Source organism: Periophthalmus magnuspinnatus, chromosome 23 (assembly GCF_009829125.3).
Source record: "Periophthalmus magnuspinnatus isolate fPerMag1 chromosome 23, fPerMag1.2.pri, whole genome shotgun sequence".
Classification (NCBI taxonomy): Eukaryota; Metazoa; Chordata; class Actinopteri; order Gobiiformes; family Gobiidae; genus Periophthalmus; species Periophthalmus magnuspinnatus.
Window position 1 is genome coordinate 5615371 of NC_047148.1, and position 144179 is coordinate 5759549.

General features: G+C 38.2%; 5 protein-coding genes and 1 long non-coding RNA gene across 10 annotated transcripts; 2 read left to right on the forward strand and 4 right to left on the reverse strand.

The window, feature by feature from the left end:
- Window positions 1-9536: 9536 nt before the first annotated feature.
- On the reverse strand, window positions 9537-19610 carry gxylt1b (glucoside xylosyltransferase 1b). Its single transcript, XM_033989495.2, has 7 exons — window positions 19321-19610; window positions 18346-18535; window positions 17652-17783; window positions 16630-16881; window positions 15850-15973; window positions 14995-15167; window positions 9537-11051 (listed from the first exon to the last, which is right to left on the reverse strand). The coding sequence occupies exons 1-7, from the start codon at window positions 19527-19529 to the stop codon at window positions 10893-10895; spliced, it is 1239 nt and encodes a 412-aa protein (XP_033845386.1). The 5' UTR covers window positions 19530-19610; the 3' UTR covers window positions 9537-10892.
- A 2171-nt stretch (window positions 19611-21781) lies between these two features.
- yaf2 (YY1 associated factor 2) lies at window positions 21782-52744 on the reverse strand. Its single transcript, XM_033989836.2, has 4 exons — window positions 52580-52744; window positions 52119-52241; window positions 24725-24880; window positions 21782-23617 (listed from the first exon to the last, which is right to left on the reverse strand). The coding sequence occupies exons 1-4, from the start codon at window positions 52603-52605 to the stop codon at window positions 23350-23352; spliced, it is 573 nt and encodes a 190-aa protein (XP_033845727.1). The 5' UTR covers window positions 52606-52744; the 3' UTR covers window positions 21782-23349.
- Window positions 52745-53533: 789 nt separating this feature from the next.
- On the reverse strand, window positions 53534-55113 carry zcrb1 (zinc finger CCHC-type and RNA binding motif 1). The gene is made up of 7 exons (XM_033989627.2): window positions 54840-55113; window positions 54727-54755; window positions 54517-54628; window positions 54340-54447; window positions 54150-54259; window positions 54004-54079; window positions 53534-53830 (listed from the first exon to the last, which is right to left on the reverse strand). The coding sequence occupies exons 1-7, from the start codon at window positions 54957-54959 to the stop codon at window positions 53681-53683; spliced, it is 705 nt and encodes a 234-aa protein (XP_033845518.1). The 5' UTR covers window positions 54960-55113; the 3' UTR covers window positions 53534-53680.
- On the forward strand, window positions 55110-69880 carry pphln1 (periphilin 1). Of its 4 annotated transcripts, none has more exons than XM_033989385.2 (11): window positions 55110-55236; window positions 55550-55607; window positions 55752-55810; window positions 55892-56104; window positions 56835-56908; window positions 57398-57511; window positions 57959-58119; window positions 58936-59022; window positions 60663-60718; window positions 63743-63886; window positions 68714-69715. In XM_033989385.2, coding segments are annotated over exons 2-11 (1182 nt in total). In that variant the 5' UTR covers window positions 55110-55236; window positions 55550-55606; the 3' UTR covers window positions 68987-69715. The 4 variants fall into 4 exon arrangements, with proteins under 4 accessions (XP_033845276.1, XP_055087898.1, XP_055087896.1 ...); XM_055231921.1 differs by having other exon boundaries at window positions 55136-55236; window positions 56838-56908; window positions 68714-69180; XM_055231923.1 differs by lacking the exon at window positions 58936-59022 and having other exon boundaries at window positions 55118-55236; window positions 68714-69880.
- A 17-nt stretch (window positions 69881-69897) lies between these two features.
- Window positions 69898-100963, reverse strand: prickle1b (prickle homolog 1b). 2 transcript variants are annotated; one of them, XM_033989384.2, is made up of 8 exons: window positions 100680-100963; window positions 77615-77812; window positions 76900-77013; window positions 75127-75264; window positions 72943-73146; window positions 72662-72848; window positions 71601-72575; window positions 69898-71514 (listed from the first exon to the last, which is right to left on the reverse strand). In XM_033989384.2, exons 2-8 carry the CDS (start codon window positions 77798-77800, stop codon window positions 70580-70582), a joined length of 2739 nt encoding a protein of 912 aa, XP_033845275.1. In that variant the 5' UTR covers window positions 77801-77812; window positions 100680-100963; the 3' UTR covers window positions 69898-70579. The 2 variants fall into 2 exon arrangements, with proteins under 2 accessions (XP_033845275.1, XP_055087895.1); XM_055231920.1 differs by lacking the exon at window positions 100680-100963 and adding an exon at window positions 80382-80622.
- A 37946-nt stretch (window positions 100964-138909) lies between these two features.
- On the forward strand, window positions 138910-140280 carry LOC129457388 (uncharacterized). Its single transcript, XR_008649227.1, has 3 exons — window positions 138910-139098; window positions 140064-140123; window positions 140202-140280. It is a non-coding gene; the product is annotated as an uncharacterized LOC129457388 (long non-coding RNA).
- The last annotated feature ends 3899 nt before the right edge of the window (window positions 140281-144179 follow it).

Sequence of the window (144179 nt, forward strand, 5' to 3'; positions counted from 1 at the left end):
CTGATGAGTTCCAGGTGCGCGCGGGAGGAGCCAAGAGCTCAGCCCAGATCCGGCAGGTGAGGGAGGCGAAGAGCAGGACAGGAGGAAAACTAGGAGCGGAATCCATGGATCGTGACAAACCCCTAAGTCCTTTAACTGACCCCAGGAAGAGTAGCTAATGTATGCTGCAGATGCTAATGTGGATCAAAATAAACAATAAATTAACAATTAACTATGCTTTATTTGAGCTTTCAAAACAACTCTGAACCTGACCCCTACTTGATAAAGGAAGCAGTCATGCATGAGGTCAGTGAAGTGACTTTGCTATGCAGTGTGGTGGCAGTTTGAGCTTTTAAATGGTCAAAAAAAGTTAATCAAAGGTCAAAGGTGAACATTAAAAAAAAGAAAGTGGGAGGCAAGCATTTTAAATTCATGAGCAAAGAAAATTTGAGTTTTACAGCATATAATCAGGCTAAAATCTCAATTCAATCACAGGACCTATAGGGAAGCTGTGTGTTCTTCTAACACCTTGCCATAGCTGCTGATATTTCAACAGTTGTGTGTACACTGCTTCTTGCACATGTATTTAGCATCCTCCGTCTGCGCTCCTCTCCTTCTGCCTCCCTCCTCCACTCTTCCACTCCTTCACTCCTCCCTCCTCCACACCTCCACTCCTCCACTTCTTCACTCTTCCAGCAGATGCACGTCTTTCCACAGACAGTATACATCCATCTTAGAGCAAGATAACCACAACTTCTCCTAATTATATCCTATTTTCCATGTTCCGCTGTACGGAGAGCAGCTCATTAGCCTTTAGCATGTGACGCTATCGGTGACAGATAACAAGCACCGAGCTCATATCCTGCTCCGGAAACACGAGGAGGGGCTAAACTGAGATAAACACTGCAGATGCAATGTGGGAACATCTGATTAAACCGAAGAGCCCCTTACTATGATGTCTCACTATTTGGCCCTATGTGTGTTTGGGACATTGGCATCATTTAAAACTCCATGGAGGTGTCAGCACTTTGTCTTGAATGTTGACGTGTCTGGGGGAACTAATGTATCTCCGTGGAGACAAGTAGCTGATGCTAAGAGGCCAAGTTAAAGGTCAGATCTACAGTGGGGGAAAAAATATTTAGTCAGCCACCAATTGTGCAAGTTCTCCCACTTAAAACGATGAGAGAGGCCTGTAATTTTCATCATAAGTACACTTCAACTATGAGAAAAAAATAATAATAATAATTCCAGAAAGTCACATTGTCTGATTTTTTAAGAATTTATTTGCAAATGACGGTGGAAAATAAATATTTGGTCAGGAACAAAATTTCATCTCAATACTTTGTTATATACCCTTTGTTGGCAATGACAGAGGTCAAACCTTTCAACTCCCTCCAAGGATTTTCTATGGGGTTGAGATCTGGAGACTGAGCTAGGCCACTCCAGGACCTTGAAATGCTTCTTATGAGCCACTCCTTCATTGCCCGGATGGTGTGTTTGGGATCATGCTGAAAAACCCAGCCACGTTTCATCTTCAATGCCCTTGCTAGTGGAAGGAGATTTTCACTCAAAATCTCACGATACACGGCCCCATTCATTCTCTCCTTTACATGGATCAGTCATCCTAGTCCCGTTGCAGAAAAACAACCCCAATGCATGATGTTTCCACCCCCATGTTTCACAGTAGGTATGGTGTTCTTTGGATGCACCCCAGCATTCTTTCTCCTCCAAACACAACAAGTTGAGTTTTTACCACTGGCTTAAGCAGTGGGACAGGTCTGGCACTGCAGGATCCCTGGCAGCATAGTGTGTTAGTGATGGTAGCCTTTGTTACTTTGGTCCCAGCTCTCTGCAGGTCATTCACTAGGTCCCCCCATGTGGCTCTGAGATTTTTGCTCACCGTTCTTGTGATCATTTTGACCCCACGGGGTGAGATCTTGCGTGGAGCCCCAGATCAAGGGAGATTATCAGTGGTCTTATATGACTTCCATTTTTTAATAATTGCTCCCACAGTTGATTTCTTCACACCCAGCTGCTTACCCAATGCAGATTCAGTCTTCCCAGCCTGGTGCAGATCTACAGTTTTGTTTCTGGTGTCCTTTGACAGCTCTTTGGTCTTGGCCATAGTGGAGATTGGGGTCTGACTGTTTGAGGTTGTGGACAGGTGTCTTTTATACTGATAATGAGTTCAAACAGGTGTAATGAATGAAGGCCAGAGGAGCCTCTGGCCTCCATAAGTTACAGGTCTGTTAGAGATAGAAATCTTGCTTGTTTGTTGGTGATCAAATACTTCTTGAACAGAGTGACACCATGGCAGGTAGTTCTCTAATAGTCTCAAAAGGTTTAGTAATTACTTCATGCCTTCTGTTGGCCACACTTGACTGATTTTCTCTTGATGGTAAACCAATGTCCTGCTGATGCTTAATGCAAGCACCTCCATTTAACAACCTCCTGAATATGTCACAGAGTATGACTATTAGAATGTGCACAAACAAGCACATTATTTCCCTATACAATACAAGATGCATTTTAGATTTATTTTGTATACAGTGCTTTTGTTATCAGCAAAACATAACCACTATTTGTTGCGCTGCATTACTCATTCTATCCCTTCATCTTATCATCCACAATCAGATGAACTACGTAAACAAGTTGACATATTTTTCAGTTTTTCTATTATGAAAGACACTTGTTTATTGTATTTGCCGATGATTGATGTGACATTTGTAGCACCCCTGTGAACCAATCAATGCCCTTTGCCAATAATCTATGTGTGGGCCACCCCGGGGTGTTACACAGCAGCAGCTTATCTTCGAAGTGCTCATAAACAGTAAATGATGGACCAATATCACAGCATACAAATGACTGCATGGGACAGAACGTGGCATTGACTATTGGGTTGAGTTTATATTATTCCCATTATAGTTTGCGTTTATAGTGCTAGAGATGGGCGCAATGTATTGTTTCAGAAATACCCCCATTTATCACTATACATCCTTATGAGAACTTATCAATTACACGTATTGACCTATGCGCTTGAATGCAACATGTAACAGGGCAGGTCCCTAGGGAGACGCAGACAATGGCACAGATTGAGGACCACATAGTAAAATTCAATACAATCCATCACCCAAGGTTTCATTTTTCTACGAACCGTATGTTTTATAGCCTAATAAATGTTTTTCCTTTGATGGCATTGCAAGTAGGAAAAAATACTATTTATACGTGACCTCCAGCGGTTAGAGTGGGCCTGAGTGGGTACTGGGAAAACATTTGAGAATAATTATTAAATGTATGGTTTTGTGTAGCAAGTCTATGCTAACAGGAAATAAAAGGAATGTTCAGGGTTGGATCTTGTTGCTGCTTTTAGGATTTTGAAGAGCAGGGACGAGTGCAGAGTGGGAGGAGAGGAGGGGCACAGAAAGGCCTGATGGAGTGTGTTTGCGATGAAAGAAAAGAACAAGGCTGTCGTGGTCAATATTGCAATTAGGGTACAGCGAGATCCAGGGCTCATCTTTTAGATATTACTTTTCTTCAGAACACTGTTGGGTCTCGAAATGGTTTCTGGAGAAAACAAATAAAGAGGAGTAAACATGAGCGCAGGGTCTGTATGCATAATAAATATCAAACAATTTCATAAATAATATTAAAATGTAAAATCTTGAGTGCTGAATTTTAATCATAATTGTATTGGATTTGAAGTGTACTTTACAAGCTTTCTCTAAAGTAGTCCACTGTGCATTCACTCTGTGGTAAACTATTATTGTGGCCACTCCTGCCCAGAAAAGTGCCATCTGTGTCATTTCCGATCACCACCAACAAATTACTTGAAGGAACTGTATGTAGGCTGCACTCTTACAATTTAAAAACAATTCAATCTGGGTTGCAGTGCCAGGTTTTCCTCTTTTTCATTATATTAGCAGCACTGATTAATGATTGGCTGCAGGTACTGGGGTTTAGGTAGTGAGCATTCAGATCAGATCAGTTCTTTGAGGCTTAAACCAACTCAATTTCAGCTTTGGAATTGGCAATCCAAATGAGAGACATGCATGAGGCTCAATCTACTTTCTGATTGGATAATCATCTTGAGAACCGAAACACTAAATGTTTTTTTTTTCTGATTAAGAATAAATTAGCATTACAATTGTTATCAGTAAATGCTATATTTGATTTGAACACGTCTCCCTCATATCTGGGGACACAGTTTATAGAATTTAAAATCTAAATCTTGCATACAGCTCCTTCAAACACCATCTTCATATAGAGGAAACAGGTGAAACAAACACAAACCGCCAACGACAAACTCATTACAAAGTTTTTGCCGTGTGGTTAATTAGAACATATGCAAACATGATACAGTTATAGTAGTCCCAAATGTCAAATACATGATGAGATATGTATGAGTAGGAGCTTCAACAATACTTTTACTATTCAACATTGTTCATTTGCAGTTCATCATTGCAGTTGAGTGACCAAACACTTTTTTAGGTTTAAAGACAAGATATAACCAATAGATAAGAACCTAATGATCACAGCTATAACACAGTATAGACCTATTGATAACGTGTATCTGTGTCCTATATTATGCAAAACTGACTTTTGTTAGCTTCACACCATGTTAAAGTGTTACTACAATCAAAAAGATGTCTGGAGTTATGTTTTGTTTCATTCACACATGTTTGAATAATCCTGCATTATCGGGCTGTCTACATCTCCAGAGCTCAAAATGCTCTTTTCCACCTTGTGATGCCATGAAGTACTAGTTTTCATGTAAACAGCTAACTTTTACCTTTTATTCAGTAGAGACTGGCTATTCCAGGGCTGAAATAATGCAAACGATTCTATTGAAGGTGTATGGAGTTTAAAAACACAGTGGCACACTCCGAAGGAGGAACAGAGTGTATAACATAGATCAGAAAATATCATAATATAGGATGTTTAAATACCTACTTCCACTTTACAACTGACTTGTGATGTCTCTAGAATAACATGGTAGTCATTAAACCTTGATTTATAGCTCAATAACAATGATTTCTGAGGTCATATTTACCTTCACCACACCTCATCTGGTCTGCGTTTTGGTCTTGTGCATTGCCTGCGCTTACATTCAAGTCATTTATTTCAAGTGTAGCTTTGATCTAATGCAGAAGTTGCTCGTCTGTGTTGAGATGACATTCATTTGACAGCTCCCCCCTTAATGCACACAGTATATGATACATTATGCACACATGTTTGGACACACACCATTATACCCCGGCTTACCGTAGGAGAGAAAGCTCCTGTACCTTCACATTCGATAGCAAACGTTACTACTATGTGATTTTTCCAGATATACGTCAAAGGTACACAGCATGGCAGGGGGGAATTTGCATGTTGTAATAAGGTCTAGATATCACGCCTCTGTGGGATGAGAAGCAGGAGCAGAGGTCTAGATGCAAACAGGGTGTCATGCCACTGTCTGTATTATTTATCCATGCACTACTGTAGAGATTGTTTGATGCCCACTGAGATGGAGTATGACATCTTTGGCTGTGCAGACAGTCAGAGCAGAGCAGGTTAGCAGATGGGTTTATTTACTTCGCAGTGCAGTGTTTGTGAAACGGTACAGTGTAAATGCCACTGAGTCTGTCCAAGTCTGTGTTGGTTTTGAAAAGCCATCTCCACAAAGATAACACTCACTGTGCAGTACCCTTTAGAGTCCTTTGAGTGCAGACCTTTTCTATTACATCTAACTTGTATTTATATATTTTCACTCTTAAAAAAACACATTTTGCAAAATTACTTTTTGACTTTTTTTTTTTTTTTTTTATATATGGGCAGTGGATTATCTGATCTGCTATATGAACTTAACAAATGAAAGGCAAATCCTACTGTACATCTGTGATTATATTACTTTGCAAGGTCTCGGTTCCATAGGCTTTATTGTATGTAGTTAACTTTCTTATGAGCTCACAGTTTTAACCACACCACAATCACATCACAATCAGGACTAAACCTGCACCTAAACCTGGACAAGATTTGGACTAAACCAGAACTAGAACAGGATCAAAGACCAGCTTATATCCAGACTGGGCTCAAACCAGGACAGGAACATAACAGGTTATAGCCAAATCTCGTTGTCAAAGCCTGAGTCTGTCAAATCTCAGAATCTAAGCAGGGCTGGGCCTGGTTAGTACTTGGAAGGGAGACTGCTGGGAATACTACGTGCTGCAGTGGGGCACCAGTGACAACAATTTTGTTGTGTCCTTAGGCAAGACACTTCACCCACATTGCTTGGTATGTATGCGCTGTGTGCATAAGTGTTGGTCAGAGGGGCCGATGGTGCAGATTGGCAGCTTTGTTTCCGTCAGTCTAACCCAGGGCAGCTGTGGCTACATTAGTAGTTTACCACCACAGTGTGTGGAATGAATGAATAACACACAAAATTGTCCAGTGTCTGCATAAGCACTCTATAAAATGCACAACCCCGTCGTTAGCAGTTTGATTCTGTTTTCATTTTTTGTGTGTTTTGGTAAGATAATTCACACGCCTTTCCCATGTGAATGCGTTAGGATTGTTTATGGTTGCAAAGACAATAGAAGGCAGTCATATCCTTTCATATTTTAATTCATGCTTTTTGGTGCCTACTATGATTTTATTTTATAGTGCAAATGCCAGAATGAATTATTTCTAAAGTAAATAAAATAATAGATCAAATACTTTTTTGCAGGAATAATACAATTAATGTCATTCAATTTACCACAACTTTATCAATATAACATCATGGTTTTCTTGGGAATGACACCTCACTCATCTTGTTTATGCTCCTGTGCGTCTGGTGTGTGAGTTATTGGTGGTCAAAGGAGTCGATGGTGCAGGCTGTCAACCTCACTTACATCAGTTGGCCCGCAGGCGTCTGTAACCTCAGAAGTAGTAGAATCATCACACAGTATGGGGAGTAAATAATTTGAAAGCATACATTTTATAAGCATTTTAATGAGAAGAAAAGAAAAAAAAAAAGCCTGCTGTTTTCAAATGCATTTTATGGCTGTGCTCCTCAAGGAAAGAGTGTTTTGAAAGAGAATCCCACAGATCTCACTCCCCTCCAAACATTTCAGGTGCAACGATGTATTACAGACTCTAGCCTTGGGACACGAGCCCTCCTCTTTGTGCAGGATACCACAGGAGAGCCCAGACCAGACTGCAGGACGGGTGAACAAGGACAACGGTAGTCCTCATGTTTTGGAGTTTCTGTGAGGTGCGGAGATGCTTCAGGCAATGATACAGAAAAATAAAACTGTTCATAGGGTTCAAGGATAGCTCAAAACATGCCTCCTGTATTTTTGAACATTTACTGTGGATAGGATGGGTTCTTTATCTTTATGGTTTGTTTGAAAATGTATGCATCTTAATCCTTATTAGTGACACTGAAAAACATTAGATTATCCTACAATGCTGTCTATAACGACACAATGAACAACACACAGCAAAATTGTAGGTATGTCACAATATCAAATTTTAGTGTTAAAATTTTTATGGAAAGAAAAATATCCATATCAATTTTATTTTCATTCACAATTATTTCAGAATCAGAATACATTTTATTGCTATTGTCATTAAACAGAATTCAGATACTAGGAACTTGTTTCTGTGTTATGGTACAATGTTAAATACAGAATAATAATATAATATATATAATAATAATATAAAAATAAAGGCATGCATTAAAATAAATAAATATGTAAATAAATAAATAAAAATAAATAAACTTTGATATACAAATACTAAATATGCAGTAGTTATTTGCACCATAACCAAACAGCAAAATCCTCAGAAAAAATACATTTCTGGGTTCGGAAATACACACATTCAAAGATGTACACATTTGCAGTTTAGAAGGTAACCTCAAATTTCCTTTCGTTCATTCACATTGTCTTTCATTCACATGGCCTTAACTTTTTGGTTTAAATTAATTACTTAATTTGGTTAGAAAAATGTCACAATTGTTAATTTTTAGTTCTTAGAATATAATGTTATTTGAATAATCACAATTATTTATTAACCAGGTTGATATTCCTGGTCAGGTATAAATTCAATAATTGTGAGGAGCCTGTTCTTTCCATGGGTGTGGCTGGGTCTCCTCCAAGATATATCATTTTCATTATAAAAACATAAACAGAAAAGAAGAGGGCGTATTGTTACATTTTATATCAGGTGCAATTCAAAATGTCTTTATTCTATAGGTCCTGTTTATTTGAATGAGTTACTGCAGCCCTATACGTCACTGTTCCAGACTATGGAACAGCCTCCCTCTGCTGATCAGATCCTTGCAATCTGTAGCGCAGTTTAACACATGACTAAAAACCCACCTTTTCTCCCTGGCATTTAATTCTAGCTAGTGAGGATATCTTGGTGTTTTATTGTTCTTTGCCTTTGTGTCGTATTTTTCTGTATATCTGTTTTTGTTGACTTTTTTGTGAAACACTTTGGGCAGCTTAAGTTGTATTTTAAATGCACTATAAAAAAAAAAAATCAAATTGCTCTAACCCAGCCCAGGAAAGGTGGCCCTATGCTTTACACTTGACTAGTGTTAGCGCACAAATTTCATATTACCTCCAAATTGCATAAGACATAAATTGCAGAACAAAGTCTATTAATATTTCTAAAAAAAATTGCTTAAAAGCATATGTACTACTTGTGTTAGTCCCGAGAAAAACTGAGAATGAAACGCAACAATACACTGCAGACTTAGAGCTGGTGATTGATTAATCGGAAATGGACAACAAAAACTGCATGAATCATAGTTATTTATTTTAAACTTTACCTACTCCACAAATTCAGCAAATCCCATGTTTTCAATAGATCTCATATGAAACTCAAAGCTGAAGCTCAGATACTGCCAAAACATCTAAAATGACAGTGACCCCTTGCTTTTATATGCGGGTATAGCGTGACAATTCTACTCTCCCCTCACACAGCCTCCTCTTCATCTGACAATAGATTTCCCATTACCGCTCTCCGTCCCCACAGCTTTCCAATGTTTACCCCCAAGACTCCCCCATCCACGGATTTGGTCTGTAGAAATTATGTTATGGATTGAATATGTGTGAATATATTGGTCTGTAAGTGCCAATAGGAGTGTGTGCAGTAGATTAAGGCTTCATTGTATTACTAACCTCCTTATCTTTTTAGCATTAGCCTCTACCAAACACAAATACACATGCATCCAGGATGGTGAGCTTTTCAATTATGTAATTACAGTGGTGCTGAATAGAGACTGCTTGGACACTGGCGGTCTATTGTTGAAGCACCTGTCCCCCATAGACTGCAATTACCTGGTAGGCTGCAGGGGAGATGCACACTATTGTCCTGTGTTTGTGTGTCCGTGTGCAAGCGCTATATTCTCATCCAAGTAGTCTGGCCACTGCAGAGCTACAGTGGTCATGTGTTAAATCATCAAATTCAACTCAATCAATGGTTTCAGGCAAGGCTGGAGTATTTTGTATAGAGCGAGCGTTTAAGTAAATGAAGATAGTGTTGTGGCATTACTCTCCAATCAAAATAGATGAACACATGTTAGATAAAAAGCAAATTTTAATATAAAAATAGTGTAAAAATCATTTTTACAAAATGAATTGCTTCAAAGGATACCCTTGTAATAGAATCACAGAGATATTAGCTTACAGTTGTGACACCTTAAACAGTGGTAAAAGCAGTGCAAAAAGTGAAATTGACTTTGGCATCAGAATATGAAGGTTATTCACATTTGTCTGGAGTTTTCTGCATTTTCTAATATCAAACCATCAGCAAAGACATAAAAGTACAATAGAAAACTTGTATAGACAATAATATACAGACATTTTACTTGAATCCAGTTTGAAATGGCTATGATCGGGTAATGAACATGGATCAGTGCATACTTTTTCATACCCTGCAGTGCAGAAAGAAACTATTTCCAGTTTTATGTTTTTCTCTTAACAAAAAAGAGCATTTCAAACATAAAAAAATACAGAAAATACAATGTACAATTCTCCAATATGGAAAGACAAAATATACTCTTCCAAAACAATATCAACTACAAACTATAGTTCAATAGTCAGCACAAAGGAAGGGAAGAGGAGAAAAAACAAATCATAGACCTACTATTGTGAGGCATACATTTAAACTGAGATCTTAAAAATACATAGTTTTAGTTCCAGTGTTAAACCACGGGCTTGTCACATGTAAAATTGATACCCAGAGTGACACTAAAATGAATATTAAGAAATTACATGAATAGGACAAAGTCAGAGTTTTTCTGGATAGTTTTAAAAATGGTCATATCCTTTATCAGAACCTGTATAAGGCCATATTACAGGATAAAAATATGGAAAATGAAATTATGTTGTATTTAAAAAGGGTTGCCTGGCAAATCCAGAATGGTATCTCTATATTTTATTATACAGATTGATATCATTCTGGTCCCCACATCCTCAAGCCCGGTCAAACATGATCACACAATCACATTTGTTTTTTTCAGTGACACATGTGAAACTAAGGAGCTCATTGGTCACCTATGATCTACCAATAAAATCTAATTTATCTCACATCAGATTAACAGAGTTTAGTGCTTCACTCATTCACTCCATCATGTTTTGCAGCCTTTTGTGATTTTTTTTTTCTTTATTAAATTACAGAAGGACCATATCTGTGCCTGATTGGCTAATCTGCCTGTCAATCACATCCTTTTGAAAACAGGGAAATTCACAGGTGACCAGACTCACATCTTCAGAAAGTATTGAAGAAGTGTGTGTACTAGATCCCAGGCAGACAAGGGTGTCTTTAAATCAAAATGGGTATGAAGCCTTTTCCTTAGTCTCTTTAGTCTTGTTAACCCCGCCGCAGTGCCAAATGATATCCTTTTAGCTGCTTGTGTTTTCATTTGGAGTTCATCATTATCCTCCGACTGCCATGTTGTTGATGTTTGCCATGCTGTGCACTAGTCTCTTGGTAAAAAGCGGGTGAGATTTACCGCAGTAAGTATGAGTCGTCTTCAAAAGTTGCTCTTCGAGTGGATCCAGCAAACCGCTCACTGGGTCTGTGCCAAACGAGTACTGCAATAACAACAGCAAGCATGGGTTAGTTTTGGTATTTCTTGGTTCAATTCAAACAAATGAGAATTCCCCAGTGGCTGACAGGCAGCAGGTGATGGAGCATTCAGACGTACAGAGCTAAATTTTGTTAACGACCGCACTAAACCCTGTTTTTCAGCTTGTTTAAAAGTTGAAGATGCAGGAGGGAGTAGTGGAAAGCAAAGACAGGAGGTACTTAAAAGTTAAAATGAGCAAATCAGATTTCTAAATGGTGTCAAACCTCCCCTGGGAAAATACTGAATCCTAGATGCCAAGCGTGGGTAAGGAAGGAAGTACCAATAGTACTTTTTAGTGTTATTTTGGGGCTATCTAAAACAGTTTTATTCAGCCTTGTTTAAAATATGTCAAACAATTAAAATCAATTTGCAGAAAATAACTAAAAGGTTCATTGGCTCTATAGACAATTTTAATTTGAAACACTTTGTATAAAATTACTTACTAATTATTAATGAAATACATTCACATTTTCTTAATATATAATTGCTACATAATTTGAATTATTAACTGATTGATTAACATTACTCATTGATTTGTGATTTATGTTTTCTATTCTACTTTTAGCGGCAGTGGTTTTCAAAGTTATGTACATTCTTATCTCCTTTGTTTACATCAAAATTAGTCTGGGTGTATTTGCCCTGAGTTTGCCCCCAAGCATTGTAAGCAGTAGGGATATCACATTTAATGATGCAATTATTATTATTACGAGAAAAAAAATATCAAGGCTTTATGAATGTTATTGATTGTTGATACTACGGGAATTCATGTGTGTATAACATAATAAATAAATCACCATTACTATATTATGTGACCAGCTTTATCAAATCAAATGTTCTGAATGCATGCATTAAAAAGATGTATTTCTACTTATAAAATGTTCACTATGTTAAGTATATTGTATGTAATTTAAACCATGTATTGGCAATTAAATCCATTTCTAAGTTTACACATAATATTTTAGTAGCACCTTTAGAAGTTACAACGTTCAGATTTGATCTCTGATGGAGTTGATGACTGACGGAGTAGACAAAACTGCAGGTTTTTCCTCTGACTCACTCCAGTTAAATAGTCTGGAGTAGTGGACTGATGGAGTTGACAGTTTCCAGGTGCGATGGCAGGAATTTCAACATCGTTGGTCTTAAATATCAAAAAGTGTAAAAGTTACCATACTCTAGTAGTGCCGTGTTCAGTGGAGTAAGGGTAAGAAATGGGGCCCTCAGATATTTAGTTAATAATATTGTTGCCTGGTTTAGTGATGTTTTTGAAAATGTCTGATGGAGTTGAAAAAAAGATGGGACACTACTTTGACAAGTTGAGGTGGGGCCATAATTAGAGTTTGAACCTTTTGGCCTGAATATAAGTCTTAATTAGTAATGTCTACAACTACAACCCACAGCATTCAGATAGTATATTTCCCATGATAAATTTAAAAAGTAAATTCACATAAGCCTTCTATTGTCAGGTGGGACTCCAAACTGATGCATTCAGCTGGACTAAACATAAAGTGGTTCCTGCTTTTTGCGCTATAGGCTTAGGGTCCGGTCATAAGTGGGGATTAGAGGCGAAATTTCATGTCTTTCCAATAATGAAAGTGCCTTTACAATGCTCTAAGGAAATCAAAGGGGAATTACCACTTTTATGCTAGCTCATTTGCTTGTGGTTGGGTCCCTCCTTGATATTGGGTCACAAAGAGAACTGGTGTTTTTATGAGCGCGCACACAATCGCACACACACTGGTCATAAAGTTGCATTTACAGTAGCTTGTATTGATTTTGGGCGGCTGATGGGCCACTGTTGGTGCGCAGACAGCAACTCTAAATGCATTCATTGGTTGTAAAAATTTAACTGCTGCATCCTGGACAGGGTTTTTGCATCCGAGGTAAGGGAGGAGAGCTGAAACATTTAGAAGCATCGGGGCTTATAGACAGACAGACAGAGACAGACAGGGAGGAGCGTTTCCATCACTTTGGGAGGGCAAACAAAGGAGTAGTCAACAACAATAAAAAACTGCCATCTGCAAAGAGGAAATGGAAAAAGTAAGATTTAGCTTTTGAGCTAGTCCATTTTAAACCGTTTGCAGAGGTCCAAAGTTATTCCTCAATTACTTTATGCATTCCAGGCATCCTAATTATTCACAGCAAGTAGTGTAGTGGTGGTAAAGACAACAACTGGCAGGATAACATATATATATATATATATATATATATATATATATATATATATATATATATATATATATATATATATATATATATATATATATATATATATATATATATATATATATATATATATATATATATATATATATATATATATATATATATATATATAATTTCATGGTTCCATCTTTGTGCCATAAATTATTATGACAGAGACATTTAGGGCTGCAGGCTACAATACTATCATGCAGCACAGAAAACAGATCTTTCTTCATGCATTTATGAACTCAAAAGAAATGGAACCCACAACCTCCGTATCAAGTTAATCAACAGTTTTTTCAAGTCATTAAAATCTTTAGTTTTACTATTTTTAAGTTTCTTTTGTAACACTTGGTAAGATGTGTCTTAGAGTACAAGCATTAGTTGTTCAAATGCTCAATTATAGCCCAAGGACCTTTACACAGATGAACAAGCAAAAATGGATGAAATGGCCTCTCCCATTAGATTAAACACACATACAGCAGATCTATAGCATTTGACACATCTTTGCCTAAATTGCCTATTGGAAAATCTATGTGTTTATGCTGTGTTGTGTGTATATGGTACAGTTGCATTTAACCGTAAACTGCTATATTGATCACACTCTATAAAGCTGCTTAACTGCGAGCCATGGATCAGCCGCTGGACTGATCTATGTCCGATGTTTTGTTAATAGAGAAAGCAATGAGACTTTGAACGGTGATGGCTTCATTAAGTAAATGCCAGTCAGACCATCAATATCATTACACTTGTGGTAAACAACTATAAACATCCTCAGGAGAAATTAGTTTTGCCCCCAGCTTGGTGCAAAGGTAGACTACAGTTGTACAGACAGGGTCCCCAGGGTCGGGCACAATCCAAGATCTCATCACCAAGGTTATGGAAACAACCGATTGGAGGGGAACAGGTGAGTCACTGGGTTAGGAAAGGTCTCGTCCAATCAGATCTTTCACTCAACTCCATTGCACTTTTATTCATTGGGCAATTACTAGAGATAGAAAGATACTTTTTCAGCTAGCAGATATGTGAGCCTGATAGCATTTTCTATTAGAGTACCGTCTATCGAACTTAAAACTTGACAACTTGACTTAAGTTGTCAGCTTGACTACATTACCCTTTATTTTAACACTTCAACACAAAGATGGGAAGATGGGACTATGCTACTTTCTTACAGATTGGTAAAAAAACAGGGCTGTGGACATTTTAGAAAAATCTTTCTAACCTGGACAACTGGGCATGGGATGATATTGAAATTTAGTGTTACAATTACCATGGCCAAAACAACTGCAATTAACAATTATATCACGATTGACAATTTAAAAATGTTATGGATATGCATAATTATAATTTTAATGTTTAAATATGGAACTTATTCATAATACCTTTTTATAAAATTGTACTTTATCAGTCAAAACAACTACAACCTAGAGGAGAAGATTGGATGGGTAAGTAGCTTTTTTTCAGGAACATTCTGGTCATATAATGGCGATTATCAAGATTAGTTAAGCATCAACGTGACTCATCAAAATGCAGAATAGAATATTCTTGCTACTAAAATACTGTATAAAGTAGGCTGATTTGTGTTTGTGGTCTGTCTAACTTATTTGCCATCGAGATCGGTACTCCTATATAAAATCATACAAATGTAATTATAAAGGCAACTCCCAAGGTCAATGGCTGCTCAGGATTTTTAAGAAACCACCCACCTTTCGTATGGCCTCATAGACTGCTCTGAAAGCCGGTTGCTTTCCATCATGGAAAACTCCTCTATTTCCATGAAGAATATAAACACCTTCCTCTTCGGCCGAGGCACAGTTGCTGCCATAGATGCAGTGGTCAGGGCGGTAGTTCCACTGACAAGGGAATTCCAGAATGAACTCTGTAAAAAGAAGAGGGAAAGGAACTGATTTATGAATATGTTTCAAATATGTTTTAATAATACACACAGAAGTTATCCACTAGAGAATCTGTGAACAAAAATTATATCTGCCATTTATTCTTTTAACCTTGGAGAACCCATGAGGTCAAATTTGGCCGCAGTTAATTGCTGCTACCCAAAATGAAAAAAAAAAAAAAAAAAAAAAAAAAAAAAGTCAAATTTAACTTCAAAAGCCCAGAGTGCCACTTCTGGCCCCTGCATAGAGACACCTACTAGATGAATACTGAACTAAAATGTGCCAGAGCGATAGTGACAAGTTGGCTGACCATATGTGTATGTGTATGTATATATATATATATATATATATATATATATATATATATATACACCTTCAACACACTCAAAGCACTTTACATCAAGGAACCCCTCACCCACATTCATACACCAGACACTGGGGGTATGATGGGTTAGATGCCTTGCCCAAAGACAGAACAGCAGCATTCATCTGTGGTAGCTGGGGTCACACTGCCATCCTGAGGGTCAGTGGATCTGACTGCTCTACCAATGATGTTTATGTCAAGAGCGGGATTTGAACCGCTAACCTTTGGATCACTCTACCAACTGAGATACCCCCATTTTTTTTTTCTTTTAACTGTGCATTTACGTTGCACAAGGTTCTTACCAGGATTGTAATGAAAGATGATATTGAGCAGATCCTGGTCTCCCCATGTTATGTTCAGTTTATATTTTTGTAAAAGGGGCATCAGAAGCTCCTCCCAGCGCAGCCCCACAGAAGTCATGTCATTCTGAAAACACAAAGTTAGACAAAAGACTGCGTGAATAGAGTGTGTGGACAATGGGATTTTCAGGAGCTTTAACTGTGTGGGAATAAATGTGGTGGAAGGAGGACCCCTAGTGGCCAATTATGAAAGTACAATAGCATCGTTGGTTATATTGTAGGGTTGTGTGAACTGTACTCCACTGAATTTGACGTGAGAACCAAAATGACCTAAAAATTTCCATATTAATAAAAATAAATACTTCTACAATAGAACATAACTACAGCAGGATTAAGCTTGCAGTTATGATGTTATTGTATAAAAGTTAAAAGTACACTATGTGACTTTTCTGGTGGAGGGGTCTGCCACCTGCTGGTCTCCATGGAGATGTCATAGCGTGCCCCAGTTAAACATATCCATCTTGTATTTATTTAATTACAGGCATTTTAGAGCTTGTGTCTCCACAGATCGGACCAGTAACTTAGCCTGGTGGTGACACTTTCTTCTCTCCATGGAGATAGATAGGTTTAATGCCATACCGTAGAACATTCTAGGCAAAGCTGTACATCTCTATGGAGACAACCGAATGTGAGACACAAAAAAGTTTCATGGTGCAGAGTGAAATAAGTGAAATCTTCATCCTCCAAAAAAAAAAAAAAAAAATCTAAAAGAAACACACAAACCTTAAAAAAAGTGTTCCTCATCCTGGTCATGTTCATTAGCATCACCCCGGAGTTGATCCCTGTGCGCCCGTAGTAGGGGTGGCGGGCGAAGCGGTTGTACCAGGCGATGCGGGGCTCCTCATGCTCTGGGGCCATTGCTGCCAACTGGGTGGAGTTAAAGTGAGACAGGAATGACCACAGCCTGTCCATGGGCTGCAGGAAAAGGATGTCTGAATCCACATACACCACTGAGTCCACCCCCTTTAAAATCAGCTACAGGGCAGAGAAGAACAGCAATGTTGTAAATTATATTAAACATAAGCAAAGCAAGTTTTGTGGTAGAGCACAAGTCACCTTGTGATGTCATGTAGTAATACTGGAAGTGCTTCACTGTGTTTTTAAACTTCATACACCTTCACAAGAATCACTGAATAATTTCAGCCCTAGAATTGCCAAACTCTACTGAACCAAAGGTAAAAGGTAGCTGTTAACTTGAAAACTACCGCTTCATGACATCACAAGGTGGAACAGAGAATGGAGCTTTGGAGATTCACATCCTTTATTATTAGTCTGTAATAAAGGATGTGAATAAAACAGAACACAACCCCAGGCTCCAACCCCATGGAGCTCACAAGAGTCAATTGTTGCGTAATATGGGACCTTTAATACCCTATTTTTCAAACATGTGTTCTTGTAACAGAGATTATAGTTAATGATGTTTTATACAGTTTGTTTTGTTAAAAATCATAAAAATATGGAGCCCTTAAATGTCTACTCAATTGTTTAAACACAAAGTGCTTATTACACATTTGCAAGACCTTGTGCATACTAGTAACAGCACCAAGAGAAAAACATCTATCAATGCATAATTTTTAAGGAATAGCTCTGACACTAAAAAAGTAGCTTTGCCGACGCAGTTATTGTGATCACAGGGATAATAATGCATAGAGAGACAAAGCAAAAAGATACACAGCCCAAACACTACATATTTGAAGATTGTGTATTATTCAAATCACTTTATAATAATGCTATAATATACTCACAGGAAGGAAGAGGCGCTGAGAAGCACAGGGCTTAAAGAGCTTTTTCCACTCAGCAGCATTCTCACTGGGAAAACTGATGGAGTAGAGAGTGTAATTGAACCGTGTTCGAACCAGGTCAGGCCAGGATTCCAGCTGAAATATCAATAACATCTCATTTAGTTGTTAATTTAATGGCTGATATTTGGACTTTTTACTGTATCAGTGTATTTGGACTTTTTAGTGTATATAACTATCGGCCTTAAATCTCCAGCATAGACCAATAATTTGTTTTGATCAATTTGCTGCCTAAAGAATACACACAAAGCTTTATAATAACACTTAAATACGAAGAGATAACTGCACAAAATGTGACTACATGCCTCACTTATAGGTTTGTGGTAACTAGGGTCTTGAAGAAGAGTTTGTAGTCATTTTAAAGTACATAATTTTGTAAAAAAATAATCCAAACAGGCCTAGTTTATCAGCCATCAATTGCTCTGTATTCTAAACAATCAATTTCGGTCATGAAAAAACCCACATTGGTCCATCTTTATTATAGAGGTCTAGTAGAAATGAGAAGTTTTTGACCATAAAATGACGGATATTTAGTTAGTAGAGAACATCTAAATAATTGCAGCCTTTGTGATTTCATAATTCAAATTACAATTAAATTACCACTTTTTTATAGCCCTAATTTTACTTGTATGCCACTTACAGCCTCCATAAAGCTGGCATGTAGCTGATCTTCTGCAAAGATGTGCACACACAGTCGTTTGATGCTGAAGAGAACAGCTGATTTGACCATTGTCAGAGTCTCCTCCAGTCTGCTTCCACAGGCCACCACAGCAAGATGCATGGGAGGCTCCCCTGTAGACTCAGCATGGCTCTGCTGTCGCATTATATACCTGAGGGAAAGGGAGGAGAGCTGTAAATGACAAGTATAAACTAGCACAATCACTGAACCAGGCTGCACAAAACCAGTTCCCTTAAAAAACACTCCCATGCAACCTCACTGTGTATGTACAAATACAACTTATGTGTGGAATTTACAGCCGACTTGTTACCTTTAGATACATTCTCAGTGTAAACAAACAGAACAAGGTGCAAAGGCAAACCTGAATTTATACTTGCATAGTTGTTACAAGGAACAAAGAGGACATTGGACATATTTACATCCATTGAATCATGAAGGGCTTCACTAAAAAGGTGCAATATGTAAGTTTTCAGCCACCTGCTGGTCTCCATGGTGATGCTATTGCTTTGTTTGAAATGCTTCACATTTGAACTAATCTATCTGGCTTTTAGTCAAATACAGATGTTTTTATTGCTAAATAAATTTCTTTTTCCTACTGTGAGCAGTATCTCCTCTACACAGATCTGACCTGTAACTTGCCCTGGACCCTCCATCAGAAAAGTTACATAGTGAACCTTTAACACGTGCCTGTCTGCATAAATTCCATAGTCAGCTGTGTCAATAAAAAAACGGTTTACTACAGTATCCTACATCACAGCCTCATGTTGAATGTGGTCACGTGATCTATCCAACTTCACACACAGCTTCATAGGCGATCAATACACATTCCGATGCATGAATGTTTACACTGTGCTGTCCTGTAGTTACATAAAAATAACTTGTATCCATTTCGGTACGCCCCGACAGACCCAGTAGGACCTGTAAATCCAGTCTCACCTATTGTACCAGTGCGTTTGGGTCCCAGTTCCAGTTTTGTCTGCGGCCCCTTGTCTAGCTCCAGGTTCTCTTGGAGGAACGAAAATCCGCTTAGTCCCGACACCTCTCTCCAAAGAGTCCGAGTAAAACAGCTTAGAGTAGAAATAAAATCCCGAGAACACGGCAAACACCATGCACAACAAAAGTGCACGGAGGTAACGCCGCATCATTGAGTTTAAAGGCACTACTCTGAGATTGTATCATGACACAGACATTTGCTTCTCTGCTGCTGACTAGGGCATTCACGCTACAACTGGCGCTTCCGGTGGGACATACTACAAAATAAAACCACGAATGGACAAAAGTGAGTGATTACGCCCTCTTGCGGCCGATGATAGACTCTATTTTAAAATATGTGTTATTAAATCAATAATAACATTTTGCTACTAGGCTATGGGCTATACTTTGTCGCATCTTAATGGTTATGCTGTTTAGTCTATTTAAACTTTCAAAATCACAGGATAAGGTGACCAGACGTTCCCATTCATCCAGTCCCAGTTTTGAACTCTGTGTCGCTTGTCGCAGCAGATTTATCCAAAACCAGTGATTTGTCCCAGTTTTCCCATAGGACAAACACTGGGAAATATTGTCATTTGTTTAGCCAAAATACATAAAATTGTTCTCCTGATTATACCAATTGTGCTTGGTGCAATCATGGAGGGTCGAGTCGGGTGTTTGTTTTTTGTTTTTTTGTTTTTTTTAGATTCCGATAAATTAAATAAAAAAATATAAAATATATATATATATATATATATATATATATATATTATTTTGAAATCCTTTGGCGTTTCCTGTCCTCACCTCTGTCAAGTGCCGCTGACTTGACGCAGCGTTCCCCGCAGCAGAGGTCGGGACCTCTCTTGGGGGAAGGGTGGGAGCGATCAGCAAAGTTGTTTCCCCACTCTCCCTCCCCCCCGGGTCCCAGCAACTTTCAATTGGTTTCACCCCTGAAAAGAGCCTTTCAATGCTTTAAAGGACTACTCGTTTTTACTGAAGTGCTGGCGAAGAAAAAACAACGTCAGAGTCAATTGCAATTTCATTAACTTTGTCTGAGGGAGAGCTGCTGACTAATAAAACTTAAGGATGCGCCCAGAATACTTAAAAGCGTCTAATTGCAATACTGATGCATAGGTATTTCTGATGAATGCAAACCAGTGAAGCGTCATATTAACATAATCCGTGTATGAACTTTGACCCTGAGTGTTATGGCCAGAAAGGAAGTGCTTATTGTATAATTTCACCAGATGGAGCAACAAGTCACTCCACAATACTCATCTGCCTGACAAAAGGCTTTTAGAGCAAAATATATTCACTTCATGCATATGATCAAAGAGAGGGGTCATTTTTATGTATGTCAGTTCAGAGGCGCAAAGTAGCATTCACTCAAGAGTAAATGGAAGTAGTTGGGCGTAGTTTTTCAATAAGTAATAAACTATAATCTTAAACTGTAAGAATTGTAGTTGTACTGTTTGATATTGTGTATTAAATGCTGCCTAAACAAGTTACTTTTCTTCACAATGAGGTAACTTCTCTAGAACCCCAATTGTTGTAACAGTAGCCCAGTATTAGGTCCTAGTTGAAGCAGTTCCTTGCCGAGAAGGAGGGTCTAAGGACGGGATGTTCTGGGACAGTTATCCATTTGCTTGTTTTCCATTGATTAATTTGCTTGTCTGTTCTGTTTCATTGTTGATATTGTAACCTTCTGTTGGGTAAATCAATTATCATGTTCAGGTCTCAGAGGAAACTGCTGTTATGATATGGGGCTTTACAAAAATAAATTGAATTGAAGTTAGTTAATAACAGTAATACTTAACTTACAGACGTTTTGTATTATTTTATTATTATTTCACAGGTTTTAATACCGGATGCCCTTCCTGATGCTAACAGGCATATACTGGAGTCATGTGACTTGCTCAGTGACTAACAGTAGTATTCATTGGGATGTAATGTTTCACTGTTTCACTGTTGAAAAAATATCCAACCACATGATGAAGATAACTTTCACCCGACCAGAAAAACCCCTAGCTGAGAACTGTGACTGGACTGGACTAGATCCCAGCATCATGTATCACATTCAGGGCACCCAAAGACACTTTACATTGCATATTTCATTCACTCCACAGCTGGCGATGGTAAGATACAACTGCCCTGGGGTAGACTGAGGAAAGCGAGCCACCAGTCACTCTCAAAAGTGATTGATGGTGGTGAGGTAAAGTGTCTTGCCTACGGACACAACAGCAGTGTGGACTATAGATCCAGTACTGTCTCACTGGTCTCACTGTGGCACCTGGTATTCTCACATCCCAGTATTAATGAGGCATTAGCTTCCCATGTGAGACGCTGTAGGACATTCTCAAAGTGGCCTGGCTGCTCTATTGCAACACAAAAGTACAAAAAAACACTACAAATAGAAGCACCAGAGTTTATGTAAAGTTTGTTATTTTCTTATTCAGACATGTAATAAACAAATCCACAATTTAAAACAATTGAGCATGGCAGAGCAAAAAGTGACCCATTTTAGTGTCTTTTCCATTTTTGCAACAACCAAATATAGAAAAAAAAAATCCTCCCGGTTCTCACAAGCCCAAACATCTAGTCCCAGCTAGTGTAGTGAACCTATAAGAGCTCTGACAAAAACAAAACTAACAAACTATGGAACACAGTTTGTCTCACAATATATCGAGACCAAATCATGCCACAACACTTCTGCTTAAGGTGTGCTAAATGATAATGTCAAATCCAGACAGAAACACTGGTATGACCACATCAAAACAACATATCTTTGAAATATCAGTATTTAACCTAAAATGTAGTTAGTCTCATCTATAGTCATAGTATTCCTGGTAATAAATCCTACATGTGTCTGCATAAAATGTGAGTTCCTGAAGTCCATAACATTGCAAGCCTGTACAAGACATTATGTGCATGAGAGATATTTAAAGAAAAACGGTTTCGTAGAGTTGACAAATTTAAAATGCCGTCCACTTGGCTCTGAGTGTGGAGTGCGGACTCAGCTCTTTTCCAATGTAACTGCAAGCCTCATATGCGCTGCTAAAATCATTTATATGAGGAATGACTGACAGAGGGGAAAATTGATTGAATTTCTGTCAATTTAGCAGTTTTTGTTTTAATATCCATATCATTATTTTGTTGACTTTTCATATCTTACCAACGCAGAAACACATCAAAAGACTTAGCCTAGAGTAAAGGAATCAAGTTTCTGCATTGCAAATTACATAAGATCCGTAAATAGATCTGAAGATTTGAAGTCATCCTGTTAGAAACAAAACAAAAAATCAATTTGAAATATTTAAAAATTTCGAGACAATTTACTCACAAGAGTCCCAAGGAAAACATACTCTTGTTAAATTATATTGTACTGTACATAATTGACTATAATGTACTTAGAGCTGTAACAGTCACTCAGAAATCTACAGTAGAGGCAGTCAAGAGTAAACAGTTTATGATGAATATAGTCCACACGTAATGGTATTTCGGTATATGAGGAAAAAATGCATTTGGGGACAGGACGTAACGGGACAGTGACTGACAACTCCAAAGTGAGTTTCCATAAAGTTCGATCATAGCTGGTTCGAAGCTGCACATTTGGCCTTTCAAAATTAAATGTCAAAAACCTTGAAGTGCAGAAATACAGGTGTGACTGAATCGAGTTTGCAAACTGTCAAGACATCCTCAAGTTCAAAAGTTCAACCTCGTCCTGAAATAGGTTGCAATCTACCTCGGATGTTCCAATGGCAAGCTTGGTAGAATAGGACCCTTTAACATACATTTTCAATGTTTTCAGGGCTAAATTCTTAAATATTGCTTGTAGGGCAGTGACAAAAATGTTCTACTGTTGTTCTTGAAGCCATAATATCCAAAATAATCCATACGCTGTAGCGGAGTAGTAGTAGTTTGCTCCAGCAGTAGTCTGTAGATGTTTTGAAGGATTTCTGATATTTAGTACGGGCTGATTGGTTGTTGGTTTACTCAGTGGGACTCTCCGTTGACTGAGCTACCCTCTCCACGGGGCGATGAGGAACGCGATAGGCCCCTCTCTGTGTTTTCGGAGCTGTTCCCGTTCTGGCTGAGGTGGTCCGAGGATGCGCCTGCACTAGAGGAGGAAGAGGAGGTAGAGGAGGCGGGAGTGGAGGCAGGTTTGGCCTTCTCCTTAAAGTCTGTGATGATGACAGTCAGGTCCCCAACGGTCACCTCCAAATGCTGCGCGCTGCTCCGGTCGATGTTTTTTAACCTGGGCCTGCAACAATAAACATATACAGCATCAGGTAAGGGTAATTAATATATAAGTGGAGGTTAGGATTTATATCAGTGACATATCAGTATCGGTCTGATATAAAAAATGTAGCACCGACATTTGGCACCAATATTTTCTCAAAGTTGCCCCCAGTCTCTGTGTGCTCATGTGTCATTCCCAGTTTAACTTTGGAAATAGAAGAGCAATCAGGCTAAAAATATGCCCATATGTTTAGATAGTTGTGCAATACATTATTTTATATCCCAGATAAAAAAAATAATAATAACAATATTTGCAAAGTCAGAAAGCTTTACTATAAATTAACAGCACTGATTTAATATCTTAATATTAGTATTGGAAAGTATTGGTTATTGGCCACAGCAGCATGACAAATATTGACTATTATAGGTACTATAGGAAAATATTGAGAAATTAGAATAAATCAGTTTCATGTAGCTTACCTCATTCAGCGTGCAAATTAATAATAATTATATTAAGTGCCTGCGTAAGTGTATGTATATGTATGCCTAGTGACATGTGTTCAAGGATCAGTGTGTGTATGTGTGTGTGTGTGTGTGTGTGTGTGTAGGTGAGTGTGTGTACAAATATTGGCGAGTATGGGTTTGTGTATCTGCATATATGTATGTATGTATAAATAGGTCTTCTTTCCTATATTCATGATAGATGAGTTTGTTTTTTGTCTATATATAGATTTTCTGCCATCTTGTATTCTATATGTTAAGAGGGTTAGTAAAAATAAGTCTTAAACTTCAGCCTAAACCTCTTAGGTCTATAGAATAACTAAAGTGCTATGTGTTATTTTTGTGTGATTCATGAATCATCGCCACACAATTAATGATTATGCCAACTGACCGAAGAAAATAAACTACCTAACTAGCTAAATATTGGCTTAAAAATCCATATCAGACCATCCCTAATTTACAACCCTCCAAAAGTTAAATTTACAGTTACTGAACAAATTCTACTTGGACCTTTTGCTCTGTGTATTAGCATAAATACACAGAGCAAAAATCAAAGAATTTAGAATGTTCAAAAATTCCTAAAGCTAAAGCATTGTACTAAATGTGAGCAGATATGTGTGGGGTTCACCTCATCTTCTTGTGACTGTTCTTCTTCAGCGCTGGCTCTCGGTCACCCTTCTCTCTCTCCACTCGCTCCTTCTTCTCTTTCTTTGGCTGCGATGGCAACACGAACTGCTGTGTGACCTGCTGCTGCGTGACGAGCTGGGACACCGGCCGGGGCTTCCTGATGAGGCACGTCCACACATGAGAAGACACCACCAGGGGGCGCAAAAGAGAAAGAAATACAAAGAAACATTAGAGTCAATGCAAGGTTTTATGTTGATAAGAGAGGGGAGATAAATGTGTTTGCACTAGATTTGTTGCTATTTCTGGGATTCTGGTGATCTACCGTGGGAAAGCAACAAAGGTTTGGATGTTATTGTAAGAAAACTTGTGTGGTGTTATAAAAGTAAATGAATGAATCCTCCTTTTAAGTGTTATTATTTCTCTCCACATGTTTACTTCCTTAAAGGGCTAATATTATGTTGTCTTCTGATTTATGTTACAATGTTTCCTCATCAAAAACACAGCCAGAACTGTGTTTTGTTTAATTCATACATGTTTAATTAATTCATTCATTAATCATTGGATTTATACGGCACCTTTCAAGATACCTAAAGTGCATTATTCATTCACTCCATAATCAGCAGTGGTAAGCTACTAATGCAGCCACAGCTGCCCTGGGGCAGACTGATGGAAGTGAAGCTGCCAATCTGCACCATCAGCCCTTTTGACCATCACCATCACTCACACACCACATTCATACTAGGCACTGTAGCTGAAGTGTCTTGCCTAAGAGCACAATGTCCCACTGTGGCACCTGGTTTTCAGAATCAGAATCAGAATCAGAATCAGAAGACTTTTATTGCCATAGTCTGTGAACACAGTTCACAAACTAGGAACTTGATACGGTGAAAAAGTGCAACATAAACACACTGAATAAATACAAATACAAATACAATATATTCCCAGCAGTCTCTCACTCAAGTACTAACCAGGCCTGGCCTTGAGATCTGACATCAGGTTTTGAAAAGCTGGTATGGTTACTACAAGCTAATATGACCACTAAAACACAAATCCTAGATATTTAGGCTCAGTTCTTCTCTCAAACAGAAAACACCCACATGAATGTTCCACCTTGTGATGCCATGTGGCAATACAGGGAGTGCTCCACTGTGATTTTAAACTCCACCTTCATTAGGATCATTTGGATAATTTCAGCCCTGGAATTGACCATCTCTACTGAAAAAGAGGTAAAGCTGTAGCTGTTAACTTGAAAACTACTTCATGACCAGAACAGAGCATTTTGAGCTTTGGAGATTAATACAATACAAAGAATTACTCAAACATGTAAGAATGAAACAAAACACTTTTCTGGGTACGTTATTAATGAGGTAACAAGATTTTAACATGGCTTAAAGCAAAGCTCAAAGCTGTGTGAGTAAAGAGTGTAATTTTACAAAAAGAATAACTGTTTTATTCACTATTTTAACCAACTTTCAGACATAATCTTGCACAGTTTAATCATTTTAGTTATATGGGCCGCTTAAACATGTACAAGAAACAAGGCTCATTATACCTATGCATTCTTAGCTGTGCTTCTTTTCAGTTTTCCAACAGTGTGAAATGAAGCATCACAAAACCTTTTACGGTAATTACTATATCGACTTCAATACATGAAAGACGGAACAATTATTTTTGTGGGTCAATATTTATCGTGGGTACTTTTGTTTGGACTTGTAAGGAACTATTTGTTATTTTCTGTACTTTCATGTGTGGTTTAGAGTCCATTAGTCTGGATAACAATTACGATTAACAAAATATGACTACTATGACTACTGATTAATAGTTGCAGACCTACATAGTACCGGTATATATAGAATAGTTCTTTATGGAGTGAATCCTGTTTTAGATTTAGCATGTCACAGGCACATTCAATAGTGTAATGATCTGGTATTTTGTGTTTAGTTCAGTTTTGTTTATGTGTTAATCTAACTGCTTTTGTGTGTTACTAGGCCTGTCACAATAACTAATTTTGAAGTTTGAAAATGTAGATGATAAACAATAATACTGAAACTAATTTATGCCACTGACAATAACCCGAGAGCAGATTTAAACCACAAAAATTAGTCTAAATGTACAATATTGCAAAAAATCCATAGGCTGCAATACATAAACAGTAGAATAAAACACTTTAGTACTGGTTTACAGCTGTAATGAGTTATAAAGGTTATTTATTCAACCTTCTACACTGCAAATCTTATCATACAGCCAAAAAATAACCCAAAATTTCCCAGTGGTGCAAAGAAAATGTACACATGATAAATACGTAGCCTTTGTGTTCAGAAATAAACAACCAGAAGAAAATAAAAGCTTCCTTACAACAGAACGCTACGCTATTATCGTTATTGCCTATATTTTCTTCAGCAATATATCGTACTTTAAAATTTATTATCGTGACAGGCCTAACAATTTTAACGTAATACATCTTTATTGGTATTAAATGTATAGAACAAACTGACTGAACTGTTCAACTTTCTACAAAGGAAAACGCACATATATATAGAGATAGCAAAGGGCGTGAGAGGAGAAAAGAAATAATGTAGATTAATGAGAGCTAAAATCAGAGTGAACACAGCGCCTCATGCTCGCTCCGCTGCAAAACCGAGAGTCCATAATGAGTGTCAAGAATGGTTATAGGACAGCACGGTTCAAGTGGTCTTAATGTGAGCAGCTTGTGGCAAAATGTCTAAATAAAACCTCCAGGTGTCAGGTGAGAATGGAGAAACCTTGTGTGAACCTGCCTCAGAGCAAAAACAGACGTAGGAAAGAAAGACGAAGGAAGATAGTGGATAGATATTTATAGATGGTAGTCCTCCTGGTGGTGGTGTTTTGGGATTATGTGGATTACAAAGCAAAATATACAACCGAGTATATATCAGTAGTCAAAGCCATCTTGTTTGTGTTAACACGAAAGGTTTAATAAAGGGTTGTCAAAAGTATCAAAAATCAGATACTACTCGATACTAAAACTAGATCGAAACTAATTATTCATTTCAGCAAGTATTGATACTAAAAAAGTCACATTCACAGGACAGAAATTAACCTTTCCTGCGTAGTTTTAGAATGATCTTAAGCTGTATCAGAAAAAGTTTAAGACAACATGGACGAGTATGACGAGTATAACATGTACCACTATGGAACATACCTGGACAACTGAGGAATTACACAGATATAAGGCCACAGGGTAATATAAAAAAAGAAAACACTATGATCTAATGTTGAAAAACTCATTCTCTTGTCTAAATAAAGAGTGTTTTTATGATCATTGTGGTATCGTAATCATATTGAGTATTGGGTCTATTCCTTAGTATCAAAATTGAGTTTGAAATTTACTTACTTACTTTAGTGACAATGTTATAAGGTAGAAATTTAATTGGCTTCATTTTCCATTGAGTAAACTGTATTTGACCAACTTGTGAACCAACAAGTTTTTAATGCTCCTATTCAAGCAATCAATTTGCATTTGGTGCAACATAAAATAATGAATTATAATAGTAAAATGAACTACAATACAATGAAATAAAAGTGTGCAAACCATAACACATAGATAGATTTTAGGTGTGAATCATACTGAAAGATTTGCAGATTAAATATTTAAAACCCTCTCGACTACAATTTAAAAGATTGAAGCATTTTATTTGACACTGACTTGATAAGTTCATGTTTATATATTTGGTGTTATTTTAAGACAAGACACTGCAGGTGAGTAGAAAAAAATCTTAAATTTGAAAATTTGTAGTTTGTCTACATAAATGCAAGAAGAAAAAAATGAATGTGTAAAAAACAAAATGGACCATTTAGGGGACATTCAAAACAGAAACATGAAAAGAGTCTGGTTTACATTTCTTGCTTCTTTTTATTGATATATTAGATACTACAAATATACAGAGGAATTTTGGATATCTTAATGTTTGAGTAAACTAGAAATAAAAAATCAAATTTCTATTTAAAGGGCTGATTCTTATGTCCCTATGGGGGGAACATGCAGTTTGAAAAAAAAATGGACTTTGAAGTTACAATGTCCCAAGTCTATGGAGGCAGTTGATTAAATATTAAAACATCTTTCAGTGCAATTTTGTTTCCACATGAAAGAGTATAATGTGAGAGACCAAACTGACCAAAAAAAATGCCTGTAGTGTCTCCCCTTAAAAGACCTTTCATGAATGTCATTTCATTGTAAAGCAAGAATCACATTTGGGCTGAAATGGATGACAGGACCTGGCTCTGGCGCCTGTTAAAGACACATCGCTGAATCTCACTCTGACACTTGCAAAATGCATTTTGTCACATTTTTGCTTCACATAAGACTGTGGCAAAATTTATTGGTACATTCCTAATTACAGTAAAATGTGGTCTTTATTTTACTGAAGGCTGTGGCTCTTTCACTTCAGTGTAACAGTATAAAAACATTGGTGGTTTCAAACAAAATGTGTCCTAATTGGCAATATCCTTTCAAGGAAAAACTGCCAAAAACAGACATCCTCCCGGGCTGCTGACTCGACTACAGGAAAGCAGATCTGGAAGCAGCTGACAGAGGAGATGGATTAGTAGTGCAATGAAAAAGAAGATTTTAGACCCAAAATGTTAATAATTTCTTACATATTCTCAGTTAAATGTTATAACCAATATTTCCCTGCAGTTCCCTGGTTGATTTTGACTTTGATTCAAAATGAAAATGGAATGTTCCACAGTACACCATTAAACTTATTAGCCAAAGCAATAACATCTCCGTGGACACATGTAGTTAGTAAGTTACATAATGCAACTTTAAAAAAACAGGCAATCCTCACAAAAGGTACAAATGAATAGCCCAATACCTACAACTCCAGATATAAGTATTGGATGCTATTAAGGTCATAGAGAGTACTCCTACGCTGAGCGGCTGGCTCCAAAGAATATGACTGACCATTAAACATTTGAAAGGATGAATTTCCTAAAAGCCATATTTCTGTTTGTAATAAATGTGGTCTGTCTCAAATGATTCATTATGCAACTGCCCTGGCACCGCTCTACATGCAGGAGGCTCTAGTGCTGTGTGTGCGTGTGTTTGTGCGTGTGTTTGTGTGTGTGTGCGTGTGTGTGTGTGTGTGTGTGTGTGCGTGTGGGTGGATATTCATCACTTTGTGGGGACTGAAATCTGTACTATACATAGTCACCTCATGGGAACCACTGGCTTTGTGGGAACCAAAAAACCAGCCCCCATGAGGTCAGTATCAAAGACAAGGTTAGTTAAGTTAGAGTTTAGAAATTGTTAAACATGCACTACGACAATGTAATTAGTGAGATCCCACCACATGATTGTCTCCATGGAGATGTGATTGCTTTGCCTGGAATGTCCCACGGTATTGACATTTAGCTGATCTTGCATATATGTGACTACAGGTGTTTTATTCTTAGAGAAATACCTTGAAAAACATGCAATTTTATGGTGGGTGTGGTTGCCTCTCCACAGATCTGACCTGTACCTTGGCCTGATGGTATTAACTGCTTCTCTCCATGGAGATAGATACATTTTATGCTATTCTGCAACACAAAATCCAAGAAAAAACATAATATATCCATGCAGACAAGCAGGTGACAGAAAAATGACATAGTGCACCTTTAAGGTTGGGATCAGTTTCCAGGAACTGAATGCAGGTCAATGTAACGTCCCCAAAAGCATGAAAACCCAATGTGCATGTTTGTGTGTTTGTGTGAGTGTGTTCTTGGACTGAGAAGCGTAGCCCAGAGCCGAGTGTGCTTGAAAAGGCCATCTGTTGAGTAAGCCACAGTTTGAGAGGATAGGAGCATGCACAGACACATTAACACAAGACGACACAGTTATAAACGCGAGCTATAGAAACGCACAACTCAATGCATTTGGATAGACTGCATGATAGAATGTATTTGATGAAAGTAAATGAACAGTGTGTATACTGAGGGAGAATGAATGCTAATGTGAGACTGGCCCCAGCTGCAGACAGGGGTGCACTGACACGATGGAGCAGATGAGGCACGAGGAGGACTGTGCCAAACGCTGTAATCTGCCAGAGTTTACTGAGCATGTTTATTTTGTGAATACAGACCAAATCTTTATTAAAAAAGTACTGAAGTAATGAAGTCAATGTACAACGCATTATCATTATTTGCAACTGTACAGCTAAATCTATGGGATGGGGAGATTGCAAAACTGTACTAAGGACACCGCCAGCTTGGTCCTTGGTGACAGTTCTTTGTGGATAGCTCTAGGACCTCCATCTTCAGAGGTTATAATAGGTATTTCTACAATGGAAGCATGGTCAGACTTGAATGGGCACAATAATGTTGAGTGCTCATGTCTCCGGGCCTTGAATTGATGGTAAATAAACTTCACCTGCGTTAGACTTCACCTCCTGCCTCTCTTTATGACTCTGCGGTCACTGGAATTAGGTCTACTATCTATTACCGCAAATGCTGCTGTTTAGTGCAGCCAGACCTAGCTGTCACTGAGATCATATTTTGCTATCGGCCTTAGTGGGGCTGTAACACAAATGCGTTAATCTGCTCGCCTCTAGTGACGATGAAAGTGCCAAAAGTCAAAATGACAAAACAGAATACGCACAAACAATCCCAGAGTAATCCTGCATTATTAGACTGTCTACTATCCAAAGCTCAAATGCTCTGTTCCACCTTGTGATGTAAGGAAGCGGTAGTTTTCAAGTTAACAGCTACCTTTTACCTTTAGTTGAGTAGAGAGTGACAATTCCAGGGATTAAATACTTCAAATTATTCTAGCCTCACCCTAAATATGCAGGGTTTGTGTGTTAAACATGTGTGAATGAAACAAAACACAACTCCAGGTATGTTTGTGATGAAGACAACATTATAACAGAGATCACATGCATATCCCATTTATCCCATATTTTTCAGGTTTGCAGACTTTTTGTCCAGACTGATGCGATGCTGTTAGACTAGGGACCAAAGCAGATTAATTCTATGGTATTTTTGCAAGTCCTAACCAAAAGAGATAGTCCAGGAATTGCACCTAATCATTTGCATTAGAGACAATGACCATGATCTTGCGATATCTGTCCAACCACCCCATAAAAGTAATTTGGCCTTCCCCATTCTCAATTACACTTTTACACACCTAGTATCGTAATATTACCTCTTTCACTGCACCATTACTATCACAGCATCACAGCAGCCTTTTCAAATCCACATTCTCTTCTATTCACACTCAATAAAGCTTTATCCGAGTGTGCTAACCTCTGTGTGAACTCTGTGTGAAAAAAAATAAATAAAAAAATGCAATAACAAAGTGTTGGCTTCGACACGCTTAATCAACAGCCCTACAGCGTGGGCTTGTACAATTATACCACAAGCAGAACACTGTGTACAAATGCACTGAACTCAATCCATCCAAATACTAGAGAGAGCACCTGGTCCGAAACGTGCGATAACAAAACCTTGGTGGCCTATTTAGTTAAATTTAGTGGCTTCCCCAATCTCCCCTTCAGCGAGTATTCATAAACTGAAACCTGTTCTTGGGGCAAAATGCGTTGTTTAGTAATTCTGGGGTGACCTAAATTTAAGCTTCAAAGAGTGCCATCAAGACGGAGAATTTTCCAGTTATTTCGATTCCTTCTGTGAACGTGTAGAAAGGCGAGGCTGGGATGAAATGCAAATGGGTCTCCTGGCCTACATAACTGTGATAGAGGAGATGGAGAGATTCCCTAATATGCCTGTTGTGTCAGCACCACTCAGAAGAAATGCTGACAACTTGTATGAGACTTTTATAAGCCTCTAGGCCTGTCAGGATAATTACTATATGGACTTATCGTTCAATATATGATAGCTGGAACAATGTATTTTTGGGCTCAATAGTTATCGTGTGTGCATTTGTCTACATTTTCTTTGCAATAACGGGGAGAGTTTTGTTACTTTTGTTTGGGAATTGGACTGTAGAGGCTGGAATAAGTCACTTCTATGGTTATTATTGCTTCATTCTGCTATCTGTCTATTTACAAAATGGCTTACTGGCATTATCCTGCTTTATGGTTATATTGTCACTGACATAAAGTAGTGTATGATTATTTGAAACTCGTATAATATTTCTCATGCTTCAAACATCATCCCGATAACAAATTTTGAAGTGTGATGTATTGCTGAAGTAAATATAGATGATAATATTGAAACTAATTTATGCCACTGACACAATAACCGAAGAGCAGATTTATACCACAAAAACTATTCTAAATGTAAAATATTTATAAAAACAGAACAAAAAGATGAGCAGCAATAAATAAATAGGGGAATAAAACACTTTAGTACCGTATTTTCCGGACTATACACCGCTTTGGAGTATAAGTCGCACCAGCCAAAAATGCATAATAATGAAAAAAAAAAAAAACATATATAAGTCGCACTGGACTATAAGTCGCATTTTTTGGGGGAAATTTATTTTACAAAATCCAAGACCAAGAACAGACATTTTATCTTTAAGGGCAAGTTATAATAATGACAACAACAATACAATAGAGAACAACAGGCTGAGTATCAGTACATCACGCTAACGTAACACATTTATATTTATTCAGCTACATGAAGCATAGACAGAACTGAATACGTGTCTGGTATGTTAATGTAAGATATTCACAGTTAATCAGGTAACTAAAGCATAACAAACAAGCTAACAAGTTTACTCTCGATCTCACTCTACATCAGCAAATCCATTGAATTCTTCATCTTCGGTGTCACTTTTGAACAACTCTGCCAACTCCAGAGGTAGATGAAGCTCCACTTCCTCTTCTGTGTGGTTATCATCAGACTCAGGGGCATTTTTGTTCAGTCTTTCTCAGATGTCTTTTAAATGACCGTAATTTTGAAATTTAAAATTTTCAATGGTACAGGAGTAGTCGATACTGGTACACAAGCCTAGAGTGCCCTTGCACAGTTGTCAGTGTGACAATAGCAAAGATGTGAAATTATATATTTTAATAAAGTTCACATATAAGTCGTATCTGAGTTTAAGTCACACCTCCAGCCAAACTATGAAAAAAGTGCGAGTTATAGTCAGGAAAATACAGTACTTAGTTTACATCTTTAATGAGTCAAATAAGTTATTAATTCAACCTTTTACGGCTTAAATCTTATCATGCTGCCAAGAAATACATTTTTAAAAAATCCCAGTAGAGCAAAGAAAATGTACACATGATCGACAACGACTTCCAAAAAATATTGTTCCAGCTTTCATATATTGAACCAAAAGTCGATATAGTGGTTATCATGGTAGGACTAATCATGACAGACTTACCTCCCTCAGTAGTTTTTTTTTTGTTTGTGCAAACTGATGATAACATAATATCTATCTTGATCTATCTAAACTAGGTATCCAGTCTTGTAATGTGTATAAAACCCTGTAGTTTATACATTTATACATTTACAAACATATTCTGAAATGCATGGGTTTCCGGTATTGGTTTAGCAGCTCACATTTCAGTCTTCTTTTGAATGTTAATGCTCCCGGATTTGTTTTAAATGTGCACTAGTCTGAACAGAATCCAATTAACAAAATCACTGTTTGATTTTTTTTTTTTTTTTTTTTCAAAATAGCTCAGCCGGGGCCTTCTTTTCATAGCCGGAGCAAAAATTAAAGGATTACAAAATATTAGAGAATATATTGTGAGAGCTGGAGAGTAAAAAGAAAGTAGTAAAATGGGAAAGAGTGTGGCGGAAAGGCATTTGCAAACAATCAGGGCCGGTAACTGATCACATAATGCAGAGGCAGGCAATGTGTCCTGCATATGTGCTGTAACCAAATCCATAGGCCATCCTGCAAAACTGGACTTGAAAATGTGGTATTTAGTTCAAACCTTTTTGTCCAGATTTAGGCTCATACTGGTCTTTGTGATTATTTCTGACATGAAGTAGCAAAATGTGAAGCGTTTGTCTGGCAGCAGTGATGAAGTGTGTGCCCTGAGGCGAATGGGTCAGCATCCAAAAATAAAAACATGACTGACGCTCTCTGCTCACTGCTGCACTTGAATACAGCACATCATATTTTTAGTTTTAAAGTGATAGTATAATGGATGTAGTGATGTACTGAATCATAGATTGGGTTATGGAACCTAAGACAAGATACAGAGCATCAGAGAGAGCCCAGAATGAAATAAAAGTAAAAATCATGAAGTCATACCATATTTTAAGATCCTGTTGCAAACTCTTAACAGTTCTGGCTTTGTACAGTCATTCTAATCTATGCTATAATCCTAAAACAAATACTTTCCCAAGTGCACAGAAGCAATAGTAAAAGGAATATCAAGATCAAAAGACAAGTGGCAGAATACTGAAACAAAATTCAACAGAAACCATTTCAAACTAAAAACAAGATCTACAATAGACTTATTACAGTACTAAAGATTCATAGTTGATTGTGATAGGAAGGGAAAGGCTAGATACAGATTTTGCTACCACAGTGATGAAAATAAAATAAATCCTCTGATGAAGATCAAAACAAGAAATTACTATCAGGCTATTTTTTGTAAAACTCCAATTGACAGTGAGGCAGACACTATCCAGCTATTCATTTTCTTCGGCTTATCTGGGGCCGAGTCAGCAGTCTAAGCAGGGACTCCACAGAGACTTTCCTCACCCCAGACACTTCCTCCAGTTCCTCCTGTGGGATCCCAAGGCATTCCCAGGCCAGCTGAAAGACACCTCTCCAGGAAGTGTCCAGGAGGCATCCGTAACAGATGCCCAAGCCATCTCAGCTGGCTCCGCTCGAAGTGGAGGAGCAGCAGCTTTACTCTGAGCTCCTCCTGTGTGGCTGAGCTCCTCACCCTGTCTATGTCCTTTCAGTCATTATCCAAACATGACCATAGATTGACCGGTAAATTGAGAGGTTTGCCTTTCGACTCAGCTCCTTCTTTAACAGTCTGGTGCAAGTGACCACATCACTGCAGACACTGTAATGATCTGTCTGTCAATCTCACCGAGGACAGTATATAAGTGAATTTCACCAGCACAACTTGAGTAAATCCTTTTTCATAAGAAGGAGATGACAGACAGGGGCCGCTTAATAATGCAGGTGGTAAAGCAGAAGACTTAAACGTAATCAGTGCAAGTGACCTCCATACACCACTGTACACTGTGTCTGGCTCTATTGATCCCTGCAGTCATTTCTGTGCCTAATGTAACAGCCTCTTAGTACATTAATATACAGAGTGTTGAAAGTGTTGTTTGGATCAATATTTACTGGAACGGAAAAGCAGCAAATGGACTTTAAAACCATAAAATGTGAGCAACACGGGGGATTAAACCATGTCCTTAGAAGAAGTAGTCTGTGGATTCACTGTCAGCGCCAGACCTAAGTGAATCCTTAAATGTAAAGTTTGTAGAGGAAATAATTGAAATGTCATTGTAACAGTAAAATAAGTGGCAAAACTCTTTCAGGACAATGTTCACAGCAGTGGACAATATAAAGTGAGTCTATCGTGTTTCAATATGCAGATTTTACTGGTAATGTGACAAAGAGTTCATTGAAGAAACGTCAAGACTAAATGATTAAACATTAGTGTAACAGTCATTATCATGTCTTGTTTTTAGATAAGGCTAATTTGTATAGAACAACAACTGATTGTTCTTGATTAATTTATTTGTCTAAAATAATTCAATAATTCAGCCATTTTAAATTGTTATTAAGTCTATATAGATTCTGAGACATAATATAAGAGTTTTATGTTACCAACAAAGAGCTACAGTCAAAACTCACACAGAAAATACAAAAATATGCAGGTCCCTTGACAGAAATCTTGACACGGGCCCCCCTCTAACATAAAGTAACAGGAGGAGAACCAAATCAGACCCCTTTGTTCCCACCCTTCTGTCGAATCCACAGCAAATACAGTCTCTGACAAAAGTCTTGTCGCTTATCCATTTTGTACAAACAAAAGTTTATAACCTGACTTTACATTAATTGATTGGTCTTAGAAATGTCTCATATGAAGCTAAAACCCTCCCAAATTATGCTCAATATACTAAAATAAATTTGCTTCACTGAAGAAAGATTGATCATTTAATGAACACAGAAAGGTCAGATTTTGGCAAGACAAAGGTTTTGTCACCTACAGAAAATTGAACAAATAATTTACTTCATATACAAAAATATGTTGCATAACGTCAGTGAATTAAGTAGTGGTGCTGTGAGATCCATATTTAATATCTTGTATGACTTCCATGAGCTTGAAGGACTGCATCCATGCGGTTCGACAATGATTCATACAATTTGTTGATGAAGTCATCAGGAATAGCAAAGAAAGCAGTCCTACATGCCTCCCAGAGTTCATCAAGATTCTTTGGTTTTGCTTCCTCTTTCATTCTACCCCAGACAGGCTCAATGATGTTCATGTCTCGTGACTGGGCTGGCCAGTCCTCTTTGCCTTGAGGAACTTTGATGTAGAGATAGAAGTATGCGATGGAGCACCATCCTGCTGCAAAATTTTACCCCTTTTATGGTTGGGAATGTAAGAGGTAGCTAATACTTCTTGATATTTTAGGCTATTGATATTGCCTTCCACCCTGCAAATGTCTCGCACACCCCCATACTGGATGTAACCCCAGACCATGATTTTTCCGCCACCAAACTTAACTGTTTTCTGGGTGAATCTTGGATCCATGCGGGCTCCAGTAGGTCTCCTGCAATATTTGCGGTGGCTGTGATGTAATTCAACTGAGGATTCATCTGAGAAATCCACCTTCTGCCACTTTTCCAGTGTCCATCCTTGTAGCAGGCTGTGGGCCTTGGCAAATGCCACACATTTTTTTTTATTGCCTTTTGTTTAGTGCTGGTTTCTGTGCACTGATTCGACCATGGAGGCCATTTCGAGACAGAATTCTACAAACTGTTCCTCCTGGTGGAGCTTTGCTGCAGTGGAAAAGGGGCTGGCCTTGGATTTTCGAATCAACAAACGGTCCTCCCGAGCAGTTGTCTTGCAGGGTCTGCTGGACCTGCTGGACTGGAGATGTCAAAAACATCTCCAGTCTTTTCAGATCTATTTCTTATTCTTTGTACTTGACGCTGAGACACATTGAAGGTGTCAGCCACCTCAGCAGTGGATTTGGTCTTCAGCCTCTTGATAATTAACGCTTTGGTCTCAGGGTGGATCTTAGGCATGTTGTCAGAGGTCAAGTTGCAGTTGATGTGAAGGTCTGGTGTGCTGGGGTTCTTTTTACACACACCCATTAATTGATTGATCAGTAACTGATCACAGGTGAGGCTGCAATCTAGGATTGGGTGCATCATATGACAAGGCGACAAAACTTTTGCCTGGCCAAAATCTGACCTTTCTGTGTTCATTAAATGATCAATCTTTTTTCAGTGAAGCAAATTTATTTTAGTATATTGAGCATAATTTGGGAGGGTTTTAGCTTTCATATGAGACATTTCTAAAACCAATTGATTAATTTAAAGTCAGGTTATAAGCTTTTGTTTCTACAAAATGGATAAGCGACAAGACTTTTGTCAGGGACTGTATGTACAAAAATTTGTAATTTGGATTTGGCTTTATGGTAACAAAAATCTTGTTTGCATGTCTTTCCTTATGCAATGAATAATTAAATTCCATCAGCTTTAATCTCCCCACTTATCCAGACTTTAGAATGGCACAAAGAGCACTGCAGATAGATTATTCTACATGCTCTCAAAATGCTAGTGCTTTTTCTTCATGAACAGCTCTGTATTACAACATAACTTTAGCCAGACTAGAATCAATTGTATTTCCACAGCAACAGCCTTTTAACAGTCTCCCAGTGGTTTTCACAGCTATAGAAGCCTGAGGCGAACTTCTCCAGTGCTTTGAACCAGATTAACTCCAATGAACTAATGCTGATCCTAAACACTCACAGTAGCCTAGTGAGGGGGGAACTCTGGGTGACCCCTGCGGTAAAAATGTCATAGGCACCCGCTGTAACCTCTCCCCCTTTCCCCCTCCTCAGTGCACCCGCTGACCTCACAGTCTGCCCAGGGCCCCTGCTCTCACACTCGGGGACAGGAACAGTTGACGAAGCACAAGTGACAAGGACAGAGGAGCTGAGAAAATAAGTGTGACACCATTAGGGGCTTAAAATTGTCAAAACAGGCCATCTTATGAGTGCTGTGTTTTTTGGTTTATAATAAATGAAAGGTTAATAAAAAAAATTTAAAAAAAGAAAAACAAGTAGGTGAGGTATCATATTCATATTACAATTTTTCAAGGAATGCAATCACAATTCAGGTTTTATCAGTTAACTAATAATGTTGCCCACATCCAATTATTTGATATTTTGGACTGTAAGAAGAGTTAAAAGTTTATAGAGTATAAAATCATTTTTGTTGTGTGATGTAATACATACGAATAACTAACTAAAAACTACACAATTACCAGGGGGAAACTGACTTGTATATAAATAATGGTATTGCAATTGCAGCACATGGTCAACTTTACAAGAATCTATAATGCAGTACATCTAAGACACTAACGTTTTCAATGGTACAGAGGATTTACAAAATGCAATTATTGCAATAATAAATGAACACATATTATATATAAGCATTTCCCCTTCCTACTCTAATACATAAACAGCTTCAAAGGGGGATTAAAGTGTTTTGTTTTGTTTTGTTTTTTTCATACATCTGAAGCGTGCCACACTCTACACCACTCTTTACCAGATTTAGGACCCGATTTGCTTCTCACTGACTCCGGGGAGACTTTGTGTCTTTTTATGTGATTCATGTGCGTGGTGTCAGTGCAAGTCTGAGCAGCTCGGTCGTACTGTAACCACAAAACATCGCCACTACACCAGCCAATAAAAGAGCGTCAGGGGCAGACGGAGTGATGGATGCAGAGGCGCAGGATACAAACTCAAGATATAATGAAAAATATTTAGGTGATTTTATTGTATTTCTCATATCTGAGTTGTAAAGTTAAACTGTGTGTCCTCCTCAAAAAATGACACCCAGTCCCCAAAACAGAGTTCTTGAAAAGGAAAAAGGCCAGAGCAGATCTTCATGTGTGTCTGTTTACATAAATCCACGCTGCCAGGTCTGGGTGAAGCTGCTTCAGATTAGCGATAGTAACCACTACTTCCTGTGTAGTTTATCGCCAACCTTCAGCGCATTAAAAAGAATTTACCCAAACTACTGCACCAAATTTCATATAATAACACAGTTTTGACTTACATCTAAGGTAGAAGTGCGTTTGAACACTTTAGAATCTCGCAGCAAGTCGTTTTACAGCTTGAACATTTAAAATCTCATACGATTCTCCTCATATCTGTGGTCTGCACTTCTTATGGTACATTTCAAAATCATTTAAGACTGAAAAATCCTTAAGTATGTGGTGGTCTTAAAATGTAAGTGTATTTGAGTTAATGCCTTAGCCAGAATAGATTTTTTTAAGTTCATCTATAGTTTCAACATGTGGTAAACGTTCTTGAAGTCCTTGTTAAAAGAACAGTATCATTGCTTTAATATGCTCTGGACTCTGAGGAGGCCTAACTGGAGCCATGTGAGAGAGTAATCTGCTGCCTTTGTGTGGTCCTGTGCTACAGCTGAGCCTGTATTGTTGCCGTTACTTGAGAAGGAGAGGTGTTTGTGTGAGCACATTAAACCGTGAGGGTCAAGTGCACTGCTGTAGGTGGAGGTATTTTTTACTAAGACGGTGCTGTGAAGTTTGAGATGTTCAGGTTTTCAAATTCTCACATATTACTCAGTCACAAGAAGATAACTAAAATTACTATCTCACATGGGTATTCATGGGTTTTCTGCTTGTTAAAAGGTGACATTTTGAGGACCTTTGACTATGTAAAATGTTCTTAATTACTATGGCAACAGTGATTATTTCTTAACACTCTGAAGCCTGTAAATATAGTCCAGATCTTGGCTTCAGTGCAAACAATTTCATGAATTGATGCTCCATCCTATTATCTTACTACTTAAAGTTGGTATTAAAAGTAAAACTTATATTTAAGAGTTTAGCCAATTCACAATGCAAATTTGCTGTATTATTGGCCCGTGATGGACTGCACCACCAAAGCACCGTTAGATCCAGATTTAATTTCTATAAAAGCATTATTGTGCATTACCAATAGATTTTTTTTTTCTCAGTTTATAAAAAGACAACACGAATGCAATTATTTTAAGATCACTGTGAAAAAGCTTATTCATCTCTAGAGAATGTGTGGGCTGGTCCCGGGAACCTCTCCAAGTGAAGTAAGTAACCTCTTCGTCCTGCCTGTACATGATGTTGCTCTACGGTACAGTGTGTGATTTTGTGGGACAGATGGCTTGCGTGTCCTGTGGTTTATGACACCTCTTGTATCCTGCTCAGCCCTGTCTCTTTCTATGACCACATACACACACATTCTTTCACGCGCACACACGGAGGAGAGGAGCTTGGAGCACCGTACATCAGTGTCACTGCAGTAATTACAGGCCTATCACGTCGCTATAATCAGGGGCCGCTCTGACGTGATAACAGCCAGCTCCCATTGTCCCCTGTGTACACTGGAGTTTGTATGCAACGCTGCTGCCAAAGCTGAAGCGTGACTGCCGCAACAATGTATGAATTAAGACGGGCTGATCAAACACGGATTTAATGCTCGCTTGTGTATTTTATGGGTATAAGGAATTGTGCTCATTATAGCTTACAATACACAGCTTGTATCAATAATAGGAACGGATATTGCGGTAAATGATCTCAAAATAAGCAATGGTTGCATCCACATAGCAATCATATTTAAACTAATGTAATACAATATTGTTCATTTAGATCTTCCATCCAATAGAAATAGGCTAAATACAATTTGCTTCCAGGCTTTAGCTCTAAGACGCAGCTAATGCTATTCACACTACAAACTAACTACTTGTGGGTTTCTGTTTCCTGTTATAGACCCCATTTTGGGAATATATACACTATCAATCAAAAGTTTGAACGCATCCTCTCATTCAATGTTTTTTTTTCCCCCTTTTTTTACTACTTTCTATCTTTTATATACATACAGAAGACATCAGATATATGAAATAAGATATATGGAACTATGCAGTAACAAAAAATGTTAAATAGCTCGACTAAAGAATTTTTGACAAAGCAAAAGGTGGCTACTATGAGGATTTGGATATAAAATATTAAAACTAATATTTACTAGAGTAACATTTTTTTCTTTGCCACATAATTCCAAAAATCACTCTGTATTTTGGATTTACTTCAGTACCTGATAGTTAGCCATATTATACAGTGCAATATCTGGTTTGAATATATATGTTGGTCTAACTTTTCGTGAACATTGCAGAGGTCAAATAAAAAACAGCAGGGTTCTGTGTGTCAAATGGAAAACAGCAGCCATTTAAAGTCCGCTTTGGTGAGTCACAGCACACAACTCTGCTTCTAAATTATAAAGCAGAGCGTTCTAAGACGAGACACTGCAGGTGAAGAGGAAAAACGCTTAAATCTAGAGATGTCAGTTTGAAACTTCTTCTAAATGTAAGACAAAATGTATTACAAGTTTTTCATCATGTAATGTTTTCATATAAAATAAGGGATGGTCTAAAAACGGTCAATATGGACCATTTTTGTGACATTCAAAATAGAAACATGAAAAGAGCCATGTTTAAATATCTTGCTGTTGCTGTTGTTGACATATTAGATGCAAAAAAATATACAGACAGGATTTTGGATATCTTATTTAGTATTTGAGTCAACCAGATCCGACTGAAAATGTTTGGAATTAGAAAAAAAAAAATCCTTCTTCATGTTTTGTCAAAATTTGTCAAAAAAGTATCAGAATGGTGTATGTACGTGTTACTTAATGGCATGATCCTGTTGTCCCTATAGAGGGAAACTGCATTATGAGAAAAGGGCTGTTGAAATTAGTCTCCTCTTATTAAAACATTTGCACGATGGTTTTAGTTAGATGGTTCTGTCTGTTAGTTCAAAAAGTAATGCTATACCTTTCACTACAGGTGGAAATCAGCACTAAGGCTACAACCCAGTACAATGCACCTCTCCTGTTACGGCTAATGTATAGTGTGCACTCTCCCCATCTCATTAAATAAACAAAACTGAACTAAGCACTACATGTGGCTGGTTAGCTACTTCTGTAGTCAGATATGCCCTGGGGTACTCTGATAAAAGTGTGGCTACCAATATGTGGCATCACCCCTTCGACAGCACCAATCGCGTAGGCACCACATACATAATACAAAAGACAGATGGTTGAGGTACCTTGCCCAAAGACACAAGTACAGCAGGCTTTCCTCTAAGCTAGAATTAAACTGCCAACTTTGCTGCGAATGCTCTAACCATCTGAACAATGTTTTTTGTGCGTAATTCATTGTGATCACACATTTATAAAACCTGGATTAAAAGCCTGAGACAGATGTGTTTAGTTCCTTAAGAGAACGTGACTTGGAGCTTTGAGGTGTGGCTGCAAACAAAGCCCTTTTCACCATAATGAGAGCAGACGAGGTAAGCGTCAAATGTGTTGCACTCTGATAGTCACACGTCTGTTAAAATCAGATTAAGAAATTCACACTCATTATCATTATCAGCTGCTGTCGAGTAATACAACTCAATAGTCTCCAAGTGAACAAGAGGGGAAAGTAAGGATTTTGTTTATAACAGAGCTCTGAAATAGAAAATAAAGATGCAGACAGATTTGATTGGAGAAATGGAGAACAAAGAAAAATAATTTCAAGTCCTGTGTCCAATTTTTCCCTATGGATTAGAGCAGGGGTCACCAACCCTGTGCCCACGGGCGCCATGTCGCCCCCAAGCCCCACATGAGTCGCCCGCAGACGGTTCTAAAAATAGCACAACTCACTAATGAGCTGCATAAAATTTAATTTTATTCTGTTGCTATTTTTTTTTATCACCCTTGCGTTTATATAGATTTAAAAATGACAATATCTTAAACATATGTTCATTATATGTGAAGTTTAGATAAGTTAAGGTGAACTTTGACCTGCTCACTTCAAAGGTCAGTATTGCACATGACAAAACCAGTGCTCTGCTCGCGAGTGCTGTGAGGATGCGCTGAATGCAGTTTCTTACTCCATGGTAGAAAATAAAGAGATCACTTTCACAACGATTTAAGACTGTCAAAGAGACCTGCATGTATCTCATCTGCGGAGCAACTGTGGTGACGGCAAAGCGGCACCACACTACGTCTCACAAAGCTCCACACTAACTACCCACGGGGACGTGCACTCCCCACGGGGACGCACACTATGGGCAGAACAAGCCCAGAGCTAAACGCAGCTTTGAGTAAACAACAGGCTTTTTTCATGACACCGGTGAAAAAGTCACACAACGCAACCGAGATTTATTTAAAAATATGTAAGCTTATTTTTCTTTAACATTACATAATTGATAACTTTATGAAACATGGTGCAATGTATATTATTTATGTTTTGTTAAAAAGGTTTGTCAATGGATAGTGAAAATGGGACACTTTTCCTATGAGATGTAGTGATATAAGTGTCATCTGGAAATTTAATAATTACTAAGATTAGTAAAGTTAAAGTGCTGAATACTGATATCTGTTTCCATCCTTGCTCATCGTTGATAATTATTTTGAGAAATCATTAATGTGATCAGTGTCTTGCAACGTGATCAGTGTGTTCACATAGATGATTATCATTTATCATTATTAACAATGTATAACTAAAGACAAACTGAGAAAATTTGTTATTTCAGAAGAGCGTCTCAAACTGGTAGCCCTTCGTATGACTCAGTGCCCATAAAGTAGCTCTCAGGTTAAAAAAGGTTGGTGACCCCTGGATTAGAGTAGTCCCAGAGTAAACAGATATATTGCATAAGCAACGCTTGAGGTCAAACTGAGTCCAAAATGTCTGTGCATCTAATTGGGAAGCATTTATTGTGCAATAATCAGAAAGTGTGCATTAGCAGTCTAGATTTTGTTAGTTTTACTGTCACGGCAAAACTTCACACTGGTCTTTTTAAGAGGTGTGCATAGTGCTTATAAACTCATTGTGGTGAATAATTAGTGAGGAACAAATTTGGACCACAGCAAACTGCTTTAAATTAATTTTTTTCACAATGTTAAGACAGTAAAAATCAGTTCACTACAAGAATTTCATGGCATATTTTGTATTTCCAGAGATAGACTTGCTATTGCTTTATACATTTTCAGTGCCTTCACAATGATATCATAACCTGAAATACTTTTATATCCAAATTTGCTTATGAATTTGAAGTGAAATGGAAGATAAGCCATGGACTCACTTTTACCTACACAACTAATGCCATTTTGAAAATCTGTAGCCAGTTTACTGAAACGTTATTATTGCAAAACTGATTTTCAAACTCTTGGCCGTACAATAAGCCTTATCCACTCCAGCAGCTCTTGTATCCATTTCACTGTATAAATGGCATAAATCTTTTGATAAGGAAGCCTTCTATAGTCATGACCTAAGGGGTAGGCTTATCTTTGTCTCATATTTTATTGGATAATATGAGCTGGTTTCATTATATCCTTACATAGTAAATCAATTCAACTTAACACAAGTATTTCATGCAGAGAAAAGTGACCAGGGCACTTTCTCTGCATGAAATACTTTTTCTTTTTTTTTTTTTTTTTGAGCAATAGAGCTTATTGGCCATTAACTGAAGAGAAAAACTTTTATAACATAAAAAAATAACATACTAGAGCTATACACAGACGAAGAAGATTTTTATGACTAGTATTCCCATAGCAATTAGATTTGTGATTTCATTTGAGTATTCAGATCAAACTGCACATTTTAAACACTTTCAGGAGCTGTAACAATTGAAAGAAGATTGAAATACAATCTGATGAACTTCCTTGCATTTCAGAACATTTACATAGAAGGTCTAAATTTTTTTATACACAGATTGTAATTCCTTATAATGAATAAAGACAGAAATTCTACTTAAATAATTGAAGCTTTGGCAATTTAATTCAAATAGCAATTGGCTCTGTGTACAGCACCACACTAACTAGCTCACTGTGGCTCAACAGTCACTTTTATTAAAATCAGAAAACATAAAATAAGCAACCAATTAAAATTTTAATTAATTAAAATAAAGAATACCCAATTATTTTTATATGTAGAATACTTCAGTTTGTGGTGTTGTTTTAATACTAATTATGCCTCAAAATTAGCATTAGCATTAGCATTAATACACAAACATCTCTCTTTCTAAACACAGAAGTGCCCTTCAGTAAAGTATTAACATGTTGTCACATCCACCTGCAGCTCCCTGTCCATTTCCTTATCTTTAAATATGTATTAATTTTAGCATAACTCTGCAAAAACCTCAAAGGTATAAAGTTTGAAAGGAAGTTGTGATACTAACAGTGAGGTTGCCAAGCAACTGTATAAAGAAGTGGACTAAAGGAGTGTGACATCAGCCATAGCGTCCGGCTCCAGTCAAATGAAGCTCATCAAGGCTAGAGCAGTTATAGGGGTGAATTTGGAACAGACTTCCATATTTGGAATTCTGACCGCGAGTATCATAGCAATCAAAGAGCAAAGCCAGAGCAAGGCTGTTGAAGATAACGCCCCTTCCCGCCCACACCACTGGTTTACCAGAGAGTCGGCACTTAGCAACGCTGTCAATCAAACCTGTTGCTAACACTAACGGGAGCGGCCTCAGGGAAAGAAAGTGCTTGGTTTGTCTGTTATTAATGTTCCTATCTTGATTTACGAACACAATAGCAAAATAAAAATACCCGGATCATGCAGAGTGGGTTAATACCAAGACCAAAATGATGAGCCTGACTGCAGCAGTTACGGAGATAGCGATGAGATACAGGCCAGAGTCAAGGGAGCTAAAAGCGCACCCATGCTAACTTCCTATTTGTAATGCAGCAGCTAGCAGGTTAGTTATGTCCATTTATATATACAGCCTATGGCACAGAGCCTATTTTTATTTGACTGAGATAATATTGTACAGCCCATATGGCTAATACGGGAAAATAAAAAGAATAGTGGTGAAGCTGACTATTTGTTTGATTTATTGTTTGTATAGCATACAGCTATAAAATTGCATAAATGTTCAATAAAAAACATAACTACATATTATTAATTTGGTTGAGATCCAGTGGTTATCTCTTAAAGGCAAATCCAATAATGAACAACTTGACAAATGATTGCAAGATTCAAACCAGTTATGGCACGAAACGATTTTTGCGCAACACCATCAAGACAGCGTGCTTAGGAGCCTTGAACTGTGAAGAGCAGCTCATAATAAAAGACTACTGAAAGAGCTGCACACTGACAGACCCTTAGCTAACCAGAAGGCCGTGTGCTTGTTCAGGTATAGGGCTGATGAAACCGCCACATCAGTCAATCTGTCAACGGTAGACGCCCTCGGCTAAGTTCAAGTGCTGGGTGGAAGGGAGGAGACGAGAGAGAAAGGGAGGGAGAGCAAACACAAATGACTGCAAGGGAAAGGTTTAAAGGTGGAGAAATGGATAAATAAAAGATTCAGACGCAAAAAATGGTGTCACGAGAAAAATTACTGGCCAATAATGAGCGCTGTTAAATCATTGAAACAGGCAACAAAAGTGTGTTTGTAAAAGTGATTGTACGTGAATGTGGTGGAATGTATTACTGTCCTAATTTGGAAAGGGCTAGTTCTGGTTTTAGTCCCAATTCTGTCTAAACATAAGACAGAATTAAAAGTGCACTATGTAAATTTGTAGGTAGAGGGTACAACACTTGCTTGTCTCCATGGAGATGTCACTGCTTTGCTTGGAATGTCTCCTATAATTGCATTGAACTTATTTCTTTTTAATACAAGATCACATGATTGTATAAGCCTAAAAACTGTCCGCACCATTACTAAAATGGCAAAAAAGCTTTGAGCCATTTTACTTCTCAAAAAAACTGAATATATTCCAAGGACAAAATTGGCAAAATTGGATACTTTGGTACCACAAATGCAATTTAATAATCTGGAGACAACCATGTATACTCACACCTGCGCCTGTTTTTAATGTTTTAAATGGACTTATGTACCTGTTTGTTTTGTTTATATTTTTCTGTATTTGAACAGGGCGCTCATGGAAAGGAGTCTCAGTGCCCTCATTTGGCTCTGTATAATTAATAAAAATAAAAATAAATGAAAATCTCCATGGATACAAGTAGGTGATATCATCAAGCCAACTTGTAAGTCAGATCTGTGGAGAAGCAATTCTGCAATTTTGCGATGTATTTTTCTTTTCCACTAAACATACTTCTAAGTGAATTAATGCAAGAACACCCTCTCCATGTGGGGACAAGCTGGCAGACCCTGCTGTAAAAAAGTCATACGGTGTAACATTTATCTTACTTGTTGATTTAGTCAGGAAACAGACTGATGAATCCTTATTTAACTCCAATTTAGACTCATAAATGTGCATTGAATATAATACAGTGAAATTGAACTTGAACAGGCAGAAGAGCACACTTAATCATAGAAAGCCATCATATTGATTTTAAGTGAGAGTCTTTGAGTACAAACTGGCTATATCCCCTAATGTGAGAATAAAAACCATGAGCTTGATTGGTTCTCTAATGCTGGACCTCTGCCAAATGAAGCAGAGAGATAAAATGCCACTCTGACTTTCCCTTCTGCAAAGTCTTACGGTAATGAGGCAGCATGAAACCTGCTCCCCAGCTCCATTAAGACTTTGTAAAGGCTGTTTTAATTAAATACAGTTAACATTTTGCCTATGCACTTCCCTGGTTTAACCTGAATTAGACACAAAGTGGAAAAGATACAAGTTCGTTCAGCTGTTACTTTCTGGGAGTGCCACAGCAAACCATCAGCCTCCAAGAATGTAGTTATTTGCAAGTTGGTTTGGCATAGGTTTTACACCAGGTGCCCTCCCTTTTGCAATAAGGCAGCACAGATTTATCAGTTTGATTATGACTCATCTGTGTTTTAAATAAGCATCAACTTGTTTAATGATAAGTAGCAGTTTCTTGGACTATTCAGAAACCTTTCCTCAGGCAATTTTCTGAGTTGAGTTTCTATCACAAGACAAGACAGCACGGTAATACCATAAAAAAAAAAGAAAAACATTTTGATTGATATGAAAAAAATATATAGATGTAGTCTGAACTAGGGGGGAAAGAGCCTTTGCCACCAACACATGGAACAGTTTACAGAAGATAAAATGAAAACAATGAAATGATATGTTTAATCTTTATCTGGTTAGTCTGTTAAAGAGCTTTGATGAACAGTATACATAGAAAATGGTAGATGTCACCACACATCACAACATTGTGAAGAATGATATATTGCTACAGATATATAGTGCGATAAACAATAATATTGAACCTACTTTATGTCACTGACACAATAACAATAATGCAGGATAACCACAGTAAACACTTTTTAAATAGACAGTATCATTCAAAAGGTCTAAGCTGCAACAAATACATAGCAGAATTAAGTAATAATTATAGCCACAACCAAGTCACCTATTCAACCTTGTTGTATTACAACAAAAATTCACCAAATCTCCCCGTTACGGCAAACAAAATGTACACATGATAAATATTGAGCCCCAAAATATATTTTTCCTGCTTTCATGTATTAGACGATAAGCTGATATAGTGACAGGCCAAACCATTATATATACACACCTAAGACTGACTTGTTACTTCCTACAAATATATTGTGTACAAAGTTTGAGACCTTGTCAAATGCAATATTACAGTCTCATGCATAAAGTATTTTGACAAGCTGTCTAAAACGTGTGATAACCGATTTAGTTTCAGACTGTGAGGTTAAAATAAACTTTTCAGCACTTTGCTTCTGGAGGAATTAGCTCTTGGATCATCTTTGTCAGTCTGTCTCTCCTTCATTTACCCTCGGCTGGGCGATAAGCGTGTCTGATCCTGCTGATGTATCGCCGTCTTCAGTCAAACTCTGCCTCTACACTGGCCTTTCAATCAGGCCCCTGCTCTGTGCCCTCTGCAGTAGATCAAGCCTCCTGGCACACACAGCCAGGTGGTAGGATGCACTAAAGCTTTACCTCATCAAACATTGATCATCCTTGTCACAGACTGCTATAACCTCTTTTACAAAGCCTCAAAATGGTCACTTCTTTCAAATGATAAGGTTAAAGTTGTTAATGTACTGATCCTGAAAAATAACCCAAAAGAGCAAAGAAATGGTTGGCACTAAGGAGCAGGATCAACATTGTAGAAGCCAAGAGTCCAGGCTGAATGCAAATGTGTGGAGAGAACTTGGGGAATTTTAACAACACTGATCCCTTTGGAAATGGCAAAAGATGAACAAATATAAAAATAAACATTGATATTGAGGTAGAAAATAAATTACCAACAAAGATAATTAAGCCAGCAGACTGTGCCAAAAAACGACTTATACCTGATGTTCTCTTGGTTTGTGGTTTTCACTTTCAACTAATACAATTTTATTTTAGCAGTATAAATATGGAACAAAATTGCCAATACATTTGTAAAACATTTGGAATTTTAAGTATTGTGATATTATTTACATTGAAACTTTATAATTTTTGCCATAATTGTGAAATTTTAGCTTAGTCTACAGTCTATTATTGTATAAATAACACTTAATGTTTCAAATGTAGTTTAAACATTACAGCTTTCTTCTTAAGGGTGATATCTTTATATTTTGAATTGCTGGCCATTTCTTTTAGTAACAACTAAACAACATATCTCCGGTACAGTGTAATAACTATTGACTTTTTCCAAATAAAACTAAAGTACACACAGTCTTTCTCTCCACATGAGCTGCTCTGTGACCTTCAGTACACCTGACTCTCTGTAACCACTGGACACTGGAGCATTTGACTCATTATCTCAGTAATTGCCTCGTCATGCTCGTTCAGAACACAGCCAGGGAATATGCAATTTCCTGATTTTATATTCAGTGTGTCGTTTGCCCTTTAGCACCTTCAGCTCGAGCACTGAGAAATGCACTTGTTTGTGTTGTATGGTCATTAACAACTGTGACCACCTGTGTGGTCAGTTTGCTCTGGTAATAGCCTGTGCAGCGTGGATGAGCTTCAAAACTGGACTACATCAATACCATTCTGCACTGCTGCAAGTCATGGCTTATTAAAGTTTAATATGGTGCTTTTTACACACAGTATATGACAGACGAGTATAGATAAAAGGAGGGGGTCATATATGTTGTCAACGTTCCATTCTCAAGCAAGAATAAATGCAACATAATAGATGAAGACATTTAGCCTTTTAAAAAAGTAAAAAAAAAAAAAAAAAAACTAAAAATGCAAATAAATTCACAAGCACTTGACACAAGATGGTTGATTTCAAGTAATGAAATGAAGGGAGTACCTGGATCACTAAACAAGTACAAATATGTTTAAGCCTGTGTCCTTGTCAGCTTTATAACTATCCTGATGTGAAGAACCAAGGGTGTTTCTGCTTGGCGAGCACTGACAATTCTTGGCAAAGTGGAGATGTGTGTCTGAGTCTGCATACAACAACACCGCTCTGTGTATAAACAGTACAGGGTCAACTGGCTAAGAGTGTGTAACTCAGACTGCCTAATATGTCTGTATTTTCTGCATGTGCATGCACAAAAACGAATTGTGTACAAATGTGCATGTTGTCGTTTGCAGAATTTGCATGTAGGGTGCATCTGTACTCAAGTGCGTGTCTCTGATGACAGCAGGCTGATTAAGTCGTTGAATAGTAATGAGCTATGGCTGTCTGTCTGGCAGCTGCTCTGACAACCTCTTTTCACCAGTGGTCCTCCCACACACACAAGTGGACAGGCACAAAATGCAACTGCAGAAGAGTCCAGGCAGAGAATACAACATAGCCTATTTCACTCACGTTCAGGAGTCATAAAGTTGTGCTTAAGCAAAACAAGTTCAGCCATCGCTTAAAATCAAGATGGTGAACCAAAGCATCCAGTTTACTTGCTAGCAGTTTCAAATTATTATTTATATATATTTTTTTTCAAATATTAAGACAATTTTAAACAATTTAATTACAAAAGAAATAGTATTGGACTGTAGCCTAAATTAGATTTTAAATATTGGTTAAAAACTACTATGCCTTGCAATTATTCCCAAGATACAAATTCTAATAACATGCAACAATTTTGTTCTACTATGAACCTTGTTGGCTCTAAATTAAAAATAGCTACAACCACACATACAGACAGCATTAAGACATCTCTCCAAAGCTGTTTTGCAATACCGTGGACTACCTCTACTGACTGTGTTATAACAAATAGAATTTACAACACAAATTGCCTGAAGCACGCTGTTAAATGCAAAATGGTATTATGAGGATAGCCCCCTATCCCCAGGGACCCCGATGCCAGAGAGCCGAGGGCATTGTAGCTTCTGTACATCCGTAGCCTTACCTTGTTGATGTCCCTTTCCTGACATCACACATCATGCACTTAAAAGCCTCTGCCGTGTTCTTGTACGTGCACACGCTGCAGTCCCACAACCCCTCGTCGGAGGATTTCGGTTGACGCTTCGGCCTTTAAAACAAGAAATAAAAAGGCAAAAGGAAACTCATTAAAAGACAAGGAGCGACTGGAGAACGTAGGAGAAGAAAGGGGAGTGAGGGGAAACCGAAAGAGTTCGGTTTGTAACCAGGAAGGTTATCGATAGCACACATCTGGGCTCGCCTGATAGGATTTAGAAATCATCTGCAGACGCGCTGATCCGACACTGTAATTGGCGCTGAGGTTTTCACACGCGCGCACACATTCACAGAGAGAGCGAGGGAGAGAGACCGTGGAGGAGAAACCCCATTTTTCCGCCGATGTCCGCTCCCCCACCGCGGAGATCTAGGACACTCCGCCTTTGTGTTTACCTTGTAGGACTCCTCTTGTCTCCCATGCCAGACCACAGTGTATCTGGAAGCGCTATGACGAGTACAGGATATGTTATTTCTATTATTTTAAGTAAAGAAGCGATGCGCTTCTGCCGCTCGGCTTCCAGCTGTCGTGGAAACTCCGCTTGGGAAATGGTCCCGTGACTCGCCTCGGCCAATCAGCGAGCGCGTCACTTCCCGAGCCTGACATTCCTCCTGATGAATCCATCCATGCACCGCCTTCATGCGCCCTCTTGGAGCTCTTCAGCTTACACCTTACACTAAATATCCAATTGTTGGTTATTATTAACTATACATATTTTATAGGTTCTAGCATTCGATGATACCATAGTGTCAAATGGAGGGCCTATTTAACTGTATTGGAGATCCAGTGTTATTATTCACAAATATCATAAACCTTTTCAATATTTATTAGGGATTAGCTCTACAAATTTGCCATATTAATCTTATGACCAAAAGTTATTTTCTGACAATATTTTTGGGTTGAATAATGGCACCACTTGCTATGGTGAAAATTTCACATTTGCTTATTTATGCTGATGGAGTAGATGTTTCATGTGGTTAGGTGCAATTACAAATATATTAACAATGTCAACAAATCCCCAATCTGACTATTAAACACCAAATACCACTATAAAATGCAGACTGGTCCTCCAGTCCTTTTAGATAAATCGTTAGTCTTGTCTGGCTATAGCCTTTGGGCATTATTAAGTGTGGTTTTTGGAGGAAATATTAACTTGAGATAATGTTGCATCTCATTTATATTGCACAGAAGAGTGCAATACTGTTTCCTCACTCACCAGTAAGAAGCCTTTATTTTCCATTAAGAGAGTTTGTGTTTACATTGTGACTGTAACTCTCCAATAAATAATCTTGAACAACACACAGATTTCAAAAGGTTATATAGATGGAAAGTGGCACAGCCTCCATTTATTTTATATGTGGCTGATATCACAACAATCACGGGTATAAAAAATATAGTGTGGTTGGAAATTAAAAGTACATTTAATAAAAAATAATATACACAACCAGGACATACTCATCAATGTGCTGATAAGGTGACATGTGTGTAAAGATTGTTTAGTCACTGAGCTCTTCCTCATCACTGAAGTATGCACTTTTTTTGATCCTGGGTTTCCTTGAGTCAGTGGAAGTGGACGGACCACCATCTTCTTTAGATGAAGCTGTTTGCCTTTTATGTTTCACCTCTTCTTCCTCTAAACGAGCTTGCTGAGGAAGCAGACAAAAAAAAAGATGAACAAATCTTATTTGGATATTTAATTCATATACAATCTTAAATAAAATCATATTACACCATATTGTCACATTGTTTTTTTCTAATAACAAAATGAAACAAATAAATAATAATAATAATAATAATAAAACTATTTCCATGGTTTTACCTGAAAGGCAATGGCTTGACTCAAACTGTCAAGAGCTGGATCTTCTCCCTCATCTTCACTTTCTGGTTCTTCCTCCCTGAAAAAATACAGTCAGTGAAAACATGTTATAGACGCAGTGTAAAGCTTTGTTATATTAACAAGCTCACTGCTGTTCATCTTGTGGCGGCTTTTTCTTCTTTTTCTTTTCTTTTTTCTTTGGTGGTTCCCTCTCACCAAGCATGTTCTTTGGGCATGCATAGCTTAGGTGTCCTGTATCCTGATGCATTGAACATACATAATAAACAATCAGTATAACACATATATCAGTATGAGTATTCAAATGGTTTAGACACTGACCCCACATTCATAACATCTGGACTTGTCTGTGTAGTTCCTTCTCCTTATAAATTCAGTTGCTCGTCCATTATCAACAGCGATACTTGCTTTAACTGTTCGACCAAACAACTGCAAGATTCAGGTAATAATGTTTAACCAACAAGACTGTTATTACACATTTAACTTGGCATCACTGACCTGTTTATTGTTGATTGCTCGTGTACAGTTATGGGCTGATTCTCTGTCCAGAAAGAGGACAAATGCTATACCTTTACTTCTTCGAGTCTCTTTGTCTTTAACTATTGTCACCCTATAATACATGACACTGCATTTCAACATATTAACAAACCACAAAAACAGTACCTCGATTCACACACAAACTAATAGCTGCCAGTGGTGCATACTTACTTGACAACTTTCCCATACTTGGTAAATAGCTAAAAAAAGAAGAAAAAGGTCAAATATTTTTTTCAATGTGACTTAACAACACAGCTTTATTAGTTGTTTACGGCATAATTTACCTTATGGAGATCATTGTTGGTGAGAGAGAAAGGCAAATTAGACACATACACTGTGCTTTTGCTTGGTGCCAATCCCCCACTCATGATGGAGAACAATGTAAAGCGTAATCCAGTTTTCATAGACTACGCATTATGGAAAGTTGGATCTAAGCACACGCTACAGAGTCGTACAAATGAAATTAGGGTTCTGATACAATAGAAAATAAATATCAAACGGTACGGTTTAAGCTAACAAAAACAAACCTGGACGCATTTTAACGACGTAACTGTAATCTGACACACAAAGATGACGTACATACAAGCACCACCGGGAAAGCTATGCTAACCAAATGATAGCGAAGAAACAGACTGGATTATTTTGCTTCTATGCGTCGCATATGAATAAATCTCTCTGGATGTACGTGCATCTTGTTAAAACCCAATCTAAGAACAATTGTCAAGCGGTCTGTGGTTTTCTTGAGTCTAAATACATCTGTTAACTAATCTTGTTAAACGAGCGATGCGTAGTAGCATGTAATGCATAGGCTAGCTCCTTAGCAATTGTCTCATCTGATTGTTAATGAAATAGAGATACAATTAATAATACATAAACACGGCAAATAGATAGGGCTATGCCTGTGTTTTTAAGCCTTTTACGTATGCTATGTTTTTCCCTTCAAGTGGAAAATTACTGACTTTCGATCATTTTTTTATTTTCTATTTTTTTGCAGATTGTGCTGAAGATACAATTGAACTGTTTTCTGTGCCATTGACACAAGAGAAGCAAAAGTAAGTTTACCCTTAAATATAGGGCATCTCAGAGCTGTTCTCAGTAATAATTTGATCTTTTCCTGTCACAACTAACTTGTTAGATTGAATGCTAGGATGTACATTATGACTACCTGACTGCAAATAACACATTTTTTTCTCCAGTGGCATACAGGAGAAATGACAGAAATGTGTATGATGACCGCTTTATAAATGAAAGACCGGTGAGTGTGTATTTTTTAATAAAATGGAAAGCCTACACCCTTAATATACAAGTTCCCTGCTTATTTGTTGTGTTGTTTAAGGGTCCATACCCTCGGGCAGCTGGTGCAGTGGAGAGAAGGGTCCCTTACAGACCAGAGGAAGATTATGGTCGCAGTGGTTATGCTTCTGAAGGAGCTCCTCGCTTTTTTCCAAATGGAGGTGGCCCACGCAATTACCATGGTGAAGACAGGGCCTACCATGCAGACAATGTTCATTTTCCTGCAGAGCGCAGGACAGGGCCAGCTTCAAGACGGGTGAGGATGTGAATTTAGCTTCAACAGAGACTGCTCCATCAAACCAGGTTGAATACCACAATTACATTATGATCAGTGATAATAAATATTTCTGTGGTGTGGTACGAAATCGCCAAACCAATAGCTATCACAAACTTTAGTCCCTCTTGTCACTAGTATTTTCATGTAAGAATTCTTCAGTGGTATATTCATATTGAGAACAGCTTTTTCAGATTGTGGACTGAAGCAGGATGACCCACCTTAGCACAGCAAATGAACTCTCATCCCAAAACGTAACACATTGACACAGCAGACTTATTTGCAATCAGTTGAATATTTTGTAAATATTGGCAGATATATGTTTTAATAAATAATAAAGATTACTGGGGTATACAGTATCAGATCTTTCCCTAAAGGAAATCTTCTTGACACAAAGTTTTGCTTTTTTTTAAGTTCTGCGATATATTATGGGGGGAGTTGCAGTTATACAAGCTTTGGTATTGTGTCTCAGCTTTAGGTTATGAAGGTAATACTTTATTGTCTTCTTTACGTCAAATTTCTCTTGTGATAGGGCAGCACACTCCTAACGCATCTTTAGAGTAGTAGCCTAAATGTGTGTGCCTAAATTTAGTCTTCAGTCTTAAAAGCCACTTTTATATTCATAAAATAAAATTCATCTATCCTCAAATTTCATAAATAATGAATTATCAATTAATCGGTTTATTGAAACACTTTTACTATTTTGTTTTAGCAGGAAGAATATCCCTACCCTGCTCAGAGAGTTCCCAGAGAAGATCCACATCCTGGAAGGACTTTAGAATTTAAGTAACTCATTTTAAAGTTATTGCTTGTTTTAATATTCAGTGTTTCATTCCATGTTTCATAAAGCAGTTGTCTTTTGTTATTATTAGTCTGGCCAGCAGGGGTCAGCCTTTCACATCCCCTGGATCACACCAGTCTTTCTTGGTTTTCTGAGGCCCACACTTCTACACGTGTGGGCCTCAGATGCCAATTCCAAACACATGTTTATCTTACAAGAAGCATAAATCACAGCCTCCATATTTACATTACAGGCAGTTGCTGTGAGTTCATAGCCCTAGTAGTGTATTATTTTATTTATTAATTGTTTTATGTTAATCCTGAAACAATTGAGACAACTGAGACATTTTGGCAACAAAGTCTGATCTATTGCTCAAAATTTTACTTTGTTTTTCTGCCTGATCACATGCTATGAGTTTTGCTAAAACTTTGTAAAAGATTAACTTGTATGAAGAATACAGTGGTAGAAAATGAAAATATGTTGTATTTCACCAGTTCTCGTGCACCTCCTCATACTGTAAGAAACCAGGGTATCTACCCTGCAGCAAGAGCCCTTCCAGAAAGTGGAGAAGACACATTGGTACAAGCCATTCTCAACCTTGACCGCGGGTAAGAACTATTTCTTGCAATGTAGTTTTAAAGTGAGGAGGGCAGTACTGTTTAAGCCATTTTTAGTCGTGTCCTTCACGTGCAACACAACAAACATTTATTGCTACTTGCATCACTTAGCAAATTGCATTGTAGAATTTTAACAAAATGGTTGGTATTACATACATACTGGAGATAGATTTGTAAGACACTGCAAAATACAAATTCAACATGCAAAAAATAGGCAGTATTGTTAGAATTGCTAGATGGCAGCATTGAGCTGTATTTACAAAATTTGTTCTAATGACTTTGCTTCTTTATTTCTTTTTTTAAATGGAAGTTTAATGGTGCAGTTATAGTAATGATGAAGATTTTTCTATCACTAATCTTTTTTTTATTACAACACAGTCCAAGTCTTTCTGTCCATAGTGTTATTTATCTTTATTTATATTCTCATTCTGATTTCAGGAGGAAGGCTGCTCAGTTCTCTGCTTCCATTAGAGAGCGCTCTCCAGTGCGTAGAGAGGTAGCCCGCTCCCCCCACAGTCGCTCCGGCTCCAGCGTCAGCAGCCGGGGATACTCACCAGACCGAGCCAAGAACCTGCCATTCCCAGCAGCACAAAGCAAAAGTATGAAAATGTCTATTGCTACAACTATTATTAAAGGTCCTATATTATGCAAAATTGACTGGGGTGAGAGTTAAGCCATGTGAAAATGTTGATACCTCCTCAAAAACATACCTGGAAGTCTGTTTTATTTCATTCACACATGTTTGAGTAACCCTTTATTATTAGTCTGTCTTCAAGACCAAAATGCTCTGCTCCACCTTGTGATGTCATCAAGCAGTAGTTTTCAAGTTAATGGCTACCTTTTACCTTTATTTCAGTAATGATTGGCAGTTCCAGGGCTGAAATCATCAAAATGATTCTAGTGAAGGTGTATGGAGTATTGTGCATTGCCATATAACATTACAAGGTGATGTTTGAGAAAAGAACTCAACCTAAATGTACAGGGCTTTTGTGTTAAACATGTGTGAATGAAATAAAACACAACTCCAGGTATATTTTTGATAAGGAAACAACATTATAACAGATCAGAAAATAGCCTAATATTGTCTTTTAAGTGTCCCTGAAGATGGTTTGGTTGTCAAAAAGTCAGCTGTAAGTAGATATTGTTTTAACTATCTTTTATTATCTCACATATTATTTTATTGAACTATTACTGCTCTTAGATGCCCTGGAGGTTTATTGCTTAACTTTAAATCTGAATCATAATTTAGATCTAATAATTTAAACCTAATTTTAATTCAAAAGATGTGCAAAAAAGTCACATAAGTTTATCTTCATACTGTTTATTTTGTCATCTAAAAACAACCCATTCACCGCAGTAATTGTTTTGTAATGAGAAATGATTTTATCTGACAGTCTGACACATTGGCTTTTCAGGTATGGACTCTACAGAAGGACATGCAGGTGTTTCTGAATACCTTTGGGGGGCGCTGTATACCCAACAGAGTGGACATGAAACTTTGGGTCGGTACATTGAACAATTAAATACCTAAACCTGGGTGAAAGCAACTTGATATGTCCCTACATTTTGTTCCTTAGTCGTCATAACTTATGTGTGTCTTGTAAATTAAAATGTTTATAGATTGTATTTCACCCAGGTCCAAAGTTTGTTACACCCATTTCTCATAAGTGCCTGGTAGAGCCCTTTTGGTCTTTTTAGCGGTGTATTTTAACCTTTAGAGCAGTCACTGTTTTGCAATTTGATAACAGACCATTTTCCATGTCCATGTGTTGTAGTGTATAGATAACAGGTTTGTCTGTTTGTAGTTGATAGTCTTTCCTTTACCTTTGCTACCATCTCCAGGGCTGGTAATCATCTCAAGATTTTCAAGAGTTTGTTTTTTTTTTTTTTTTCTAATTTAAAGTAAATGAATTATGTCTTCTATGTCTGCATTATATATCAAAACAAAACCAAGTTATTCAGCCCTACTGAAAACACAAGAAGCTACACTGAAAGATGACTCTAAAATAACTTTTTTTTTTTTTTTTGATCACACAGTGGAGAGGTGTGCTCCATTTACCACAGAGAATATATATAGCATACCGTATTATAATCTTATAATCCTTAAACTTAACCTTTTCACATTGCTGGTAACCTGAGGCGGTCAGAAAGCGTCTCTAACGCGCTCGGCAGCCGACCCGCCTCCTCCCAACTGACTGCCACTTTGTCAGGCTTCATAAAGATGCCACTGGGTCGTGTGGAGCAGAGAGGGGAGAGGTGTAGAGTGTCTGATGGATATTCCTCAAGTCAAATCGTTCAAATGGGGATGTTTTTCTTCTGTGCCCTGGCCCTCAAAGATCAGTTGTTCCTAGACAGTGAGTCTTCTTACGTCAATGCCTTAGATTCCAATGGGGAAGGTTGGGAGCCATTATGTTGAATGGAGGAATCACCCAATTAGGGATTTCATGTTTATAAATTTTAAAGTTGCAATTATCATGAGAGGAAATAACAATGTTACGACTATTCACCATTACTGACAGTAAAATCCTAAAATTACTTCCATTCAGACTTCCTTCTTATTAAAAATGTCTTTCTTAAAACAGACCTATTATGCAAAATTGACATTTCAGAGCTTTTAACCATGTTATAATAATTTCCAGTCACAGTTTAGTCACCCAAAGTTGAATTTGCAGTGATTTGTGCATGTTTGAGCAATCTTTAGTCTCTTATTTTCAAGCCGTCAACGCCAGTTCTTATTGGGAACTGCATTATTTTTATTTTTTTTTACTTTATTAAGTCATTTTACGTGGATATTGTGATTTAAAATGTCCAAATTCTTACATAATGATCCACAAGTATCATAATGGTAAAGTTATTGTAGTATAAACAGCCAGATAAAAAAAAATATAGTAAAAAAATTATAATAATAACCCACAATTTTTTGTATGAAATAAAATGAAACATTGTAGGAGAAGGGAGCCACTGGAGATGGTACAAATATACTTGTTGACTGTGTGGTTATTCTAACTTCAGGTACCTGTCTGGATTGTGGAACCAATGAACAGTTTCCCTTATACCTGACATCCAATCTACTCTTTCCTACACTATTAAATGATTTTATTGTTTAAACAGTTGTAATCATATTGTTGTTTTTTCTTGTCAGACAAAATTCCTGGGCTCTCAAGGGAAGGTTCACCACATAGTGCATCTCCAAGCAAGGTGAGACCGAAATATATTTAACTGATATATCTTATTGATATGCTATACTACTCTACACACAGTAATCTAGTTTAATTCAATAAATAAACTAAATATTTAATAGAAGTCAAAGTGATGCTCTGTGTTGCTATACAAGTTTGCAACCTATAGCTACTTCTAACTGTAAACTTGAGGCACTGCTGGTCACTTTACAGTCAAAATCATCTGGAACTTCTTTGGGCCCATCCTTTTAATAAGCGTTTAGTTGCATTGAAGTATGTTAATGGCTTTTAAAGTGGCACTCATGCAGAGCTTGAAAGCTGTGTAGCCTGTGCTTTGTTTACCTGTGGTGTAAGCAGACTTCAATCACTGGAGCTTGTAATGAAGTCAAAACAGATCGAATGTCGACAAAGTTGTCCCCTCAAAAGTGCTCTTTTAAAAACCTATAGGCATCTGCCACCTGTCATGGAGCTAGGCCCTTGTTGTACTGATACAATCTCTGTCTATACCAAGCAGTGGAAATGGCATCAGATGTGATTAGAGGCAGTTGGTGGGGCCGTGACCACCCAGGAGAGAGGAGAGTCTGTAACCCAAGTCTAAACTTTATCATTCGATCTTACCCACAAGCCTCAGCCTCCCGAGGGATCCTGTCAGCATGTGTTTTGGTCAGTTTGGTCCAATCAATGAACACTCATTTCCTTTCTTGGGCCAAAGTCTACTTGTTGCTAACTGTCAGTATAGACCTTTCAAGATGCAAGTGGCCTGTAGAAATAAACTATGAGTATATGAATGCAGTATCAGTACAGTCTTGCTATCTCGTCTATTTGTAAGTTGAAAATGAAACATAAAAAATACATCTGTTGTATAAAAGGGTTTAAAATGGTGATTGCAGCAGTGTGCATACTATACTAATATTATCAGAATTATACTAATAATTTGGCAGTGTATATCAAGGTATAATCATCAACTCCCGCCCCTGGCTTTTGAATACTCTAATTGTTGTTGAGATAGCCTACCTATAGCTGTACTACGGTAATCGCAGCAATGGTTGGCTTTACATTTAAAATACATTTAAAGTGTCACATTCATTTTTTATTTTATTTTTTTAATTACCCAGATCAAGTATAAAAAACAGTGCAGTCCTCAAAACAGTTTTTCCTTAAGCAGTGCCCTCCACAAAATCAAAGTCTGTGTTGAAAGATTCAGACCTGCCCCGCCCCGGCATACGCTGCTGTCATGTTTTAATGTATCCAGTGCTTCATTGTGTTTCTGGACTGGAGCATGAGCCTATAACTGTGGAGATAAAAGGAGTGAGTCGTGCCCCTCATTTGAGCTTTCACTAATGCTCCCCTCCCTCAGTTGCCCACTGAGGTGGAGCTGATTTGGGGCAGAGGAGACTAGAGGGTGGCCTGTTGGTGGAGCTCTGCAGTTACTCTAAAGGTCAAAATAAAGCTGTGTCTCCTGCTGCAGAAGGCTCTTTCTGGGTAATGGTAATGATGTATGTGTCATGAAGTGAGTTTATGGGGATAACATGCTTTAAACCCTACGATTCTCAAATTACTACTCTTTGACTTTTGAGCTGGGCCTCAGAAAATCAATACTAAAACTAATTGGACAGATTTGGACCTTTCATGCATAGTTTTAGAATGGTCTTGATTTATAACAAAACTAGTATAAAACCATACAATAAGATTAAAGAAAAAGAAGCTACCATTTCATATTTTTGGAAATAGTGCAGCACTGTACAAGGTAGTCTTTAACCCAGTTATTAATTCAATAATGGAAGTCGTTTAGTCTTGCCTGTTTTAGGTTATTGGTAGGGTTAGTTTTGGTCCACTAAATAAACCATATATTTTCTGTGTTGTTAAATTGTTGTGTTATAGAGTCATCCTCAAATACTGTCTATAAGCCTGCAGTGGTTTAAAATGCCCTGATCATATCCACTTGGTCTCCAGCAATTTGTAAGGCTGTTATCTTTCACTGATTTTAAACAAACATTTGGAAAGAATTGCAGTCTTTTCTTTTGGCTTTGATGAGAAGAGGAAGACTCAGTCCAACCTTATCTTGTTCTTAATGTCTTCAGTCGGTTATCAGTCTGAAAAATGCACTGCATGGAGATGAATTTGGGTATAGATAAAATATTGAGGTCAGCAAACTGCAAGAACCCAATTCACAACAAGATTAGAGGAAGCTTTGGTTGCATTAGTTCTATGCCTTGTGTAGAGTTTGTAGGGCAGCCTCAGCACAAGTGAAGTAAGAGACTCGGAGAGGACTATTTCCACTGTGTCTGGGAGATGAAGACTGACAAACTGGATATTTCACAGTGTATACGGTGGTTCTTTTCTGCAGGGAGTGAATCACAATAATAGGCTGGAGTTTTACGAGTTGTGCTTTCATTTCAAACTGGGCTTAGAGATGTACTATTGCCTGTAATTGCTTTCATCATTTATGTGGAGATTTAATATGACTTTGTCCTAGGTCCTTTTCCTGTCCTTAGAGTCGTCTTTAGCCATGCTTCGGCAATTCAGTGTTTTCTAGTCTTTTATTCAACTGCATGTACAGTGATCCAGGTTGGCCTAATTTCACTGATGCCTTTTTCATTCTTTGCAGTGCATAGCTTTCCAGTCCTGCTATTTAATAACTGATTCATTTGGGCAGCCTGTCTCAGCACTCGCAATTGACTCAACTGTCAAATCACTTTGCGCAACTTCCTCAGAAGCTTTAAAATTTTGGGAGATTTTTTCCTGTATCCATAACAAAAAAGTTAAATGAGATTTCCATCATAGCCTCGGATTATCTATACTTTTCTTTTCATTTTAAGCAATGCGTACTATAATCCCAGTGAAAGTGAATGGTTTATGGGTCGTGTCAGAACAGTGTGCTGACTAGTTGCTGAGTTCAGTCTTTCAACACTTATTGGTATGATACATCTCTTTTATAGCTGTTTTAATCCTCGATATCTGTTCATTACTTGTGTTTAAATGGTGAAATATTATTGATTTTATTGTGAAATCGTGTACACTTGTGTTTATTGACCTGTTTTAGGAGGAGAGCCATCTACCTGAAGCTGAACCAGAAGAGAAGGTGGCTGCTCCTGCCGTAAACCAAGAGGAGGTCCCGAAATCTACAGAGAGCTTTCTCGAGCGACGAGCCATGGCCATAGCAACGAAAGCCCAGGAGATTGAGAAGGTAACTGATGCCTGTGTGTGTGTGTGTGTGTGTGTGTGTGTGTATGTGTATGTATATATATATATATATATATATATATATATATATATATATATATATATACAGTGATCTCTACAGTGATTTGGATTGAATGTGTTAATTGACCATTTTCACTCACAGTCAGTGTACTTTTTAGCATTATTTTGGACATTACTGTATATATTTTGTTCCATTTTTTTTGTAGCCATGTTGGATGTTGTACACAACAACCAACATGGCTACTTCATGTCTTTAGAAAGTGTTTTGTCTTTAGTATTTTGCTTATAAAACTACCCAGAGCGTGTCACTTGCTCACAGTGGTCTCAAATGGAAAGATTTAACATTTACCATTTTCTCATTAAGTGGGCACAAGTGTAATGCCTCTCTATAAATGTCAGCCTGGTGCATGTATGGCATATACTGTAACCTGGGCATATTTTCCTGGTAACGTGTGTCTGCATTGAGTTTTTGACTCTCACATGAATTATTTTACTAGAACAGTTTTTACTGCAACAGCCACTTAAAACGTTCATAACAAGGCAGGAAATTAAGTTTCTTGACCATCGGCAACAGTGGTAGGTACATCTTAAAGGCCCTGTACCGGTATTTTTCTCATGTATTTGAGCAAAATCTGGCTTACCCCAGTACAGATAAATTGTATAAGCAGCTCTTGAGTCTGATAAAATAAGTCTGTTGCGCGATGTCTGCATCTACTTTTCATAAACTTTTGATATTTCATCATCAGGAAATCTGTTAGCTTACTAGTCGTTGTTAGCTTTGCCATCATAGCAAAAAACACTGTACTGACCTCTGAGAGCTGTGAAAAGCACTTATATACTGAATAATTAGGATGTTCAGAAAGCATAAGAGAAATAACATTGGACCACTGCAAAACTTGTATACAATTTTTACTCTTAAAAACATGAACTAGTCCATTTTACAACGCCTTTAATATTCTCTATTGCTTTCTCTATTTCTCTTACCACACAGATATTGGTTGGAGAACAAAACTGTTTAAATGTCTGGCAGTACAGCTAATGAAACAGGCTCCATAAAGAAACACACAAAAGCTTTCAGGGGGAACAATGGATAATAAGCATTGTAACCAAGAGACAAAACCAGTCGAGTTTGAATAAGTATAGGTTTGTGTTTAAATTTGGGAGGTCGAGCACTTAACAGAGCAAAACCACCTCAGGCAGTAGGTTCAGTTCTGCGCAGTTATCTAATGAAAGCCATTCCTGCACCAGTGAGCACCACCGCTGCTTTACTGGGACCATTAAAGCTGAGCCAGCTCTGCCCTGGAGCACGCACTGGGCCCTCTCATCGAGCTGCACCACAGAGCACCCCAAAGCCTATAGGCCATTATAACTATGCTGCTGACGCTGCATCTCCTTGTGCGTTTTATAGCCTGTGTCTTTACCCCATCTGTGTCTCCTTTCAGTCTTTGTACAGGCCGCACCACACAACTCCTACAGTTTGGCATTTGCTCAAAAGTGATGCTCTAATTATTCACAGATACCAAATTAATTGCACATCATTTATTGAATGTGTGTGTGACTTCAGAAATGGAGCATAAAATGAGCTCTTAAATGTTAAATCTTTTTGGAAAAAGCTATATGTTTGAGGATTTTAAATGTTAGGACTGAAACTGAGGCTGTTTGCCTCTGTAGTTTTCTTTTCCACTGCACTTCACTGAAACCAAATCTGCAAATGCAAAGAAATGTTCCCTTCTACAGTCAAAGTCTATCACATGTCAATCTCTTTTACTTGAATTGACTTGCACAACTCTCAGTGGCTTTTAAAAGTATTGAGTCGTGTCAAGAATTCACATGGTTTGGCACTTGATAACATCCAGCATGGTCCAATGTATTTTTTCCCATTTGTAAATTTACAACTACTGTAGTATTCCTACTATTTCATGTTTGTGATCTGGTTTAGCCTTTTTAAGGCCAAACAAAGACAAAGAGTAGTTATTTTCTGGATCAAGGTCAAAGGTCAAAACTATAGCACATGTACACATAAGCAGATACACTGCTCCAAAGTGCTGAACATGTCCAATAACACTGCATGCACGCATGATAAAATGATGAAATGAGAAATTTTAAATAACTGGATGAATGGTGTCATGCCTTTTCATATGTTAGACTTGGTTTGGTCCTGTTCTAGTTCTTGTTCAGTCCTGATCTAATCCAGGTTTAGCTCTGTGTTTAGTTCTCACGTAGTTCCAATTTTCATGTGATTTTGATGCACGTGTGAATGTACCCTTACAACAATCCTTCACTTTGTTGCATTTATTTTAGTTACAGCCATCTTTCCAATGCTGTGTTTGTGTTGCAGTAGGCCATAAGCACTCATCATTCCCCAGCCACTTTGAGCAGTGTCAGCCGATGTTTGGGTTGGTGTGCCCCAATCTGGTCTAGCCATCTCCTCTGTTGCACACGGCCCCAAACACCGAGCCCAGTAGCTCTAAAAGCACACTTGGATCATGTCTTATGCACTTCTCATAGATCACAGACCAGGCTTTCCATCATCAGTGGGACCCGGGCTGGCTATATTCGCCCTCCATGTTTGTGTAGCTAAGTGAAATTGGCCGCTGAAATTCAACCTGAACCCACTCTCTCATTGTCAGGGTTGACTTTGGCTGTGGTACAGACCATGGGGCCAAGTGAGTGACAAGGCAAAGAAGGATATTATGTTGTACTCTTCATAGCCAGACCTGTGATACAAAAGGAGTTTTCTTTCATTTAAAAATGAATATGGTTTGTGCAATGTATTAAGATTAATACAACTCATATGAAATTGGCAAGAAATCAAGTTCCCATAGGAATAAGAAAGTATTAATATTGATTGGAACCAACAAGCGTAAAAATCTAAAATGGTTATAAAGGGAAAATCCCATTGCCTTTAGCCATTATAGATTGCACAATTTTATTATAAATTTTACTTTGTTCAGCTCTCATGGGTTCTTGGTTTTAACTTTGAGTAAAATTAGTTGAAATATAAGACTTAAAAAATCGGTTCTAAACAGTATTGTATTTATTCATGGCTATATCAATTCATGAAAACAAATGCATTTGGTGAAAGATGCTCTGATTCTTGGACATCTCCACCCAAAGTCTGTAGTACAGGTCGTTTCCTTCCTGATTGGATAACAAGGGAGGGATCAGAGGAAATGTGTTCGCAATACAGGAAGTACATTTTCAGCACATTGTTAATTATAAAAAGCTCTTGTGCATATTTCCTCAAGTGCCCTGATTAGAAATCTCACGCAAAAGCTGTGTTGACAAATTATTAAAGTTTATTTTATGTTAACTATTTTTACCACAATGATTTTAAATAAGTAAGTACAATGTTTTGTCGCTACCAATGATATTATGAATTTTACATCACAGTTATACGAAAGGAAATTGTCTGTATACAAGCTAGGAAAACATCCACAATATGATTATAGCTTGGCGCCACTTTTGGACCTGTAGACTACACATTTAGTTCTTCTATAATTGTATTGTGCTCAGGTTCAGTTTATAAATACAGCTTGTTTTTGGTTGTGACATTTTGTGGAAAAACTTCTCCTTCCCAGTGTAGTTGCAGCCAGTGAGCTAATCTCCCCTGGCGACTTTCTAATCATTATTATTCATTACAGTGGTACTTTTGGGCAGCACTGAATTTGGAAACTATTGTAGAGTTAAAAATGTGTGGCACTGGATCTTTATTTGTGATCCCTACTTCATACCACCAATTCTAACTTTACAAGGAACATTGCAAAAAGGCTATAAATAAACTGGAAATGTAGACGTACATAGCATTGGAGTTTGTGGAGTGTGTTGGTATCTTGTGAATGCCTGAAACTCACCCTTGCGTCTCCTAGTCTTAAACAAACAACAATCACGCATAACAACCATCAGTAAATGTACCTTAGCTTTTTAAGAATAGTGACACGCTTGCATAGGAAAATATAGTTGTCTCATATTACTTCTAATTCAGTTTGTATAGCTAATTCATAGATAGATAATTGTTCCAAAGCTGACATGGAGTAGATTAACAGAAATGTGGTTTTCATTTTGGACCTCCATTAAACGCCACTGACCACCAAAAACACAACTGTGAAAGTGGAAGAGGTTTCTCGCCTCTGATCACATAAAAATGGTGAACTAAGAATGTGATTTGAACTGCCAAACTTATGGTTTTGGGATGATTTTACTGGTTGGCTCAACAATGTACATTAAGAAACACTAAAATAGTTTCAATCTTTCTCATTTTCTAAGATCAGTCTTTCGTCACACTAATTGCATTGAAGTCATTAGAGAACCTTGTCCACTATCATGACCAAGGAAATAACTCTCTGAATAGAAGACTATAACAGGTCATTATTATTACCACATCTGTTTCCAATCTGGTTAGTTTTGCTATTTTGCAAATCAAACTGCATTGCGTGGCAGAACCAGACTCATTTATTTTATTAGACATTTGAGACTGTGTGAAATAGCAGCTCCTACAAGCTTTCCTCTACCAACTCCTCATTGTCTCTTTTACGGCTGTTAGTAGGCTGCGAGCCACCTCTAAAATGTATTTTACAGCATCTCAGGCTACAGTGTCCTATGTAAAAGTCCTCATTAAATCCCCAAAGAAGAAATGTTTATCATTTAACACTTCACAACCCACCTTAACACCAGGGTAAACAGCCGGTGCAGGAGTATTCACAGCCAGGTGTCAGGTAAAACAAGAAGGAAACTAGTTCTCATAAAAAGATTCAAGAGTTTGAACTTAAAAAGCACTGGTCATCTTGACATTGTACTTTTTTCTCTCCAGGTGTACCGGCAGGACTGTGAGACTTTTGGCATGGTGGTAAAGCTGCTTGTCGCTAAAGACCCTAACCTAGAAAAACAACTACAGGTTCCTCTCAGAGAGAACCTGGGGGAGATACGTGAGCGATGTTTGGAGGACCTTAAACAGTTTATTACGGAGTTGGATGAGGTGACCCGACAGCCTGAGCCAGTCTGTGACTCTACCACTCCCACCACTACAGCCCTCACCAGCCATAAGCTCAACAAGACTGGACTCAATCACAGCTCTTCTTTTTAAGGATCGAGATGTTGTCACTACAAATCATATGTTTGATAAAGTTTCTACGAACAGTTTTGGTCTTCATTTCATTTTCTCCGTGGACATAATTTGTAAGGGAAAATGGTTTGTTCTTTGCATTTGGTCGTGACATCTACCTTGCTGGAGATTTGGGGGTGACTGAGTATGTCGGCAAATTGGGGGAATACAATTGAGTGTTTGTCTTTATTTCTTTTAATAAAAAATAAATCTTGTGTTTATTTTTATTATAAAAAAAATTCATCCTCATTTAGCTTCAGAAATTGAATTTTTTTTTTTTTCTCATAGAAAATGTATGTATTGATTATCATTCATTGAGGAGATCTGAAAATATACATATATAGATGCAGTGTTTTGTGGAAATAAACAGTATTAGACTGTAGACTAAAAGTCTACACATTCAATACAACACTTCAAATTCAGTATGAAGTGATCAGGTAAATTGATTTACTCAGCGCAAGAAGAAGGTCACACATGTCAAGACGTTTTCAAGTTTGTTCTGTACATTTTATACAATGGCTGTCAATCAGCGAAGTTTAAACAATTGAAAGACATTTTTTTGGAAACTGAAAATGTATTCTTTCATTTCGTTTTTGTTTTTTTTTTTGCTTGCTTGAAAGAAAATCTAACCCAGGACCTGACTGTTTAAATACTTTGTGTTTTTACATAAAAACTTTAAAAGTAAAATAAAACAATTTATGGAGGTTTTCTATTTTGTTTACTTTCTTTGAAAGCACCTAGATTTGCCACTAACAATTGTTTTCATAACTGATTAATCTGCTGATTATTTTATCAGTTGTTTAATTGGTTGATTAATTAGCTGTTTAGATTATGAAAAGCCCCCAAATATGAGAAATCTGAGATATATACAAGCACCATCACACAGAAATTGATGAGTCAAAAAATATTTATTACAAGCATCCTTACATCACAAAGCTATTAGCAAGTTTATGGCAAAGCAAAGGGAGTGAAACTGGGAAGAACATGGAAAATTACTAAAATTGGTTATGCACATCAGTGTTCTAATTATCATGGCATTAATCATGACTGTTGATGTTTTATTGGTAATAATGAGTTTGTTTTTTGTTTATTTTTTTGTTTTTTTTTACCACACATACAAAAATACTCGTATTCAAACTTTTAACTTACTATGTACATTTTCAGTTTGTTCCGTTATTCATTAAATAATTGGTTAGTTTTTATAGTATAGTTTTCTACATTTGTGGAAAATTGTGTTTCCTTAATATAAGCAAGTATATTGCTTTAAAATATGATTACACAGCACAGATTTGTAGAATAAACAAAATACTGAAATGAAAAATGTCTTCACTTTGCCAGGTTTCCTAAAATACCTGTCCATGTAGTGCTAAAATTCAATAAATCCCATTATCTATACAAATTTACAATGTCCAGATGCTATTTCCATCAGTCAGTAGATCTGGACCAACATGTGATAAGCAAAATTTCTTAAAGCAGTAACACAAATGAGCTTATAATAAACACACATTAGAACTGTGTAAAGCAGTTGCTCAGACAATTGTCTATTTACTATGGAGTGCAATGCAGTCTAAGCTGTTAGGAAATGATGCAGTTTTTAGACCGATGACTCTTTCTCCGGTGGCTATGTGAGCCGTGGCTCTGTGGAGACAGGGCTGTTACTCTTGTGGGATAGTCCTCTGCATAGTATCTCCCCGCAGGACGGGGCTGGGGGATTGGTTGTCCCAGGAAATATCCCTCTTCCTCAGAGTCTGAGTCTGAAGAAGAAGAGCATGTAGAGCACCAGTCATCTTCATCCTCTCTATAGAGTCCCATAAAGTGTTCAGTCCGCTGGTCTCCTTTTGAGTGTCCCTGAAGCATGTAGTCCGACTGTGTTTGGGAGAAGGCCAGGGGCAACCTTTGTGAGGGGTGCTGCACCAACATCCCCCCATGCCGGGGGTCTGCCAGTTGCTGTTGAGGGTCAAAGTATCTTTGTGCTTTATCCAGTGGCACCATGTGAAGGGCATTGTCTGAGCGGGTTTTGCGGCTCTTGTGGTGTCTGCCTGGTCGGTGCTGTTTGCTGCGTCCATGGTGGCTGGTTGGACGGTTTCTTTCTCGGCTCATTTCATCAGTGCGATACATCCTTCGTTGAGGCCTCTCACTCATGGGATGTTTCCTAATGTTGACATCATACTCATATCCATTATCCACAGTGTCCTCAGAAAAGGTGACCACCTGAGGAGGCCTGGACTGAGACTTGCTCCTCCTGAGTGCTGGAGCATGAACAAATGAAGGAGATAGGACCTCAGAGCGGGGAGACAGGGCTCCTCTCATCGCCATTGCCACTTCTTCATCTGCAGTGACTTTCTCCAGGTTCAGGTTGAGCGAATTGTTACTGTGATTAAGATGAGAGGAATTGAAGGTTCCCATGTTGCTCATCTTCTCACAGTCATCTGGCATCAACAGGTTATCCTGGATGGCTTGAAGAGAATACCGCACTGGCCTGTCTCTTCCTTCTGCATCCACTGAAGCACCTGAAAGAAGGAATACACTATCAAAATATGTTCTTTACTAGATCAAAGCAGAGTTTTACCAACTTTCCAGAGTTTAATATCCTTACCGGTGATGTTGGAAAGCGCTAGGGAATCCATGGAGTCGCCTACACCCTGCTGGACCTTCCTCAGTTCATCTGCGATACACTCCAGGGAGTCTTCATACCACTGTCTGGAGTCTGGCCAAAACACCTTTCCAGATCTGGTTTGGTCCTGCTCCTCATCCAGCTCCAGCTCTTGGATTTTCCGCGCACTGGCAGGCCCTGGATGACTCCCATATGCAGAATCACCCATCCCGTCTTGAGACTGTGCCCAGTACATTTCGGGCAGATTTTTCTTGCTCATGAGTCCAGGGCTGAGGGCTCTGGACTGGTTTGAGGCATGGCTCTGTGTGGGGCTTGTAGGGGTTGGAGATGAGGCACTAATGCCTAAAGATGTAGCATCAGGTTTTAGCCACGGGTCGGAAATACTATTTAACCTAGTTCTCTCAATACTAGGGCTGGGAGATTTTAGGGATGGTTGTTGAAGTTGCTGTTGTAATCCGCGGTCTCCAAATTTTAGCAAGAGCTGGGTCATGTAGTCCTCATGCTGAGCCCACTCCTCAGGATCTTCTTCACCTCCGACATCCTGTTCCTCACGATCCCTCCAAAACCTCTCTTCTTCTAGCCCCAATGCAGACAGTTTACGACCCATAATATCAATGTCCCTGTCTGTTGTTCCCTCCCCCTCGTAGTCAAAAGCGGGAGCAGAAGCTTTGGTGTGAAAGAGCTCAGACTGTCTCCACTGTTCAGAGGGCCGGCTGCTCTTCCCCATTCGCACGCTGCGGCGGGACTCACGTGAGCGGGCCGATTGGAAGGCAGAGTCCGAAGAGTCTGAAGCATGAATGTCTTCACCTTGACTGCAAGCCTTTGAGCAGTAGATGCGACCCTCTTTAGGCAGGAATGGACATCCCAATAAAGAGGTTTTACACTGGGCACAACAGAAGCACTGATCTGTGGCATGCCAGTGTACTCCTTCATAGGTCATCTGGGCGTGGTCCACACCTATAACAATGGACAAAGAGAAGGACCGTGGTTAAATTTCAGTTCATCATTAATGCCCCTTATGTTTTCTGAACACACAAATGCACCTATATTTTCTCCACACGCTTCACAGTACTCTGCATATAAAGACTCAAAACAGCCGCAGCAGTAGGGCCGCCCATCCTTCATGATGTAGCGCTGTCCACCGAGCATTGTCTCGCACTCGAAGCAGGCAAAGTGCTTCATGTGCCAATGCCGCCCCTCAGCCTCAGTGCACTCATCGGCTAAGATGATCTGAGGAAACAACGTCTGCTGTTAGTTCTCACACACTTACAATATAAGACATTGTCAATGGTTAATCATCTAACCACCATCAACAACTTTTTACCTCATCACATGATGAGCATCGTGGTTTAAGAAGCTCAGCATGATGTCTTCCACATAAGATCTTTCCATTTTGGTAGAAATAGATCAAATCCACAAGAAGCTCTTGACAGGTTTCGCACACAAAGCATGCTGGGTGCCAGCAGGGGCTTGGCCCTGCCCTTGAGGCAAAAATTGCCATCTCTCCTCCATTTATACCTCCACCACACTGTAACGACAAACACAAATTTGTTAGTTCACCACCATTTCTTTCTTAATGTCTCAAATGTCTGAAAAAGTACCAGACTTTAGTGGATGGTTTATATGCCAAAGGGTGTTCTAAATCAAAAGTCATATTCAGTACGCCTGCCGTCTGTGACAATTAGACAATGCAACATTTTGTGGACAGTTGGGAGATAATAAAGCTCTAAAATATGGCACATATCAGGTGTTATGTCTAAGATTGATGCTCAAACAAAGACCAAACACAGTGCTCTAAGCCACAATGGAATATGAGCTTTTGCAAATGCAGTATTAAATCCCACAAAACTGACAGTTGGGACGGACATACTGACAGATAATACTAAAGGCTATATGCAATTTAATATCTTCAAGGCAACAAAAACAGAATGCTATTGCTAGAAGCAGAAGTCATTATCTTAAACCTGTAACATCCTGGCAATCTGATACTTGAGGGCTTAGGGCTCATAGCCCCCATGTGCACATTTCAAGTTCTTACCACTTAAGACTTAAGTGGTAATGGTGGTAATGTCACTATGAAATACTCAAGTCTCTACACCTTTTAATATCTAATAGTTCTTACTTAATAATGCTAAAATGATTTACTCCGATACTGTCAGGACATGTGTGAATGTGCCGTACCCAGCCCAGCAACATGGCCAGCTGTTAGACATTATTGCCGGGGCGGACAGACGGGGGCCTTGGATATGAGGGTGTTGTGTGTCTGTGGGATTTACAGTGTAAGGAAAGTATAGCCTGACAAACTGAGTGTGAACATGTGCACATGTGCTGAAGAACGTGTCTGTGTGCAGTCCTGTGTCTTTATGATACATCCGTTTTAACACTACAGGAGTGTGAGTAGATTTGTCAATAGTTATGACAAAGTGGATGTCATTTTGAGATACCCAGGCATTTGTGAATGGACACCATATATAATGTCTAAATTTACATGGGTACACAGTTGGTGTTGGTGAATATGATCTTGCAACGCTATTAGTGAGTAGGCTGATGACAGTTTAGTTGTGGCTGTCCGGAGGTATTAGCACGGCTCGCCTCGACTTCCTGAAGCCCTAGCAGAGGATGTGGTATATTTACAGTAAACTACCACAAACCCAATATTTATGTTTCTGCTTTGAAAGGAGGTTTTTCAAAAATCTGATCAAGAGCTACATAGATTGTGCTTGATTTGATGTTTTGAACAGTGTCACCAATCAAAAGTTGGCATAAGGGTTTCGGTTTCAAATAGTTTCCACTGTGGCGTTTGTCAGGGAAGTTTGTAATCAGTCTCTCAAGTTCAAACCCAGATGGCCATTAAACCATAAATTCCTGTTATTTGGTTAAACTGTGGTGGGTTTAAAAATAGATTATACATTTAGCAGACATTGGACACTGCAAATCTTGTCACAGAAACCTATTCAACTTGACTTGAAGTCCCTTCTTATGATTCAAAAATACTAAGCCATCTTATTGTGTTTCATTATCCCTTAAGATATCACTTAAAAATATAGTTGACGACTGGATCTGTATGCAATTATGCTTAAGCACAACATAACCCAGCAAATACGTGACTTACATGGAAGCAAATTGTGTTTTAAGACCCTATGCAACAATTACTTGTGTTAGCCTGTGCTTTCTCCTAGCTGGTCATGCTGAGATATAGATGAGTGGCAGGAAATTCCTCACTAGAAATAATGTGGCTCCGCTTGGCTTGACTATGAGCCTCCCAATTTGCCCACTTCCTTTCTCACCCTAATGAGGAAGTTTATGTCCATGATTAAAAACCATCGCATTTAACCAATCAAGATGTTGCCTCAGGTTTACATAGTTAGGGATAAGATAATGGCAGTTTGTGATATAACTAATTACACATGGGTTTTGTTCTGTGTCGTGGTTCATTCTGAAGGTTTAAAGGCACTGTTAGTTAGCTTGTAATTTGTGTGCATGTGTGTCTATAATGCAAGATGCTTACATGTTCGCAGCGGGTGTGCTGGAGTGCTCGAGGCAGGATCTTGGGTGTTCCTCTGCCCAGTGCCTCCCTCTTTCTTTGAGAGCTGAACATCTGCAGTTCACGCTTCTCCTCCTCAGTCAGAGAGTGGCAGTAACGCACCTAGGAATAAGAAAAAGTCATTTTTTCAAGTCAGTATGCTAAAAATGTAATTATATGCCATTGCCAATTTTTGTGTAGCGTTAGTACTGGAAAAATCTCAAAATAGACTTCACTTGGGCACAGTAGCTTGCACATTGCAATATAAATGGTAAATGTGTTCTAATGAATAAAACAATTATTAAAAGTAGAAAAAGTAAGAGTAAAATGAAATCTACCAAATATAGATTCCATTAAGATGCTGTATCCCCATGTCAATATATGTTTTTGTATTGCCTGGTTATTTTTAGACAAACCATGTAAAATGTAAGATTACACCTCAAAATGTAACTACAGTTAAGTTTCAGAACTTTGTGGCTTTGGTTGTTCTTCATTTTGGTAGTCGCCAACATCTCCAAATAATGTATGTTTTAATATTTCAGCATTTTAAGTGAATTGTCCGCAAACTTCGATCATGTAAGACTTGGCTTGTCTTGGCATTGATGCTTTTATATAACTATAGTTCTATGAGATCATGCATAGAATTGTATACAGTCCTAAAATGGAACAAAAAGTGGGATGTTAATTATGAGTAAATGGAAGAGATTTGGAGGAGTGCACTGATCTATTAATTCCTTAAATCTTGCTTTGATCTTTGCGTGCAGCTTCACTTTGTACTTGATACCAGGTCCATACAAGGCTGGGAAGGGTTTAATTAGAGCTAATCCGCCCGTAGGCTGCGTTGAAAGGGTGGCGGCAGTGATCCACAAACACTTCCTTGGTGTTTAGAGTCGGTGATGATGGCTCTGATAAAAGAGACGGACTATCCTAACAACCGCCTCAGTTGTTCTCTAAACAACAGTAAACTATGCAATTCACTGTCCCTGCATCTGTCTTTCATACACACACTCACCGCTTATTCATTCTAACCACAGTTACGCAAGGAATCCAGCAAAACCTGAGGTCCTTATCCACCCGCGATTCACTCAAACATCATAAAAGTGCTCCAACTGTGTGCGTATCACTTACATTGTGTGTCCAAGTGTGCATACAGAGACCACCTCCTGCGGACAGTAGCCTTTTTGTCCCTCCCCACTGGTGATAACCCCACAGCCATATCTGCTAATGTAAACTCTATTAACACATGTGAAAGGAGTGCTGGTTTACTTACTCATCGTAAAACCTTTCTAAAGATGAGTGAGGCATGCGCTTTTATTGTTGGACACCGGGTTTGTCGAGTGACTAAGGGAATGTGCCTTTGTTTGGCTTTACAAGAAAAAGCTGGTTTGGGCTGAGTCTGTAATGAAAAGGCCATATATAACTTTGTCTTCACACTATGTATATTTGTAAGTAACATTGGTTCACCATTGCATTACTGTAATATTGGAGAGATGGTACATGTAGACTCAAATGTCTTCAGTCACCTGCTTTATCATTTTGTAACACTAGATAGTGTCTTGAAGTTAATTTGATGGCTGCATGGACTTGGAATAATATTTTTTAGGCTTTATGTAGGTATGTCTCCATTTATAAAGCAATTTTCCTTATATAAAGTAATCTCCTCTGTTAAATCATCAAGTTTGTTCTTCTGATGTAGTTAAGATTCTGCGCAGTATCGGTTTTAAGGAGACTGCATCACTCTCTTCTCTCAGTCTTTACCTCATTATCATGTGGTGGCAGTTGGTACAGGAGCTGTCGAATCCTATGTTTCTCTCCAGGACTGTTCACATATGGCACTTTCTCTTCAGGTAGACATGAAAAATACATTTGGATCTGGAAAGAAAGAGAGAGAGATGTTTTATTTATTTATTTTAAATTGGTCATTGCTATAGTATGTGTGAGCCAAGAGAATAGAGGTTTATCAGAAGGGTGAAAGAAATGCAGGTTAAAAATAGACTTAGTACAATAGTATCAAGAAGCTGTCCTTAATTGTGACACTGGCCAAAATGTGTCATTGTGTCATGTCTTAGCTCAGTGACAGATGCCAAGTGGTGAAATCTTTATACACAATATACATGAGGGTTGATTTGGTATTGGAAATACAAAACAGCTATTTTATTAATATGATCATCTAAAACTGTTCTACATCTAAACAATAATTAGGATGTAAAGGAATGTGTAATCAGGTGGTTGTTTTAGTTCAGGAGTTGGCATTGCAGCAGAACTAATCCGCAAGTTTGAATAGGAATGTCTGCCTACATATCCTCATATGAACTTCAGCATATGGTGTCAGAAAACAGGTTTAAAATTCCACCCTTGGATATAGTGTGATTACAATCTCATGCTTGGATTAACATTTTTTGCTGTCTGCACATATAGGATTTTCCACAGTCAGCATACAGAGAGTAGTAAAGTCGGATTGATAACGCTTTACCTGTTCTGGTCTTAGTCCCGGTGGGACCCAAGAGTATTCCTCCAAAGCACATCCAGAATCGTCATCCGACGTAGAGCTCCTTTGAAAGCCCACTGACATCTTGCCCATCTTTCCCCCAATGTGAGAGTCCATATCAGGGCCGCGAGGTGCAGGGCGCTCCCCTCTGTCGATGCACTCCAGGTTCATCACACAAGGCCGCTGCAGAAGAAATGAAGAAAAGTCAAACTACTGCCATTCCTCTTAACCATGTCCAAAACGTCTGATTGGTTAAGACAAATCTGGATTCTCTTCCTAATGCACCTATAATCATTCAATTAGTTGTAATCCATGTTTCTGCCGAACATAATTGTTGATTTGATACTGTTGTGGTAACAAAGCTAAATTAGAAATACTGGAAACAAGCAGACAACAATGACTCTTTTTGCCCCATCACACCAATACCATTGTTTTATGTCTTTAAGGGGCTTGAGGCGTGCTTAAAATAACTGACAAGTCATTTTCCAGATCATTTCAGAGGTATATCATAGCTTTGTTTATCCTTCACCAAATCCCACTTGATCATCTGTCTGAAGTGGCAAAAGCAAACTTTTAATGGCTATTTATGTTGGATGATAAATAATGGAAACTTTTTACAGAATAGCAATGAATAGTAATGAAAAAAAAAACAAAAAACCTCTAAATAACTAAATATGTTTCAACTAAGCAAAGAGTGGCTACTTTGAGGATTTGCATATAAAATATTAAAACGATATATTTTGTAGAGTTATTTTATAGAAATACATATATATGATGTGGTGTCCAAACTTTTGACTGGTAGTATATATAAAACTTTGGTCTGCATTTGCTCTTAAAACAGCTTGGTGCAGAAGAAATCTCCAGATGTTGAGAAATACTGAGAAAACATCTGTTCTTGAAACAAAATACAAAGCACAACATGGCAAAGATTGATCAAATCTTTTCATTCAATTTGAACTGGGCGGTAACAACATACATTAATGTCATTGCTGTGGCCCATCTTCTCTAATGTGACCCAGTCTGCCCTGTCTCTTTCACATGCAAATCATCAACAGAATGAAGCTTGCTTGGTTAAAAACAGTTAGAAAGTGCTCCAAAATATATGCAATAATGGACCATCATGATTAATGCTGGACAACTTTCGAATGTATGTGTACACATTTATGCCACAAGCCATTTAAAAACCAACAATTGTGATTATATCTAGCTTGAGATAACCCACAAAGTTCAAAGTTGGTTAAAGCACCACTGTTGCTTCAGGTCTTGCCCCATTCACCCCTATAGTCACCCCACTGATCAACATGGAATCAAACAGAGTTACAACAAAGGGAAATATTAGCATTTCCTGATTAGCATATAGTTCAATGAGACTAGAGGGCCCAAAACACTGGTCAGAAATGCAGTTACAACTCAAAGGGGCTGCTCTTATCACAAGACAAAGAGGTTATGTGCTGTTGCTTTGTTCTTCAGTGACTAATCTATCAGGTTTTATGGTTTGGCAGATAATGTTATCACCCACAAACTTTTCTTTACCAGCTCTGCTATCTCGCTGAACCTAGTACTGACCACTCACTCGCATACCCCTGATACCCTGAACCAGTACCTCAGAAGGACCAAAACCAATCTTCAAAGCTCTTGTTTATCTCATGCCCTTGCTCTCATCCCTGAAAACATAAAGTGAAAAGGTGACTACGGATTCCTGAGCCAGCCAACGCACATGCACTCACATTACAGTCTGTCACCCTTTGCGAATAATACAATAGACGTCTTTGTACAACATGAAAAAAACCCCAAAAAAACTGTCCAGTCAATCCAGCATTGAACCTGCAGCGCTTGAAGAGAGCTGACAAGGGAGGTTAAAAGTTTCTTGAAAAAAAAGCATTTTAAGAGTCACAACATTCAGGTGAGGTAAGTATCGCCAGATCTAGTCAGCTAACGGTTAACCAAGAGTGCCTCCCTCAGCCAACTAACACTTCAGAAATCTCTCCAAATTTAAATTTAAAACAATCTAAAATGCAAAACCAGCCAAAATGAACTTAGGGGAAATGTACTTTTGGACAGAATATAATACAAAGATGGATTTGCACTTGCTGAGAGGTTGCCATACCTGCTATTAATCTAAAGGACAAAATTGGAACGCAAATAAGGCATGAACCAGAGCTTTGTTTTTCTTTGACATTTTGGGATTTTCTTTAGGAAAACTATTAACTTCGAAGTTCAAAGAATGGGGCCTTCTCTCGTGCTGGTGGAAAAGTGTTATTCTAGGGCCAAATGGGTGTCAGGGGGCGAGCCAGAGCTAGCACAGCTGGAAGGACCCTAAAAATGCAGACTTCTACCAAGTGTCGGCTATGCATTCACAATAAATAATCGACCTATAGAGCCTTTAATAACATAGAATATATCACTCGTGTTCTAATAAGTACAGAGCAATGTATGGGGACAGTACAACTTTATAATTACCATCACTCACTTAACATAGGCCGGCCGTTCTCAAGCTCATGTATCTTTATCTACATCCAAACAACATTGCTTCCTGTTTAAGCTAAAATAATAGACCTGGATTTAAGCTGGCTTTTCAACTTCTCCTCCAGACTTCCTGATGGAAAACAGTTGGACCAAAATAGGCTGCCATTACTGATTTCTCAACCTTGAATTTTCTTTGAATAATTAACTTAACCCTAATACTAGATTAGTTTAGGTCCAAATGCCAAGCTAACTGTTGCATTAAATTAGCAATGATTTTTCCTCTTACCTCTAGGAAAAGCATCTCTCGTTAAACCTTTTCCCTCCAACAAATTTCCAATGGAGATCTTATTCACTTCCTCAAGCCAGTTGTTCAGTCTTCAAGAACGCTGGCTGCATGTCTGCAACATCAGCCCAATGGATCCTTTCTAATCACCACTCAGGAAATAGTCCCCCAACTGTCGGAGAATTTGAAAGTCAACTTGATGCCGTCCAAGTTTTAGTTCCAGAGAAGGCAGGAGCTGTGTGTCTTTCTGCCTGCGGTTGAGAGCTAATCACTGGATGTGTTAAGTGTGTGAGAGGGGTCTTTAGCTGCAGCCTTGTCAGCCCCTCCCTCATTCCTCCCCTCAGCAGCAAATCGGCTGCCACAGCACTTCAATCAAACACGTACTTCACAGTCAACAACCCCCCAGCTCCAAAACAGCAGCACCCCACCCCCCATGGCAAGGGCAAATACTCACTTTTACTCCTATTTAGCCAAAGCGTTAGCTTCATTGCAGCAGTAATAGCATGATAATTGATGTGTCTTTTAGTCATAAGATTTAGAAAAATATGTACCTGCTCACAAGTTTATGTCTGATTTATGTGCACAATGGGTCTGACTTGCAAGGAGAACTGGATAATAAATGTATCAACATGTTCCCCTCTTACATTTTTTATTTGATTACATTTGTTCTAATTATCAACAAATACGTAACGCTTTCATTACCTGTTACAAATGACCTGCTCATTTTCAGAACCTAAACAATACAGACTTTTAATCTTTGCCTTTTAAGACAGAAAAATAGTGCAAATTCTCTTTCGAAAGTGTCACGCTCCAAAGTACATCCTAAAAACCCAAGATCATCAAGAAATGACTAAAACTTGATCTCAATTCAAATTGGATTATTGCACAGCCCATCTTGTAAGTATTTTTATCTGAATAATGGAGCAAAACGTTATTGAAATGTTGTAGTTAGAGCTTCAGTAAGTAAGTTAATATACCTGTCAAGAAAATGTGTATATTGACTTATCGTACAATACATGACAGATGGGATAATAATTTTTGGGGGTCAGTGTTTATCATTGGTACTTTAGTTTCGTACTATTCGGAAATTTTTGTTTTTTGTATTTTTCTGTTCTACTGTGAGATTTGAGCTGTAGAAGGTTGAATTCTATGACTCATTATAGACACAAACAAATTAGTTAAGTGTTCTGCTGTTTATTTATTGCAGCTCATGTTTTTTTTAACAATATTGTACATTTAGAATAGTATTTGAGGGATAAAATCTGCCTTATGGCTTATTTTCACTTTAAAATGTGTTATTGTAACAGGAGTAATCATTAATATAGCATTGGTATATCAGTGCTATTGTGTCAAAATAAAATCGCAGTGAAATCACATCTGTATTTTTCTCGTCATTCAGTAGAAGTAAATTATTAGCTCAACAATATATTGCAGAAGAAATGTGCCAATCACACATTTTGTATATCCATTTAAAACACTTTTAAATGAATAGTATCACTATGGGACCAATGGTGTCGTGCTGATATATGATACATTTTAAATAGCCATAGTTAATTTCACTCTTTGTAAATGTGCACACCATGAGCCCATTCTAATAGAAGGGAAGTGAAAAATGACTTTTCCCTTTTACTAAATGAAGCCTTCCTGTCTTCTCTGTGTTTTTCTGGTTAAATATTGACTGTGCTTCCTCCTGGGCAGCCTCATCCATCTCACCCCATTCTCACAAATAGAACCTTTCTACTTTTACTGGACAAATGGATGACTGAGAAACCTTATTTGTATTGCCTATAATATAAGTCACAATGGGGGATGTGTTAAAAGCAAGAAAACTCATGACTGTCATAAAAAGTTTTGAATTGACCACTGTGTCTTCAATATTGAAGAAAATGTTGCTAATGCATACTAAGAAAGATAGTGATTTTTCCAGTCTGCCCCATCCATCACTGTGAAAGCTCGAACACAGCGCTGGCTTCATTTAAAGAGTGCAAGATGACAGATGAGCCGACTCAATTGTCCAGCAAACAAAGATGGCCTCCTCCCTTGACAACCCCACAAAGTGACGGGCCACGGAGGCAACCACACTGTTTGTCACATGCCAAATTACCTGTTACAAATGACCTGCTCAGCTAACTGCTTTAACAGAATGAGAGCATGAGATGGTCCCACTTGTGCTCAGTATCTGTCCATCTTGGCTCGTGTGGAGCTGAAATTGAAGCCAGATTTTAAGGAGGGGATTGGCAGCACGTCCAGTGCTCTTGGAGACTGAATCCTTTTTTTTTCAAATAAGATTTTCATCGTGTTTCCTGAGATATCTATCTTGACATGCATTTTAAATCTAAGGAAATCCTTCAGGTAGACCACACGTTCCAAACCAAGAACATGTGGGTTGTATTTGGGCAAGTGTAATATTTTACAGGCCTGCAAAATTGCAACAAGATGACTTTATTTTATTTTATTTACTTTATTTTATTTTGTTTTATTTACATTACTTTTTCTTCCTCATCGAGACATTGACCATTATGACCAGTTGAAAACCAAGTCACAACAACAATCAGACTAATATTGATAAAACTAACTACGTAATTACATTTCAGATAAAGAATAAGACTCACAGACAAGTCCTTGGTTTATATAGTTGCAGACAACAATGAGTGGGAGAGGAATGGTGTGGTGTGAATGGGCGACATGTCTGCGTATGGGTGGTTTTAGTACAGACAATGGGCAGATAGAGCCCATTCAGATGTGTACTGGGCTTGTGGCCAAAGAGTCCCTCAGAGCACAAGAGGACAGCTGACCTTGCTGTCTCTGCTGCTTCCTGCCAGGACCAGCCACACTGACAAGAATTGTATCACGTTTCTCATTGATAAACTTCAACTGATTATCTGTAAATTCCCTTAATATCAAGTACTCACTGTTTAATCCCCAAAGGGACTCAGATAAACCGTTGCATTTGCTTACAATCTAACACTAAGCTATGGGCGTGCTGTTTCTAACAGCTTCAGCTCTTCTTATTGGTGTTCCTTCAATGGATTGCCAGTTGTAAACCATTAGAAGTGAAGGCTTAGAGTTTTTGATTAGGCCTGTATGAAAACTGACAATTAAAGAATATGTTTTGTCTCCAGTACAGTATATGTTATTAATATTAAGATAATTAAATTAAATTCTGTCTTAGCTAAAAACATTGATTAAATCAGTTCATAATAACTAGGATCTGTCTAAACTGGGGCTGCAACTAGAAATGTATATTTCACCACTGGCTGAAACTCTGTTGTAACCTAAATCAGGACTCCAAAAGCTTAATACCACCAGAAGATGCATACCAACAACAGCACCCAAACCACATGTTGAGAACCCCTGGTCTAGAGAAAATATTCCTTGCAGATTTTGAAACATCCACCACAAATCAGCATCTGGTCACATAAAGAAATGGTGAACATGTGCTGGGACATTTTACCGAAGACTCCTCCATATCTGATTACATAGAGTAGCATCTGGACTGTGTCCAGTATTAATAGTCAAACCCAGCACTGCGTAGATACCTTTTGATCAAGCGTCCCCACTGACTTTATATAAGGGAGTTATTTTCTTCATTGGCAAAGGTTTTGGACTGTGCTTCAGACAAGATCTCGTGGCCTTTTCAGTTCCATGAAACTCTAAACCCGGTTTCACCAACACACACGGCACACTTTGCTCATTCCTCCTGGCTATGCAATTCATTTATCTATTGGAACGGGCCTGCATTGGTAATGTGCCCTTCTCCTAACCTTTTATTGCGCACTAAAGGTTTATATACCAAGTGTTTTCCCTCCAGCTCTGTGGTTTATAACACTGCTAGTTCGCACCATACTGTTTCATCTCTAGGAAGGTGAGAATGGCTTTAGCTGATCCCTTAGAATGCAAATATCAGGGGAGGCATCGGCCGTTGTTCAAAACAGAAATTAACAAGGACAAGCGACAAGTCTCAACAAGTTGTAGGACACTTTGCCATAAAACTCCTAAACAGAGCATACAGAGATGATCCCTGATGGTAGGGTTAAGGAAGCTTCTGCATTGTGCAATCGGCTTTAGACAATCTTGAAACCGCAATGAATAGGTTGAGGTCAGGGAATATGTAACTTTATGTGCAGACTAGTTATTACAAAATGTCATGACAATTTGTTTAAGTGGACTACCTAACCCTATTATTAAAGTGTAAGCTAAAGAAACAGCAGGTAGACCTATGCACGTAACAGCAAACCCAATGGGATAGGTCAAAGATGATACACGCATCAATTGCAAGACAGAACAAGCTATTGCCTTTTATACTAATATGTTAAAAAAAAAAAAAATCTTCTGTCGACACCACCTCTTCCAAAGTTCTCTGGCTTAAAGGGCCCATATTACTACATTACTATATGGTAGGTCAAAAGGTGGAAGAGAGCATTTTGATCACTGGAGATGTAGACAGACTAATAAACATGTGTGAATGAAAACACAACTCCAGATATGTTTTTGATGAGGTAGCAACATATATATAACATGTCTGAAAGCTCACAAGAGATCATTTTCATGTAATATGGGACCTTTAAAATGAGAAACATAGACTTTTTAGTACATCTGCCCCTAAACTGCATTGTACATATATACACTAAACAATTTTAAATGTGAATAGCTGTATTGTACTGTTTTTGGGGCCTGTTTCACCTTTAATTTGCAACAGTAAGCACTCATCTTTCCATTTGCACAAGCTACAATTTTACTTTTAAATTACTATTGACCCATAGCAACAGCGTATATTCACATTTTAGCACAGCACAGCATGACAGTGTTTTGTTTTTTTGTTTTTTTAGTCCTGGCTTTTGCACATACACAGGTGCTTAGCTTTTCAATTTGCAGCTTGAACTAACATGTGTATATTGCCTTCATTATAATTTTAAACATGATTACCAACTTATTTTTGTTGTCCAACACAGTTCCACCAAAGAACTGCACACTAAGCTGAAAAGGTTGTATAAGACCTATTTTATCTACTGGCTTTTACACTTACACAAACACTTGGCTTTCCATTTGATAGCAACTTGAACTAAAGTGTGTATTATGCTTTTATTCCACCATTTCCAATTTCATTGTGTTGTCCGATGCAGTAACACCGAAAGAAAATGGCATAGTCAGTAGTTGTAAAAGCTGAAAAAGCTGTAAGAGACCTATTTTATCTGCTGAGTCTTGCACCTAGCCTGCTCCCTTCTTTTTGAATTCAACCTGAACAAATATGTGTACAGTGTATCCATTTCACATTTAAATCCCTATTGTCCTGGAACAATAGGCAGTGCACAAGGGCTGACAAACTGGCTCGCACCCATATCCACTTCACAAAAAGCCCAGAGATTCACTTCTCAATTCGCTTCTATTATGATCGCCTTTTCAGGCCCTATTCACAGATGACAGACGCCTCTAAGCAGCCATTTGCACTAGGAAATGTATCTCCCAACAAGGACCGCCAGTTCAACCTGCCTCTGCATATCAAGTCCATGGAGAGCCAGCGGACCCACCAGCTCAGTGTCAACATCCCCAACACTTCCAGACCAATTGCGATGTAGAAAGGTAGTTGTAATACAAAGTAAAAGCCTCTGGCAAGATTTGTTAACCAGTTACAAGGTGTGACCTGCACACCTCCGTGACAATGGAGACCCTGCAATAAATGTGCTGTAAAATGCAGGAAATTGACAACTAGCTGCGATGGTGGTTTCAGTGAAGGTGAAGCCCAGGTGTCAAAAGCGATATAGGTCTAGAGTGGGTTACTGGGCCGGTGACAAAGTGGTTAAATCATTCCCCTGTCTGTGATATGGGACACATTACATTCACATTATGAGTTAGCAAGTATAGTTCACATCTGTTGTGAGTGTGGCACCAAATTTTATCAAGAGTGTTCATGTACTAATTAGTCAGTATTTAAACTCTGTGGGCCTGTCTCAGTTTGTACTTCTCCATATTTCTGTTGAAATATTACTTACATATATACTACTAATATTACTACAGAGTACGGTAAATCGAATCAGTACAATCAATTTTAAGACATGGTCAACCAGTTGAGAGTACCACCTTGGCTGGATCATACCAGGAATGAACCAGTTGTGATTCCATTTTGTAAAAGTTTTTCCAGTTGACAGAATTTTGGAACCTACCTGGATGACGGGATGAGGGATTACACAGACATAATTTTGTTTTGCTATATTGTGTTTTAAGTCCTTTTTATTTGATAATGATCCCATGAAAGACATAATTCTTAAGAGCTTAGAAGAAGCGGTGTCAGTCATCTCTGTTACTGTTTTAATAATTTGGCAGCAACTATTCAGTTTTTACTTCTTAATGCGTGCCATTACAAGAACATATGAGACATCCCTGTAGGCTATTATCTCTCCTCAGCCAAATCACAGGCAAAATTATACAGTTTGGGAAGAACAAATTCATGTAGAAAAGAAAGAACAGATCTGCACTGCAGTTGGAGCTCCCAGTTTTTAATTATTTTAATAGCACCACAATGTAACATTTCGGTATCAAGCCCTTCTTCAGTCTGTATGAGCCCTAAAACATCACATTGTGGTGCTATTAAAATAATAAAAAAATGGAAGCTCCAAAGAACTGTAATGCAGATTGTCTTTGCACCCAGGATGAAGTCGAACTTTTATCGGATATGCATGTCTCTATCTACAAGAAAAGATTCATACAATGGATAGATTGCTATCCATTGTACAACTTTTTTGTTGTTGCATTGCAGTAGCAGAGTTGTACTTGCTCTTGACAGATGCATTAACAGGATTTGATCAAAATTGCTATTCTTCACAGTTTGACTTGTATTATATAGGTGATAATTTGTATCACACACAATCTTAGACGTAGATTAACCATGTGTCAAATCATACACCTACAAGTTCACACTGTCCAAAACACAGTATATTTTTATATATTTTTCAAACAAGAGAAAGCTAAGTATTTTACCCCATATTTATCAACAATATTAATCAAAAATGCATTCTCTTAATAAAAAATGCCCCTATACTGTGTCCACTTTCATGACTTGAGTGCTGAGCTTTTACATTAGCATCAAATAAGGAATCTTTTCACACAGGTTCACCATTTCAAGAGGAACTAATGTACTAGTGAGAAAGACTTCAACACAAAACCGTAACTTCTATTAGTAAACGCCACAGTGTTACTTCCATTACATGTAGCAGGAGTGTGTGGGAAAGGGGAAAGAGAGGACAAGCTAATTTGATATTGTTAACTGATGCATTCCTCCTTTAATAAGAGCCTGGGGCAGTGGATCCTAAGGCTACATGAATGTCGAAACTCCACACTGGATACTAGAAAGGATTTCAACCAGGGCAGTAATGGTTATTTACTGTTGCAAAATGGTCTGGCTGATAAAACTTGAAAACCTGTAAGTCTTGTTGGTGTTGACAGGGGAAATGTGACCACTTTCATCTGCATGTGGGAGTGTGCACAGGGGTCAAGATGGGGTCGCTAGTGAAGATATTGTGCTAACTTAATTTATAAACTTGACAGATATTATAGTGTAATTGCCCTGCTATAATTAAATACAGATGAATGCGTAATTTGTAAGAAACCCTCAAGCCAAGGAGATTAAAATGTCATAAAATAAACATTTCTGAAAGGGTGTTTAAGTTTACATTTCGTTATGGTGGAATGTGGCAACAGTTTGAGCAGTGGTTTAAGTGCAAGTTGGACAGGGATTTTTATGTTTTTTTTATTTTTTTTAACTTAATCATTATTAGCAAGCTATTGGAATTATAAATCATACAACAAAAACTTAATAAGTATTAAGTTTTACTATCACCATTAGGCATTATGCTTCTTTAGGATGTGCACTTGGTTGGGGTTTGGTCCTGGTTTCGGTCCCATTTAATCCTGATGTAGACTTTGGGTGCGTTCACACTTGCACAATCACCACGACAAAGCTGGGACTTAACTAAGATTAAACCTGGAACTTAACCAAAACTAGACAAGAGTAAACCAGGATTAGGAAGATACCAAAACTACATTAGGGGACGACAGTAGCTCTAGCTCAGTTGGCAGAGTGTTTGTTCACTGATCCGAAGGTTTGAAACCCACTATCGACATAAACATCACTGATGTGGTCAGATCCACCGTCCCAAGACCCACCTTGCCCTTGGTGTCTACTCACACTGGTGTATGTCTATGTGAATGGGTGAGTGGTTCTTTGATCTAAAGAGCTTTGAGTATCTTGAAGGTGGAAAAATGCCATATAAAAATTGTGACAGTTTACATTAGGACTCAAACTGGGCCCAAACCAGAACCAAGGGTATGAACTCACCTTTTATTCAGTCCTGTCGTAGTCTTGTTTTAGTCCTGTATTTGTGTAGGTTTACCTTTGACTTTAGGAATAAAGCTTAAACCCAACGTCCACCTGCTCCTCTTAACCAACTTAGCCTTTTATTTTATGTATAAACATTGTTTATTTACTAGTTTTTGCTCAAAGAAATATGCTTGCCGCTGTCTGAAAGTATAGTGTACCATCATCATTGTGAGATACAGGCAAAACTAACATAACATTTAAGGGTCAAGCATTGGTGCAATGGTCTCAGCATTCTCCTAGTAATCGTGAAGTTTGGGAGGCTGCAGATTGGATATGTTTGTATTGTGAAATGTAGGAAACGAATTTTGCTGTTGGGAAAGACATCTGGCATTAGGATTTGCCAAGTCACTATTTCACTGTGGCAATCCTTGATAAAAAAGAAAGGAAGCAAACAGACTTAAAAGGTTAGTGCTGAATAGTTGGGAGGGACTGACCTGATGACTCAACCTTGCTCTTAAATTTAACAACCCTGCCCATAACAATTTTCCACTATACCATAACCGTTTTCCAACTGTAATCCCTACCCTGTTCCTAAATTGAATTCTTTTGCGTGACCAATCACAGCAGAACGTCCCTCCAGAGCATACTACTTAGCACCAACCTTAAAAAAAGAACTTCATTTGAAAAGCTATACTTGATTTCTAGTTATTGCAGTGTTGGCCTGGGTCTTTCTAATTTCGAAATTGTCAGTTTTATTTTGGAACATGTAAGCCAGTCAAACTAAACACCTACATCTTTGAAATACCTTCCTGCTATCTTGGTTGTCTGTAAAAAGTATTATACAGGGAAATTCCATATTATTTTTACTCAACTGTCTTTCATACTATTTAGGCTGATAAACCTGTCACTGATGCAACTTCTATCATGACAGGTGAAATCCCCTCATTAATCTAAGCGCCTGACTGATTTACAATGTGTCTGCAGCTACAGCCAACACAAACAGATAGGCCTGACTTCTAATGAGCAATGCCACTGATTCACAGCAGAGCATTTACCAGAGAATAGCAAATCTGTTAATGCAAACAATGGGAGGCACAGAGGCATCTTCATCTGACGACATATCGGGCAAGACCAGCCAACACATTGCATCATGGCTACGGTTAAAGTGTGTACATACTAATCCTCTGAGAATGTAAAGGAGATACAGAGATAGATGTAGGATTAGGGGTTGTGTACACAGTTAAAATGGCAAGAGCTTAAGGGATGGCACACCAGTCAATAAGCACAAATATTGAACCCAAGTGAAGAATGGATTGAGCAAGGTTGACTTTCCCATGTTTTGTTGTTATAGCATTTTGGAGTTTATGTAAGGTTGGCAGACTGTCACATTTTCTTTTCAAGTTTGTTTTCTAAGCAGTAATTATTAGTGATTTCTTCTTTATTTGATGGATTAACGTCCATTTTTAAAGGAGTTAACACCAGATGTAAGACGGTAGCGACACGTGTTCATTATCAGCCATTACTACACTTGCTGCAACTTTTAATGCCACAAAGGTATAGACAATAGCATACTGCATAAAGGATTTCATAGAACTAGGGTTACATCTGCTAACTGTTTACCCAGGAATAAACAGTAATAACTGACAGTGATTTTGTAGTTCAGGCAACTGCACACAAGGCAATAATACCTTAATATTAATTCTAGTGAACTGCATTGGTTAAATTACTTTTGCATATATACTGACACCTAATTTCTTCATAGCTACAAAATATAGTAAGTGACAAAAGGTGTGAAAGGGTAACTATGTGAGCTTAAGTCAAACACTGAACTCCCAAAGTATACCGTGGGTTAGCAGGGGGGATGATTTTACATAAGAAACAGCTGAGTGATTTCAGCTTAGCTCAGCAATGCAACAGGTGACATTTTGGCAATGAGTCTGGGTTCCACATGGTTGACAGATATTATGAGGATGTGTGATATGGTTTGATGTGTGCATTAGAGGTAACAGTTGCTTGTACTGGCCATTCTGATGGTTGTTTGTCTCTAAGTATCTGCGGTTGGACTTGACCAGACACTGACCATTGGTATTCCACACTGAGCCTTGAGTAGTGGCTCTGAGGTTCAAGGGTAAACAGACACAACATTTGGTGGGCTGGCACACTACAGATTTTGCTCTGACAATATATCCAATCTCTGTTTAATACTGCAAAGTAAAACAAAATACCAATTCCGATACAATGCAGATAATATAAAATACTCTTTATTTAGGCAACAGAATGTCATTTTCAACATTAAATCGCTTCTTTTATATTACCATCTGTGTAATCCCTCAGTTGTCTAGGTTGATTCTGTAGTGGTCCATGGCTTAATTTCTGTCCTGTTCATTTCTGTCCTGTGGATGTGACTTTTTAATAGAGATACTTGCTCAAATGAGTATCTAGTTTCAATACTAGTTTCAGTATGAATCACTATCTAATTTTGGATACTTTTGACAATCCTAATGCAGTTAACCAGTATTCTGTTTTAGCCCAATGAGGTTCATCTGACCTTGCGATTATTTATTTTCATAGATTATTTTTTTCAGACCAAGGTTTAGTTTTGAATGCTCAGTAGCAGTCTTCTTCAGAGTGATCATGTGCTGTGACGTGTCCGATCAGCTGATTTAAACAGGTTTTGGACTTCAATCAGGGCAAAGGGGCCTTTTCACTCACACACCTGGGATAATGTCCTGAAAAAGTCAGACTGCAGATGGCAGTGTCGTCCACCAGGAAGACAGCACCAAAACCTATTTAAATAAGCTGACGTCACAGCAACATCACGTGACCACTCTGAGGAAGACCGCTATTGAGCAGCCCAAACTGTCAGGTATGAAAACAAACTAAACCTTGGTCTGTAAACATAATCTATTGAAATAAACATTCTGTGGTGATAGTGCAGTACCAAATAATCAAGTTGTGCCATGTGTGTCCCTAATTTGGATATTTATGAACCGTCCTTTGCACATAAATTGCCCCCAAATCAATTCAAATAAATGGCTTTGGTGACCTTGGCAGTTACTACTATTATCTGTTTTGATTATTTGTCCGTCTCACATCCTCTTGCCCCCCTGCAATGTTTCCTTTGAGGTGGTCATATCCTCAGCTGGCCTGGTTAACTCAGACCTACCTGATCGCTCTGCATTTACTATCTATTCTAACATCTTTCTCCAAACACACACTAAAGACTAATGTGCTGCAGATGCTACAATCTCAACCCGGAGAGTAAGCAATAGAACAAGATACCTGCCATATTTGTACCTCTGTGAAGCCAACGATTAGGTTTCACTAACAATCTCCACCCATGGCAGCTCCCAAGGGCGTAACTGGGCAAATTAGCTGAAGAAATAAGTAACCAGATGTTTTCAACGGCTTCGGGGTGATTCCTGGGGGCTCACCTAAGGCTACACTCATACAACCTGGATGTAAATGAATAAACAAAAACATATGTATGGATATACACGTTGGGACATGTTCGATTTCACGGTGGCTGCTTTGAAATAATGAACGCCTTAACCACTAGTTTACTGTCTGTCTCTTTGGAGGTCATTGGAGTAGCACAAAAGGCATTTATTTACTACCTCATTAATGCAAGTGGCAATTATGAGTCCCTTTCATGGGGTGCAGGGAAAGGGAAAACAGATTGCATAGCCTCAAAACCCAGACAACAGACAAATCACTGTTTTCAATGGTTTTGGAAAGTCCCACGTTTTCATCGACCACCTTCAATGAATATCCATTACATTCGCTCACTTTTGGAGATGCAACTGTCCACAGTATATGATGACACAATGTTTGATGTATTCTTTAAAGCAGGAAAAGGGGAAATAATTATTCTGGAAAGTGATACAGAGAGCGTATCATGTATCCATTTTGCAGTCCAAATAAATGTCAATTGATGAATTTATTACAGTTAGGTTTTCATGCTATAGAACTCAAAATGTGTAATAAAGGAAAACTGAATAACACAGACGAATACTTAAGATGAAGCATTACCAACCCCCTGATAATGTATTAATAGTAGTTGTAGTACTTTAAAACATGTATGCAAAACTTAAATCAGACCTTATGCAAAAGAAATTTTTTGAGCTTTTAACCATGTTATAGTTGTTTCCCCTCGCCATTTATTCAACCAAAGGTGTATTTGGAGTGGTTTATTTTCAAGACACTATATTGCCGATCAATCCCCATTTTCACTGCCACCGGCATATACCCACTGCTCTGTACTTAATTTGTTCTCCAATTTTATATTCTTAAGCGGTGATACATGTAGGATTCAGCAGCGTCATGTAGTCATTTAGGTACTTGTTTTTTTTCAAGTCCACCACTCGCTAGTGTGATCTGCAGCTATCCATCAGAGGTGCTGGCTCTTTATTGTGATGACATTTACGGCAGACCCTATTGGGCACAGCAGTTTTCTATGCGGAAATCAGTTGAATTGTTTCTTTTATTAAATCGTTACAGTATGTGCAAACTTTAACAATGATCCACGGGGGTCATATATTATAGCTATATAGGAGGCACAAGCACAATAGCTCTTCTTTACACCTACCATCTAAGAAACCAACTACAACTGAACTCAGAACCTTAAGGTAAAGGTTAAAAATGTTTCAATTATACTTTTTAATAAGACTGTTGTAAATCAGATCAGAAGTGTGTTTCCCTTCCCAAGATCTTGTCAAAGATGCCCTATGTAACTTTTTTGGATGGTCCTCCACCTAACATACATGTTTCTATTAATGCCTCTCCACAGATCTGGCCTGTAACTTAGCTTTATGGAGCTACCTGCTTGCTTCTATGAAAATAGTTAAGGCTATACCATGGAACATCCCAGGCAAAGCAACAACATCTCCAATTTCGACAAGCACGTTACATAGTACACCCTAAAATACTATTAAATGAGTTATAGCAATACTTTTCCCCCATTGGTGTGGCTGTGCCCATAATGTTTTCTTCTTGCAATGACTCAAACCCAGATTAAGATGGCAGTTATGATGAAGACATCTCTGCTCCACCCTTTCTCTCTCAGCATTTATCAGCACTCGCTGTTTCCTGACTCTGGGTGGCATCACATGACCGGAGTCATTTTCCTTCCGGTAAATTAAGAGTTTAGAGTCCACTGGGGCCGAATGCACTAAAACAGATGGACCACCTAAATATTTTTGCAGACACAACCGTCATACGTACACGTACTTTATATCCTCTAAAGTGATGTTGGAAATGTCCATGTTTTATCTTCACTTAGGTCATGCTTAAACAAGGTACAATGTTTTAGACCCTTCCTTTTTTATGAGAAACAGATGTACAACTCACTGGACACTCAATGGGCATATCCTGCATTGCAGTACGGTAATGATGCAAGGCTGATTATTTAAATGTGTTAAGAAGTGATATTGTCAAATACTGTAGGGGTTATACACTTTCATCACATAAAAATGGGACGAAACGCTGAAGTAAACCTGGACAAGACCAGGACTAGAAAAGTACCAAACCAAGTCTACACCAGGACAAAACTGAGCTCAAACCTGTGTTAAAACACCCTAATACAATTTGAAAACCAGATACAGTGACATAGTGGTTAGCACTCTCACCTCATATCAAGAAGATCCAGTTTTTGATGTCTGTTAGTAACTTGTTTGTTCTCCACATGGGGTTTCTAAGGGGTTTATCCATCAGCCTAAAACGTGCATCGTAGTATTCCTACAACATTATGGAGACAATAAAGTCTACCTTAATCTTAAAACAAAACAGAGACAACTACAATACAATACAACCAGGAAAGATCATGTTGGACAGTGTAAGGGAATAACTATAATGCCAAATTAAATTGTATAACAGTTTCTCGGGTGAATCCATCTTGAGTGCATCAGCATGTGAAAAAGTAAAAGAGGAAAAAAGTCTGTAAATGATTATGGAGTGGCTTGTCTGGGGCTAAGCACCAAAGTGCCCAGCGCATGATACCACGCGAGGTTCATTTATGGAAACTTGCTTGGACTAAGTCATGTTTTCCTGATCTATTTTTACATTTTTAAACTAAATCACATTCTCTCCAATCCACTTTGACCAATTTACCATGACTTCTCAGCCACATTGTATCTCCAATAGACAACCTTTTCTTTCATGTATTTGGCTTTCTGATTGATCCAAATTGTCAAAATGTCAAATAGGACATAATTTCTAAACATTTCCAACCTGCCACAGATGTCCTGGATTGCAACAAACCGAGATATATCAAACTTTGATAAACAACCATCAAACTTGGACCTTGCCTGAAGTTTTTGCATCCAAACAGCTTTGCAGAACGCCAACTGTGGGAAATTTTTCGGCACCAGGCAAACCAAAATCTGTTATGGAGACTCAAAATGTTTTTTTCTTGCATCAAAAACCCGAAAGCTATCATTTGTGTCTCTTTCTTCCCACTGCCTCGGGGTGGTCATTTCAGTCAGAGTAATTACTTGTCTTCCTATACTTTTCCTATCTATACTGTTTACCTTAAAGTGAGATTTAAAACCTTCTAATTATTGTCATTTAATAATCAGCACCTTTAATGTCTCCATGGCAACAGGGCTGGAGACTGCCACTGTCTGGGCAGGTGTGTGTGTTGTCAGTGTGGCTTTAATCATGATCAAATAGAGTGCGGTGCATGGGTAATTAAGGTGGTGCCAAATTGACTCTCACTCGGAGGCAACTGTTCTACTTTGGGACAGGGTTGACTTTTTTAATGTATGTTGTGTAACCTTAGCTACAGAAGCCTAATTTTGGGCCCCTAATCTTGAATAAGCCTACATCACATGTTAACTGACACCAGGATCTGGACAGTTAACAAACTTTCACCTGTAGAGGCATGTGTACCATTAATGTTTAAACGAGACATGATACGCTTTTTTCAGGTATTCATTATAAAACTGCAAAATACATTGAGGTTTTGTTCACCGTAAACTGCAAATGGTTTAATAGTGATAGATGTATTGACTTCCTGTTCAGGCTTGCAGATCTGATAGACCAAGCCTCTTAGTACTTGCATTTCACAACAGTAAGCAGTAAATGTACTTACTATCACACACACACACACGCACATGTATATAATCACATGTGCAAAATAATGGACAGAGATGGCGGTAAGTGAAAACCTAAAGCCTAAAATGTAGGACAATACAGAAACTCTGAGAGCGCTAATGATGAGAAGAAACCATAAAAACCTAGTTAAAAGCTTATAAAGTGGATTTTCCAGAATATTTCTCCTTTGACATACACTTAGGTGCAGCTCTCACTCAGGTCCGTTTACTGGCTGTCTGATGTTCTTCTGAGCCCTGGATTACGTTCCCTCACCACAGACTGACCATAATACCAGGCTACCAGAGCCAGCGCGGCCTTTTGGGTTTGCTCCCTAACCACTCCACCAGCTCAGGATCACCATTAGAGCTCGAGATCAGCAGCTCACATCTACAGCCTGTCACTCACCCTGGGATATTCCTGCCATAAGCCACAATACAAACACAATATTAGCTTCATCTACAACCCCAGAGTGCATTTAGTGGGTTGCTATGTCAAATGAAGACCTCAAGATACTAAAAATCACTGGACTGTGCTACTGAGTTACCAGTTCCTACCACATTGTGATCTCTTGAAAGAAAATTACGGTATATAAAAAATGGCAGCAGTTGAAGAAAATTTCTCCTCTGCATTTGACCATTGATTTAATTTGTGTCCGTGGGTATCTGTGTTTTTGCCAGGAGCACCTAGCTGGGGGATTAGCCTTCTGAGCACATTTTAGGTCGATTTGAGAGACATGAGTGCTCAAATTAACCCACTCAGTCACTCTACCAAGAACAGGCAGACTACTACAGAGAAACTCAAACCTATGAGATAACTGCTCAAATGGGATATAACTTAAAGGTGCAATATGCAACTTTTTTGTTAGAGGATCCACCACTTGTTTCCATGGAGATGTCATTTCTTTGCCTGGAATGTTCCACACTATGGAATTTAATCTAAGACAAGCAGGTGATGTCATCAAATAACATTACAGGACAGATCTGTGGAGAGGCTACCATATTTTTAGTAAAAATGCATGTTTTTAAAGTACTTTTTCAGCATTAAAAACAGTTGCAATTGAATAGTTTAAGTTTAATAGCATACTGTACCAACTTGGATCAAATACATTTTATTCCTGAACTCTACTACCCATAAGATCATAAGACTTTTCTGTTGCTACTTGAGGTCAAACCTCTACTGTTATTACCATGAGTTTATTGCCAGAGCTCAAGTCCCTCATATCTATGGCTGGTAGCTCAGTATTAGCTGCATTTAGAGAGTGTTTTCTGAGGTTTGGATTGATTTGCACAGCCCCATGCTCCTGGATTAGCTCCAGTGAAGGCACAAACTGGCCACTGTGCACTCTACAGTCTCAGGTATTAGACTCACAGGCAGCGCAGTGTTGACTTACTAATAGATGGAGGTCTCTTTTTTATACATGCACACACTTCATGGCCCTGTTTATGTTTCTTATTAGTTTCATTTATTTTATCTACTGCCAATCTTGGGTCCAACTAAAACACAGGGCACAAGAAATGTGTTAAAAAGCTTTCAGACCCCCCTGGACTACTCTGTATCGCAAGTAACCTTTTAAGGTGATAAAATGTGTTTATATATGTTTGAGATTTACTATTGGGATTATTATATATGATGAGCAAATGTTTATTTAAGTAGTGAGTAACTGCAGTGTTTCATTCAAAATGTTATGCTAAACATTTGAAAAACTACAAAATGATGAATTTGAAAATACTTTCTGCCATAATGCCACAATTTGTCACCTTTTAGCCAGAAAATAGACTAAAAGTATGATGTTTTTTTTTCATTTTGGTTGTTTTTATTGCACTGAAAAACCATGCATCCTTACTCTGAGCAGGCTTACATCTCCACAAACGTGACTCTTATTTGGCCAGGATAAGGGCCTCTTATGGCTTGTTTCCATGGAAAGGGGGTTCCTTTGGCTATAATTTTCCATAATATGGCATAAAACAATGTTCCGAAGTATGGTTTAACTTTGTATTTCCATGGAAACATATGGGTGACATGCTACTACCAGAAAATGTTCACCAGAAATATTTGTTGTTGTCAATGTTCCAGAGCGGAGTCATTTGTCATCACAGTTACATCAGGTGATAATCACTTTTGTGCATCTTTCCCAACTCCACATCCTGAGCTCTGAGCGAACTGTTTTACTGCTGTGATCAAAATGAGGTGTTTTCACTGCAAGGCCAAAGCTTCTAAACACAGAACACACTGACCAAAAAGGTTTTCCAGGAGAGGTTCCAACAATATCAAAACAATCTCCAGAATGGATTTCCTCTTTGGCACCAAAACGCCACTCGAGAATAAAGCCTGCGCTGCATATGGAAGAGTGAAGAAGGTATTTCGGCAGAAGCTTTGTATGTGTCCATGTAACACCTCAACAGAAATCCAAGAAACACTGTAACATATCAGGCACCCAAAAACAAAATGTCTTCTGAACGTCATCATTTTTGTGCATTCTGCAGCAGTTCTTTAGAGTTACCTGGTCATCTCATCAACCTCCTGCACGAGAACTGTATGTACTGCCCTGCTTAAAATAAATCCCCTTAAATTAGAAAACTCATAAAACATTTTTAGACGTAACTGCAGATTGTAACAGTCTGTGTAAGTGGTATTTCCAGAGGTAATGGGGGAAGTTACAAATGTCCCAAAAATGTTCCTCTTAAAGTCTTAAACTGCCTGTATCTTGAACCGGCCTTAGGTTTTCATAACAGGCATATACAGTATCATAGTCAGCTCATGTCTAAGAATTTGATTTCATTGCAGCACCTCAACAATAATGATCAAAACCTAATGATTCAAAAGAGAAAAACAGAATATATTTATTTAGAAAAGCAAAACTCCAGACCAACCTTACTTTGTGCATTAATGTTGTAATTAGGTCACAGTAATTCCTATATAAACTTATTTTTCAATGAAAGATGAAAAAAATATATTTTGGGGCTCAAAATATATCGTATGCACAATTTCTTTGCAAACGTGAGGAGATATGGGGTATTTTAGTTGTAATACCAAAACATTTGAGTTGTGAAGGGTTGAAAAAGTAACTTCTGTGGCAAATTATTGCTTCATTGCTATTTAATGTTGCAATCTATGACACATAATGGTACTGTATATTTAAAAAATGATTTACGAGGATTATCTTGCATTATTGTTATTGTATCAGTGTCATAAAGTAGTTTCAGTATTATTGTTTATTGCCATATGTCTCTGTAACAATATGTCATGCTTCAAAATGTGTTATCGTAACTTGATATTGTAAGTTAAAACCAATGCAGGTTTTCTGAATGCCTTTCCATCATATTGTTCTTCAATGACCTTTTTTGTCCTTTCTTTGCATGTAAAGTGTCCAAAACAACAACAGCAATATAAGTTTTTTCTAAGATGAAGCATTCCAAAACAATCACTTTCTTATCAAAATTGCAAAGTCAATAAAATGAGTTTGATGCAGATCACATGAGAAACCTCCTCTCTTCTCTGGACATGTGTTCCCAATTGCTGACCGATTAACAGCAGCCAAACTCCAAACACCATCTTTGCCATAGACTCACATAGAGCAGCCCCTAGTACCACCACACACGGAGGACACACACACTACTCATTAACAAAGACTTAGCATAGCAGAAAGTCTCCCCCCCCAGCAAAGTCAGCCCATGGCCTCCCACAGTGGAGTACACACCTCAGTCACCTGATCCTATGTAGGCCTATGGACAGATCTGATCCAACCAGTCTCTGTGGTATTCTCATAAAAACAACTGTAATGACATACGACTCAAGAGAGGGCTGCTAGAGAGGGCTGCAGACAAAATAGACCATTTAACAGACAGGCAAAGTAGGCCACACAATACAAATGTTTCACTATTACTTTATTATTATTGGCATGGAGTTAAACTCACAAGCATTTAACACAGCACCGTGGAAAATACATTCACAGCTATGTAAAAGTTTGCTTAAGATTTCTCATTTTAACACTTTCAGTTAAACATGAATTCCCAAACCGGCCACTAGGTGTCACTACGGACCTCACGTCAACTCCATATGCGCTGAATTTTGCATACGTAGCAATATTATTCTTTTAATTTTTGTTAAAATATCCCACTTATTGTTTTTTAAGTAAAAGCACAGCTGTAGATGACAATACGTTCCATACAGACCGGCGTAGCGTGATAAAAGTGATTTATAAGCCTATACAATAAAAGTCTTAACTATTTTAGATTAGACCCAAGTCCGTACACCTGTTCTGGGTAAGAAAACCAAAGTATATGGCGCATTAATAACGAGTTGTGGTCTACGGTCCTCGTTCCGCGCGGATGCAGTGATGTGGCTTCCCAGTAATGTGTCTGTGAATCGGGGCTAGGGTCTGTCAACACCGCTGCCATTCTGTTGGTGCTACATAAAAGACGCGGAGAGCTCGTAAATGGAGGAAAAAGCACAGACAAAACTCCACGAGAGAGACCACCTGAGTGACAAGCAACAGCTGAGCTCACACATCTGGAAAGCAAACGTAACCCACCATTAACTGCCCTGCACGTCTTTACGCACAACCTCTTTCCGAGTGAAATTCCCCCAGATTCACTTTTCTCTCCTCTTCACTGCAAACGTGTCACGCAGACCGGGCAAACGGTTTATTCTGCATTGCATTTGGAAATTCAGTTAAAACAGCTGGATGGTGATGAACCACTGCTTTTGCGCATTTGTTGATAATCCGCCATCAATCATAAATAAAACCTGAACAATACACTTGCAATAACACACTTTAAAGTTGTTTTGTCAAGTTAAAGTATTAGTCTTTTTAGTCACATGTTCAAAATGAAGTAGCACTAGTATTCGTAAACCATTTTTCAAATTCAAAACTGTAAAAAAAAAAAGACACTCACCTCTCACAAACGTCAGCCAGAGATCCAACGAGATATCCCGTTTGTTAGATTGAAAGTAGCACTTGCATCTGGGTAGGTGCAAATCTCAAAAACACAACTTCGTGTGGCTCAAATTGCGAAATAAAAATAAAAAATAAAAATAAAATCTATGGTAAGTTTTAGAGCATGGTTGTGCGCAGGGAAGGGAGGAAAGGACGCTCTCCAGATCTGTGCGCTCCGCAGCTCTGGCTCCGAGTTAAAGCGTTTAGAAATGACATTAGCCCTTCTGTGTTCTCCTGTTTGCCCATTGGCTCAGACTAGGAGCGCTCCCCCTCCCTCTGCTCCTCTCCGCACACGCACAAAGGCACGCACACGCCTCTCAAAACTGTCTGCTCTTCAGTGAATACGCAGAGCCCACCTAAGTACAGTGCAGTTAAAAAGCAGAATATTGGTGGTAACAATGAAATACAAAGCAGTTCTGCAGAGAGAACTTTGGTGTAAGCAAACTTGACCAGGCTTAGGGACCTGGGTTTGAATGACTTTGAAACTCAAAACTGACAGTTTATCAAGTTAAATGTAGGCCTGTATACTATCTGTAATTCTGCTCAGTGGATATCTGATACTGGTGCTGACAGTTTTTTTAATTATTTACAAAGTGCCCTTTTAAATACACTGTACACAACAATAGATAACTCTCAATGGAAATAATGATGCTGGTGGTCTAACAAACAACATAAAAAGGGACTAGTTTTGTATTCGCTATTAGGTGCCCATGGAGATCTATTTGTAAAGAAATGTTCCACAATTTGGCACTAAGTATAGCTATCTTGCATTTATTCAATTACAGTTGTTTTTAAATAGCTGAAATAAGTTGGTAAAGCAAGTTTTTTGGTGTTTTTGGTTCCAATAGCATCATATTTTCTGTTGCATCATTTAAAGGATTTTACCTCTTCCATTCAAACCCGACAGCATATTGTGGAAATTTCAAAGTGAACTTCATCCCCCACTCCTTTTCAGCAGAGGAATGTTTGGATCAAATGTTTCAGCTTCAGAATCCAAAGAGTGTGCAAGTCTTTTGAATGGCCCAGAGGCTGGCACTGGGACAGATCAGGTCGGACAGTGCGGTTTATTGTCCCATAGCAGCGGGGCGGCCCACACAGAGAGGGACCCCACTCACCCAGCTGGACTCTGCTCTGACAACCTGACAGCTTGATTTACAACATACATTACATCTAACACTTTAGCCCTTAGAGTCCTGAGTCTGTCCATAGTGACTCCAAATCAGCAGGGTTGGGATAAGGTCCAACATGTCAATCCTAGTGTACCAGTCACTTTGCACAAGTCATGGCAACACAGAGACAGTAAGTATGTGTTAAAGGTGGACTATGTAACTTTTCTGATGGAAACACAGCTAGCTGCTTGTCTCTAGAATGTTACACAGTAAGCATTAAGTTTATCTAATATTTATTCAATTACAGGGGTTTTTATTGCTCAAAAATACCCTAAAACCACTCACATCCTTACAGTGAGTGGGCTCACCACTCCACAGATCTGATCTGTAACTTGGCTTTGTGGCATCACCTGCTTGTCTTCATGAAGAACGGTATGTTTAATGTAATTTATTGTGGATTCTGGAGTTGGTGGAATACATGTCGTTGTTGCCATTTGCCACAGTTTTTCATCAAAGCAAATAAATCTCTACAATACATATGACAAGTCAAAACTATTTTTACTACCCAAGACCAAATTCTAGATTTTCTTCCCAAGGGTTTATTCTTCAAACTATCAACAAATTTTCCAACTTTGGAGGTTTCTAAAACAGTTGCATTGTATTTATTCTCATGTTGGACACACTTCCCTTGTATTTGTTTTCTTAAAACCAGGAATCAGAAGCAGTAATAGTAGTAAGGTTAAGGTTAAGGTAAACTTTATTGTAAGGAAATTTGTCCTCTGCATTTGACCCATCCTTCAATGCCACTAGGGCATGATCTTGAACTAGGTCAGGACTACTTTAGCTGGAGGAGTAGTACCCATGGTTCAGGTTTTGGTTTGCATGCAAAATCTGCACCGAAAGGCCTGGGCAACCCCAGGACTGAACCTGGAATCATCTTGCTGTGAAATGCGAGTGCTAGCCACTGTGTGCCGACAGTAGAACCATTTTGACTCATATTGTTTTATCTGCATTTATGAAAAAAAAAGAACTAATTACCACATTTATTCTTTGTATGGATATTAGCATGGCCAGCTATAGACTGAAAGTCTATGAAGTCTAGTAGTCCACTTGTTCTCAGCTATAGAGCTTAATGACTCAATAGACCCTTTTATTTGAATGTGCCCCTCTCTGTAAAACATACACGTTTACCACACACCTTGCTGCTGAACTTTTTAATGTGGAAATCTGATCGCAGTCTCTGTCCCTACAGCTTTCTCTCCACCTGTTCCTCTGTTCTCCGTAGAAGAACACTGGGCTCTGTACTCTTTGTCCTCGCACATAGGCATCTGTAACATTAGGCCTATTTACAGACAGGGACATAGAGCACAGTATAAAAGGTAAGCCTGTATGGCTCTATAGAAGCAGCTAGAGAGGAAGCAGTAGATCATTCAATACAAAAGGCTGTTACCATTAATTACTCTAATAGATACTCACAATGGTTCTGCAAAAAATACAGTACAAGTTAATAAGTGCTCCAATCAAGCAGTACATTTTGACTTATCTTAAAATATAATTTGCCAATAGAACCAGCCCAAAATGTCTTCTTTTATCTGAAATAAGGAAATGACTAACATTTTCTCACTTGAAATAAGAAGACTAATGCTTCTACACTTGAAAAGAAAAACAAACAAACAAGCAAAACAAAACCACTTGTTGTGGTTATCTTTTTATCTGAGGATGAGTTTGGTGGTGGGAAGCATCTTCAATAGTCATCTTATCTGGACAATTATAGGCTCATCTGTCACTCTGTCCAGGTTAGGGAGGGTCCATTGATCTTTGTAGACATGTAGAAATTGTCTATGGCTGTCTTCTATGTACTGTCTGGTAAAGAACTATAACAAGTCTTTTGAAATTCTAAAGATGAATATCACCAAACTCAAAGGATAACTGTAGTAATTTTTTGCCAAATTGAGTCTCTTTCTACTCTCTAGACCCTCCTGTAAGTGTCATTGGCTCTGTCTTCAGCCAATCAGAAAGGTTTTTACAGCAAAAAACAAAACAAAACAAAATCCTCTTCTTGACTTACTCAGTTTGCATTCTCCCCAAAACTTTGAAAATGGCTTGCTCAATCATGCTATGACGTAACATACATACACAAAGTAACAAGACCACATAGGGATGTCACTGAATTCTAAGACTAATAAGACTACTAGCCTTGGTGACATGGGTTAGGATACTGCAATCTGATAATAAAAAATATATAGTATATCTGGGTTACATTAGATCACTGTGAAAGGAAAAAAATAATAATAACACTATGATTTATTGCCACTAGGAATGAAATTACATACTAGTCAAAAACGCAAATCCAAGAGTCACCATATGCAAATATATTTCTTACCACCATTTTGAATACATGCTTTTTGTGACTGTATCTGATTCTACACTAACAGCAACTAACTGACACTTAAAAACACAATGTTCCCACAATAGCCTATGTCAGTTTGAAATTTCAGTTGAAACCAGAAGTTTACATACACTATACAAAAAGGCACATATGGACTAATCTTTTCCTGTTTTAGGCCAATTAGGATTACCAAAATTACTTCTATTTACCAAATGCCAAAAATAGTGAGTGAAGGATATTTTTTAGCCAATTTTTCATTAGATTATTTAAAGTCAGAAGTTTTCATACAGTAAGATTACTATGCCCTTAAACAATTTGGGAAAACCCAGATGATGATGTTATGTCTTTGGAAGCTTCAGATAAGTTTATTGACAACACTGGAGTTGGACACGGGTTCTGTGTCCCAGAGATGAACGTGCTTTGGCCTGAAATGTGCATAATGTGCAATGAATACTGACATGGGCTGAAGGGCCACTCTGTCAGGAAGAAGACATTACTCCAAAAGAAACATCAAAAAGACAGATTACAGTTTGCAAATACACACAGGGACAAAGACTTTAATATTTGGAGACATGTCCTGTGGTCTGACGAAACTAAAATTTAACTGTTTGGCCATAATCCCCATGATTGTGTTTGGAGGAAAAAGGGGGAAGCTTGAAAGCCTGAGAACGCCATTCCAACTTTGAAATACAGGGGTGCCAGCATCATGTTGTGGAGTTGTCTTGCTGCAGGAGGGACTGGTGCACTTCACAAAATAGATGGCATCATGAGGAAAGAACTTTATGTGGAAATACTGATGCAATATCTTAAAACATCAGACAAGACATCAACCAAAGGGGTTTTCCAAATGAACAATGACCCAAAGCATACTACCAAACGGGTTACAAAGTGGCTTAAGGATAACAAAGTCAATGTTCTGGAGTAGCCATCAAAAAGCCCTGAATTTATGGACAGACTTGAAAAGGCATATGTGAGCAAATTGGCCTACAAACTTGGCTCAGTTACACCAGTTCTGTAGGAAGGAATGGACTAAGATTCCTGCCAACTATTGTGAGAAGCTTGTGGAAGGATATCCAAAATGTTCAAGCAGTTCAAAGATAGTGCTGCAAAAAGTATTTGAAGAAAGTAATGAAAAAATAAAAAATAAATAATAATAAAATCCTTCTCTCATTATTCTGGCATTTAGCAAATAGAAATAATTTAGGTAATCCTAATTGACCTAAAACAGGAACAGTTTAGTCTGATGTTATGTCAGACGGTGAGTAAAAAAAGTGTATATGTCTTTTTAAATAGTGTATATAAAGTTCTGGTTTCAACTGTATATTATAAGGGCCCATATTACGCTATTTTCTGGTCTGTTAGAATGTTGTTTCTTCATCACAAACATACCTGGAGTTGTGTTTGTTTCATTCACACACAAACCCTGCATATTTAGGCTGAGTTCAAACTGAAAGTACTCTGTTACACTTTGTGATGTCATGTGGTAAAACTGGAAGTGCTCCACTGTGTTTTAAACTCCATAGAGCTTCACTAGAATCATTTGGATCATTTCAGGTCTAGAACAGCCGATCTCTACTGAACTAAAGATGAAAGGTTGATATTAACTTGAAAACTAACGCTTCATGACATGATAAGATGGAACAGAGCATTTTAAGCTTTGAAGATGTAGACAGATAGGATTACTCCAACATGTGCGAATGAAACAAAACATTTAAGATCTATGGAGAGGGAAGCCTGCTCACAGTTAAAATAGTATACTGTGGAACATTCCAGGCAAAGCAACTCCATGGCAGACCATCCACCAAAAAGCGACAGTAGTGTTTCTCCACTGATCCAAAGGTTGCCGGTTCGAATCCCACTCTCCACATAAACATCACCCAACATGACCCATAGGTTGGTTGTGCAATTCCAGATCTCACAGATGAATACTGTTGTTGTGTCCTTGGGCAAGACACTTAACCCACCTTGCCCCCAGTGTCTGCGTACACTGGTGTATGAATTTGTGTGTGAATGGGTGAGTAGTTCTTTGATGTAAAGAGCTTTCAGTGTCTAGAAGATGGAAAAGCGCTATATAAAATGTGACCATTTACATAGTGTGTCTTTAAAATTCATTACATTGGCTTGTGTTATGCGTTCTTATCCTAAGGCTGTTGTTTATGAGCCATTGAAGATTCCGTTTAAGGTCATGAAAAACAGTCCAAACCCACACTCCCAGTTGTTAAAATGACTAATGAATTTATGTGTTGAGGTGACATCTGCCCTTGTTCAACCTTGTCTGACAGATAAGTGGTTGCTGGGTCATCATTTGCTAAATAGTTTGAACAAATAGCCAACAGGCAAAACAAGTTTACCCCAAATAATTTATCATATAGGAACAGTTGTACAAATGGGATGACTCATTGTATCTAATATTATTTTAAACAACAACAAGCTTATAATATAGCATATAAAATCAATCGACTTTCCATTCTCAAACCACAGTTCTTTAGGTTTTATGAGCCCTGTCCCTCTGACCCTGTATAACCCAGCCCCGAAACCTCCAACCTCAAGTGTGAGAATGAGGTAAGTGTTTCCAGATTTGGCCTAAAGGAAAACTGTCAATCAGGCTGTGGGAATTCACGCTGGCAAAAAATGGTGAAAACTTCATGTGGGTGAGATGGTCAAAATAAGAATGTCCCCTGAATCATATGTTGTCCAAAATCTCCATTCGTTTAAATTGTGTATCAGAATGTCAAAGTTTTCTAAGAACTCAAGTACTACATGGGGTTACTTTGTGTAATCATGTGTCCAAGCAATTCTAAATCAGACTAAACTGTATAACTAAGCAGGAATTTGAGTGATTGGACTTTAGTTGCAGACTGTTGTTCTGTTCTTGGGGAAAAGCAATTTCCACATTGTATGAACGTGGGGTGAGTTATTGGCTGTAGCTTGGGAAGCAGTTGGAAGAGTACTGCTACATCAAATTAATATTACCCAAGTTGAAGCAAAAAGTAGTTAAAGAAATTCATCAAGTAAGTGTAAAAAGGTATTTGAGGAAACTACTATTCAAGTAAGAGCAACAGTGTTTTATAATTAGAATGTTGCAGTTAATGTAGCTGAAATGCAAAACAAAAAACATAAAATGATGCACAAATTCAAACAATGTACTTAAAGAATAACCAAAATTGTACAATATCTGAAGGAGTAGAGCAGGAAACACAAATATTGAGTAATAAAGAGTATTTGTACACTGTAAAACATATTAATCAAGTAGGAGTCAAGTAGGAGTTTAACTGATACAATATTTGGAATCTCAAAATGAATTGGAACGAAATCCACTGAACTGCATAAAACCGTAATGAATTATGCACTGCTTTGGACCACAAAAAACTTATTTCAACCAAAAACATTTTAGACCAAAAAAAATTATGTTCAAATTCAGTGTTTTCTTTATTCAGCTTGGTCTTTACGTTGCAAATCAAGATACAACAGAGCTTTTAATCAGTATTTACAAAGTGTAATATATGGTTGGAATCCACAATAGCAGCTAGTGTCACTCAGTAAGCTTATCTCCTCCCATCTCCGCTGCCTTCTCCCTGTCATTTGTCTATCTGTCCAAGTCATCTGTGCCGTGGCCACAGGCAGAACAGGGGCTGATGGAGCAGCATGTGTTATCTGTGAGCTGTCATCAGTCGCATCAGTTCACTCCAGTCAGGAAAGCTTAGGTTACACTTACAGGAAGAGGCACTGTACAAAGAACAACTATAGGCTTATATGCTGCTAATGTGCAAAGTCTGCTATCAGTGACTTCAAGTACTGGTCGAGTAATTGGTTAGATTTTGTTATTTTTAAATTTAGCTAAAAGCGTTCAGTGTTTAGTAATAATCATTCATAACAGCCTAAGACACAGTTGGAAGCAGAAACTAGCTTACCTTGCAGTTTGTTTTTGCATGGGTGAAAAGATGAAGTGAAAAGGTGAACCACTGTCAAAAGTTCAAAACACATGACGGGTTTCCACACATTCTGAAAATTCCTGAAAACCTGGAAAATAATTGCTGTATTATTGAATATCAAATGAATCGACTTTTACTGCCACCTATTAGAGCAGTTGGGTTTAAAAAAAAAAAAAAAAAACATCTCTAAAATCCACCAAAAATGCAAGAAATTTTGCACAGAATTTCTTGGGGAAGGACCCCCAAACCCCCCTACATATTTTTCATCTTACTTACTTGACACGATCTTGGTGTCACATACAAGCGTTATCATTATTTTCTTGTCTTAGAAATACAACACTAGACTCTCCATTCAAATGAGAGAATAAGTCGTGAACACTTTCTTGCTTGTTTATTTTAAGTGTATATGATAGGATCCACATGTGTTCTCCATCTAATTTGAGTTCCACTAGGAAATATTTTTGGTCATCTACATAAACATGTCCTGGAAAAGTCCTGGAAAATTATTTCAAGAAAAGAGTGCTAACCCTGAACATTTTATGGTTATTTATTATTTTATGGTATATTTTATTCTCTCAAGTGATGATTTAAGTGCTTACTTTTTACTTGTCTGTTATATCGAGACATGTGAGTCTAGATAGATGTATATGTATGTTTTACAATATCCCTCATTCATGGTCTACTCTACACAGTTCAAAAATAACACAGGTGATTGCATTAAAACACTCAGTATACTATAATACACATAACATATATTGGAAACCTTTGGGATTCAGGGCAGGTGCATTTACTTTACTTTTCTTGCGACACCTGAATGGCTGCATTCATACTTGTCCTGGTTTGGTCATGTTTTGAGTTCTTATGTAGACTTGGTTTTGGTCTAGTCTGGGTTCAGTTCCCAATTTTTAATCTAGTGTGTGCAAGTAAACACACTCATTACCAATATTGTATATCACACATACTGTATTATCTCTTCACTGTGCTTCTCTATTATATTATATTTCCTTTCTAACCAAAAACTATGTAATCATTAAAGGTCCTATATGACGCAAAATTGACTCTTGTGATCTTTAAGCCATGTTATAATACTGTTTCCTCATCAAAATGATACCTGGAGTTGTGTTTTGTTTCATTCACACATGTTTGAGTAATCCTGCATTATTATTCTGTTTACATGTCCAAGCCTCTTTGTGATGTCATGTAGTGGTAGTTTTCATGTTAACAGCTACATTTTACCTTTTATTTACTAGAGATTGGCAATTCCAGTCCTGAAATCATCCACATAATGGCGGATGGCATGAAGGCGTATGAAGTTTAAAAACACAGTGGAGCACTTCCTGTATTATCACATGACATCACAAGGTGGAGCTTGCTGTTTTCTGTTTGAGAGAAAAACTCCTAAGTATGCAGCGCTTGTGAGTTAAACATTTGTGAATGAAAAAAAGCACAACTACAGGTATGGTTTTTTGATGAGGAAACAACATTATAACATTGATCGGAAAATAGTGTAATATGGGTCCTTTAATATAACATGGGAAATACTTTTTTTTTTCTTTTTTACCCCGAAACCAGCCTCATCATAACTCACTATGGGGCCATTCACATTCCTCTCTCTGACATGGACTTTTGGGGTGAGTTCTGGCCTGACACTGGAGCAGTCTAGTTGAACTAATGCGACTAATTCAGGTATTTTTATGAGAGGAAGCGCTCCCTGTGTGAGTGGAACAACTTTTCCTCATTGCTGACATTCCTGCCACCTGTGAGGGCTAATTGTTGAATGAACAGCACTCGCTCGCTCCCACTGAGTTTCAGGTGTGTGGAGGAAAGAGGGAGGGAGGACAGAGAGGTGTGTGTGTGTGAGAGAGAGAGAGAGAAAGAAAGAAAGAGAGAGAGGAGGCAAAGTATAGACGAGAGAGAGAGAGGACAAATATATAGAGAGGTTTAGAGAAGAGAGTGGGAGACGGATAAGAGTAAGAGAGTAAGAGTAGAGAGTAATTAAAAGGAAGTGAGTGATGAGGAGAAAGAAATATATATAGAGAGGGAGAGATAAGTATAGAGGGGAAAGGGGGTGATAGATCAAGAAACACTCAGAGAGAAAGAAAGAGAGCAAGATAGAATAATATAAGAATAACAGGGGGTAGAGAGAGGGAGAGAGGCACAGTGTAAGTTCAAAAGAGAGAGACGGATGGAGAGAGAAAGCGAGAGTAAGTCGCAGAGAGCAAGAGAGATGGGGGAGAGTGAAAGTACAGTAAATTAAGAAGAGAGGGGGTTGAAAGACAGAAACCTGGAAACCGGGGGAGAGAGAGAGAGAGAGAGAGAGAAAAAAAGAGTAACTGACATAAAGAGAGACAGTGGGAGGAAATAAGAGACAGGAAAAGATAAAGTAAATGAAAGACAAAGAGAGGGAACCAGCTAACTTTAATAGAGAGAGAGGAGAAACAGAGAGAGGGGGTAACAGTTAGAGGGTAATTACAACGAAGAGAGAGATGAGGGGAGTGAGAGAAAAAGAGGGGAGCATAGAGGGAGAGGAAGAGAGAGTGCTGGTTAATTGTTAATCCCATTACGTGGATGTGTGGTGGGTTGCTGAGGGCGCCAGTTCCTTCACGAAATCACCTCCCACACAGCACAGACTAATGCAGTGACTAAAGCAGAGTGGCTGAGGAAAGAACAAACAGAGTGTGGGGACTGAGGCAGGACCAGGACCTCCAGCAGGGGGCCATAGCAGACATACCTGAGCCGTCTGTCAGGTGTGTGACGTCAGCGCCGCTCTCTGCGACCATATTAGGGCAAGTGAACACATCCAGAGTCCAGTTTCACAAACAATCACTGAACATCAAAGACACCACATGAGTCAGTGGAACAGCACGGATAGCAAAGAACACGTCCAAAAGTCAGAGTGGATTTTTTTATTATTATTATTTGACATGGTGAAGATTAGCAATTCAATTAATCAAGTTTTATAATGGTGAAAAGTTTAGAATATATTTTTTGTTTAACCCTCTTTTCCGAATTCCTTTTGGTGAATGAGAACCAATTCAGACAAGCAGGGTTACATATCGTATCAGGTGAAAATTGCAGGACAATAATTCTTCTGTTCTGAAAAATGCTGTAATAACACTATATGATTAAAACAAACAAACAAACAAAAATCTATGGTTGCAAACTAAAGATACAAGAAGACAAATGTATCTATTTTTTATACAAATTTACTGTATCTATCATTATTATTATATCATAAGTTACTGACACCAAAAGCCTGCAACGTGTTATTGGTTGTGTTTAAATGTCTGCACTCATCTCTAACTCTAACTCATCTCTTCATTTGAGGGAGTTACTGCAGCTCTGTACTCCACCCAGAGCCCTGAGGTCAGCTGACCAGCTCCTGCTGCCTGTGCCCAAAGCCAGACTCAAGACCAGAGGTGACAGAGCCTTTACTGTGGCAGACTATGGAACAGCCTCTGTCCCTCCAGATCCTGAGATAGACACCATATCTTGTTCTTTTTCTATGTATCATGGTATCTGTTTATTTTTTCTTCTTTTTTTGTTGACTTTTATGTGAAGCAGTTTGTTATGCTACAACAAGCTATTATTATATTTTGAGCTATAGATATTACGATAATGATGTGGAACAGCTATACAAACCATTATAATCTTCATCCCTGTTAAAATGACTGAAAAGCCTCAGGGTTTAGATTCTGAGAAATCTCTTGACACACCCTGTCATTATCAAAGATTACACCTCCGATTAATTGTGTTTAACTTGGACATGTTTTTATATGATTTGTTCAATATGTCATGTTTGCAGGCATTCATTGTAATCGCACTAGTGCCCTCCTTTTCTGAAACACATCAATAGATTACATGTGTACAGTATTTAAAACAGTCAGAGGAGCAGGCCTTTTTCTGGAATCATACACATGACTATTTTGTGGAGTGCTCTTTTGCCCTGAGGCTTGTGCTGAAAACTGAAATCTCAAACTAAGCTGCACCGCAGGTCCTGCTTTGACACATCAGCCTGAAATTCACAGAAACTGCATCTGAAACGTATTACCTAATAAGGAAACTGGCTTATCAACACTAATGACTATAAATCTTCAGTCACTACCTCATTTTGAAGTTAATGCTAAACCTTTTATATAGCCCTGTCTAATAGGTAAGCCTTTGCCTGACCCAAAGACCCCATCTACGGGTGATCTTCCTTCTGGGTTTCACTTCAATGTAAATAGTTTGATTTCCATCTCACATAATACCACAGTAGTCATTTCTTGTTTTTGTGAGTAAGTATTCATCAAATAACTACGTTATGGGGACAAAAATGAAGTCTCCATGATGTAAACCCTTAATAATCAAATCCACAACCTCAAACATACCTGAAGTTTGTTTCATTCACACGTTTAATACACAGGTCCTAAATATTTAGACTTAGAGTTCTTCTTAACAGAAAACACTCTGTTCAACCTTCTGATGTCATGTGGTAATACAGGAAATGCTCCGCTGTGTGCTCCATACACCTTCACTCAAATAATTTGGATAATTCCTGGATCATTTTCCTGAAATTTCCAATCTCTATTGAAGAAAAAGTGAAAAGTAGCTGTTAACTTGAAAACAACTGCTTTATTACATCACAAGATGGAACAGCATTTAGAATTTTGGAGATATAAACGTAATAATAAAGAAGGATTAACCTGTGAGAATGAAACAAAGCACAACTCCAGTTTTTGATGATGAAACAACATTATACCATGGCTTAAAGCTCACAAGAGTCAATTTTCCATCATATGGGACCTTTAAAGTTAATATATGGGTTTGTTTAGGTTAAGTATATGATTAAGGTTAAGGTTGAGCAGGAAATGAATGAATGTCAATGTTACATCCACAAGAAGGATGAAAACCCAACCTGTGTGTCTATTTATTTTGAGCTCCATTATCTATGTAAGCACAACTATTCCTCGTGGACCTATTGCATCAAACACACATGGTGCATATACATAGACTGTAACACAATAATTAACAGAACTTCTTAAGCAATGCTTGGAATAATACTCAATAATGACGTGTTGCAAGCTGGCCCCTTGTTAATACAGAAAGTTGGATTCAGGAAGAGTATTTAATGTAAAAACATCTTCACTTGTTTGTCCCTGTTATTGTGTATGCTCTAAGCAGTTTTCTACATAAGATTACCCAACATTTGACCAATGCTTCCCAGAGTGCATAAACATATAAACTGATCTTTGGTTGAAAGATTGATACAGCCTTTGCCAATGTCAGATAGACGGACAGGGGCCTCTCAGGTATGTCTACTCAACACAGGAAGTAAACTGTCAACACTGTGATATCACTGCACACATCTACTCCCATACAGTTTGGGATGTTTTATGTATTATGTATCAGACTTAAATGTCTTTGCAAGTGAAGGCACGCTCTGGAAAAAATATGCTTTTTTGGGAGTACCGAAAGCATGCAATACTCACATGGTTGGTATGACTTTAGCAGCCTAGCAGCCTAACCTAAGTAAAAGTTTGTTGTTATAAAAAGAATAATAAAGTAATGTTTCTGGGAATTCTCAATAAAGCATATTACATCTCTTGTAACACCAACATAATAACAGATTTTTTTTTCTTTTTCAGGCCATGTAAGAACTCCTTAAAATGACAAACAACAATAGCGATGGTGTTGTTTTTTGATTACTGGTCAAGTTGAGTTAGAAGACTATTAAAATGACTATTAAAATGAAATGTAAACAGCAAAATTTTCAGATTTTTTTTCCGATCATGGTGCTTGTGAGTTCTCATGTCAGATTTTGTGGTTTACATTTAAATAATGGCAAATGGTCACATTTTTATATAGCAATTTACATCTTTAAAGCACTGAAAATGCTTTACATCAAGGAACCAATCACCCATTCACACACACACATTCATACAGCAGTACACGCAGACACTGGAGGCAGGAGCGTTAAGTGTCTTGCTCAAGGACACAACAACAGCATTCATCTGTGGGAGCTTGAATTGCACCGCCAACCTGTGAGTCGGTGAATGCTCAACCAGTGATATTGATGTCATGAGTGGGATTCAAACCACCAACCTTTTGATCAGTAGACAAACACAACTGTTTAACTGTCACCCAGGTTAAATCATCGTAAAAGTACAGAAAGCAGATAATAAACAGATTTTGGTGTGCATGTGAATATATCAGCTGTTACCGAAGAATAAACCAATTTATACGTGATATATGTTACTACTCCAACTGTGTAAAGTGAAGCCTTAATGTAGCAGTGGAGTTTCCATGTCTGTAGGTGCAGCTGGGTTCAGGGCTGCTGGAGGAAGTGTCTGCAGCTCCAGAGCACAGTGAAGTATGTATCCCATAATCCCACACAGCAACACTATGAGTGGGGCAGTGTCAGTCAAGGCCAACCGTCTGAGCTGGACCTGGGAGAAAGGGAGCGAGAGAGAGGGAGGGGGTTGTAGAAAGGAAAGGAGGAAGAGGAAGAGGAGGAGAGGGAAAGAGAGTGCGGGGGTGATAGATTGGGAGGGGGTTAGGGAGAGAGAGAGGGGGAGAGTGAGAGAGAAGGTGAGAGAGAATGAGGGGAAAAGAGGAAGATAGAGAGTTAGAAAAGTAGGAAGAAAGAGAGAGAGGGATGGAGGAAGGAAGAGAGAGGGTGCCGCGAGGGAGGGGCTGACAGACCCGCTCTCACTTTGGGAGGGCATGGAAAAAACAAATGCCTTGGACAGGCCTGAGATGGATTTTCCTGACGTTGTTACAACTATAGCCAAGTGAGTCTCCCAACAGTCCCCAGACCACAACATGTCAGAGGCACCAGAAAATACGAGACGGATATTTTATCTGCAAAAGGCTTTTGAATGCTCTGAGAAAAGGTTCCCAAGGGGTTCAAATGCTGGATGGCGACTGTCTAGGACTTAAATTAGTGTAAAACATGGAATGGAGCTGTTTCCTTAAATATGTTTTAAAGATTAATTATGTTCCGGTCATGACTAAGTAAAGTGCAATGTCTTAATCACGCAAAACCTTGATTCATTGGGTCTTTGATGTTCTGCTGCTAATATGGGTATAGGACAGATGGAACCTACCGAGCTTAAGGAAGTGCATGTGTACAATGGTCAGTTAGTTAGTTTCATAGACTGTATAAAGAGGTGGATTAAGTGAGTGACGTCATCCATAGCGTTCAGTTCCAGCCAAATAAAGCTCATCAAGGCTAGCAGTTTCAGGGCAGATTTGGAGTCAAGTTCCATATTTGAATTTCTCACGGCGAGTATTTTAGCAACTAGAAAGCCAATCCAGAGCGGGCTGTTGAAGATAATGCCACTTCCCACCCGCACTGCAAGTTTAACAGGGAGCGGGCACTTGTCAATCAGACTTGGTGCTAACACTAGCGGAAGCAACCTCGGAGAAAGAAAGTGCCTGGTTTGTCTGTTATTTATGTTTATATCTTTATTTCTGGACAAGACAGTGAAATAAAAATACCATGATCATGTAGAATGGGTTAATATGAACATTCTAAAACCAAAATGACGAACCTGACAGCAGCAGTTACGGAGAGAGTTTCTTTTAACAGAAAGTGAATTGGAGTCGATAGACTTTTCCACCTTCAAGCCACTCAAAACACTTTTAATCAAGAAACCACTGACCTGTTCAGGATATTTTGTGATTTTTTCAAACCCTATTTCTGCCCCAAATCTTGGTTTTATAGAAGCATGTTCCAGACAGGTTCGTCAAATGCAGAGAACGTCCCTATTCAGGACAATTTCAAAAGGGTCCAAAAGCTGGATCAGATATCCTCTACTTTTTCCAAATCCAGATGATGAGCACCATAGAAGGGCATCTGGAGTAAATCTTACACCAAAACAGAGGGGTAGTAACTCCATCTTTGAAAGCACATGAGTACGGAAAAAGAAAGGACAATAAATAGCATGTATAGGTCATAGTGGAAAGCTTTGGGTGGGTTTTGCCAAGTTTTATATTATTTTTAATGTATTTTATGTCAGTCAGATCCTCTCAGTCTTTAACACAATTTAAGTCTACACTGAAAACCCGCCTCTTCTCCCTGGCATTTAATACTAGCTAGATATCTTGGTGTTTTATTGTTCTTTTCCTATTTGTTTTTGGTTGACTTTTATGTGAAGCACTTTGGTTCCCTGAAGTAATTTTAAATGTGCTATACATAAACTTGAATTGAACTGAAAAAAATATTTCACACCATACAGCATATTGCAAAAGGAGCCATATGTGGGGGGAAAAAACGAATGAACGACATTGCCAAAACCTTTTAAAAATCAATTTGTCAGATGAGAACCATTAGGATGCAACAGCTAGAAACAATTGTATCCAAACTGACAACGCTATGGAGACCATGGAGAAACAACTGCCTGTGATTATCCCCAGACAGTTGTTTATCTGTCACGGTTCAACACCAGAGTGAAAGAGGAGAAGTGGGCGAGGCTTACAGTTAAATCTTTTTCAATCATGGTTCAAAATCTGGTACCGGTCCATTAATATCTTTTCCTTCTCACCATGTTGAAAACATGTATTATAATCTATGTGATCTCTCAACTTCAGACAAACCAGTCTTGAGAAGTGAGACCCAGGCCTGATAATAAAATGAGCCTTAAATGAATGAGAAGCACGTGTGGGACATATGGAGCGTCCACTGCTTTGAAGCTGCAACAACAGAGTGGACATGATCTATCTCCTCAGTATATACGCAGAGTAATGGGGACATACTGTTTATAATAAAAGCATCTGATTTAGCTGTGCAGTAATGATACAGGCCTGTGTTCTGTTCTGTCCTGTCAAACCGCACTCAGTGAAAGACTTTATGACGTACTTACATAGTTATATATACAAGCCTCACAAGAGCGGGGAGATTTCAGACGAGATAGTACAATGATGAATAATATGCTTTGGACCAAATCATAATTTAATAGAGTCATTTTTTGTAATAGTTGTCGCACAATGGATCATGACATATTTTCAAGTTCATAATTAAAGGTACACAGTGTAATTTTTATGGTGCCACCTGCTTTTCTCTGTGGAAATGGTATTGCTTTGCCTTGAATGCATGGCTTTAAACGTATCTATTTTGCATCATTTCAGCTTATTATTGCTGCTAAAAATAATAATGTGAAAAACATACACTTGCATCTCCACAGGTCTGACTAGTAACTTAGCCTGGTAGCTTGTCTCCATGGAGATCGACAGGTTGAATGCCAAAAACCCTCCATCAGAAAAGTTGCATGGTGAATCTTTAAAAGTTTATTTCAGATTTTTAGCCTTGATGTTAAATATAAAAACATAAATATTTCCCATCTTTTTATACAAATTTAACCCAGCTATTGTGATGACCATGTAATCCCTCAGTCGTCCGACATGAAAACAACTGCACAGCTATTATGATGAAAGTCATTGCTAGCTCATTCTATGGCTAACCGTGACTTCATGAAGAATACGTCGCTATATAATTCCTGAACATCATCTAATGAATTATGCCCAAGATTTCCAGAAGTCCAGTCTTTATTGTTGTTTCATTAATTTCTACAGTTTTTATTTTGACAGTCTCTTTGAGGCCAGCACCTAAAGCGGATGGAAATATATGTCTCTGGCCTTCTGACAGACACAACCTGTACATCAGCCTCAGTTTATTTTCCATCATCGTCCCACTGGTCCAGGTGGGTATGGGGGCCTTGAATTAATCTATTCTCCATGTGTCCACTGCAGCCTGTATGTGTGTGTGTGGGGTGTGTGTGTGTGTGTGTGTGTGGGGGTGTGTGTGTGTGTGTGTGTGTGTGTGTGCTTGCGTATATGTGCGGAGGGGGGTCTCATCTGCGCAACACATGCCCGGGAGGTTCTGTCAGCACCTGGGTGAAGAGCGGTGCAGAGCAGGGGGGACAGATGGAGGAGTACCAGGGGAATCAGGGGAGTGGAAGCACAGCTATAAAAAGAGTGAGGAGGATAGACACTGGGAACACGAGAAAGGGGGAGAGTCCTGGAGGGTACAGAGGGAGTGTGGTGAGATGTACTTGACAAAACTTCTGACACTTCTATCTATATGCAGTTAAATGAATTGGAAGCACTTTTTTGATTAAATTGTTGACTAAATTGTGATGACTTAGGGGCCAGTCTAGATTGAATCCTGACAGTATGTTGTTTGGAGCAGTGTGGAGAAATAAATAGTTTTGTGTTGATTTGCACTGGAAAATATTGGTTCTTAAGGATGGCTGAGGTTTAGTTTTAAAGTCGGTCTGTGTTTATAAGGCCTATAACTAAAAAAAATCATTGTCAACATGGGGAAAAAAGTAAATTGTTGCATTTTAAATAGCACTTTTCAACCATTTAGGCAATCAAAGCACTTTACATTGAGGAACCACTCACCCATTCACACACAAACTCATACACCAGTGTACGCAAAGACAGCATTCATCTGTGGGAGCTGGAATTGCACCACCAACCTGTAGGTCAGTGGATCTTATGTCAAAAGCGGGATTTGAACTGCCAACCTTCAGATCAGTGGACAAACACTCTACCGTGATCTGCTAATTGTTCATCTTGTGAACAAAAGCCTGTTGGTTGGATCCCAGTGTATCCTTGGGCAAGACATTTCAGAGAGTGGCATGTAAATGAATAGTGCATACAATTTTAAAGAAACGTAAGTATCCAAAACGTGCTGATAAAAGAACGGATGTGTGAGGTTGGTAGTTGGAAAGCAAAAGGCCACCAAGTAATGAATGAATAAATCCAATGTAAACCAACTTCTAGTGTCCCAAAAGCTGCTGCACAAGACTGATGCATTAAAAGTATCCTGTTACTTCCCACCCCTCTGAATTGGAGGGCCTTCTTCTTCTTCTGTGGTAGATCTGAAAGCCTGTCCTGTTGCCTTTTGCCCCCCTGCCTGTAAACTTGGCACAGATCCACTAAACATGTCTCCCCTTTGACAGCCCCATCTATCATTTTGTCTCTGGCACTTTTTTGCCCCACACTTCTCCAGCTCCCATCCATCTCCGGGACGTCCCAACAGCTCAACCCGGTCAAGCCCAGACACTTAAATAATCATGTTCGCATCACTTCATTTGCTATATGCGTGTCAGTTTCTTTTTCTTTAAGACACCAAGCAGATACGCCAACATATAAGGAATGTGAAATGAAAATAGCCAGTATAATTATTCATGTATTTCATATTCCTGTCCTTATGGAGGGTCACAGAGCCTTGTACCAGCTGAAAGTGAGCATAGATTTTAATACAGTTTGGATATTTGCCCATGTAACAGGGCTGAATGGCAAAGTCAACAGAGTAGATATAATAAATCAAAAGCGGACTGAAACCTATTTTACATGCACAGCTAAGCCCATAGTTCAAGAATGTGTCTGGTAATAGACAGACCATAGACTGTATATGGGCATAGCTAACCTACTAGCCGCCTCATTCCAAATAGGAAGTGAACATGGACTTGCTTTCAGTTCCATCGACTCTCGCTCCAATTCACTTTCTATTTAAAAACTGTCGCCCCTCTCTACATAACTACTGCTGTCAGGTTCATCAATTCGGTCTTAAAATGTTCGAGTTTACCTGCTACATGATCATTTTTATTTTGCTATTATGTCTGTAAATCAAGATATGAACATTAATAACAGACAAATGAGGCACCTTTTCTTCCCTGAGGTTGCTCCCACTATTGTTAGCAACAGGTCTGATTGACAGCGTTGCTAAGAGCCCGTTCCAAATATGGAACTTGATTCCAAATTGCTACCCTTGATGAGCTTCATTTGACTGGAGCTGAACGTTGGGGGTCACACGCCTTAGTCCATTTCTTTATACAGTCTATGAGACAGACTTTGAATATTTACATCATATATTTACAATATATGTAAAAAAAAAAAATGGGAAGATGGTATTAGATCCAACAACATACTACTTCATCCTTTATGTGCATATTATATTTAACAAAGATCTTCAAAAACAAGTTATCAAAACCACCAAATCTTTACTTTGACCATAAGTATCTGTTATTGAGACCAGAGGCCATAACGCTTTATCGATGCTCAATCTCGTCAAATCTCGGAATCTAAACAAGGCTGGGCCTGGTTAGTACTTGGATGGGGGACCACTAGCAATAACAGATGCCACAGTGGAGCAGCAGTGTCTCTAGTGTTGTTGCGTCCTCAAGCAAGACACTTGTCTAGTATGAATATAGTGTGTGTGTGAGTGATTGGTGGCTGATGGTGCAGATTTGCTGCCTTCCATCAGTCTACCTCAGGGCAGATGTGGCGACAGAAATAGCTTACTGCTACGGAGAAAGGAATGAATAATGCATGAAACTGTGGAGCAACTGAAAGTGTTTGGAAACAAGCTATTTTATTATATTATAGTTCTAGTTTAGTTGTTAGAGATTGCAGTAATCATACCCTGTAAAGCACCATTGTAAACAGTGATTAGTGACTGAAGAGGAGTGAGTTGATCCTAATGAGCTGTGTCTAATGCTAAAGTGTGTCACAGAGGTAAGACTACACTGCTGCTGATCCCACAGGGCCAAAACAACTTCACTGGCTCAGGTATGCGGCGTGTGCATTTCAAATCAAGGCAGGTACAAGGATTAGACCAGAGAGAGGGAGAGAGAGACAAGGAGAGGCAGAGAGAGAGAGAGAGAGAGAGAGAGAGAGAGAGAGAGAGGGAGAGAGAGAGATATGTTGTTTTCATTTACCCAGAATGCATCTTTTTTAGAAACTGTAACTGTGCTGTGCAGATGCCACCCTCGGGAGCCCATATGCTGTTTACAACAATGTAGCAAACGGAACATTAATAACTCGATAATGATGTAACGCTAAGCTTCAAACTGGCAGCATTTGTTCATTAGATATTTGTCTTTGTCAATTTTCAAAGTCCAAATCACTGTAAATTATCCTTGGCTATATAGCATCCTTAAAGAATGTTCCACAGTATGGCATTAAACTTATCATGCTTCAACGGAGACAAGCAGGTGACACCGCCAGACCAAGTCGAGGGTCAGATCTGTGGAGGCGTATGCTGTTTCGAGGTAATCTTAATAAAACACCAGTAAGAAATGCAAACACAATAATTTTATGCCATATTGTGGAAAAGGCTAGATATTGCAATAACATCTCCATGGAAACAAGCAGGTAATGGCATAACCCTACTATAGAAGTTACATAATGCACCTTTAAAACACCAATGAGCCATGCTTTCACCAGTACAGCGCCTGACTGTTCAGATCCCCCTTCTGGCAATATTTACACATTTGCCTACCTGTCAAAGGATATGACAAATTAAAACAGGGGAAAAGCCATCAATCCTGCATCTAATCATGTGTGCACATCACTAATGGGGGTTTGAAGTCTCACGCTTTGCACTCACACGTCAAAACGTACGCACAGGGCCAACGCACCACCATGGACTTGTGCAGTTAGGCATGGCGTGGTGTCTGGACAGGAATGTAAACAGTCTCACAGGGAGACACACTGCCACAAGCTTTTCAAAGGTTCATCACTTCTGGTTCACGCAGGAAGATGTGGGATTAAAATCTGGGGATGAAGGAATAACTAAAAGACTGAAGGGAAAGTGAACACATATAGCACTGATTTGACTCTAAGGGGCACACATCTGTACTCCATCTGGAAGAGACGTAGACTGGGTTTACACTTGCACATTTTACAACAAAACTATAGAACTAAATCCAGAAGTAAATCAGGGCTAGACCAGGACAAAACCAGGACTTGCAGACGACCAAACCAGAGCTACACAACTAACACGGGCCAGGATCCAACAAAGATGAATGTGAACATAGCCTCATAACTTTATTAAACCACAAGGGACCAAGAAAAGACAATGGCAGAATGTCCACAGAGCAAGCATATCCTGGGTTCCACTACCAGGCGGCACAGGGCCTTTCTGTGTGGAATTTGCATGTTCCCTGTGTTTACTCCAGTTGCTCCAATTCCCTCTACTACTAAAAACATGTACAATAGAATTCTTAATGTCAGTGAGACTTTTCTGGTTAAATAGACACAAAATTGATGCATCTCATGGAAAGATGTGTTTTAAAGCAAACCTTTTTTGTGAAGTCATGGGACTTGTTTCTTTTATTAAGTCGTTTTAGATTAATATTGTGATTTAAAATGTACAAATTATAGCATAACGATCTACAAGTGTTATAAATTATAACTATAGAGCAGACACAAGCACAATAGGTCTTCTTGAATTTGCGCATTTTGAGTAAGGACCCTTTGGAGATTAGCCTCTATTATGAAAGCTAAACAGACAAACACAAACCATACAAATAAGCGATAACAATCTGGCCAGTGTATGTTTTGAGTTACATAATTTGATATTCAGTTACATGTGCCCTGCACCTGCTCCGCCTCCTCCGTGTCTCTTGTTTGTGACTGTGTGAATGTCTGTTCTTGTGAGCTCTGAGTCACCTTCACTGTGGCACCAGACTGCTGCTCTGACACTGCATACTCAGCCCCATGCTGTCCAATGCACTACATGCTTCCACTCATGATGAATAAGTGAGATTCAAAATTGATAAAACAAGTAGAACTAAAATGACCCCAAACCACAAAACCTAAGTCTAATCATTTTTATTCATTTATTATATTTTATTAGCTCATAAAACAAGTATTGAACAAAATGAGGCAAACAGGGCGAGTGAGACACCAGGTTAATAGTAAGGGACGTTTAGCAAATTCCTGGAGCTACAACCAAACTTACAACAGATGTTCAATCTCTTTGGACACAGCAGGACAAGTTTACTGTATGACATTTAATTCAATTTCACTTGGGCTGGTAACACAGTATGGGACACATGCTGCTTCTGTTCAGGTATAACACATATTTAATGCAGCCATAGTCTTAAAACAATTCTATTTAGCTCTATTGTAGGATTTTATAATAATAATAATAATAACACAATTTACTTAATAAAGCATGATGATAGATTTAATTCATAATGATCCAATACGTAATTAAGGGTTAGGAGTTGGGCTAATAGTTATTTAGCCTTTAGTCTTCATAAACAATTTGTTCATGATGAATTAACTCTTCCTTCATGCTTTACTAATACTAATTAAAGTCATAATTCATGTTCATGTAAATATTGTGATCTGTTTAACGAGCTGGTGTTACACTTCTATTAATTGCTAACACATAACATACTGAGATCACCATGTTACTTTTCATTGTTTTGAAAATGCTATTTGCCAAAAACAACATACAGTATTAATATATTTAATAAGTTAAGAAGAAAACTGTTGTGCAGGAGCATGGGTGACATAGGTTTGTGGGCTTAGCCTTGTACAGGGTTGTACTGCTAACCAGAGGAGACTATAAGGAAAGTTTGAAGAGGGTTCCAGCGTGCATGAATGACATCTACAACCTATTCAGGCAACTTTTTGATCAGAGAACAACATTATAACATGGTAGAAAGTTAATTTTGAATAATACCTCCTCTTTCACATGCTTTTATCATGTTTCTGTGGGCCTATAGCAACCTCCCATTTGAGAGAAAAACCCTGCTTTCATTTTGTGAGAACCTAAGTTAAACAGGACTTAAAGAAGAATGAAATAAGTCTTTGTACTGCACTTTGAGAAGCACAGGTTTAGGTGAGCACAGACCATGTGGCCAGCACAGCAGGAGGGACAGGAAGTGAGATAAGAGCAGGAGGCATGATCGATGAGTCCCAGGGGCCAAAGCCTGATGCTCTGTGGATAAGTGCCTCATGTTGTCCCAATGTGGTCTAAACCCCCCACATGCCAAATTATTATTAACATCAAATCTGTCTCGTGGTGCCAGGGGTCAGTGACAGTTATTCATAGTGCACTTGATTTGAACAGACAAAATGGAACAGGACTTGATTAGATTGACCAACATACTTCCTCTAAACCACATGTGTCAAACTCAAGGCCCGGGGGCCAAATGTGGCCCGCCACGTCATTTTATGTGCCCCACGAGAAGATAAATTAAAAGGCATGACTGTCATTTTAAAATAAGTCTATACTGTTTTAATGTTTGCACTGACAATAAACTAATGAGATTTTCCCAGCAAGTGGAACTGAGAAATATTTGCAAATAATCATCACAAAATGTTCATGAAGAGGAAAATTGTCGGCATGGAAGGAAGTTGGAAGGAAGAAAGGTGAAGGTGAATACAAGTTTGTGCTTTCAGGAGAAAAACCTGTATGTTTTTTGTGTTATGAGGCGGGGTCGGAACAATCTATGTCGACATTTTGACACCAAACACAGAGCTAAGTATGCAAAAGTTAGTCTGCAAGGAAAACAACAAATTGTCCAATAATTAAAAGGCTGTAAAAGTATGTATTTGAAGCAGAGCTGAAGGTCTGTGAGCAGGTGTGTCCCGGCCAGATACACACTTTTAAAAATATCAGTTTATCACAGAAACCGTTATTTAACAAGTTAAAAAGTAATTACATTTATTTTACTTGACATTCGGTTACATTTAGTGATATTTACACTGCCGCATAGTTACATCTGGCCCTTGATGGCGGCCATTTTGCTGATGTGGCCCTCGGTGAAAATGAGTTTGACGCCCCTGCTCTAAACAATGTAAAGCTGATCCCAGAAACAACCCATCTGAGACCATAAAGTGTCTTGCATTGTGTTGTGTGATGATGTTGGGATTATCTGTGAAAATTGGGAACCTTCTGTGATGAATGAGGGAGGATTCTTTTCATTTTTTTTTATTTATCTTTATTTATACAGGGAGAGCCCAATGAGAGAACCAGAACAATGCAAACAAAAACAAACAATGCAAACAAAATAACAACTACTGAAGTCAATTTAAAACATTAAAAACAGGTGCAAGTGTGAGTACAAATGTTTATCACCAGATTATTAAGTGCATTTGTGGCATCCATATATCCAGTTTTGCATGTCCTTGAAATGTACCGGTATTCCATTTTTGGGAAGCAAAATAACCAAATGCTTTTCTTTTTCTCCAGCCAGTTTAGATGTCATGAGATCTTGTATTAAAAGTTCCCGTATCAAAGTTCAACAAGCAAGTGAGATATTCAGTCAGTCTATCAATCAGTCCCTTATAAATACATTTATACTGTGTTGTTCTCTTCAGCTTTTTCATAGAGAGTACAGTGAAAGTGGTTTTAAATTCATCACCTGTTATGAAATGAAGGACTGAGTGAAAGAGTACATCTAAAGGTTTCAAAGTAGAGGCTGAAGTCTGCATGTGTATTATATTATTGTGTAAAATACTCCAGTAAAGAAAGAAAGAAAGGTTGCTTGAACAATTTCTTTTCTGTAATTCAATGGGATACAAGACTTCTTTCTATAGTAAAATGATAATTTAGACTTTAAATTGTTACATAATTGCAAGATATGCATTAAGGATATGTTTTCGTAAAGCCAAAGCCTAAGATATTTATAGGTAGTCACTCATTCACTTCATTCAGTGTACCATTTAGTGTATAATGATTTGTAGTTTGCATCACATACTTGGTCATATAATTAGTTTTACATGCATTCAATCTTAATTTAAGATTTTTGAGTTGTTGCTTGAGAAGTTTTGGGGTTTTTTGCCTGGCTTGTTAAGACTACATATATTTTCAGTACTATATAGAAACATGCTATTTGGAACCAGGTCTTCACTTCCAAAATTCTGATAAGTGTGAATGACTTGTAGACCAGCCAATTAGAGAAACACATGGTCCATATGAAAACAAATATTGCAGTTCACTACCAAAAGAGAATGGAAAAGAGGACTGCAGATCCTATGTACGGTTATAGGAGAAGTTATAAATTTAATTTGTCATCCACAAAGGAGATACTTGGAAAAATGATTTGCCGTGAGTCTAGTTCCAGACCCTCAAACAAAAAGTAGGAGAGGCTGGCTTGGAGTACTTGTTTTTGACACATGTGGTAACTTTTAGTGTTCATATTTTCCCACATTTTGATAACATAGTAAATCAGTAATCATCCTCCGACCAACAAACTACATTATATAACTTCACATGTGTTAAAACTGTTGCTAAAGTTGCTAAACAGAAACACGCTGGCTGCAATACAGTCCACAGCCTGACATGTTTTTGCTGAAATATTTACAAATTGACATGTGTTCTTCATTTACGAAGAAATGCTTTATTTTTGCAGACTACTTTCATTTTCCCCACCCGAGCCTGCTTTGTGAGTCTTATGTAAACCTGGCATGGAGCAGCTTTAGGCACAGCACGACTGAACTAAAGGCCAGCGATGGTTTGAATGCAGCAGGGAACTTAATGATTAATTTAGCAGCAGATAGACTGATGACGCGCTGGCAGGATTGCATAAGTTTAGCATCCAAGCACACGGTATGCCATTAAAACTCATCACGTTACTCTCTATGAAAAAAGTACGTTGGCGATCACTCTCTGTCAGAAGGGAACGCTGTATAAAATGCATTTGTAAGAGACTACTTCATAGATTCACTCGCTTATTGAGCACTGACGGGATCACAATGTATTGCTGTGTTTCAGATGACATCACAACATTCTATAGGTCAATAATATTTAATACAGATGGGGCAGCTAAAATAAACATAGTTAAAATGCTGATTTTTCTTGTAATACATTGAGCTCTTGGGTCTAGTCACTATTAGAAATGATCAGATTCATCATTTGTTAATTTACTTTTAAAATATTTCATGGTGAAGTACAATGTAATTGATAGGGAAAACTGACTTTTGCCCCCCATCTGGGTTTGTGACATCATCGTGTTCAAGAATCTGAAAACCACCAATCAGTCTAAAACAGGCCGCACCAGAACTGAGATGGGGAAAAAATGCTTTCGGCTATTTTGAGTCTCAAAAATTGAATACTTTGGTGCCACAGATGCACTTTAATAATCTGGTGACAAAAATTTATATTCACACCTGCACCTGTTTTTAATGTTTTAAATGGATCTGTGAACTTATTTGTTTTGTTTGTTTTGTTTGTATGTTTCTGTATTTGAACAGGGCCCATGAAAAGGAGAGTCTGACTGCTCTCATTGGGCTCTCTCTGTATAAATAAAGATAAATTAATCAATTCATTAAAAAAAATAGCCTTCGGTGACTGATGTCTAATTGGCTGCTTCATAGTCATGTTTACATGTGTGCCAAGATACGGATGACTAGCAGTGTTGTGATTCGAATCTCCGAGATCCCAATAACACATCTGGAGTAGTTGTTATGTACTTGAATGGCTGCTGCATGTATCAGCGCTGTCCAGCCATGCCAGGAGAGATATTTAACTGCACGGGATAAGAGACAGCTAGAAAATATTAGACATGTGTTAGGACATTTACTCGCTCATTTTTAAATCTGCATCAATGACAAACTATGGGCCCCCCAAACCCAGAGTAGCACATGTTGCTTCATTGTTTTGATTCACTGTGTTCCTACATTAAAGGTGCTATATTAGACAAAACTGACTCTTATGAGCTTTCAGCAATGTTCAAATTCTGCCATAACACCTGGAGTCGTGTTTTGTTTCATTCACACATGTTTAATATTAGTCTGTCTACATCTCTAAAGGTCAAAATGCTGTGTTCCACCTTGTGATGTCATGTAGGGTTAGTTCTCAAGTTAACTGCTACCTTTTTTTTCAGTTGAAATTATCCAAATGATTCTAGTAAAGGTGTATGGAGCACTTCCTGTATTGCCACATGACATCACAAGGTTTTCAGTTTGAGAGAACTCAATATGAAGGGTCTATGTGTTAATGAATGAAACAGAACCCCAAGTATTTTGTGATAAAGGAACAACATTGCAACATAGATCAGAAAATAGAGTAATATGGGCCCTTTAAAATCACTTTCAGTGAGCTTCAGTGTGTTTATTTGCACCACACCTATTTGCATGTGAGCAAAACAGTTCTAGGCATGTCTGAAAATCAAGTGCTCAAACTAATAAGATGTTGCTTACCTTTGTTTGCCAAAAGTGTGGTTATATGGTAGCCTTTTATTAGCATTATATATTTCGTTTTATTGCTAATGCTAAATTACTAGATGTCTTTGAATGTCTCTTGTTTCCAACTATTTCAAAACAAAAATTGGACCAAGAGTGTACTCGGAGTTAGCTGTGCTTGTAAACTAGTGATGTAACGCTCATGATCGAGTCGAATCGAGCTCTTTATTATAGTGCAACTGTCACGGTTTAACTTAGGACTCAAAAGCAGCACACAACTGGTAAGTAGTTCAAATGTTTATTGTTTAGACTAGTAATCAGGTAAATGTGGTGAGTATTAGGTTGGGGTGTCCAGAGGTGCAGGCAGGGTGACAGGTTGAACGCAGGCGGGCAGAAAGGTACGGGCAGGTAATGACAAAGGGACCTGGACACAGGACAAAGCAACTGTAGAAAAACACTGAAAAAGTTAACGTGTTTTGTTGAGCCAAACACCTCTACTAACTGGAGAAGTATCAATAACAAACTGGCGAGGATTAAATGAAAAAGCAGACTTCTTATACAGCAGGTAATGAGGTGATGCTGCCAGATCGGGTAAGCCAACACCCAGGTGGGAGGAGAGAGACAACGCAGAAGGGAGGGGAAAACAACAGGGAAAACAGCAGAACGGAGCATCCTGACAGTAACATTTTATTTAGATTATGCATCATATCAGTCAGAAGACACACTCCCATTTTCAGTTTGAACATTTTAATCAAATCTTAGCCTTGGCTATTTCTCCCTATAATTAGTTTGTAGGTTAAATGAGTTACCACATCTGTCATGAGAATAAATATAAAGAGCCAGTCTTTTGAACAGCTCTTTGAAATGAACAGATTTGGAGCCAAAAGTCCCATCTCTAATAGTAGTGAAGAGGCAAGCTTTGCGGTGACACTCTTCTCTCCTCCAGGCAGTAGTTAGCGCACATGTGGGCTCTCTCTGCTCTCATATAAACACTGGGATAATGCTGCATCATTCAGCCTAAAATTTGATAAAAAGAAAACATTTGGTTTTAATCAACGAGGCTCTCTAACTTCAACACATACACACACACTTAGGTTGTTGTTCACACTATGGCAAAGCTGTAATATTCTATCAGCACTGGAGGCTACTGATTTATTATTTCTGTCTTATATAATGGTTGCTTTTATTACTTCATCAAGACTTCATCGCTTCATTTTCTTTTTTGTGCCACTGAGGCAAAACATGTAGAGTGCATTTTCAAATATTGGCATTGGGTTTAGCTTCAAGGTTATAAATGCCATTAGATTTATTATAACAAATATAAAAGTATGTTTTTGCTGTCTCTACTTATAAAGCCAGTCTAACAAAAACTTAAAGGTCCTATATTACACAAAATGGACACTTGTGAGCTTTAAGCCATGTTATAATGTTGTTACCTCATTAAAAACATACCTGGAGTTGTGTTTTGTTTCATTCACACACTTGAGTAATTCCTTATTATTAGTTCGCTTAGATCTCCAAAGCTCAAAATGCTCTCTTCCACGTTGTGATTTCATGTAGTTTTGAACTTAACAGTTATCTTTTACTTTTAGTTTAGTAGAGATTTGTAATTCCAGGACTGAAAACATTCAAATGATTCTAGTAAACGCGTATGGAGTTTAAAAACACAATGGAACATTTCCTGTATTACCACATGACATCACAAGGTGGACCAGAGTGTTTTCAGTTTGAGAGAAGAACTAAGCCTAAATAAGCGGGGCCTGTGTGTTAAATACAATAAATGAAACAAAACACAACTGCAGGTATGTTTGTGATGAGGAAACAACATTATAACATAAATCAGAAAATAGTGAAGTATGGCCCCTTTAAGCATTTTGTAACTATGCAAACTGATCAACGGTGACACCAATAAACCAATGTACACAATACAACACACAAGTACATAATGGAAAAATAAGTATAATATAGCAATTAATTTTAGCCCTAAGAGCCTGTTTGACCTCAACCATCATCTGTGTAGCCTTAAACATTTCGAGCTGCCAAGTCAAACACACACACACAGTGGCACATTGTAACACATGGGAAAATCATTAACCTGATAACCACGAACCAGCACCCACAGCCCAGAGCAGAAATATGTAGGCTAAATAACAGCAGCAGTCGTGGCAGGCCTAAGTCAATATATGCATCTGGACTACAGCACAGAGAAATAAACAGGTCAGTCTGGGTGAGCGCTGGGTTAGAATTTCCATAAACTATAAAATATACACAAACTTACATGACCCTAACTGGTAGTACATTTGTAAGATACTTCTAGGTCAATGTAAATTTAGACTTTTAGTGTAAGCTGGTGTACCACTTTCACATGGGTATAGAATAGTGTAAACATGTAACAATTAAACGGTCCCCTAAATCTGTGGTTCTCAAATTGTGGATCGGGACACCCATGGGGTCAACAAATGGTTTCAAGGGTCCTTAGTTTATATAGTTTTCCAAGGATTTACACCCTTCTAATGTAGCAGCAAATATAGATTCTTATTAGCGAACCAAGTTTTATCCAGGCCTACATTCTAAAAATAAACTAAAATATCAGACATAGGCTGTGACTTGGCCCCGAATAAGCGGAAGAAAATGGATGGATGGATCAGACATAGGCCGCTTCATCTTTTTGTGAGTAGTTGTGTTCGGAGGTTGCAAAAAAAAAAAAAAAAAATGTTGTTAACCACTGTGATGGGTCACTTCATGGTAATATAATATAAATAATGTTAAAGCATCATGGTGGCAATATGGGCTGGACTTGGTGAATTACAACATTAATGGTCCTATATTATGCAAAATTGACTCTTCTGAGCTTTAAGCCATGTTAGAAAGTTATTACCTCCTCAAAAACATATCCAGAATTGTTTCAGTCATACATGTTTGAGTAGCCCTTTATTATTAGTCTGTCTACATCTCCAAAGCTCAAAATGCTCTGTTCCATCTAGTGATGTAATGAAGCGCTACCTTTCAAGTTAACAGCTTTTACCTTTTATTCAGTAGAAATGGGCAATTCCAGGGTTGAAATTATCCAAATGGAGAACTTGTACTGTATTACCACATGACATCACAAGGTGGAACGTAATGTTTTCTGTTTGAGAGAAGAACTAAATATATAAATACACAGGGTTTGTGTGTTACACTGGTGTGAATGAAACAAAACACAACTCTGTAACAACATTATAACATAGATCAGAAAATAGCATAATATTTTATTTAATAGAACTTACTAAACTAATATTTTTTAATACAGATGTAACAATTTTACTAGTGCTTTCACCACTGAGCGACTGTGTTCACTATTTTTCCTGTATTAGTTTAGGTACTAGACTATGCAGGGTTCTCTGTTTTTTGATGATTTTTCTCAACCTGACAACCTGATAATGGTCTTTTCAAAATTAGCTTATACATAATGTCACCTGATCACAAGTGCAACTCCAAATAGACACTTAAAATGAGCCATCCAAAACCTGAATGACTGCACTGATACAGAAGTTCAGTGGGTGTCTGAGAAGACCAGTGTGGGGGAATGTGAAAACTTTGAGTAAACCAGTCCTGCTGCCAATGACTAAAATTATGAGCAGTGCGAATTCAAGGTAAACCAGGTCCTATTAAAATGCATTTATGTATTTTACAACTGAGACCCATCCCACACGAGCTTACCCAGCATGCACCTCTGATCTTATCCCTAATGAAAGACTTCATTATGAGTCTAGGGCCAGTACTTATAGCAGCCACACACTAATGATACCTATTCCACCTCCATAAACTCTGATACCGCAGACTTTGAACATAAATCTACTTTCTTCTCTGTGCAATAATTAATGAAGATGGGCTAGACACTGTGGCTCTTGAGGGTAATTTGATCAGGTAGGAAATGGTCAGATATATCATTAAAAAGAGCTAGAGTTTGCCGAGTCTGCAAAAGCCTTGTAGTTGTATAAGGGACAAGTGGCAAATACACAGATAAATTGTATAATTTCTTGATAATTCACATATCACAGGGCTGGAATAACTATAATAATAATATTAATAGAATTTATTTTTTTAATGTTTTAATATGGATCCCCTGGAGTGTGAAATAAAACTTGAATGATTGATTGAGTTTGGCCAAACTGATTCTATGTCTCATTCTACGCTCCAGACTCTGGTGCATCTTCAGATATCATTGAATCTGCCATTCGGAAAGATTTTTATAACAAAAAAGTCATCTTGTTGGCTTTTGGAAGTTTATTTTTCAATTTTTTCCCCAAAACGTTGAAATATTATGCTACATATTATGAAAAATATGCGTACGTATATCTAGTATTGACCAATGACTGTTTGATTTGCTGACCTTCAACTACTTTGTGCATTATGGATCCCCAAATCTCCCCAGATTTATAGTCTGTTGTTCATGTTTTTAATTAAATGAGATGACCTGAGAATCAGGAGAAGAATGGAGAGATGGACAACACCCAGTAAACTCTACAAAGACAAGGCCAACATCAAAAATAGCAATTACAAATTTTACATTTTTTTTTATTTCTATATTTTTCTAAAAATAAATATGTTTACCTTTTGTGTATTTTCAGAGTCCATCAGTAAGTAGCAGGGTGTTGGTGGCTTCTCAGTGGGAACAGACCCTTGTAACTGCTGGGGTCACTGCCTCACGGCCCCAAAGCTGCTCGAGTTCAAAGGTCACTTATCCTCAAGGGAAACCATGGCGACACCCCAGAGTCTAGAGACCACAAACAACAACAGTGTGAGCTCAAAACACCAGTCTCAGAGCTTCTATTGAACTTGACAAGCCAAAATATTTCACCTACTATAAGTCCAATTAATCGTGTTTGTCCAAGCAAATTAATGAATTGCATAATATGTGGTGTGCAGGTATGTTGTTCCAAAAGAAGTTTAAGAACTCCTCACAGAGTTTCTATGTCCAGGCTCATGTGGCAATTAGCCTGAGGACAAACAGCTCAGGGTGACCTCAGACCACCACAACCAAAACATAGCTGCTCACAAGGTCAAAAGGGTGATTTTAATACATTCTGTTGTGTTTGAGCCAATCAGCTACTTTCCTCAAGTATATGATGCCAAATAGGAAAGATTTTGGCCTAAAGTAAGTCTTAAATCAATGTTATATTTAAAGAAAGTAGATGCCTTTTCCCATTTCACTCCTCGCTTTATGCATATTAACATCATGATAAGAGCAAATCCCAGCAACTATGAGCGTTTGAGGCTATGCACCTTGGTGAGTTTCCATTTTAGTTGAAAAAATAAAAGCATTATTTTGAAAGCATATTATTGGTAGCATTAATGGACTTGGAAGTACCATCTGGTAACATGCACGCAAGAAGGTCTAAGGCAAGATTTCCAGGTTTGAGTTTCTATGTTTTCCAGTTGTATTTCCTTTGTATTTCCCCCATTAATCTAAAACATACTAGGCCAATCAGCTTCTCTTGACCAAAAGCATTATCTGGAAATGGGCACTACGCTGTCGTCATTTTGGTGATCCTGGTGCTCCTGGTTGTCCCTGAGGCTTTGATGGATGTGTCAAATGCAGACAACAAATATCCTCACAGAAACACCAAAGTATGAATACTTAAGAGTTAACACAGTGTTTTACAATGTATTCCTGTCAAACACTTTGACTTCTTTTTGAAAAATAGTCAGTCTGCTCCTTCCATTTCTGGTATTGTTTCAACAACAAATAAAGTGTCCTGAAATCTTATCTTCAATCTCTTTATGTTTGACTTTTACAAATGGAGAGTGCATTGGTCGTGGAAAACATAACTCAGTTCTCATTTTTCAATGACCTTGAGCTGTCAAAATGTCGAAAAGCTAAACACAAGCTAATAGGCCTCACGTGTAAATTACATTATAGATTTGTCCTTTAGGGAAAGTCAATTGAATTAAACAGCATTTAAAGTGTTGTGTGCAAGACTAAGTAGGTTGCCTGTTGGTTTGATGGATGGGACCTTTCTGCCAATTTGGCTTTGGATTAACATAAAACCATACATCACTGTTCATTATATCCTAATTTTGCTTTGACATTTGGACTGGTTAAACTGATTGTTACCAAGACATGTCAAGACTCAAAGTGTGCTGCTTTTAAATACATGTTTTTGCCTCTGCTAATCACATCACCATCTCCAAATGCAGTTACCGAGCTTCCTCTCAATCCATTTTGGTAGGTTTCCTGCTTTGGCTAACACTAATCTTGTCCAGTTCAATAAAAAGACATGGTTTTCGCCTGGTAACTCAGCCAATAATGCCGCACTTGAGCTGGGACCACCTTGGAGAGGCTTTCTGAGTAGAGCCTTGCACCAGCCATTGAGAGGAAATAAAGACACCCATTCACTGACTTATTGGCCTGAATCCTGTTGACTCTGGTGAAGGGGGAGAAAACAGAAAAACATATGCTTATTTAGACGGCTGCAGACTCCACTTTGGACTGGACAGACTGAAATGTGCTGTGCAAATCGCTAAAGTCAGTGCTGAGGCTGTGTTCACTTCTACACACACACACACCACATCAAAATTGGGCTATACAGGGCCATACCAAGTCTACCTAAGGACTAAACTGGCCTCAAACCAATGGGCACCAAACCAGAACAAGTGTGAACACTCCCAAGATAGTTCTAGGACTAACAATGGAACACAGCCTCATTCAGGTGTATGATTCAGTGAAACAAATTATTAATTAATTATTATTATTTTCTTTGTATTTATATAATTCAAATGCTACGCTGTGTGCATTTTTTGACCCTCTAATTTGTGTAAGCTCATTTCTGTGGGCTCTAGGACTACTAAACATTTGCAAACCAGCATGCACAACTCACCTGATTTTGATGAATTATTAAAGGTTGTATATTACACAAAATGGACTTTTGAGAGCTTTAAGCCATATTATAATGTCATTACCTCCTAAAAACATACCTAGAGTTGTGTTTTGTTTCATTGACACATGTTTGAGTAACCCTCTATTATTAGTCTGTCTACATCTCCAAGGCTCAGAATGTTTTGTTCTACCTTGTGATGTCATGAGGCGGTAGTTTTCAGTTAAGAGCTACATTTTACCTTTAGTTCAGTAGAGATTGGCAATTCCAGGACTGAAATGATCCAGAGTATTCTACTGAAGGTGTATGGGGTTTAAAAACATAGTAGAGCATTTCCTGTATTACTACATGACATAACAAGGTGGAAGAGAGTGTTTTCCATTTGAGAGAAGAACTCGGTAGCACTTTAAAATACGGTCCGGGACTTACTGGTAATTATGGTGGTACTTACAGTGGTAGTTACTGTGGTAGTTACTATGGTACTTCTGGTGGTACTTTGTCTGGTAATTATACTGATACGTAGCGGTACCTTAGCTGGTACTTATACTGATACTTACTGTATAACTAATAGTGGTATTTTGTGGTACTTACAGTGGTACTTACAGTGGTACTTATAGTGGTACTTATAGTGGTACTTACAGTGATACTTATAGTGGTACTTAGTGGTACTTATAGTGGTACTTATAGTGGTACTTATAGTGGTACTTACAGTGATACTTATAGTGGTACTTAGTGGTACTTATAGTGGTACTTATAGTGGTACTTATAGTGGTACTTACAGTGGTACTTACAGTGATACTTATAGTGGTACTTATAGTGGTACTTAGTGGTACTTACAGTGGTACTTATAGTGGTACTTACAGTGATACTTATAGTGGTACTTAGTGGTACTTATAGTGGTACTTACAGTGGTACCAGAAGTGATACTTAGACTAATAACTACTGGTACTAGTACTGGTACTTACTGCAAAATCATATGAAGTGAATGATATTAAAGAATATGGTGTTATTAGGCATATGAATCATTGATTTCATTATAAGTTCATAGAAAATACACAAGACAAGACATTGTGAAAACACAAACACTTTATTATGACAAATTTCCCATTAATACAACAATCAGACTGAAAAGAAACTTCCAATAATGACAATAACAAATAAATTATACATTTTAAATGAACATGACAGTGATACATACTGTAAACTATCAATACTTTAACTGCTATTTTAAAGCAAGACATTATGGTACTGGCACTAGTAATTACTGGTACTTACTGTAGTTTATACTGGTAATTACTGGTACTTTCCGTGGTACTTACTGCTGTATGTACTGGTAATTACAATAATAGTTACTACTGTATGTACTGGTAAATACCACAGTAGTTACTACTGTATGTACTGGTAATTACCATAGTAGTTACTACTGTATGTACTGGTAATTACCATAGTAGTTACTACTGTATGTACTGGTAAATACCATAGTAATTACCAGTGAGACCGGACTGTATTTTAAAGCGAGACATTATGGTAGTTACCCTATTAATTACTGGTACTTTCCCTAGTACTTACTGCTGTATGTACTGGTAATTTCCATAGTAGTTACCAGTGACAACGGACTGTATTTTAAAGCGAGACATTGTGATAGTTACACTATTAATTACTGGTACTTTCCCTAGTACTTACTGCTGTATGTACTAGTAATTACCCTAGTAGTTACCAGTGACAACGGACTGTATTTTAAAGCGAGACATTATGGTAGAAACACTATTAATTACTGGTACTTTCCTTGGTACTTACTGCTGTATGTACTGGTAATTACTGGTACTTTCCCTGGTACTTCCTGCTGTATGTACTGGTAATTACCGTAGTAGTTACCAGTGACAACGGACTGTATTTTAAAGCGAGACATTATGATAGTTACACTATTAATTACTGGTACTTTCCCTAGTACTTACTGCTGTATGTACTAGTAATTACCAGAGTAGTTACCAGTGACAACGGACTGTATTTTAAAGCGAGACATTATGATAGAAACACTATTAATTACTGGTACTTTCCCTAGTACTTACTGCTGTATGTACTGGTAATTACCATAGTAGTTACCAGTGACAACGGACTGTATTTTAAAGCGAGACATTATGATAGAAACACTATTAATTACTGGTACTTTCCCTAGTACTTACTGCTGACACTCATCGCTGAGCCGGGCCACCTCTGCCTCCAAGGTTGCGATTGCTCCTGGGGATAAATAAGTCAAAGGTCAATAAGTTCTATGAAAAACTATGGAGGTTTACAGGATGTAGCCTTGTTGCATTTTTTGCAGTTCAGTTGGTGAATGCACGGACTGGAAATTTACCACACTCACACGGAGGGCCGTCTTACCAGCTATTGAACCCGATGAATGTAAGGGGGTGCCCCTTTTTCGCAGTGTCTTCTTTGGGCCCATCTGCACATCAACAGAAGAAAATTAACATAGTAGGTATTTTTTCATAATGTACTTGACAACTCACCGTGTTTTTTTCTAGTTGGCCGCGGATGGCTAAGTTAACTTCAATTGCACAGAGTGGCCTTCCACGGGGTTTGTCTATAATTCACTTCTTCTTCGTTTCCTTTTATGGCGGGTGTCAACCAACATTTAGGTGCATTCTCGCCAAATACTGTGCTGGAGTGTGGGCCTTGGTGTGGATCACAAAATGATTTTAATAGTTCAGTGTCAGATGCAGAGTAGATTGCTTCTTTCCTGACAAAGACTGCCAATAAATGGAGAGTAGTTTGACGAGTTTATCTCTATATATGTATCCATTTATTTATTTATTAATTGAAGTTAATAATGCCCAAGTAGGCTATATTATAACGTTCCAATTAATAGGAATTTCACCAATGAATCCCACTAATACTATTTTAATTTATCAATTGTTTCATCTGTCGAATGTATGTGATACACAATTTGGATCCGTAATCTATACTATGAAAGTAGTAGTAGTAGACAGGTTTTCCTCTAGACACACTAGATGGCGTTGTAGCTACCAAATCTGTCCGTGGAGCAAAAGGTTTTGTTGTTTGCAATCATTCAACCTATTGCATATTTTAATGACCTATCGCTGCAAAACACTCCTTTGCACACGATTATGTGGCAATTATTTACGTAAACAATTAATATGTAGCCAGCCCGCGGCCCGGTAGCAGAGTGTGGCGCAAGCGGATGTAGGGCGTGGTCATCTGGCGGCTAATACGGGTTAATACCGCCAATGCGGGGTTGATATACTAAACGCAAGATGCTAACGTGTGAATGTAAAGGTAAGGGAAATCCATCTAAGTGTGTAGGCTAGGCGTAAGATGGCGTTAACATAGCAAAGGAGGAAATGCGGGGGAAATTGGAATTTAATGTTGCCGTACGAGTGCCAATGCGTACTAGGGCGTTAGTGTTTGTTAGTGTTTGAGAATACGTTTTCTCTACAGCATAGGAAGCGTTGCATAGAAAAGGAAAGGCGCTTTTTTTACTAGTCTTATGTCCTACAGATCGGACATTTAACTACGCGCACAGAAGTACAAGAGGAAACTGTGACTGTCCATGGCCGTGTCCCAATTCGCAAAAATGCTCTTAGATACACCATTGGAAGATGCACCTTGTCGCGCCGGAAGTTACGTAACTGTCGAAGGGCAGTTACGTAACTTCCGGCGCGACAAGGGCTCTCCCTTTTCAATGCACCCGACAAATGTGCCCTGCGCTCCGTGCGTTTCCACGGAGATCGGCCGTGACCGAATGAGTTGCGCACAGGTAAAGTGAACAGACTCTCCGGAAAGGCCAGAAGAGAGTCCTGAGCTGACTGTGACAGCTTTTAGAGGGTCCTCCAATGTGGGTTTATGTGTGTGGGTACATTGAAACGCGCGTCTAGCAGTTACAGTAGGCGTGTTGCCCCGCACATATTCACTTTGAAAGCTGCAGTTCCTGGTGTTTTAAATGACAGGGAGAAAAATACTAAATTAACTTATCTGTTGTTGTTATCTCAGGATTTTCTTCTTTTCTTGGCGCAGGAAAGGTACCAGTATGCTTCAGTGAAGATGAGCTGGGATGCTCTGCAGTCACTAGTAGAGGTCTGGATGTGCGGTGTTACCCGAGAGCATACCACAGACAAGATTGGTTTGGACAGGATAGAGGAACGTAGATAATCAGGTACGTCGGCATAGTGCAGAGGGGTTATGGCCCTGTTATAGTCCTAAAGGTTGACTTTGGGGAGTCTGGAGCTGCGTTTGCAGCCTTTGTGAAATCATACAACAAGAACATAATCTATGCAATATTCTAATCCTGCCACCCTAAAATTTAGGGTCACTTTTTAATTACAGCAGTAGGGATGTGTACTGTAAATAAACTGACATTGTAGAAGTGATCATCGACGTAACTGATAAAAGATTCAGATCGCAGAGGAATAGTAAGAAGGATAATAAACAAATCAAAATCATTCAATAACATCTATACTGCAAGAAAGTGAAGAAATGCACATATTTCATTAAATTTAGCTTAAGCAAATTTTGAGCTGGTCACATACTATATGAATGTTGGCTGCAACAATTAATCAACTAATCATCACTAGTTGACAATAAAAAATATAATAACAATAATAATAATAGTATGTTTTAATAGTCATTATGTGCACCCTAAAACCCATTTCTTTTTTATAATGTTTTTACAAAGACAGTGGAATTGTTGAATCACAATGTAACACAAAAAAAAAATCAACACAAAACAAAAATATTTTCACCAATAATACATTTAATTTGGAAATATTTGCCGTCATTGAACATGTTTCTACTTTTATTTTGTATATAATGCATTGAGAAAGTGTCAGAGTACAATATAAATAGTCATTAGACAAGTCAACTACCAAAATGCTCATTAGTTGCAGCCCTGTGTTCCATACAAGGAGAAAAACTTGTATAATGAACGTAAGTACATCTTACAGGTGTTTACATGTGTACAATGTTCTGATATGCTGCTAAAGATGCTGAAGTTATACGGTAGGACAAAATTACCAGAAAAGTTGAAAAGTGACTGGCAGTACAATTGTTATGGTAAATCCAGGAAAAAACCCCATTATGTGAAATGAGTGCCAATATTTTACCTTTTGCTTTAATCCTCAGGTCCCGTTAGTTTCACACTTGCATGACTAAAATCAACAACAGAATAAATGCAAGTAATGGGTAAGTATCCACTATCCACATGCTGATTCTTAAGTGTAGAGTCAGATTGGACCATAATACTAACTTCCTTTTTTACAGATTTGACCTTCACTTAATTATGTCAGTAAACACCATGGTGAGAGACTGAAGATGGAAGAAGTTGGAGCTATGAAGAAACGCAGACTAACTCCAGAGAAAAATGTATTCAGTGTGACTGTGTACAGCCATATCTAACCATGACCCTCACAAGTTTTGGCCCAGTATTTAAAGCTCAGAGGGGAATATTGAGTGTAACTCCTGCATTAAGTAGCGCAAACTTCTATGTAAGGCTACAGTGAGTACTCTCCGTGTCACTAGGCACAATGTATGTCTTTTAAAATGTGGACTACTATTTTTATTAGTTACCCCTCTCCTAAGTAGTACTACAAACCATTGTAAATATCAGCGGTACAGCCTTGTGTTGTTCTTGACTACCTAAGTAATTAGCAGTACAAGTTACTACGGAGTGGTAGCAGTATTTGTCTGTGCTAATTCTTCTATAGTAATTACCTGTACAAATAGCACTAAGTAGTATAGATGGTACCAGTAATTACCAGTGCAACTACCATAATGTCTCACTTTAAAATACAGTCGGGTGTCACTGGTAACTACTACGGTAATTACCAGTACATACAGCAGTAAGTACTAGTGAAAGTACCAGTAATTACCAGTACATACAGCAGTAAGTACCAGTAATTAACAGTGTAACTACCATAATGTCTCGCTTTAAAATACAATCCGTTGTCACTGGTAACTACTATGGTAATTACTAGTACATACAGCAGTAAGTACTAGGGAAAGTACCAGCAATTACCAGCACATACAGCAGTAAGTACTAGTGAAAGTACCAGTATTTACCAGTACATGCAGCAGTAACTACTATGGAAAGTACCAGTAATTACCAGTACATACAGCAGTAAGTACCTCAGATAGTACCAGTAGTTACCAGTACATACAGCAGTAAGTACCAAAGAAAGTACCAGTAATTAATAGTGTTTCTACCATAATGTCTCGCTTTAAAATACAGTCCGTTGTCACTGGTAACTACTCTGGTAATTACTAGTACATACAGCAGTAAGTACTAGGGAAAGTACCAGTAATTACCAGTACATACAGCAGTAAGTACCTCAGATAGTACCAGTAGTTACCAGTACATACAGCAGTAAGTACCAAGGAAAGTACCAGTAATTAATAGTGTTTCTACCATAATGTCTCGCTTTAAAATACAGTCCGTTGTCACTGGTAACTACTAGGGTAATTACTAGTACATACAGCAGTAAGTACTAGGGAAAGTACCAGTAATTAATAGTGTAACTATCACAATGTCTCGCTTTAAAATACAGTCCGTTGTCACTGGTAACTACTATGGAAATTACCAGTACATACAGCAGTAAGTACTAGGGAAAGTACCAGTAATTAATAGGGTAACTACCATAATGTCTCGCTTTAAAATACAGTCCGGTCTCACTGGTAACTACTGTGGTATTTACCAGTACATACAGTAGTAACTATTATTGTAATTACCAGTACATGCAGCAGTAAGTACCACGGAAAGTACCAGTAATTACCAGTATAAACTACAGTAAGTACCAGTAATTACTAGTGCCAGTACCATAATGTCTTGCTTTAAAATAGCAGTTAAAGTATTGATAGTTTACAGTATGTATCACTGTCATGTTCATTTAAAATGTATAATTTATTTGTTATTGTCATTATTGGAAGTTTCTTTTCAGTCTGATTGTTGTATTAATGGGAAATTTGTCATAATAAAGTGTTTGTGTTTTCACAATGTCTTGTCTTGTGTATTTTCTATGAACTTATAATGAAATCAATTATTCATATGCCTAATAACACCATATTCTTTAATATCATTCACTTCATATGATTTTGCAGTAAGTACCAGTACTAGTACCAGTAGTTATTAGTCTAAGTATCACTTCTGGTACCACTGTAAGTACCACTATAAGTACCACTAAGTACCACTATAAGTATCACTGTAAGTACCACTATAAGTACCACTGTAAGTACCACTAAATACCACTATAAGTATCACTGTAAGTACCACTGTAAGTACCACTATAAGTACCACTATAAGTATCACTGTAAGTACCACTATAAGTACCACTGTAAGTACCACTGTAAGTACCACAAAATACCACTATTAGTTATACAGTAAGTATCAGTATAAGTACGAGCTAAGGTACCGCTACGTATCAGTATAATTACCAGACAAAGTACCACCAGAAGTACCATAGTAACTACCACAGTAACTACCACTGTAAGTACCACCATAATTACCAGTAAGTCCCGGACCGTATTTTAAAGTGCTACCAAGAACTCATTATAAATATTCTAAGTTTGTGTGCGAAATATTTGTGAATGAAACAAACCTCCAGGTATGTTTGTTATGAAAAAACAACATTATAATGTAGATCAGAAAAGAGCATAAATATGGGCTTTTTAAATGTTGAAACAATAGATGAGATACTTTGTTACATAATCAGAGATATGCTGGTGAGAAAAGTTTGACAACTAATGGAGAGAAACAGACTTGCCACTGTGTTCAAATCAAACAGGATTCAATGGAGCTGAGTAGACAAACACAAATGTGACACTGAGATAATGTCCTGTCTTTGTCCTTTCTGTGACACTGTGCTTTAAATGTGCGAAGTTACACCTGACCATGACTCAACACTCACCCTCAGCCCTCATGTTTGGGTGAAGCATCTCTGCAGACTTCTCCTGCTGTTTATTCACAGCCCATTGACTCACAATGGAGCCAGCTCTGGGACAATAACTCTAACTGCTCTATATGTGGGGTAGGGACACGTTGCAGGGGCATAGACTGTATAGACCATAGATTGAAAAACTGCCACCCCTTTCTCTGTAACTGCTGCTGTCAGACTCATCATCATTTGTGTCTGTAAATATAAAGATATGAACATTAATAATGGACAAATCAGGTGCCTTCTTTCCATGAGGTCTCTCCTGCTAGTGTTAGCAACAGGTTTGATTAAAAGCATTGCTAAATGGTCACTGTTGAACCAGCAGGGGAATTACTTTGGCTCAAAATTGGTTCTTTGGTTGCTATGGCACTCGCAGTCGTAATTCCACATATGGAACTCGACTCCAAATTCGCCCCATAAATGCTAGAGCCTCGACGAGCTTCATTTGGCTGGAGCTGAATGTGATGGGTGGCGTCATACTCACTTAGTCTACTTCTTTAGAGTCTATGTGCAGGGGATATATAATTAAAAACGAAATATTTTTATATTAGCAATGTTGGCAATTTTATTTTCTGTGTAATTCTCTCATTTATGGGTTTATTATTAGCTATGCCATATCTGAACATCTAAAGGTCCATTCACATTTACATCTATTTGGTCCTGGTTTGAGTCCAGTTAAGGCCTGACGTAGACTTTGATTTGGTTCTATTCTAGTTCTGGTCAAGTCGTCAAGTCCAGGTTAAGTTTCAGGATTAGTCCCAGTTTAGTCCTGTTGGTGTTGTATGCGCAAATGTACCCTAAGGTGTAGAAAGACACAAGTTTCACTGGACCCCTGTATGAGTCACACAGAGAGTTTGGGTAGTTGAGAGGAGCAGAGACAGTGGCAGTTTGATTAACCTCGTTTGCTTGAGTGCCCCTCTGTATGTGTGTGTGTGTGGGTGTGTGTGTGTGTGTGGGTGGGTGGGTTAGATATCAATCTCAAAAGCCTCACAAACAATCTACTCTATAACATTTATTGCTTCTGTGTCAACTGGGGCAATGAACGGAAAGCCATTAACATTAAAGTGAAATCTAAATATATGACACGCATTTGCAAACATGTTAATTACCTACAGTTTTGGTAGTAAAACCTGTATAGAGAAATGGCTTTTGTGATTAATGTATTATAGGTGGCAGTATTGTGAGAAACACATAATGCTTGAATGTACAAACAGTGGATCTACAGTAAAAGAGATTGTGTCATTACTTATGTGGGCCCCAGGATTAACCTCACAGTCCTTTGTCTCTTTATCATTCATCGGGATTAAGTCCA

Coding starts and splice junctions, on each gene's coding strand:
- gxylt1b (XM_033989495.2), bottom strand. CDS start 19,529: ATGATGCGGCGTTACCTCCGTGCACTTTTGTTGTGCATGGTGTTTGCC. Junction 16,882..17,651: donor CTCAGCGCCTCTTCCTTCCT/GTGAGTATATTA, acceptor TCTGCCCTGTAG/CTGATTTTAAAGGGGGTGGA. Junction 11,052..14,994: donor TCTATGAGGCCATACGAAAG/GTGGGTGGTTTC, acceptor TTGTTATTGCAG/TACTCGTTTGGCACAGACCC.
- yaf2 (XM_033989836.2), bottom strand. CDS start 52,605: ATGGGAGACAAGAGGAGTCCTACAAG. Junction 52,242..52,579: donor GACAAGAGGAGTCCTACAAG/GTAAACACAAAG, acceptor CTTGTTTTAAAG/GCCGAAGCGTCAACCGAAAT. Junction 24,881..52,118: donor AGGAAAGGGACATCAACAAG/GTAAGGCTACGG, acceptor GTGCCTCATCAG/GAAGCCCCGGCCGGTGTCCC.
- zcrb1 (XM_033989627.2), bottom strand. CDS start 54,959: ATGAAAACTGGATTACGCTTTACATTGTTCTCCATCATGAGTGGGGGA. Junction 54,756..54,839: donor CCAACAATGATCTCCATAAG/GTAAATTATGCC, acceptor TTCTTTTTTTAG/CTATTTACCAAGTATGGGAA. Junction 54,080..54,149: donor CCGCCACAAGATGAACAGCA/GTGAGCTTGTTA, acceptor GTATTTTTTCAG/GGAGGAAGAACCAGAAAGTG.
- pphln1 (XM_033989385.2), top strand. Junction 57,512..57,958: donor ATTCTCAACCTTGACCGCGG/GTAAGAACTATT, acceptor TTCTGATTTCAG/GAGGAAGGCTGCTCAGTTCT. Junction 58,120..58,935: donor CCCAGCAGCACAAAGCAAAA/GTATGAAAATGT, acceptor TTGGCTTTTCAG/GTATGGACTCTACAGAAGGA.
- prickle1b (XM_055231920.1), bottom strand. Junction 72,576..72,661: donor AGCGTGTGGAGAAAATATAG/GTGCATTTGTGT, acceptor CCATTGTTATAG/GTGTGGACCACGCCCAGATG. Junction 71,515..71,600: donor AGCGCTTTCCAACATCACCG/GTAAGGATATTA, acceptor TCCTTCTTTCAG/GTGCTTCAGTGGATGCAGAA.